This window comes from Microtus oregoni, unplaced genomic scaffold (assembly GCF_018167655.1).
Source record: "Microtus oregoni isolate MIOR12 unplaced genomic scaffold, Mior012 000012F_ref0000307, whole genome shotgun sequence".
NCBI classification, from domain to species: domain Eukaryota; kingdom Metazoa; phylum Chordata; class Mammalia; order Rodentia; family Cricetidae; genus Microtus; species Microtus oregoni.
This window is the reverse complement of record NW_024543071.1, coordinates 43,133,230-43,277,408: the sequence shown is the minus strand read 5'-3', so window position 1 is coordinate 43,277,408 and position 144,179 is coordinate 43,133,230. Positions and strand designations below refer to the sequence as shown.

Below are 144,179 nucleotides of genomic sequence, written 5' to 3'. Positions count from 1 at the left end.
GCTAGCTCTAGGACAGGCTCCAAAAACACAGAGACCACCACTGGCAGGAACCAATCATTGCAGGTAAAAAAAAAATTCTTTTGTAAATAAAATGTCTGAACACGTTAGTATTCAAGAATTTAACAGTTTTTTTAATTGTACCATGTGGGAGATTTTACAAGAGGTGTCTATCACCCTGATGGAGGAAGGTCATTGGCTAATAAAGGCACTGCCCTGGCCCATTTTATTGGTTAGAGGATAGGTGGGAGGAGTAAACAGAACAAAATGCTGGGAGGAAGAGGAAGTGAGGTCAGACTCCACAGCTCTGCTCTCCGGAGCAGACGCCTCAGCAGAGACGCCATGCCCTGCTCCCTGGCAGACACACGCGATGAAGGTCCGACCCAGGATGGACTAGGCTAGAATCTTCCTGGTAAGCGCACCTTGGGGTGCCATACACAGATGATTAGAAATGGGCTAAATTAATATGTGAGAATTAACCTAGAAGAGAATGGGCCAAGCAGTGATTAAAAGAATACAGTGTCTGTCTAATTATTTTGGGGCATAAGCTAGCCGAGCAGGCGGCCTGGGTGCTGGGAATGCAGCCCCGCCGCCCATATTACTACAGTTGGCGCCCAGACGTGTGGACAACTAAACCCATTTAAAAAACCTGAGAAGACTTAAAAATAAGGGAGCGAGAGTTTAACACAGATTTTTGCTGTTTGTTGGTGGCGTGCTGTAGAGAGATTTCCTGATTCGGCAACAGTAGCAGAAAAAAACGCTGTGTCATTTTAAAGCGCGACTTCCTGGGGCTGTGTCGCCATTGCGATCTCTGTCTGGCTCCTGCAGGAGACAGAGCTTTTGAATAGAGCATTTGGAGTAAAGTGCTACGATTAGTTTGATGGCAACTAGACTCGCTGTGTTCTCGGGTCTGCTCTGCTTGCCAGAGGCAAGCAAGCACCTCATCTAAGAGAGGCTTCCTGACTCAGCTTTAGCTGCAAAGCCTGCAGCTCATTAAGAGGTCCTGCCACAAAATACTTAAACGGTGTTGACGAAAAGCTGAACGCATGCTTTTCGGTTTTCAGCCGTAGCAGGAAACAAGCTGCATCGTTTAAAAATGCCAGCTTTCTGGGCTGTCCTGCCAGGGCAAACTCTGACTCTTTTATGCAGGCGGTTTGTGCGGTTTGCTAGCACAGGCTGCTGAAGCTCGCTTGCTGGCAGGAACCTTGAAATGCCATAGAGTTGTGGCAGTAAACGTGGCTACAGCCAGTACCTCAGCCATGAGGCTGGAAAGCTAAGGAATGGACTGGATCTAGCTGGCAAAGCCACGCCTTTAATCCTACCCATATTGCTCAGTAATTTAAAGATTCATGTGGTCAGAAAAAGAGAGATATACAGTAAAGAGAGATTCAAAGACGAAAAAAATTTCTAAATGGTTTGAAGTGTGTTAAAAAATATATGCAGACTAAAAGTTGAAGTTCTTAAAGTAAAAAACAAAAAAAGGAAGAGAGTTGTTGTGTGTGGTAGCACACACCTTTAATCCCAGTGCCTAGAAGGCAGAGGCAAACAGATCTCTGTGAGTTCAAGGTGTAGTAGCATACACCTTTAATCCCGAATGCCTGGGAGGCAGAGACAGGCGGATCTCTGAGAGTTCAAAGACAGCCTGGTCTACAGAGTTACTTCAGGTCAAAGATACAGAGAACCTATCTCAAAAAGCAAAAAGTTAAAAGTAAAAATAAACTAAATAGAGGTTAAAACAAAGCTGCACAAAGATGGAAAATACACAGAGAATTTTGATACTGTATGCTATTATGCTCTCTTTGAATTGTTTGAATGCTGAGGAAAGAGCAAAAGCTACTAAAAGATATTTATTTATAAATGCTGCTGAGCTAATCCAACATAGATATTTTGATGCCTTGAATTTGAAATTTGGACCTAAGGACATGATGCTTTGGAAAGGAGTTTCTTATTTTGTTTTCACAGAGGATGAGGCGCTGTTCATTTCTTCTATTCCGATTTGGTATGATGGACCACGCCCTCCTGAAGGGTTGGTGTGAACGCCTTCAAAAAATTGCTTCGCTCAACTGCCAACTGAGATGAAGCTAACACACAGGTTATACCATGAAAGACCTAATTAACAACGCCCCCATTCAGCAGGAAGCAGTTTGGAGAGAAATAACTGCGCCCATATTCCCAAAATATGTTTATAAATGTTCTTTTACATTTAAAGGGGGATATGATATAGATATGAATAATTTGCATTAGTATAGATTTTGCTTTATTGATAGAGATTTAAGGTCAATTTTGTTATATGTATAAGTGTTTCTGATTTTGATTAAGGTATTGTGATTGTGTAGTTCATTTAAATATGTACTGTATAATTAAGAAATATAGGTTGTTAATGGATAATCATCGATAATAGTAAAGCTTGAAGTCATGTTAATTAGATTTTCTAGATATATAGAGATATATTTTAGATAGACATTCTTCATGTCTTTCAAAGATTACAGAATAGGACATTTAATGTTTTAATAACTGAGGAATTTCATGACAATGAGACACTCTGCTCCTGGCAGCACCAATCTACTTCAAGAGGAAGATGGGCATCGAAGAGGCTCGTTATGGAGTTTTGATAGCCATTTGGGCAAGAAACTGCTCTTGCCTGGACTATTGCATAAACTGGACACAGAGAACCCGCAGAGAGAGGACTACTGAACTTGCCTAAGGTGAGATGATCTTTCGGGGTTCCTGATTCATTTTGAAAGAGTCTGCGAGACATTCTGCAGGACACAACAGATAGTGACTGAACTGACTTTGAATTTTCCTGCTTTATGGAAATGTCTGCTGGATACCATGGGCCTGAAGGCTGAAGATGGATGCCCCAACGGTACAAAAGAACTTTGGGTGACTGTCCCGGCAGCGAGATGTCTTTGTCATTTCTAGAGTTTGAAGTTTCTTAGTTCTTGTTTACTTAGGTAATATATCTTCCTGGAGTCTTTGATGGAGTTAAGAATAGTTAGTTATAGTTATAGTTTTCCTTAGTTATGATAAAGATTATTGTAACTTTTACTTGATAACTGTTTTGTTATATGTAATTTTGCTATGTTAAAGCCTTTTTTTTTTTGGTTTAAACCGAAAAAGGGGAAATGATGGAGGAAGGTCATTGGCTAATAAAGGCACTGCCCTGGCCCATTTTATTGGTTAGAGGATAGGTGGGAGGAGTAAACAGAACAAAATGCTGGGAGGAAGAGGAAGTGAGGTCAGACTCCACAGCATGCTCTCCGGAGCAGACGCCTCAGCAGAGACGCCATGCCCAGTTCCCTGGCAGACCCACGCGATGAAGGTCCGACCCAGGATGGACATAGGCTAGAATCTTCCTGGTAAGCGCACCTTGGGGTGCCATACACAGATGATTAGAAATGGGCTAAATTAATATGTGAGAATTAACCTAGAAGAGAATGGGCCAAGCAGTGATTAAAAGAATACAGTGTCTGTCTAATTATTTTGGGGCATAAGCTAGCCGAGCAGGCGGCCTGGGTGCTGGGAACGCAGCCCCGCCGCCCTTATTACTACATCACCCCACATCTATGGATCCTTCTGGGATTTGTAGTTTTCATTGCCACTAAATGGTTTGATAATAGAAATATGATAAAGTCTTTACGAGATGAATCCAGGATACTTAAGGCAGAGATAGAACGCTTAAAAACAATTGAGAAGCAGTTTGAAGTTCTCCAGGCTGATATTAAAGAGAAATTCATTACTATGGAAGAGGGAACAGCTGATCTGGATCGTAAGCTTCAGTCCCTTTCTGTAGGAACTGAAACATTAGTGGCTGATATTAAGGAGAAATTCATTACTATGGAAGAGGGAACAGCTGATTTGGACCATAAGATTCAGTCACTTTCTGTAGGAAATGAAACATTAACAGAGAGAATCAAAACTGCTGAATGTGACAATCGGATTTTGTCTAAAGCTTATGACAGATTGGCGGAAAGATTGTCAATGCAAGAAGGCACGGTCTATGCCATAAAAATTATGTCCAAAGATGAGATGTTATCTCTAATGGACAAACTTCATACTTTAGAATCCTCAATGAAGGCTTTGGAACATAATTCTGGACAGGAGATTCAGACATTGCAGAAGGCAATGGTGAATAGAATTGAAAAGATTGAGGAATTTCTAAATTCTGATGAAGAAGAGCAAAGGGTAGAAAGGCAAATTTTAACTACATCTATGGGTAAATCTCTCCGGGACAATTTCCACAAAGCTCTACATACAGCTCTACCTGCCTTTCCAGTAATAACAACAGAGAAGGTGATTGGTTCCAGAAACCCTAGGGTCATCAAGGAGGATACATGGGAGCCTGTCCGTATGAATGACCGAAAGGAAATTAAACAGGCTGTCATGACTTTTGGGATGCAAGCCTCTTTTGTTAAAGAGATGCTAAGATCTTGGGCCACAACAAGCAGAGCAACCCCCTCGGACTGGCTCCAGCTGAGCTCTGTGGTACTTGAGAGTGGACCGCAATTGAAATGGAAATGCTCATTCAGGCAAGAGGCTAGACTCTTAGAACAGCAGGAAAAAGCAAAGGGAATTGACATTTCCCTAGATAAAATTCTAAGTGAAGGGCTCTTTTCTGACCCTCAGGAACAAGCTAATTTGGATGAAAACACACTCTCCATGTGTACTACAGCAGCCTTAAGGGCTTGGCACAGGGTACAAGACCCAGGACAGAGAATGGAATCATTTGTCAGAGTTAAACAGGGTCAGAGAGAACCCTTTAGTGACTTTTTACAAAGATTAACTAAGGCTGTACAAATAGGGATATCGGACCCAGAAGCAAGACGTATAATGATTGAGTCTTTGGCTTATGAAAATGCAAATGTGGAATGCAAAAGGATTTTGGGGCCTTTAAAGTTCAGATCAGCGCCCTCAGAAGAATGGGTCTTGCATACACTCAATGTTGATACATTTGATTATGGCACTGAAGCATGGGTAGAAGAAGCAATTTCCAATGGTAAAAGGAGACACCAGAATACCAAATGTTTTAATTGTGGCAAAATGGGTCATATGAAAAGGAATTGTAGACAACGGATTTTCAGAAATAATAATAATAATGCATCTTTCAGAAATAATAATAATGCATCTTCTAGAAATAACAGAAATAGGAGGACTCAGCCTTCAGGTTTATGTAGAAGATGTGGAAAGGGCAGACATTGGACGAATGAATGCAGGTCTACAAGAGATAGACAAGGCAACCCGATACAGTCGGGAAACATGAGAGGAGGGGCCTCACAGGCCCTCATGGCAAACATGGTTCAGTCATTTCCAGTTTCTGCAGAGAACGTGCCTCATCAGGACAATTAGGAAGCCCTATGCCTACTGTTACAAGCAATCATGATCAGAAAGATAAGTTACGTGTGTTTTGGCAAACTTCTGTAAATGATCAAAGACCTAAACTGAGAGTGTGTGTAAATGGCATTTTTATTACTGGCCTGCTGGACACAGGTGCTGATGTAAGTATCATTACCCCAGAATCTTGGCATCCATGTTGGCCTCTTCAGAATGTAAATGTTCAGCTCCTGGGAATTGGAACCCTATCTCGAGTAAGGCAGAGCACGAGATGGGTTGAATGTATAGGGCCAGAGGGACAAATACGAAAATTAAAGCCATATGTAGCCAATATCGCAATGAATTTATGGCGTCGTGACCTATTACAACAATGGAATACCGAAATTAACATTCCTGCGACTTCTAGAGCCTATATTTCTGAAAATAATATTAAAAGATATTACAAACAGAGAAAACCAGCCATTAGGGCTGTGCAAGAACAAACAGTTGATGTCCCTTCAGAGATAACAACAGCCTTGCCTCTAAAATGGTTGACTGAGAAACCAATATGGACAAAGCAATGGCCTTTAGCTGAGGAAAAGTTACAGGCTTTAGAACAGCTGGTACAAGAACAATTAGATGCTGGACATATAGAAGAACCTACCAGCCCTTGGAATTCTCCTGTATTTGTGGTTAAGAAAATATCAGGTAAATGGAGAATGGTGACAGATCTCAGGGCCATCAACAAGGTTATTCAACCTATGGGCCCTCTGCAATCTGGAATTCCTTTGCCCTCTTTATTACCAAAAGGATGGCCTCTCATAGTTATTGATTTAAAGGATTGTTTTGTCACTATACCTTTGCAAAAAGAAGATAGAGAAAAATTTGCCTTCACAGTGCCTACTTATAACAATTCTCAACCTTCGAGGAGGTACCACTGGACCGTTCTCCCCCAGAGTATGTTAAATAGCCCCTCCCTGTGCCAATATTTTGTGAACCAACCATTGCAAATAATACACAAGAAATTTCCCAAATCTATAGTATACCATTACATGGACGACATCTTGTTATCCGATTAAAACATGGATACCTTGAACAGACTCTTTGAAGAAATAAAGATACTTTTGCCTAAATGGGGATTGTAAATCGCTCCTGAAAAGATTCAGAAGGGAGATTCTGTTAATTATTTAGGTTATAAAATAGGTTTGCAAAAAAATAAGACACAAAAAGCACAAATTAGGAGAGATCGCCTACGGACTCTTAATGACTTTCAAAGACTGTTAGGAGACATTTCCAGTCTACGACCAGCTATTGGAATAACACCTGATCTAATAAGTCATTTGAACAAAACCTTGGATGGTGATAAAGATTTAAACAGTCCCAGAGAATTAACAGCTGAAGCAGAAAAGGAACTGACAATGATTGAGGAAAAATTACAACAGGCACATGTGGACAGGGTGAATCCAGAGCTTGATTGTATTCTCGTCATACTACCATCAAAAATTTCTCCTACAGGAATTTTAATGCAGAGAGATGATATTATTTTGGAATGGATCTTTTTACCACATAAACCAAGTAAGAAACTGAAAACTTATGTGGAGAAAGTCTCTGAGTTAATTATAAAAGGCAAGCTGAGACTTCGTCAACTAGCAGAAATTATAGTGCCTTTCACTGCTGATGAACTAAGGAAATTATGGGAAGATAATGAACCATGGCAAAGAGCTTGTGCTAATTTTTTGGGAGACATTAATAACAACTATCGAAAAAGCAAGAGGCGTAACTTCATAAAGAGAACTTCTTGGATTCTTCCTCGAATCGTCCGTGATGCTCCAATAACTGGAGCCCGTACATTCTATACTGATGCCAATAAATCAGGGAAGGCAGGTTACAAATCAGAAGACTTGGGTAAGGTGGAACAAAGTCCGTATAATTCTGTCCAGAAGGCGGAATTATATGCCATTCTTATGGTGCTAAGGGATTTTAAAGAACCTATTAATATAGTCACTGATTCACAATACGCAGAAAGAGTTATTTTACATATTGAAACTGCTGAATTTATACCTGATGATACTGAACTAACCTCATTGTTTCTCCAGGTTCAAGATTTGATCAGGAACAGGCTTTGCCCTATGTACACAACACACATCCGATCCCATATGGGTCTGCCAGGTCCTCTAGCACAAGGTAATGCAGAAATTGATCAATTATTGATTGGCAGTGTGCTACAAGCCTCTGAATTTCATAAAAAAACATCATGTTAATAGCAAAGGTTTGAAGAAAGAGTTTTCTATTACATGGCAACAAGCTAAGGAGATTGTAAAGAAATGCCCTACTTGCTCTTTCTATAACCAAACGCCACTGCCTGCAGGGGCTAATCCAAAGGGCACCCAAAGGAATGAAATCTGGCAGATGGATGTGTTCCACTTTGCAGAATTTGGCAAATTAAAATATGTTCATCACACCATTGACACTTATTCAGGCTTTCAGTGGGCAACTGCTTTAAGTTCAGAAACAGCTGATTCAGTAATCACTCATTTATTAGAAGTCATGGCTATCATGGGTATACCTACACAAATAAAGACGGATAATGGTCCTGCTTATGTTTCTAGGAAAATTAAACGGTTTTTTGATTATTACAATATCAGGCATGTCACAGGTATACCATACAATCCTACAGGTCAAGCAGTCATAGAAAGATCAAATTGAACTATTAAGGATATGTTGAACAAACAGAAAGGGGTGGAAAAAAACCCCAGAAATAGGTTACATAATGCTTTGTTAACCTTAAATTTTCTCAACGCTAATGAGAAGGGAACAACAGCTGCAGAAAGACATTGGATAATGGAAAAGTCTACTGAACTAAATCAACCAGTTTATTTAAAGGATGTGCTGACCTCACAATGGATGCCAGGAGATGTGCTATGTTGGGGAAGGGGTTTTGCTCTTATCTCATCAGGTGAGGAAAAATTGTGGATACCGTCAAAATTAATAAAGGTTCGGTTTGAAGAAGAGAAGCCACTTGGAAAAGATAAATAACAATTCTTTCATAAGGATGGTGAGCATACTGATGGTACGAAATACAGATAGGTTGGAGGCAGGGTTCTTTTCTTATCTCCACAGGAAAATACTCATCTTCAAAGAAATTAAGGGACCCTGAATATTTAATTACTGATGGATGAACACATTTTGTAAGTATTAATTTATATATATATATATGTCTTATTAAACATTTCTTCATAAATATGTAGAGCTGGTTTTGAAGTTGGACTCTGGCTCAGTCCCTCTCCAATTCCAAGCCTGTTAGTAAGAGAAAAACCCAGAGTTTCTGGAGTTTCTGTCTCATGTCAAGAGCCATGATATGGGACAGAAAGAAATATGAGTTTAGAAAACATCTTTGCTTTTCTTCATATCTACCATACTTTTCATTGAATATATCTATCATGTGTTTCATTGAATATATATGTATGTCTATATATGTCTATATGATTAATGTTTAAGTTTTTCCCAATGAACAATGAGTTTTTCCTGAAGTGACATTTGAAGTTTCCAGGAAGAAGATAGGGCCCCACAACAACAACTCTACCTGGTTGATATGACGTCATGATACTGATAGCGCTACTACAAGACCTGTTTTGGATACCAGCTGCACAAGACGATCCCAACTTGGTTAGCTGAAATGGTGCATATCTTGTACAACATTCTGGCCAGACCTCCACAAAATACTCAGAGACTATTTGCAATTTTAAAAGACATTGATCTTGAAATTTAACCATCATTTTACTTTCACAGGATCCCCCAGAAAGAACGTCGCCCCCATGACAGCTGGAAGTAATTCTAGAGGACGACGTCCCCTCTCCCAGTAAAGTTTACCCCTGGGTTTAGGGATATCATTTAGGGGTTGGGAGGTTGGGGGAGGAATTTTATAAGCTCAGGGATCATTTTGAAAAAAAAAAAGAGGGGATGATGGGATAATAGATTTGTAATTGTGAGTTACTGCTTTTAGAAAAATATATTGGTATTGATTCTTGTATATTGATACAAAGTTAAATTATATTGACTATTGTATGCATGCATGTTTCTACCTCTGTTTAAAACATTTTTTATGTATTGACTATATTGTATTGATATATATATTGTATATATTTACCATATTGCAGTGTACATTTCTACCTCTGATTAAGATACTTATATAATGTTTCTGTATTGATATATATTTACCATATTGCAATGTATATTTGTACAGTGTTTATATTTGGAGGTCATTATCCTCATTTGTTACACAGTTGTTTATTGTCTTAGTCTTTAAGTTAGATAGATATTGAGAATTATATAGATAAATAGTCATCTAAGTTTGTCATTTATAATTAGACTAATCAGGTTCTCTAGATATATAGAGATTATACTCAGTATAGATAGATAATCTTCGACCTCTTCAAAGAGCTGTAGAAAATGGCCTTTAATCTAACTCAGAGTTTCGTGATAGTGAGACACAATTGCTCCTGGCAACACCGCTCTATTCCCGAGAGAATGTTGAGCACCAAAGACACTCCATCTGGAGCCTTTCTATTTGGCAGAACTGGCCTTTGGGCAAAGAAATGCCCATACCTCAACCACTGACAGAGATACAGAGCGTGCATCAATGGATAAAACAGGACTGTCATATCCTGCCAAGACAGGGTAAGATAGTTTTGAAAAATTTCTTGCCTTTAATAATGGTATGTCAGTTATGTTAGGCCTTAGCCAAAATTGCTTGACTCAACATTGCAAATGAGACTTTGGGTGATTGCCCAGGTAGTCAGTTGTCTCTGTCAATTGTTGCACATTTTGGATATATCTCGTTTGTTGAGTAGTGTTTATTCCTTTCTCAGATCTTTGATGGAGTTGAAGATTATATAATTGTATTTACTCTCTACATTATTTGGACTCCTTGAGATAGAATGTTTAGCAAAGATTTTGTTCTCAATATTGTTTGTTATATTTATTATTTGTTGTTATTGTATATAGTTGTATTTGGTTTGGTTCTGTCTTATTTAGACAAAAAGGGGAGATGTAGGGATAAGTCCCGCCCCTTGGGGGGCGTGTTCGCCTTGGGTTAATGTCTGCCTATAAATTTGGCGAGCATGCTCCCAGTCGTAGCTTCTGCTTTCCTGGTCTCCGCGGGAACGGTGGTTCTGTAAGTCTATTTCTACATTAAAGCTATAGATATATATTTTTTTACAATCTGTCTGCATTCGTTTACACTGTTACAAGCAAGTTCCCAATTAAATTCTTTTTTAATAAGTTGCCTTGGTCATGGTGCCTCCTCGTAGCTATAGAATAGTAACCAAGACAAGTACCAGTAGGTTTGCCTTATCTTACAGATGGAATCAGAGGCAGCATGAGTGAAGTGGATATATTTTATTGTTTTTATTAAGCTATGTGTTTTTCTCCACTTCCCTCCCTTTCCTTCCCTTCTACCCTCTCCCAAGATCCCCATGCTCCCACTTATTCAGGAGATCTTGTCTTTTTCACCTTCCTATGTAGAACTATGTATGTCTGATGGGGAACCTTGTTAGCCAATCTTCTTTAAGAGGTGGGTCTTTATTAAGGCATGGCTTTGCTGGGACCCAGGGTAAAATGTGTGCACCTATGTGTGTAAGATCTCTGCACCTTTTCCCAAGAGATATTGCTGTCCTTGGATTTCTTGTTTCCTATTTCGTGAGTTTTTCCCCTTTTAATAAATAAAATATAATTGTTTTATCCTTAGCTAGCCCGGTTATTTCAACACTTAGACCCCAACATATTTGGATATAGAATTCCTGGCCCTAATTGCCCACCAGGCTTGGCATGCATCCAGCTCAGCACGCTCAGCCCACCTTAGCCACGGCTCATGCACACAGCTAACATTGAGTGTGTGTGTGTGTGTGTGTATGTGTGTGTGTGTGTGTGTGTGTGTGTGTGTGTATTCACTTGGTTTTGGAGTTAGACAATACCTCTGTACTTCTCTAAATCCAAGCTTGTTGTTAAAAGGAACATTCAGATTTTCTATCTCATATCGGGAACCATCTGGTATGGGACAGAAGAAGACTTTAGAAAAAAAATTTACTTTCTCCATGTCTATTTTGTCTATATTGCATTCTTTTATTGAATGTATGTCTCTATAAATAATGTTTAAGTTTTCCATGATGAACAATAGATTTTCCTACAGATCCTTTTCCTGCACTAATCTTTGAAGTCTCCAGGAAGAAGATGGGGCCCCACAGCAACAACTCCACTTCATTGAGATGATATCATGACGCTGATAGCCCTACTATAAAACTGGCTTTGGGGTACCAGCTCAACTGGAAGTGGTGCACCTTCTCATGTCGTTCTGGCCAGAACTCCAGATTAAAACTTTGAAAAAAACACCTATCAACTGTTCAAAAATCATTTGCAGCCATACTGGACAGTAATCTTAAAGCTTAACCATCTCTTTATTTTTGCAGGATCCCATAAAGAGAACATTGCCCCCATGACAATGGAAAGCAGTTCTGGAGGATGATGCTCCCTCTCCCAAAAAAGTTTGTCCTCAGGCTTGGGAACACTGTTTAGGGGTTGTTGATTATCAATTGCATCAGATAGAGAAGTGGGGAAACCATGTTTTTTTTTTAAAAAAACAAAGGTGGGGATAATAATAGTGGGTAATAGAGTTAATATTTGTGAACTGATATTTATGGATAATTTATATTGGTATAGTTTTTGTATATTGATACAAGTTCAAATTATATTTGTTATTTCTGCCTACAATATTTGTGCACCTATGCAAAGTTATTCTGTCAGATTATATCCATGCATGTTTCTACCTCTGTTTAGGACATTTTGTATATTAATACAACCTTTAGGATATATTTTGTATTGAATTACATATTATTCTTACCTCTGAACAAGATACTTATACATTGTTTATATTTTGAGGTCATTGTTCTCATTTACTATACAGTTGTTTACAGATTATTTAATATCCTGACATGAAGTCTTTATCTTTAAGTTATACAGGTATTAAATAGTATAGGTCAATAGTTGCTCATGTTTGCTATACATACAGTCAGATTAATTAGGTTCTTTAGACATATAGAGATTGTATTCTGCCTGATAGGTAATCTTCAACCACTTCAAGGATCTTTAGAACATGGCATTTAAATAACATAGGGTTCTGCTGACTTGTGACATGATGGCTCCTGACAGCACCAATCTATTCCCAAGAGAATGTTAAACACCAAAGACATTCCACTTGGAGTTTGTTTTCTTCTTGGCACAATTGGCCTTTGGGCAAGGAACTTCCCATGCCTCAACCACTGACAAAGGACATGGTATCTGGAAATGGATACCCAGAACACAAGGAAAAAGACTGTCAAATCTTGCCAAGATACTTTAAAAGGGTTCTGAAAAATTTCCTGCCTCTGAAAATGGTCTGTCAGTTATGCCAGGCCTTAGCCAAAGCTGATCACTTCAACATTGCAAATGAGACTTTGGGTGATTGCTCAGGTAGCCAGTTGTCTCCGTCATATTCTCTCACTTTGGAAGCTGCTTGATGGCATCTCCTGTCCACTCCAGTAGTATGATTTCCCTTCTCAGGCCTTCAATGGGGTTGAAGATTAGATAGTCATAGTTACCTTCCTCTTATGATTTAGCCAAGCCTATTTTCAGTGCAAGATTTAGACTCCTTGAAATAGAATGTTTATTGAAACATTTGTCATATGTTCCTTGCTTAATATTGCTTATGTTGTTTGTAATTTTATACTTGATATCTGTTTCTATTGTATATAGTTTTGTTATTGGGTTTTGTTCACTCTTGTTTAGACAAAAGGGGGAGATGATGGAGAACCTTGTTAGCCAATTATCTTTAAGAGCTGGGTCTTAGTTAAGGCATAGCTTCACTGGAACCCAGGGTAATACGTGTGCACCTCCATGTAAGCACTCTCTGTGCCTTTTCCCCACAGACATTGCTGTGCTTGGGTTTCTTGTTTCCTGTTTTGTGAGTTTTTCCCCTTATAATAAATAAAATATAATTGTTTTATCATTAGCTAATCTGGTTATTTCAACATATGTCTCTCTTAGGATCCTTTTTGTTTTCTAGTTTCTCTGGGGTTGTGGCCTGTAGGCTGTTTTTTCTTTGCTTTATGTCTAAAAGACACTTATGAGTGACTACGTATTATATTTGTCTTTCTGGGTCTGGGTTACCTTACTCAATATGATTTTTTTTTCTAGATCTATCCTTTTGCCTGCAATTTTCAAGATGTCATTATTTTTTTTAACCACTGTGTAGTAATCCATTGTGTAAATACACCACATTTTTTTTTATTCGTTCTTTGGTTGAGAGGCATCTAGGTTGTTTCCAGGTTTGGCTTTTACAAATAATGCTAATATGAACATAGTTAAGCTCATGTCCTTGTGACATGATTGAGCATCTTTTGGGTATATACCCAACAGCAGTCTTGCTGGGTTGTGAAATAGATTGTTTCCTAATTTTCTGAGAAATTGCCATAGTGGTTTCCAAAGCAGCTATATAAGTTTTCACTTCCACCACAATGAAAGAGTGTTCCCCTTACCCCATATCCTTTCCAGCATAAGCTATCATCCATGTTTTTGATCTTGGCCACTCTGACAGATGTAAGATGGAATCTCAGAGTTGCTTTGATTTGCATTTCTCTGATGGTTAAGGATGTTGAACATTTCCTTAAGTGTCTTCCAGCCCTTTGAGATTCATCTGTTGAGAGTTTCTCTAGGTCTGTACCCCATTTCCTTATTGGATTATTTGTTATTTTGATGTCAAGTTCCTTGAGTTCTTCATATATTTTGGAGATCAGTCATCTGTCCAATATGGGGTTGGTGAAGATCTTTTTCCCATTCTGTAGGCTGCCATTTTGTCTTGTTGACTATGTCTTTTGCTTCACAGACCTTCTTGGTTTCAGGAGGTCCCATTTATTAATTGTTGATGTCAGTGTCTGTGCAACTGTGGATATATTTAAGTGGATTAAGGGATGCAGCAGGTACTGGGCTGCCCCACTCCCTGTGAAGGCAGCTCATTATCCCACTATTCCATGGACACAAATGGCAAAGTCAGCAAATGTATATGCTGGACAGACTTTTAGGCATCACTTAACCACACTTCCACTGTACAACCGACATAGGAAAAGCCCGCTCCAAGGAGAGGCATTCTGTCCCTGCTCTCTGTGATGGGACATGTTCATCTCTGTCACTGCATAGAATCTACAACGGCTTTGCTGGTCTAGGAAGATGCCTTTGATCTTTCTCCTTCCCCTAATAGGCATGATGAGGTCAAAAGCCTGTGAGGAAACAGATACAGAAACTTAACTTTTTCCCCCGTGATGAGATGGCAAAGGTGTGCAAAGAACCCTGGAATCTGCTGCTGAGGAGGGAAAAAGCTCGTGGGCAGGTTCACATCTGCTTCCTTCTTATTAAGGCCCCAGATGTTCAGTTTGTTCACTCTGGGAGACAAAGGGTGCTCTGGAGAAGGGGTGGGCAGTGAGGGATCCACTCCTTTTCATACAGTTGGGTGAGATATTTTCAGAATGCTATGTTGCCCTGTTCCTATGGCAGTACATCAGAAGAGGCAGCAGCAAAAGACCACGTTCCCACAGGATCCCACCCTCCTTCGTGGGTGATGCCTAAAGCAGGAACATTTGCAACCATCTCTCTCCTTTCCCTTTCGCTGCTACCAAGAACCCCAAAATGTTCGTCTGAAGCTAATGCACTTTTACAGCTTAAGAATATTTTTCTCTCACTGAGGAGAAAGCAGAAAGGAGGGAGAAAAGAAGCCATTCAAGGTGCCCTATTGTTGGGAGTGGAAAGAGTAATTCTTGCTTCTATCAGCAGTTTGCTGAACCCCAGCCTCAGTCCTACCCCCTTTACTTTATTTATCTCTTTCCAGCCTATCTGATAATGCCATAACCATTTCCTGTTGTATACTGGCTGAGAAAGCGTTCTCCAGGCCCAAGAGCAAATCAATAAAAGGAAGCCATAGTGATTCATAAAAATAAAATTGTCATCATTATTGTTCAATTATTGCTGTGTCTGTGGAAAGAATCTCAAGAAGTGAAGGCTTCTTGGCTAATATTTATAATCTGCATTGATGGTACTAATGAATGAGTGGGCGTGCAGTAGGGTGAAATGTGCTGGTGTTTGATTTATGCCAAGTCCAGGTCTGATTGCTAATGTTAAATCCATTAAAGTGTCTCTTAGAGCTGCCTTAATGTACTCCCCTGCACATAATAGAGCCTAAACAGACCCGTTTACTTAGCTTTTCATTATTGGTTGAATATTTGTCTTTATTACATTATCCCCATGATAAATTTGACTTATGATAGTTTAAAAAACAGCACTTCGAGAAAGCTTAGCTTTTAAAAGCTCCAGAAGTAACTCCATATTTCCCAGTCTCCCCACAGACCAAAGAGACCATTCCCTGCATAACTATTATTTTTAGAAGTTCAAGCTGCCAAGCCTAAGCTTGCTTCAGATCACAAAATCCAGATGCTCAGAGGAAGAAGAAATTTCCTCCTGGAAGGAAAATAACAAACAAAGGGTGGAAATCTGTCTGCCTAAGATGCCACCTTTGGGTGTCTCTGGGGTACAACGCTTTCTTTAGTCCTTTATAAACGCCTTTCCCAAAGAAATCCACAGCGTCAAGTGCTGTTGAAGAGACGGGAGCATCGCTGAGTCCCTCCGAGGTCAACCACGTCACAGACACTGTGAATGGCAGTGGACAAGCAGTACACCCACCATCTGCTGTCCCCTCCTTTCCATTCACAGCCCAGCGTCCCAGGTGACAGCCCAGGCAGCATGAGTCGTACTCGGGCCACTTCCCTTCTTCAAAGTCTAGCTTCTCTCTAAGTCCACGCTTACTGACATACAACGGAATGCAGCCAGATAAAGAACATATTCCTGACGGTGTCACTGCTACCTCTAGCCTGCGTGAGGACCATCCTTTCCCTGAAAGCCAAGATGGAGACAAGAGAGATAGCACAGGAAAAAAAAAAACCCAGAGGACCTAGATACAAGGAAACAGGACAACGAAGCAGGCCAGTCCCTAATAAAGCAGCTAAACACACGTGGTGTATAACAGAGAGGTCGCCATGGTTTGGTCCCTCCAAGGCTCATGTGTTAGAAGCTTGGTTCCAAGGACACTGAGGTTCAAAGATGGGGTTGAGTGCAAAGGGACCACTGACCTCAAAAGGGACTAGTGTGGTGCTAGTGAGCCTCGAGTTAGTTCTCAAGATAGTGGTTTTAAACAAGCAAGATTAGGCCCTGCCTATTTTACATGCTCTGGCCAGCATGCCACTCCATGATGCTACGTGACATCACATGACATAGCAGGAAAACACAGAGTATGAAAGAGAAGAACTTTGCAATTTGGATTTTCAGATTCCAAATGCCAAAGCTAAATGAACCTTTCCTTTATAAAGTAATTGATCTCAAATAATACATTTTAACAATGTTAGACTAACATGGAAGGGACTCGCTAACTCTATCGTTATTTACTTGTTACTTATTATGTTGGCAAAATTACTCCAGTCAAAGTATTGCCTACTCTCAAGCTGGGTGGTGTGGAAACTATAACAAATAGACCATATAGCCCTTATGCTTAGAAAGTTTATAGGTCTCTTTTACAAAAGGAAATAAAAAATATTCAAATATTCAGTTATGATCCAGTGGGCAGAGATTGGGCAGAAGCAGGCTGGTCCCTGCAGGCAGTTTTAGAGAACAAGACTGTCTCTTGTAAAGGATGTGAAGGGGTGGGTTTGCAGGAGAGGTAGAGGATGATTTGCAGCATCAGAGAGATGTGCATAGAACAGCAGACCATAGCATATGCTTTTTATGAACTCAGTAAATTCATACTTTAAGTTGAATGGAGGTGGAGAGAGGCCTCAATGGTTAAGAGCACTTGCTATTCTTACAGAGGATCCAGGTTCCATTCTGAGCATTCCCCTGGTAGCTCAAAAACATCTATAACTCCGAGAAGATCCAACACATTCTTTCGGCCTCCAATGGCACCAGGCACACATGTGGTGCACATGCAAACATGCAAAACACTCATGCATGTGAAATGAAAGTAAATATTTTATTTAAAATCAGGCATGATGGGACATAGCTATAGATCCAGCACTGAGAAGGCCGAGCTATGAAGATGCCTGGGACTTGCTGGCTGGTCAGTCTAGTCGGATCAGTACCTAACCAACAAGGTAGAGCTTTGAGCCTAGAACTGTTGTACACACTGCCCCATCACTCCCTTCAGTCTGAGATCTTAGGGTTCTATGGTTCTTAGGATAAGAAAGGACATGGATTTTTGGTAATGTAAAGAAAACAGAGGGTGTGTAGATATGGACTAGCACTTCCGTAAGCACCTACTGTTTGCCAAGAAAAATAGTATACACTCTGTGTAGTTCTAGTAGTAAAAGTTATCTCTACCAGTAGATAAGCTAGAACTCAGAGTACTTAATAGATCATAGATCACCACTGTTAGCATGAAAAACAGTTTTATCCTAGGTAACTGGTTAGTTATCTGTTTGTGACTATCTAGATGGCCAAATACAAGGGATTGCTTCCTTCAGTGGCCTTATATGAACAAGGTACCCCAGAGCTCTCAAATCTTCAAAATGAGTGAAACCATTGACACTCTTAAACCTATGATGGGCAGCTCCTCAAATTTTTGAGATATCATCAAGGGATTATTTTTACTGTCCTGATGCAAAGTAGTTGGATTGTTTGTTTGTTTACTTGTTTTTTTGTTTAGAACTCATTTTGCCAGGCAGTGGTAACAAGATTTTTTTGTCAGACTATCTTTGGACTACCAGCCTGCAAATAATGATCCAAAGACTTATTATTAATTATGAAAGCTTGGCCTTAGCTTAGACTTTTCCCAGCTAGCTCTTATAACTTAATTAACCCATATTTTTCACCTAAGTTCTGCCAGGCATCTTGGTTTTCTCTTCTTGGGACAGCACATCTGACTCGCTGAGTCTGCTGGCAAAATTGCCTAAGTTCCTCCTCCCAGTTTCTCTCTCTGCCCAGTAGCTCCCTATTCTCTCCTGCCATTGGCCATTTAGATCTTTACCAAATCAATCAGAAGGTGGCTTAAACAGAGACACATCTTTACACTGTAAACAAATATTCCACAACAGTGGTGCTTACCTTTAATCCCATCGCTGTAAACCTGAGTACAGACCGATAAAATAGACACAAAGCATTGAATGACTGAGCACAGAACATGGCACCCTGCTATCCAAGTACATCAGGGTGTTAAAGGCCATCCTCAGGGTGATAGCTAACCATCAAGCACAGCTGGGCATGGACACAAAAGCCTTACTTCTGTTATAAAAATGATACTACCGACTCAAGGAAAATGTTTTTATTTAACAGTTGTCAGCTATCTGAATTCATCTGAAATTAATATTATGTCTTACCCTACATAGTACATCCTTAACATGTTTATAGAATATGTATTATTTGTTAAGCATCATAAGAGGTATTGGAAATACAAAAGTGAATAAAAATATAATCTCTACCCTGAATGAATATGTATGGTTTTAATATGTTTAGCTGTTGTTGAAAAACTAATATGCTAAGTTTTATATTTTTAATTTGCTTTGGGGACATGATATGTAATTAAAATAGGTTTTTAGTTGGTTATAAAACTGAAGCTGTCTTGAAAATGTGAATAGTAGATTTTGGCTGAAAACCCGTCACGTTCCTGGTACAGAGTAACCTAACTGAGCTTCTGAAAACAGCTTAGGATAAATGCCGAGATCATGTGCCCTTCCAGGGAGCCAGCCACTGAAATGTTGGCAGAACTCAATACCCTTGAACCAGCATCCAGAGTGAACAGCATGAATGGCTGATGTTTGATATCATTGCCAGCCAGTTTCCCCAGTGAACAAAGCATCTTGATCCTCCACAGCTTCCTTCTTCCATCCCCTTTCATAAGCCTCAGCATCTCCTGACTGCCCACTATCATCTGACTTGACTCAACTGCCTCTCCCGCATCACAGATCATGCAGTCATCTTGCCGTGTTCCTTCTCTTCTGTGATTGGTTCCTTCCTTCCTGGTCACTCTCCTTACATACTCCACTGTATGGCATCTGGACTATATTCCTGTCTCAGCCTGTCTCCTGAAATTCTCATAGTCATCATAAGGCTCCAGACACCTCCACACTGTGTACAAGTAACAGCTGGTCTGGATCTGCCTGCTTTCCTTCCTTTCCCTCCCATGATCCCTGAGCTCGTCCTTTCCCATGACCTCAGTTAATAGTTCTGATGCAGCCTTAGCCCTGTCTCTATCCTCTAACAGTTCTCAGAACCCTAGACTTCCACCTGCTTGATGGGTCTACTATTAGATAATTTTCATGTCCAAATTCACTTCATCACCTTGACTCAGCAGCTTCTCTAGCCACCAAGATCCACTCCCATATCTGTCACTTACAGCTCCAGTAACCTCTCCTCGCCAGGATCTCATTCATATAGCTGATACTTCTCAGCTTGTTGTATGTCATTTCCAATGTTTCCAAGGCCTGGGAATTTCCCCCATAAATTTTATACCTTATTTCCTGCTGTCATGGGCGTTACTGATACATGGTTGGCTTCTTAACATCTTTCCATTCGCCTCATTACCTAGACAATTATAGATGATTAGTAAGTAGTTATTCAACCTCATTCTGCAAAAAGCTTTCTCAACAAGTTTGGATCCTGGGGGTTTCCAGTAAGTTGTGGTTTGTGTTTTGTTTTGTCTTTTAATACACAGGTAATACACAATTCGAGAGTGTCTGCACGGTGTTCTAAAGTTCAACCGGTTTCACAGGACACGTCATATTGTATAGCAATCACTCTTTTCTCTCTACACTGAGGATTGACCAGAACCTTGTTTGTGTTCGGCAAACACTCTACCACTAAGCTGCATGCCCAGCCCTACAAACATATGTTCTGATTCAGGTGTTGACCATATCTTTTAACATTAATTTTTTCCATAGAAATGACACACTGTGCCATCAGTGACATTTTAGAATCAAACTTCTGTTATCTCTTACAATAACCTCCTAAAGCTCCTTGCATTTAACTATGACTAACCTTCCCAGCCCATAGCTTCTATCCTCCCTTCCAAATCCCATCGTGTCCTCCCTGCCACCTATGGGTCTGGGGACAGGCCTCATCGTCTGTTATCCAAAGCCTTTATTCGAAACTAGAAGGATGGCGAAGTCAAATGGCAACAGTATCTTCATTCTATTATCTGTTATCAACTCTTTTCCCCATTCCTTCCTCCCCCTAGCAAGTCCAATCAATGGTTATTTCTTCAGCAGAAGTGATGACGATATAAAAAGCACTTGGCAATGTCTCTTGACTCACCACCTGAATAGAAGAGCCCTCGGAGAGAATGGAGATTTGGGAAAGGTTCAAAGACAAAAAAAAAAGAAAAAGAAAGAAAGAAAGAAAGGAAGGAAGGAAGAAAGAAAGAAAGAAAGAAAGAAAGAAAATGAATTTGAAGATAGACTCCTTCCTCTAGCATTGAGAAAAGAAGGGAATAAAGATTTGGGTCCTAGGAGAAGTTTTGGTTCCAATTTTCCACATCATGGGAGGGTTAGCCATGTTGTAGCAACTTTGCTGAGATGCTGATGCATCACTGAGATGGGGATGGACCACGTACAAGAGCAGCCTGTGTAGATGGGCAGTACATACTAAGACAGGACCTGGAGTAACCTGACAGCTGCCAAGTCTTGGCATTTAGCCACAGTTCTAGGTAAAGGAGAAAGATGCTTGGAATTGAAACAGTATTTCATGTCAGAGTAATATAAATTAAGTTGAACTTCAGTGGGAAAAAATGGGAAATATGCTTTTTTCCCGGTTATTCCTGTACTGAGATTCAAGTTCATTTGAGAACTTACCTAGCCCTAGGATCACACAGAGAAGCCAGTCCAGTCTCAGTATCAATTCAGGTCATTTCAGAGTTCCAGAGGAGCTCCCCATCCTGCTCCATGCCTGACCATACAGGAGACTTTGGTTTTAAGCATCTATGGCTGGAGACAAGGTCTTGATTGGACTTTCTTCTCAGAGGACCATAAGTCAGAACAATTTAGCATCCTGCAATGGGGGTGGGGGGCTCTTCTTACCAAAGTTGGGGAATTTTATGGGTCTTTTTGCCTTAACCCATAAATCTAAAGACCAGAAAAAACTAATCAGCAAATAATTTTGCTAAGGAAATAACAGCCCATCTAGGCCCAACGTCGGTGATAGATATGCTTATCTCTGCTGGATAACCACCAATAAATAATCCTTGTGGTAATGCAGGAAAACGATTGCCTTGTATAAATGTCATCCTCCTAGACTGTGCAGGACAAAAGGGGAGATTCATTAATAAGGGGAAATTGGACACAAAGGACGACCCTATAGAAAGAGATAAATGAGGCACGAACACCAGCCAATCTACTGTGTACGGGTTACAAAGAAGAACAAGGGCTTGGCTTTAAGATTACTGCCATTTCCTTGCTTTTTTTTTTATATTCTGTAACATGCGCCAAAGCACACTTCAGCTGTCACCCCATGTCACTAATAGAAGGGGAGCGTAGGAAAGTGAGGAGAATATTGCTGAACCGGCTTTTATCTTCATGCTTTCGTCCCAGGGTCTTCCCATCCTTAGACAATAATTGATTAAAGCTCACAACATCCCTACTGAAGGTGTCTTCTGAGCGCCAAGATAGAAGCAGAGGGAAGTGGAGAGGATCACATCACCCAGGTTTACACCTCAGGGCTCTCGCTGAGCCAGACAGAGACCAAGAAGCATCTCTTCCCATTACCGACCTCTAGCCACCAAAAGTAGTTGGTCCCATGGGGTGATAGCCGGGCAAGCTTCATTCTTGAAGTATATTTTCTATTTAATTATTTTTAGAGTGACTGCTTTTGATAGCTGTTCTTCTTAAAGAGGGATTGGAGAATTGTCAAAAGGTGTGTCTGTGGCCTCGGAAAGCACCCCCCCCCCCAGTTACCTCTGCAAAGAACCTGCAGGTAGCACACAGAGGAAGTGCAGTACAGCGGGAAGGTGGGCGGCTGCCACAGAAGTACATTCATACTGACTAATTAATCCCCACTAATTAGCACTCAGATGTAACAAGTGTAGCATTTAAGGGCCATCACAAGGGAAATAAAATCTGCTCTTCAGAAACTGTCTCAGAGTTTCCCCTTTTTTTTTTAATAAACAATGGTGCCCAGGCACAGAAATTAAAGGGGGGAATTCCCTTCATATGTCGATTCTAAACACTGCCAAAAATTCTAGTACAGAAGAATACTTGATCATTATAATGCCTTTAAGATGTTAACAAAATTCAAAGAGTTCTAAACTCGCTAGACCTAGAAAACACTTCAGACATCATCCAGCCCACAGGGCTACAGAGACGACCGTGCAGGTAAGAGGACCCGAATTCAAATCCACAGCACCCAGGTAAATGGTGGCTGGTGATGTTTAATCCCAGCGCTGGGTGCCAGCAGAGAGACAAAAGGATCACTGGGGCTTACTGGCCTTCAGCCTAGCTACCTGCTCCATGAGACAGGAGGTAAAACAGAGAATGATAGAACATCTGATGCCCTGCACATGCACACGCAGCATCCATGCATCCATGCCCACACCCAGGTATACATGCACCACTCACATACAGCAAGGGAAGAGAGAATGAGAGAGAGAGAGAGAGAGAGAGAGAGAGAGAGAGAGAGAACATCTGGTTCATCATTTTTCTTTCTACAGATAAAGAATGGGGACCCAGAAAGTCCAGGGTCCCACAGATAGTTGGAGCAAAGCTGTTAACTAGAAAATGGGTCATCAACCTTCATTTTTTTTCTTCTGTGCACAGAGTTTAGACCATGCCTAGCACATAGCATCCTTGGGAACTCCCTGGGGAAGCAGCATTGGCCAATAGACGGGTCTGGTATCTGCAGCAGGTCTGGTATCTGTGGCACTTTCCCTCATCCTACGCCACCACCAGCCATCTTCTGGATTGTGATCTCTCTATTAACTTCAAGACAAGTGACAGCAACTGTGGCCATGTCACTATCCTTTATATATTCTACTCCATCTTGTCATTTGTCCAAGTCTCTGGCCTCAGTCCAGATCCTCCTCCATATCTGAGTCAGGTTTAGTGGTGCACACCCGTAATCCCAGCGTCCTGAAAACTAAGGTAAGAACATGCAGAGTGCAAAGCCAGCCCAAACACTTTCTAAAGAGAAACACCGGGGGAAGGGAGGAGAAATGAAAAGAAAGAAAGAAATGCCCGTGTACTTTTCCAAACAAAATGAAAATTTTCCAACGCAAGCTCTAGGCAATCAGCTCTCTCTCTCTCTCTCTCTCTCTCTCTCTCTCTCTCTCTCTCTCTGGAAGTAGGAAAAAGTTAGGGGCTTAAGTATCTGCTTCTTGGGGAGCCTTGCCCAGACCTGGCACCGAGTGAAGAGAAGAGGGACAGAGGCCAAGTAGCTCAGTCCCTGCAAGGATCTTCACTGAACACATGTATAAAAATGCTGCCCCTCCCAAGGGGAGGTCAGGGCAGATAGTCTATACTGTGCTGTGCTTTGCTGTGAGTAGAAGGTAGAAGAGGAAATGAACTTGTCAGAGCTGTTCCTGGTCCTCTTCCCTCAGTAGCCAGCTCTGCAGAAGGCATTCCCGACCTTTGAGATATGGGGCACGCTGCCTTAAGTCCTGAAGAGAGACAAAACAAGACGTGTTGTTTCAATAGCTACTAATTCCTGTACACCTTGGGTTTGGATGAGATGTTTCCCAAGTTTCTTTCTTACCAAAAATTACAGGCTTACATTCTGTGTTGGTTTGCTTTGTTCTGCTGTATGTTTAAGTGTGTGGTATATGGGGGGGGGGGGTGTATGGTATATGCACACATGTGTGGGTGGGTGTGTTGGCTCAGGCACACACACCTGAAGGCCAAAGGAGGATGCCTAGTGTCTTCCTCTACCGTTGTCCTCTTTATTGCCTTGAGACGATGTCTCTCTCTGAACTAGGTCATGTTTTTAGCTATTTTGGGTGGCCAGACAACTCCTAGAATCCATATGTCTCTGTCTACCCCCTCTCAATTCTAGGGTTCTAGGGTACTCACGGCCATGCCTAACTCAGTTCCATATTTTTAACAGACATTTGCTCAGTGCCTGCTCATGTAAATCATCATCCAAAGTGTGAGAAATAGAGAGGCCACTTCAGCCATAGCTCCTATCCTTCAGGAGCCCATGTAAATAAAATGGGCTCACAACTTAAGAAATACAACAGCACAACGGTGGAGTATCTGAAGAGCTGTGGGTAACTGCAGTGAGGTCATCGGCAAGAATAAGAAGAAATCATGGAAATTTTCACAAAAACGATGATCCCACTGAGCATAAAAGATGCGCTCAAGTTTCCAGATGGACAAGGCCTTTGGGAACAGGGGCTGAGGGGGGGAGGGGTGGTTGTCTAAGTCTGCTCTCTGCTGCCTTAACAGAATAGCGGATCCTTGGTACTTTGTAGAAGCAGAATCTTGTTTGTTTTACAGCTCTAGAGGCTAGGAAATCCAAGAGCGTGATGCTTGCACCTGCCGAGAGCCTTCTTCCTATATCGCTGTGAGTGCATCGAACTGCAAGAGACAGGATGCTCACAAAGCCACTAATCCTGCTGTGGGTACCCCACCCCACGACCTCATCTAAACTGAGTGACCTCCCTAAGGCTCCACCCTGCACACCATCAGCATGTGACTAGAGCAGTCAGGTTCAACAGAGGACCATCGGGAGACACAACCAAGTTAGGCAAGCACAGTCCAGATAGAAAAGGCATCATGAAGGAAGGCCAGGCACAAACTTTCTAGACTTAGGGAACGTGAGACTTCATGTCAATCAGAAGGGCGACATGGAGGAACCTGGGCTTCCAAAGCTCTATGGTATTGTGGGACGCCACTGTGTCTGCTGCAGTCTATATGTGCCCTGTTGGCGAAGGGATGTGTGGCCCTGCTTCGGAAAGCCTTCAAAACTCTCTAACATCTTCTGGCATTATTTTGAAATGACTTTTTCCCTCTTTTCTGTGGAAAACAGAAGACTGACACTCAGCCTATTATCTCTAAGCAAGTTCTGGCAAGATCTCTGAGATAATTTCCCAGAAGATGAGCTGCATGTAAAAATAATGGGGGGAAATGTAATGACTGCAAGTTCTCTAGTTAAAAACCCCTTCCCTGCTAAGGGCCATGCTTCTCTGCTTTCGCATTCTATTAGGGAAGGAACAGGGAAGCCTTGACAGTCCTGGAGGGGAGACCGCAGTAACTCTCCAGCTCACTTAGTCCAATTTCCTGCTTCTCTAGCAGAATTTCAAAGACGGGGCAGCTTCGAAACAGCACAAGTTCATTTGTCTCAGTTCCACAGTCTGGAAGGCCAAGATGAAGAGGCCTCCGAGTAAAGGTCTCCCCACTACATAACAACATGATGGAAAAACAGAGAGGAACAAGAGCTCAAACCCACATCCTTAAGACCCTTTCCCCTTCTTGTGGGCCTGGAATCAGATGAATCCTAAGCGAACACTCAACCCACTGAGCTACAGCCCTGGTCTTCAAGGTCTTTTCTGATTGGCAGTGATCTGCTCGTGAGGGTGGAGCCATCACCTCACAGCACTATGGCACTAGGAAGGTGCCAGCATACCCACATGGAGAACCCATGCAAGCATAGGATCTTCTAGCTGTTTCCCCTACGCACCCAGTTTGACTGTGGCTTATAGACAATACCCTTTGGCCTACTTCTCTGATCTTTGAAGATGCCAGCCTGGGAGTCCTACATTGCTTAGACTTATAAGAGAAATGCCTCCTTTGGCTGAAGGCTGTAAACAATATAGATAGTATCTGAATATTGAGTTTATTTAAAAAAATAATAACATTAAGTCATCTTTTAAACTTCTAGGATTGGACACCATCCTAGGAACCGTCTTCCTGTTTCGACAGAAAGATATAAGTAGAGTCCAGTCAAGAAGAGAGATAGCATCCCTAGACACTAGGCAGATTCTTAAAAATGTCTACCATATTGTGCCATAAAAGCCAAAAGAAAAAAAAGTAACTGCTCAACTCTATGAACAGTCAATCCCCACTCAGAAGGTTTTAGCAGTCATTGGCAGCCCCCTTAAGACCATTCCCGAAAGCACTTTGCACTGGTATGTGGAGCAAATGTCAGGTTGGACTAACTAACTCCATTGATTTAAATTTACAATATGGTTCCAGGGCAGGGAGGGGGCTCTTTTCTGGAAAGGGTACCATGGCAAATATTTTGGGCTCTGTGGAACACATTGCTCCAGCATTGCGGCCAGAAAGCCCTCAGACACACACACAAACCGACGAGCATGGGGGGCCAGTAAACACAGATGGCCCCTTGTAGGCACATCAGAACTCACGCTGCAGGCAGCAGGCTTGATTAGATGAGGGCACAGACCCGTCAGCATTTACACTCTGTCTAAAATAAAAGAGAGTTTCCCATGCTTCTGAAGATCCAGGCCTGAGCAGAACTGAAATGCCTGGGACGGTTACAGAATGGCACAAGACAGCAGCCAGCACTTAGGATGCTGGGCACAGGAGCACAATATCTCAGGAAGTTCAGACAGCAGAACGGCACTGGGGCGGGGTTGGTGAAGATGGTGTACCTGCTTCCTTCTAGGACACAGGCTTCCGGCGCTCTTAATTAAGGCCATTTCATGAATGGCTTGGGAAACATCGGAGAGTGAACGGTTTGTCAAACCTGTGAGACAGAACGACTGTCAGCCCCGGCCCCACCCCCACCCCACTCCCACCAGCAGCTCCACCACCCCTCCGCAGTGAACACACTAGAAAAGGAAGCCTGCATGAGCGTGTTTTCAATGATTAATCTCCCTGTTTCACTTTGAAAACCTAAAAGGAAAAAAAAAATAGAAAGAAGAAGAAGAAGCCTTCCTATTTCCCATTGAAAGTAATCCTGGCTTTATACCCTGGGTGTTTACATAAAGAGAGCTGTTTATTTAGAATCCTTGCTGATAAGGACACCACAGGCTCATAACTTATTATATATTCTCTTTCCATTTTGCCTTTTTTTTTCTTGTTGGGGGAGGGAGAATTATGTATATTTTATGATAACCCAAAATGACTTATACATAAAAAATACAGACTTTAAAGATAAAAAGGATTAGTCGCAGGTAATGCATTTTCCATGAGTGGCTATAGGGCTCTCGGTTCCAAGAGGCACTGGCTGCATACAAATGAATTGATAAAAGTCTGACGCTGTGGATGGGTAGCAGGGCTCATGCTTTGCTGGAGATGATTCTTAAAGTTACAATAAATCAGACAGACAGTGTCGGCCTTTGAGGATAAACCTGTGATGGCTTGTTGTGCCTCTCTGAATCGCCTCAGAGGCCCAGGGACTAAAAAGTGCCTAGATGTCACATTAAATCTACCGGGAGGGTGGAGCACTTCAAAGGGGAACGCAATCAGATCTGATGGAAAATACATTTTCTGAAAGCTCCTGACAAAAAAGTAATCTTTGATGTGGATGTTGAATAACAATTGATATTGTCTTTCCTGACATTTTTCATTATTGCTGTCTTATACAGCCTACTTCATGTATTAAAGCAATATTAACTGTTTGACAGGGACAAATCCTCCAACTATCACATAAGCAATTGTTTCTGAATTGTCCTAGCCCAGCGCCTGTAAAACCCATCCCAATAACAGCTTTTAAATACGACGGTAGACGGTCTTCCTTGACTAGCTAGACAGTGTCTGAGCTGGAGCGTAGTTCAGAGGAGTCTGGGGAATATTAAAAATGGTTAGGTGGTTACAAGGCATCATTTGATTATAAGAAAGGAGCGGAAGTGCTTTCTGAAGGTGAGTTTTAATGAGAGAGGTCTATAAAAGTTAGTCCTGCTTATTCCCCTTTCCTCGGTACACATTTATGACAGGTATATGCGCACAAACCTCAGCTCTGCCACCATTCCTGCAGCTCAAAGGGGGAAATAAAGGAATGTACAAAAGATCTGGGTTATTTATGCAATGAAATAAAGTGATCTCTGGCTGTGCAAGCACCTATAAAATATACTAGAATTAAGTCCCCCTGGTACGCTGCTGAAGAAAAATTCTTGCAGCCCTGGGAGGCACACGTCACTCTCAGAGCCCAGCATGCCTTCTGAGGTTTGATGTTTTAACCTTCCACTGTAAATACCTGTGCTTTCACTGTAGGTATTTGTGAAGCTTAAAATCTCTAATTTTCGGATGACCTTGAGCTTCTCAAGGAGTCAGGAGGAAGTACTACAAAAGAAGAGCTGAGATTTTCTTTTCCCATGAAATGGGGCTAATTACACCCCAGAGTAAAAGACAGCAAACTAATAACCCACAATTCAAAAATCACAAAACCATGACAACCCTGTGTTGTAGACTCTCCAACAGTTATCATTTGTACGGAAGATGCCTGGGGGAAGTGATGTATATTCTTCACTTACATTATTATTACTCCCCATATTCCCCAGAGCTTCTAGCTTTCTCTTGCCTTGACAATATTATACCTCACCTTTATTTTTTATGGTGTAGAGATTGTTCTCAATGTCTACTTCTCCACTGGGATTTAAAGTTGGTCATATAGATAAATATAACTTGAAATGAGGCATATGAGGATAAACAAAAAGAAAAATATACACCAAAAAAATGAAGAATTAGAATAAAGCATTAACTCTTGAGACTGAGTTTAAACCACACACACACACACACACACACACACACACACATACACATACATACACATGCACATTTTGACCTGTCCTGCATGGCTCCATCTTTGGGCCTTGGTGAAGCAGAATATTATTTTAGAGTATGAGAAGAAACAAAGCTGCTCACCTCCAGGCAGCTGGAAGCAAAGAGAAAGCAAGAATGGGGTAGTTCCAGAAGTGCTACATGGCATCACCCAGTGGCTGAGCTTCCTCTTACTAGGCCCTATCTACTCCTTACCTCCCAATACTGTCACAAGCTTGGGACCCTACCTTCAGGATATGAGTCATTGGGGGTGACATTTAGGATCTAAACTATACCTGTGTGCTTGAATTGTTTTAAATGGGGAGCTTCTTAGTACACACCAAGTTTGTCCTCAGTCTGGCCCTTCCTTGGATTCTGGAATTCAATTTATAATAAAAGTATAAGGTCAATAAGTATATGGGACTTGTCAGTTTGCAGCAAGAACTTGGGAGTTCTTACACTGGAGAGAGTCATTAAAATGTCAGAGAACCACATTAGTCAGGGATAAGGAAGCTATGCTACGATAACAGATGACCTGATTTTCTGACGACAGCTTTTTTTAAAAGGGGAAACAATGTTGTTTTTGCTCCATGCTACTCTGGTACCTTGAGCTATCAAAAAACTGTTTATCCTGTGTCATCGGGGGCCCAGCCCAGCTGAAATACAATCTTGGCATAGGTTATCTTAGCCCTGCATGCAAAGAAGAGTTACAGAAAAAGACAAATTGCCCAAAGAGGAACCCAGCACACTTCTACACACACACAGCCATCAGAGCGAACCTGCCATAGCACAGTAAGGATGTGGGCCTTACTGTTAGCTACTGCATCCTCATCTGGGGACAAGAGTATAGTTTCTTAGTAGAAAGAACTAAGGTTGTGGCTTTTGACACCTAACTTTATTGAAAACCAAACTGAGAAGGCAGCCTTCAGGAAAAAGCACAAAAGTCCTTGAAAAAAGGTTCCCCAATGTATGTCTGCATTGGCATGGACTCTCTCCACCAGGGCTGGGGGCCTCAGAGCACCGTGGCTGTTCTAATGTAGTACATGGTGGCCTGCTCTGGGCTCAACTGCCTTGTGCGAGCACCAGCTGAACAAAGCTGCAATGCTGGTGGCCCTGAGGCTGGGAAGGCTCACAGAGAAGGCAAAGCTGGCTAAGAATGTCTATTTCCAGAAGATACACGCCTCTGTGGATGAAGATTCCATCAGATGTTCGGCAGCAGCAAAGCATCCATTTGCTGAGGATGAGGACCCGGTACCCAGAATTGATGGAACTGAGTCTCTCGTATTCTTACACGGGCTGGGGCAGGTCTCAAATATCAAATATTAGATGAAAGCCGAAATCACAGGGTTGGAAGGTCAGCTGCAGGGAGATGAAACCATCTATTCTTGTCTACAGTGTGAGGTGGCCTTAAGACATCCCTGGTTTCTGCTCAATTGGGGATCTAGGACTTCTACCCAGCCCTAAGTGAGACTATTTTTAATGTCTAGACAAGACAAAACTTTACTTTTGATCAAGAGAGCACACGGCTTACAAAAGCAGAGGAGCCAGCCTGCCAAGAAATACACTCAGTCTTCGTTCTCATGCAGTTAACGCCTTCTCCGCACTGGCTGAGTCTGACCTCATAGTATTCCACTATTGGCTAGTGTTTAAAGGGTTGATACAAGGTCAATGAGGGGAAAGGAGTCAGCCACTTTCATCCAGGTGTGTAACAGGGCCTTGTGTACACAAAGGTTTAACTGGGTGGGGGTGGGAGTAAAACAATTACATACAAAGTTGGAGAGGTATATAGATTTGAATTCCTTGTCCTAAATACAGTTGTATACCGTTTGGTATAAAAGACAAAATGTTTCTTACAAACCCCTCCTCTTCTTTTTAAGCATTGTCTTCAGACTTTTGAAGAGGCTCCCTCTTTCTGTCATATTGCAGAGTAAAATCTGCTGCAGGTATGGGGACTCTGTTTAGTAATGGCTAAGTCATAGGCCTCTGAACCTGGCCCCTAGGACAAGGAACTAAATATTCCATCTATTTCATTAGCATGGTTTAAGGTAAGCCTACTCCCTACCTAGAGGTCACGCCTTAGCCAGATATTGCTCTGACCCCACTAGAATAGGATGTTACCTCTGGTTAGACTGTCTAGAATCACAGGGTGAGGTAGCACCCAGATGGCTCTGCACAAATTGTAACGATGCATGCATGCCAACTGAGGTCACCTGGATCTGGTGTTGGTCTCCTCTCAGTCACTAGGCACAAGCTGTTACTAACCAGAACTCCATGAAGGAAGCAGGGGGAACGAGAAGTGTATCCCGCCCCCACAATGTCCATCATGCAGGCCTTGCTCTAGGAGGACATGGGGGAAGGGGAAAGGGAGATGCAATATGACCTTGGTCATTTTATCCCACTCAAGCGTGGCATAGCCTGAGATCAGATGGATCTGCGAATTTGTGTCATCTGGAATTTAAGATCCTTTGCTGTGTGTAAAGAGTTTTCCTACTCGCCTTGCCATTTTCCTTGGGCTGGCCATGCCAGTATCGTCGAGTGACAACCACTCCCTGGGTCTTTGGCCAACCTGAAGAGTATCTGAGACTCAGGGGCTAAGGGACACCAAAAGAAAAGAAAAAATAAGAGAGAGTATCTTTTAATCTAGTGTACCTCCTCAAGTGGGCTACATTCCCAAATGAACCCCTAAACTGTTCGAAGTAAGTTTAGCATCATAAAGAAACAGACCACTACTCCCGCTGAATTGCCCTGACAGGGCTAAGCTTTGCTCTTGGTCAAGAGGATGTACGGCTCACACACGCAGGGAGCAAGCACCCTAAGTGAGACTTTAAAGAAATACGGTACTTGTGAGAAGAGGTGAACTTCACCCTGGAAGCCCTAAATTAACAGATAACGGCTCTGGGGAGAAAGGAGAGCTGGATTTCCAATGTTCCTAAGCAACAACAAAAGGTGGTTTTCCCAGCACACCAGCCAGACCTTTCCAGCCCCTGAAAGACATTGCTCACAGCCTGGGGTTCCATATGTCAGTCACATGTCCCTGACCCCAGCTCATTTCCCAGGTTCCAATCACACTTGGCCAAAAGCCCAGCCCAAAGATGGGGAATGAATGCCTCTTTCCTTCCTGCAATCTGCTTTCTTCCCTTTCCAGAACCACATCTGTGTTCCCCATTCGCTTTCAGGTTCAGGCGCAAGACAGGTGGCTGATACTGAGTGAGCAGTAGGGTGGGGAGGCAGGGAGGCGGGGAGGGTGGACACAGCCTCTGCACAAACTCTGTCGCTTTGAGAAAATAGTTATATCTCGTGAGCCTCGGCTTTCACATCTGTGAAAGGGGGATGCTGTTTACCTCATAGGCTACAGTGAAGGTTAATGCGAATCCATAGCATTGAAGAGAGCTGCTAGGCCATCACTATCCTTTGCATCTAAGAATATGTCCATGTCAGCGGGACTCACTGTACTTTATCACCTAGCTTTCATGCGCCCAGAACAGCAAGAGTATTCTGTATCAGCAGCTGGCATGTAGTGGTAAATTAACATATTTAGTCTCCTATTTATTAATTTAATCTTCCCCAAGAGACCTACATAGTAGATATATTTGTGTCCATCTCACAGATACTGAAACGAACGCTTGGATTCACAGCTTTCTAGACCCACAGTCAGAAAAGACAAAGGACTGGATAGGGTTCTTCTTGGGGAGGGTTTCTCCCTTCCCTTCCCTCTTTGAGCCAAACTGTGCAGGAGGAGGTGGGGTGGAAGAATTTGAGGAGGGTGGAATAGGAGAATGATGATCTCCTTCATTGATGAATCCTCCATCCAAACCAAAAGAAGAGGAGCAAGAAGAGGGGTCTTAGCCTGCCCTCCCCGACCTAGAGATTTAGATCACAGCCAGGACACTGGCAGATGGATCTTCTATGAGGGGATGCCTGAAGTTTATCCCATGGTTGTGCAGTCCCAAAGACCCTTCAAACCTTCCGCTCCTTCCAGCCTCCGGTCCCACTGGACATGGGCCCCATCTGCTGTAGCACACATCCTTGAGTTTCAGAACAGAGCAAGCAGACAAGCTGAGCCCTCTGGCAGATCCCCGAGGACAAGTGTGCGCTGGCTCTGCAAAACCTCCGGCGAAGAGCCTGGGCCTGGAAATTAGATGTCTGGATTCTATTCCTGCCAAGCAGCCACTGGGCCAAGGCCTCTCTGAGGGGCTCACTTTGCTCATCCGCCACCAATCCTCCTATTTAACAGGCAAATCCACATCTGACTCCTCGCTTGTCTCATATCCACCTCTGGGTTCCAGAAAATTCCAAGGAAAGCATCGCACGTTGTCACAAGTACTCTTGCTGCCCTTTCTTCGTTTCACTTAAGTTGGCCGACAAGAAAAGGAATGTCTTATCCATACAAAACAAATATCCCAGTAATTAAAATTGAGTAAATGCCACTGAGATGCCAGACAGAGAGTAACCATCAAAGGTTCTGCTGCCCGTGATAGCACTGAAAGATCGCAAGCGAAAAACTCAGACACAGGGAGACAGGTCTGTGCCGAAACCAGAAGTGACACGTGGCGTACCTGATGACACGTGATCACCTGATGGCCCAACAGCACCTGTCTTCAGGCCTTGACTAAGTTCTGTAAGAGGGAATTCATGGTTGCCCCCGAGGGGACCAGGAAGGCTGGGTAAGTGAGTAAGGAACAAATAAAGCACGGAGTAGATTATATGGTTTGACATGGGTACAGCCATGTCCAGGACCAATGCCTCAGGTCCATAGAAATTTGGCAAGACTTTCCCCATCGGGGTCAGGTTCAGAACTGGCAAAGCCTTCTTCTGTTCTGAGTGTGAATGTTGACAGTGTATTCAAGTAAAAGTGTTTACACACAATCCTGTCAGTGTGTGCCAAAAACAGCAACTGCATCTTCCTCCCTCCCGACATTTCCAGTGTAAGACTACTTGCCTACAGAAAGCTCCTACCAAGACTATCTCGTTCTTCCTCCTGTGCTGTCCATAAGAAAAGCCCTGAGAAGTCAGCCTTCTGTATTACTTCATCAGCACGTGCACAACCCGCCTGGCCCCAGCTTTCCCGTGTCAATGAGCCCATCCTTTCTTTAGTGTCTGTTCTCTCCTCGCTCCCTCGACAGCCCCAACCAGGCTTCCAGGACCAAGCCATGCCGGCTACAACACATTCCTGAAGGAAGAACACCTCTCAGGGTGCCGACTGCAAGGAGGCTCTGTAATAAGCTTTTATCTCCCGTATCTTTGCATCCATCCTGTGGGGAAGGGTCCTGTCTTCATTGGCTTTCAGAACTCAAAATTAAACCCTAAAAAGGCCACAATGACTCCAGAGTCACCCAACCAAACAGGGGAAAGGTACGAAATTCAAGTCTCAGTTTCAGTCACGAGCATAGCTAACCTTCTTCTGCTCATATTGCATAGCTAACCTTGTTCCTGCAAACACTTGTCCTGGATGAACTAAGACTCACAGAAAGAGAAAGAATGCACCACAATAGAGGGGTACTGTTGGCCACAGCTATTTTTGCTGTCTGATATCCATTTAACACCCTCTTGACTTAAATAGAAGCTATGCCCAGTGGGCACAGTCTACCCGGTCAAATGAAAAATATTTCTCTTCATGGCATTGGCTTTCATGTGGTAGGAAAGATGGCCGCTAACAGTCATAGCACATATCCTCCCATGTTAGCAACCCCACCAATTTTTCTTGAGTTTATTTAAGCACATCTTCCTCTCAATCTATAGTGAAAATCCTAATCTGATTCTAATTTGACCAGTTGGGGACAAATTCAGTTTTAGGAACTGTATATATCACCATACATATATCACCAGTAGCATCACCATGCAAAATATATAGTGTTTCATTAAATTTAAATTCCACATAGGCAATAGGTTTGTATGTCCCATGCAGTATTTCAGATACACTTCTAATAAAACAATGTAATCTCACTTATCTGAAATTCAAAGTTAGCTAGGTCTCGTTTCAGTTTTATGACTGTTATTTGCTAATTCTGGCAAAAACCCTCAATCACGAGGCCAGCATGGGTGAAATGTAAGAATTTTTATTACTTCTGGAGAACATGTCCTCCCCAGCACAGAAGACTGAAGGCCAACTCATTAAAGGCTCCCGTCCCCTGAAGAAAACCAGGTACACACTAGAAGATGAAGGATGGGCGTCTAGCAGCCATACACAGCAGATGCAACCAAAATTGAAGTAGGTGTGGCTACAGAAAAGGAGCATATGGTTCTGAAGGGAGGGGGACCGTGGGCCAGCTGAGTGGGAAAAGAAGCTTGTGCCGGCTCCTTCTCAACCTTCCAAGTTTGTGTTTTTACCCATACACATTTGCCAGATTGCTTGAAAAAGGCAACAGCTGTGAAAACTGACAGTTTATAGTTGTGATAAATCGCATTAGTGAAGTATTTCAATTAAAGTGATATCGAACTAAAAAACAAGAAGTCATCGCTGAACAAATAAATTAGCACTTCAGTTCATGGAGCCTTGAAGTGGAAGATTTTAGTGGTGCCTACCTGCCCATGGCTCTGCAGGAGTTCCTGGTGCTGCTGGTGTGGGAAGGGATCATATGTCCTGATAGAGAAGGACAATCAGTCAGGGCCATTCTATAATCAGGCATTTATTTCATTCCTGACCAACAGTCAAACGTGTCTCGGATCAACCTGTAACACCCCTCTTGTGTGCCAGGCAGCCTTCCTGTGGGATCCAAGCCCAGCCCACCAGCAGCTCACCGGGCCACACCCAGGCTGGGCTCTCTTTCCCAAGATAATTCATCTACGTCTTTAATACTTTTTAAAGCAGCTCAGAGACCTGTCTTCTAGCAGATGCTTTGCCCCCTCAGTGTAGACAGTCATTGGCCTGCAGGAAATGAATCTGGGGAACCGCCGCTCCCTTGTTCTCTCAGGGTCAGAACCAGCTCAGCCCACACACTGCGGGCATCTGAGCCCTACAAAGGCCTCCTGTCAGCCTGGCCTCTTTTCCCTTCCCACCCATTCTCCTCCCTCAAAATCACACTTGGTTCTCCAAATGCCCCCACTCCAGCCTGATGGTGGGCAGAATCTTTCTTCTGCCAGCTAGTGATTCGGGCTAATTAGGTGTCTGCTTTCATTTCCTATAGTAGTTGGAAGAGGGGCTAAAATACCATCGCCCCTATTCGTGTTGGAAAAATAAAACATGCCCATTGTTACTCAAGATCTTCCTCTCCCTACTCACCCCCCCTCCCCAAATCAAGCAAATTAGCAGCTTAGTTCATTCTCCTAGCATTCGCCTCCAGAGCAGTCAGAGGCCCCCTGGAATGTGGCTTGAAGCTGTGTGGTCAGTACAATTGTTCGGAGCTGTTTGTGCCAACAATGGGAGGCAATGCCTGTCTTCCAAAGGACACGGAGTGGCACTTGTCTTCCCTTAGCTGAAGGAGGCCTCACCAGCTGCCGCCAACTCTGGCTTCTCAGGAAGATGTACACCGCCATCTATTGGGCATAGGGCTTAACAGCAGCTCTTTCCCACCCCACAAAAGGGCAGACAACAAAGCTTCTAGTAAGTTTCTAAAAATAAGCTGGTTCTTTGTACCTCCGAGTGAGACAACCTTTGCCGCTTAGGCTGCAATCTAAGTGCAGGGCAATGTAAAACGGCGCGGCTGTGGGACGCTTTCCATGGTGCTGATTTTCAGGCCTCAGACAGGACTGTTGGCTGGCATTATCTGAAAGAGCGTGAGGCCCACTTCTCCACCCAATCTCAGCTCTCCTGGGCATCAGCACTTCTGGGCAAAGGCTCTTATCTCAAAAACCTTGCCACCACCCTTCTCTCACCCAAAGCAAGCCCAGTTTCGAAGACCACAAGGTAAAGGTATTCAAAAGTTTTCTGAACTCAGAGACAGTTGCTAATGGGTTGAGGAGCAAATACTTTAGGCTCTTTGCAGCCTGAATTCTGATGCAGGGGCATCCACTCCCCAACTCTTGACAATGCATGCTTTACTGTCTTTTTATTTGATGCTATTCTATATTCATAAGGGACATACTTGTCTCCTTGGTTTATATTTCAAAAAATCTGATTTTATAGAGTTTGTGTAGAGGAAGATCATGTGCAGTAAATATACCCCAACACGGAGGGTTTGATCTCTTGTTCTCCATCAGGGTGACTGGTAATGCCACCCATATCCAAGAGACTTTGGTACCATATTGGAACATACTGGACTAATGCAACTTGACAAAGTATGGAACATCCGAAGGCATTCAGGAGAGACCCACCACACACACACACACGAGGGGGGGGGTTGAGAAGGGGGGGAGAGGGGGAGAGAGAGAGAGAGAGAGAGAGCAAAGAGTTATCCAGCCCTAACTGTCAATAGCACAGATGCTCAAGAAGCCTGGTGGGGGGGGGGGGGGGAGATCGCCCTCTGGTAATGGGGTTATGATAACATTGATTGTTCTCAAATGAGCCACACCGCAGAGACGGGGGATAATTCGCCCTCTCCCAAGTCAGTATTTACCACCTTTTTTCTTCTTTAGACTCTCCCATTTTAAACATAATTTAGCTGTCTTTTTTTTCCCCTTGTGCTGCTGGGAAGAGAAAGGACTGGAGGGGGAGGGGAAGGCGAAGAAAAAAGGAGGATTAGAGGCTTGACCTGCTTCTCGGGAAGAGCCGCCACATTCCTCTCTCAGATGTGCTTTGTGACCAGGCAGGGTACAATTAAAAGCACAATAATTTGCTTGTTATTCAAGTCAGGCATTAGTCCGGGTAATGGCGTGCTTGGTGGAGAGATGGATTTCCTTGTTAGGCTCTAAGCACAGGATTAACTGAATTCTCCATGGAGAAATCTTGATTTGTTCAAGGTCTTTCATGTTTTCTACAGAGAAGGGATTATGTCTTCTTAAAGAGGGGCCTTGCTTAAAAAGCTACAAAGTATAAGAAAAGGATTTAGGGCAGAGGGGCCTGTGGTTAAGTAGCTGAGGGGTACAGGGAATTTTAGAGCAAGGGATTATTTAAAGCCATAAAGTTCAAAAAATAATTGGTTTAGCACTACTGGGTCAGTGCTGGCAAACGCACAGGAAGGCAGTTAAGCAAAGGCTAATATTCATTTTACTTTGGCTAATTATTGCACGGATCCAGGAAAGGAGGAAGGAGAGCGTGCTCCCTCCCTGGCAATCAGGAAGTCCGTTATCTTTGGTGTCCGTGCCTGGCAGGTTTGCTTTTTATATTGGGATGTCCAGAATGTAAGAATCACAGAAGTGTTACCTAAAACACAGTCACTCTTGTCTTGGAATGGACCTGCTAGCCCAGAAGCCCGGAGTACAAAAACACTATTAGGGGGTTTGGGTTTGATTTTTAGGTTGCTGAGGGCAGAACCCACAGCCTGGCACATGCTAGGCAAGTGCCCTACCACTGAGCTACAGCCCCCACCCAGCTCTGAATCTGCTGACACAAGCAGCCAGCAAGAGAGGATGTGAAGTAAAACCCTGACTTCCCCAGTTACCAGACTAGGTCAGTGAGTCTCAACCAGGAGCCACTTCGTCACACTTCCAGAGCTGCTGTTGTTACCTCTAGAAGATGCCGCTGAGATGAAACTGCAGAGGCTGGAGGTTCTCCTAAATAGACTGTAATCCATAGAACAGCAGCCAGCACAAGAAATTCTGCTTCAAAGTGATGTCCATGGTGAGAGCGAGAAGCCCCAATCTATACAAAGGCAATTTCTCTGCTTGGGTAGATCAAGGCTCCATCCTCTCTCCCCCCCCCATATCCATAATTCACGTGACTGGCCATACTTTGAATTTTCTTCCTCTTTCATTACTGGGCATTTTTTTTTAATTAATTTATTTATTTATTTAGGATTTCTGTCTCCTCCCCACACCCGCTTCCCATTTCCCTCCCCCTCCCCCGTTCAAGTCCCCCTCCCTCATCTGCTCGAAGAGCAGTCAGGGTTCCCTGACCTGTGGGAAGCCCAAGGACTGCCCACCTCTATCCAGGTCTCATAAGGTGAGCATCCAAACTGCCTAGGCTCCCACAAAGCCAGTACGTGCAGTAGGACCAAGAACCCCACTGCGATTGTTCTTGAGCTCTCATTATTCCTCATTGTCCGCTATGTTCAGCTAGTCCGGATTTATCCCATGATTTTTTAGACCTAGGCCAGCTGGCCTTGGTGAGTTCCCGATAGAACATCCCCATTGTCTCAGTGTGTGGGTGCACCCCTCCTGGTCCTGAGTTCCTTGCTCGTGCTCCGTCTCCTTCTGCTCCTGATTTGGACCATGAGATTTCTGTCCGGTGCTCCCTTGGGGGTCTCTGTCTCTGTCTCCTTTCATCGCCTGATGAAGGTTAATATTCATGAGGATGCCTATGTGTTTGTCTTTGGATTCACCTTCTTATTTAGCTTCTCTAGGAACATGAATTATAAGCTCAATGTCCTTTATTTATGGCTAGAAACCAAATATGAGTGAGTACATCCCATGTTCCTCTTTTTGGGTCTGGCTTACCTCACTCAGGATAGTGTTTTCTATTTCCATCCATTTGTATGCAAAATTCAAGAAGTCCTTGTTTTTTACTGCTGAGTAATACTCTAATATGTATATATTCCATACTTTCTTCATCCATTCTTCTGTTGAAGGGCATCTAGGTTGTTTCCAGGTTCTGGCTATTACAAACAATGCTGCCATGAACATAGTTGAGCATATACTTTTGTTGTATGATAGGGCCTCTCTTGGGTATATTCCCAAGAGTGGTATTGCTGGATCCAGGGGTAGGTTGATCCCGAATTTCCTGAGAAACCGAAACACTGCTTTCCAAAGTGGTTGCACAAGTTTGCATTCATTACTGGGCATTTTTACAAATCAAAAAAGAAGGGTGTTGCCCTTGGTATACTATGTTAAACCTAAAACCTGCAAGGAGAAAAAAACCAAATCCGTAATTGTCCAATTAAAGCAAGCTGTATTTGGGGGCTCACCTGGTGCTGGCCAGCAGGCTGTCTCACCCTAAGAGCAGCTCCTGCTGGTCTCCTGAGGTCCTTTTCACAGGAGAGATAAGGTGTTCAAGGGGCAAGAGGGTTGGCTGACCTACACCGTTATAAAAATACAATGAAAGGGGAGAGGCAAGGACAAGGGTAAACATAATGTGTGTGGGGGTCTCGAGTTTGGTGTGGGTTGACATATGTGACTTGATGTTTGTAAAACTGGAAATTACTCCTAATTACAAACAGAAACTTTAACTTGCAAAGACTTAACACAGGACAAACAGAAACTTATTCTTTAACAGCAAACAGAAACCTGAACCTGCCCAGGACAAGCAAGGATTTGTTCTTTAACAATCCTAACTGCAAACAGAAACCTTTACCTGCAAGGCACATGGTTCCTGTTTTGGTCTCAGATCCTAACTGCAAACAGAAACCTTTACCTGCAAGGCACATGGTTCCTGTTTTGGTCTCAGATTGAACGGGAGGGACGACACAAACCCCCCTTCCCTGACTGGTGCACACCCAAGGGAGGAAAAGGCTGGCTTCCACATCCTCCCCCCCTGCAGACTTCTGAAGACTTGCACTCCCTTCTCTGAGATGGCTCATTCCTCCCTGTGTGAGGTCTGTTCAGTCATCATTTGTCCTGCAGCTTTAACCTGGTTAAGAGCCCACAGCCACAAGATATTCATTTTCTCCCCGGTGAATAATGATTCTCTTCCTGAGGGAAGTTAACACCCTTGACAGGAGCTTCCAGGAAGCTCATTAAAGCCAAGAGGCTAGGAATCAGCATAGCCATCACCTCACTGGGAGAGCCTGAGGATACACTTAACCTCTGCCTCCAAGGATGGGGAAGGGATCTAAGGAGAAAGCCTGAGAATAAAAGGTGAACACACCCAAAGTAGGCCCCTGTCAATCAGCATGCAGACACAGGAGGACTGTGAAGAGGGAAGGAGCCTCCCCTTTCCTGTGTCTTCTAAGGCTGAGTCACAACTTTGCCTTCACCGGCTTCTGCCCACTCTCTACACAGTGATTGTTCTCTGTAAAATGACTAATCCCATTAAGCCATAACATCCTGGCCTCAAGGAACAACCAAGGCCTTTCTTACTTCCTTCTCTATTCTCAGGAACTCTGTCCTCTTGTGGTACATCTCTTCTCTATCCTAGAACATTCTCCCTCTGCTCACAGTCCCACTGGTCCTGATCTCCTCTCACTGGTCCTCCTATTCATCCTGTTCCTCATCTTCCCTCAAAGCCAGGCCAACTGTAGTTGACCTCCATTGCTCCACTGACTCCACGGGTCCCTCTTCCATATCTCTCACAGCTGCCCTTGCTATAATGGTCTCTTTCTCTATAACTCTGGAGTCTATTACCTCACATTCTTCCATTCTCCTGGGATCCTCCCCCTCCTCCTCCTCTTAGGCTTTGCTTTCACCATCTTGAAATAAAAGAAAAATTGGTTTGGTTTGGTTTGGTTTGGTTTTTATGAACCTTTAGAAGGGTAGGTTTTGTTAGGAAAAATCTTAAGATGAGCCTCTCCACTGACACAAAATAACTCCAATTAAACCAGATCAGACCAAATGCCACGTTTAATAAATGCTGCAATCCCAGGTGGCCGACAGAGCATGACAAGGAGAGAGAAAGAGACGGGGGGGGGGGGGGGTGACAGGTAAAACCTGAAACCGTGTGTTCCTTTTTCCAGCATGAGCCTAATTACCCTGTGGGAGTGGTTCTGACCCTCCCTGAGAAGGGTCAGCACTTGGCAGGCTGGAAGTTGAAGTCTGGACCAAGGCAACTCTCAGGCCAGGGGCTCGGTGATGCTTCCAATCATCCCAGACTTCTTGGATATAGAGATGTCAGAGAGCTGGAGGTCTCACTTTCAATCAAACATCCCAGAGTCCTTGGATATAGGGGCATCAGCCCCAGTCTGGCTACTTCCTGTGGGCATGGGGCCATGTGGGAGAGGGGAGAGCTGGGAGTTGGTGAGCTCACACTCAGCGAGAGGTGTGGCTGGAGTACCATCTGGTTTGCTGTCATCCTGGAGACCTCAGGCAGCTGCTTTTTGAGGGATATGAGAAGGCGGGTGGCTAGGAGAAAAAAACATTATTACTGGCCCTATGAAATATGACTAGCCATGTGATGGGACACAATAGCAGATAAAACCAGATTTTAGTTGGCAGCTGTCCTTGACCTAGGAGAGTTGGTACCAATGGTGTCATCCCAGGAGCTGGTACAGGTGTTTGGCATTGTCTGAAGAGTACTTTGTGAGTTGGTCTTGGCCCAGTCAGCAGGAGTGACCTGTAAAATATGCTTGAAACTGACTGGGGTTAATGTAACAGAACTTTTGCCGGAACCTGTAAGAGAATGGAACAGATTTACATCTTGGTGTCATAGCAAACGGCTATTGCTTTAGGTTAAGACAATTAAAGAAATCGGGAACCCTGGATTTTTTAAGACACACCTGAAACCTGTCAGGCACACCTGCCTGTATTTTAGCAGGAAACGTCATTAAATGTCATGAATGAAGTAATAAGTTAACAGTACCTGAAGTCGTCAAATGCCATTAGACAGATCTGGGAGGGATAAATGAGCAAAAACGAGACAGCCTTTTAGCTACGCAGGCGATCCCAAATCCTCTCCTTAGTCCTTGGAGAACGCCAGTCTTAGAAGCAGTGCTTGCCATTAGTACAAGAGGCCCAAAGATTTTTCTTGTGGGGGGAAGATTTAGTCTACCTGTCTTGGCAGGATGAGATCGATTCCCTAGAAGGCATCTAGGAAGGTGAAGAGGTGAAAGGCCGCTTTTTGCTGTGTGGGTAGGTTTACCAAACCCAAACGAAAGGCCTGGAGGCAGAAGGTCTTCTGTCTTCTTGGAGGAGCTAAAGGGTACTGCAGAAGCTGCATGTCTGTGTTAGAAGTTCTTTTGTTAAAATGCCATACCCTTAGATCTGTAAAGGCACTTGAGAATTAGGTACCATAACCTGTTCTTTTTAACTGGGCATATAAGCTAAATATAAAATTTACTATCTTATTTATTTTAAGTATAAGATTCAGAACTGTTAAATGTACATGTCATCTTTATAATGTTTTCATCTTGCAAAACTGAAACTCTATACCCATCAAGCAGCAACCCCCAAGTCCAAGTTCTTGATGCCCACCATCTACTTTTCCAAAGAGTCCCTAGATACACTGTTGTGGGATATGTGTGCCCTGTGTGAAGATGTAGTGCTATGATTGGTTTAATAAATAGCCGAATGGCCAATAGCTAGGCAGGATTCTGGGCAGAGAGAGGAAGTAGGAAGAGATAATCGAGGTGCAGAGGAGATGTCAACAGGACAAGGAGGGAGTCGGACATACAGAATGAAAGAAGAAAAGAGTCACATAGTAAAACATATATTAAGGGCTGGAGAAATGGCTCAGAGGTTAAGAGCATTGCCTGTTCTTCCAAAGGTCCTGAGTTCAATTCCCAGCAACCACATGGTGGCTCACAACCATCTGTAATGAGGTCTGGTGCCCTCTTGTGGCCTGCAGGCATATACACAGACAGAATATTGTATACATAATAAATAAATAAATATTTTTAAAAAAACATAGATTAATAAAAGCAAGTTAGTTTAAGTTACAAGAGCTAATGGGACAAGCTTAAGCTAAGGCTGAGCTTTTAAAATGAATAATAAGTCTTCGTGTCATTATTTGTGAGGTAGCAGCCAAAAAAGTATTTTAAAAAATCCAATTACAATACAGAGCTGAGGTAATAGGACTCTCAAGAACGCTGTCTGCCACCTTCCTGTCAAATGGCATATTGATGGTGAAGGACAACACTAACAATGCCTCTAGTATCGCAAGCCCCTGGACCCTTGGAGAGATGGTTGCCTAGTGTGGAGAGAGGAACAATGTCAAATTCCTCACTGCAGCACTGGGGAAACGACTCAGTGGCAGAGCATTTATCTGGCATGCATCAGAATTTGGGTTACATCCCCATTACCAGAAAGGAAACAGAGGAAGAGAAAACAGAAAAAAAGGAAAAAAGTAAATTCTAACTAGAGAAAATGTCCTGCCTAATCAGGTTCAAACCCCATAGAAGCAAAAAGCCTATGTTTGTGGACCCACATGCCTCTACTGCTCTTCTAAGATATGCAAATACTAGAAATCAAACGCCACCTTTTGTGGGGGGTTGTAATATTTATTCCTTTGAGTACCAGTATTATATCATAATTGATTATTAAGGAAAAATGGCTAAGTTAAACCCATTCCCAACATTAGCCTCGAAATTGTCAGTGTTCCCTTCTGTGAAAATGGAAGATGGAGAGCACAAAGCAAAAGATCTACAGCATAAATGAAAGCACAGAGTCACAGCCCTAAGACCTGAGACCCCTCTCCCCTTTTTCTCCAGTTAAGCTAGAGGATATGGGCGTCATCCAGTTCAGCAATTCTGTGTTTGAACAGCCGTATTTTCCCATTCTAACTGCATAGGACTTCTTGACAACAGACAAGCACTGTTCTCAATTACAATGTGGGCCTACCATGCCAAGAAGTCACCAAATCTATGTCCATACTGAGAGATTCAGTGGCATTATATTTCAGGGCCATACATCCTTGGATGTAAGAACCCCAGGATTCTGACACTAAACTGAAAACTTTAAACAAGTTTAAGCCTATCTAGACCTTCTTTTTCTTACCCTCATGCATAAATAGGGTCTTCATCTCTACAAAATTAAGCAACATGTGGAATAAAGAGGGCCTCATATCATGTACTGATATTGTGAATCAAACACAAAGATATAATCCCTGACAAAGAACAGGTCCAATTCTAATTTATCCTCCTTACAACTATACAGAGTGATTCATTCAGCAGACGCTGCTCAAACTTTGAATTCTGGTCTTTTCCCAGGGTACTGACAGGTAGGTGACAGTCTTACCATGCAGAACAGTGGCAGCAAGCCACAGCCCCCAGTCAGCTTCAAGTTCACAAGAGAAAACTTGGGAGTTCCACAGTGCAGTATTGTGGAGCTATAGTGCTTAGTAAGTTGGGCATATAAATGTACTTTCAATTCATGAGTTTATAGTGTCATAACCCAACCATAAGCCAGGGAGCAGCTCTGCATGAGTAACCTATCAGCCTCATGACTTCTTGAACAGTACTGCTATATGAAGGCTGACATGGGAGCCACCATGATAACACACTTCACAAAAAGTTAAGAGTTAATACTCACAGACGTTTCAAATAACTGTTGTTCAGAAACTGTCCCTTCCACCTGAGCATCCCTTAAGTACCTGTGATGGATGGCTTGTTGGCGCATGTTCCCACCCTCATTTCTAAAAGAACTTATGAGTTCATCAAAGTAACACTTCCAAAGAGCTATGAATAAGGAGAAAAAACAGTTCCTGTGATAAGCAACTGCCGCTTGTAATAATTTAAGATTTTCTCATCACTGCACCACTGTTCCTGGGTGCTATAAGAATTCAGGCTGAGGGGGCTGGAGAGATGGCTCAGAGGTTAAGAGCATTGCCTGCTCTTCCAAAGGTCCTGAGTTCAATTCCCAGCAACCACATGGTGGCTCACAATCATCTGTAATGAGGTCTGGTGCCCTCTTCTGGCCTACAGGCAGACACACATACATATATTGTATACATAATAAATAAATAAACAAACAAACAAATAAATAAATAGAATTCAGGCTGAACAAGCCATGATAAACAAGCCAGTAAATAGCACTCCTCCATGGCCTTTGTATCAGTCCCTGCCTCCAAGTTCGCGTCTTGAGTTTTTGCCCTGACTTCCCTGGAAGATGGACTACAAAGGAAAAAGAAATAAACCCTCTCCTCTCTCCAAGCTGCTTTTTGTCATAGTGTTTTATCACAGCAGTAGAAACCCTAACTATGACAGACACCGGTACCAGGAAGAGCCAAAAACTGGGCTGTGAAAATTGAATGGCAGGTGACCCTGGCCAAGCAATCTTCACCTCAGCAAAAGCCCCTGGCTTCTACTGCACACAGGTCAGCACTGTGTGATAAACATAGAATCCCTGAAGAGGTCACTTGTGAAGGTGCAGCCACAGCTGCATCTGAAAATTTAGGATTGAAAAGATCTTGGGGTGAAGTTGAGGCTTGGAACTGTGTGTCAGGATCAGAGTCCCTGAGGGAGCCCAGAAAATGCTATTGGTGAGCAAGTGCAGCCTGGTCGCAGCAGGCAACCACGTCATTTCAGAGATGTCAGGATCACAAGTGCCAAGTGGAACCAGCCTGAGCCTTCAAGATGTCCTATGTGTTCTAGGACAAACACTTTAGAGCCTAGAAGACTGTGAGTTCCAGAAGTCTGACATTGAGCCTTAAACTAAACTTTGGTTTTGGTTTCATCTAATTGTAGACTGTGTCCTGATTTTTTTTCTTCTTAGAGCAAGGAAGTATTTAATGTATTTTCAATTTTACAAGAAGTCACAGTTACTAAAGCTTAGAAAGTGTAGAGGGGCTTAGGATTTAAAAAGAAAAAAACATTTGGTATTTTAGAGAGACTGAACTTTCAAGGTGGTTGAATTTTTAGACTATGAAACTTTAGAAATTGAAGTAGTTTATATGGTAATATTAATATCAATATACCATCTTGGAGGGAAATAAGAAAGGAAAGGTTATAGTTGAATAATGATGCATTTGTGTATCAGGTTGTCAAGGGGTCAGTTGTGCTACCTAGTTTTATGTCAACTCAACCCAAGCTAGAATCATTGGAGAAGAGGGAACCTCAACTAAGAACATGTCCCCACCAGACTGGCCTGTGGGCAAGGATGATGTACATCTTAATTGATGGAAGAGGCTCCTGCTCACTGTGGGCAGTGCCACTTCTGGATCATGACGCTCAAAGAGAGCAGGATGAACAAGCCATGATGAGCAAGCCAGTAAGCAGCACTCCTTCAAGAACCCAAGCAGGACAGGAATGCCAAGTAGGACAGGAATGTGGAGTCACAAACTGAAGCACATGCCATGAAGGAGGACTTCAACTGAAGTTCTGTCCTCCCAACTGTAGCTTGTGTTGACATAAAACCAGTCAACAGAGGCCTACCCTAGTTAACTTTATCAACTTGATACAGTCTAAAGCAATATTTTCAACCTTCCTAATGCTGCAACCTTTAATACAGTTCCTCATGTTGTGGTGACCCCCAACCATAAAATTATTTCGTTGCTACTGTTACGAATCATAATGTAAATATCTGATATGCAGGGTATCTGATATTTGACCCCCAAAGGTGTTGAGACACACAGATTGAGACTCACTGGTCCAGAGTACTCTGTGAGAAATCGCCTAGAAATGGCCTGCAGTCATGTTTGGAGTATTGTTTGATTATTAATTGGTATGGGAGGGCCCAGCAAGTGATCCTGAGCCTGTGACCAAGCCAGAGAGGCGGCTATCAAGCAGCATTTTTCCATGGTTTCTGCTTCTAGTTCCTGCCCTGCCTGACTTACCTTAATGACAGATTGGGGCCTGAAAGTGTAAGTCAAATAAGCCTTTTCCTCACCGAGCTGCTTGCAGTCAGAGCACTTTATCACAGCAACCAAATGAAACTAGAACAGCCCGTGACTTGTTTGTGTGGTTTGTTAAACACATGTTCTGAAGGGCAATTGGCAAGAGAATAAGGGAAGTGGCACGAGACAGGAAAGCCAAGTTAAGGGAGTCATGCCAGATGAACCACAGAAGGCAGCTTCACTCCAACTCCTCAGAGACACCCTGAAGGGAAAGCTCTGCCTCAGAGCTGAGGCAAGGCACCTCCATCTCCTTCCTTCACCTGCCACGGCTTAAGGGCAGTACCTCAGTGTTCAGTCACTGAAGTCCCAAGCCAGTGGCCCAGGAAAGATTTTCTAAAAGGAGACCGGGAAACAAAATATAGAAAACTATTCAAGGAGATACAGGAAGCATTCCCTGTTTCATATGTCCTCACTCTGTAATTCTAATAACATGCAAGACAGGGGGGGTCCAGTTGGCTATACTCAAAGAATTATGGGGGAGGCACATAGATAGAGAGATGGCTCAGCAGCTAATGGCACCAGCTACTCAGGAGGACCCAGATTTGATTCCCAGTATTCCCTTGCCATCTCACAACCATCTGGAACTCCAATCCCAGGGGCTCTGACTGTGCCTTCTGGCCTCCTCAGACATCAGGAATGCATGTAGACAATATGCATAAAAAATAAATGAAATTTTGATCCATGCCAAAGAGGAGGCAAAAATGTCATAAGAACCAGAGGTAGTGGACGACTCCAAGGAAGCAGTGTTTTCCAAACACAGCATGACAGATGGACCTGTGGACTCACAGACTGTGACACCATGCCTAAGACCTGCACAAGTTCAAGCTGGGCAAAACCCCAGCACAGGGGAGGGGAAAGGAGCACAATGTCCCAGCCCTTGCCAAGAAGCTGCTTATAATTGATAGTTGCTGAGAGAAGAGAAAATCAGTGTTCTCCAATGCAGAGCCACTGGGTATATCAACTATACTCCAGCATAGGCCCCATGCTCAGATGTATTCCATGGGTTTTTGTATTTTTATTTTAGTTTAGTTTTTCTAAGAGAAAAAGAAAACATGAAGTTGGGTAGGTAGTGGAGTCAGAGGATCTAGAAGGAGTTGAGGGATGGTTAAGAATACAATCAAAAAGTGCAGTACAACGTAAATACTAATGTGATATTCTGATAGATGTAGGCACCATTAAATGTTCAAAGCAAAAAAAGTGATGGATATCTTTGCTGCTGTGCCATTTTAAACAAATGCTACTCTTAGGATGTACTTTGTTTCAAGGGAAGAAAATGCAAATCACAGTGGATTTCATGAATAGAAGTCAAGCCACATTCCATAGGCTCAGGAGTAGTTCAACTTTCCCCCATTAGTTTATCTGGGCTCAGCTTCTCTGACTAGCACTCCAGATATTCTATTCTGTTCTGATTTGGACCTTGGCTTGGCCTCCATATGACTGCAGTGTGTGTGAAAATGACATAATGATATCAATTACTTTGTATGCTAACATTATTTGTGCCTATGCATTATCTCTATCTTGCTAGCTAGCTAGATTATATACATGAGTATATGTCTACAGCTCTTATAAGAAAAAAGATTTCTTTCCCCAACTACAGAACACAGAACTGAAATTCATTCCAACAGAATTTCTTCTTGCTGACTCCTGACACAGGGCTTTATCAGTTGGGTTAAATCAAGGAAGACTAATTTGGATAGGTGAAATGCCCCCAAACCGGTATGTTTGACAACAAACAAAGGAATTGTTAAAAATCCATCAACATGAGGCAAAGTGGAAATAGGCTAAACATTCATAAATAGGTATTTAGTTCTTTTTTTGTGTATATGAATATTTTGCATCTGTGCATATATACACCATGTGTGTGAAGTCCATGTGGGGGCCAGAAGAGGGCATCATATCTGCTGGAACCAGAGTTACTAGCACCCGTGAGCTGATCTGTGGGTGCTGAGAACTGGACCCCAGTCCTCTGCAAGAGCAGCAAGTGCTCGTAATTACTGAAAGATCTCTCCAACCCAGAGTGTCTGTTTTATGTCACAGTATAATCACTCATTAGAACAGCATGTGTCCTCTGAAACACATAGTGTGAAGGATGTTCCTTTGCACTTTATATGCAAACAACAGATTATAAAACTTAGAAGGGGCCAGGCAGTGATGGCGCACGCCTTTAATCCCAGCACTCGGGAGGCAGAGGCAGGAAAATCTTTGTGAGTTCGAGGCCAGCCTGGTCTACAAGAGCTAGTTCCAGGACAGGCACCAAAAACTACAAAGAAACCCTGTCTCAAAAAGAAATATATATATATATATATATATATATCAAAAAAAAACTTAGAAGGCCATATATACCAACTCATTAGCAGCTGAAATCCCTTCCCGGAGGCCTTTTGTTTGACTTTTGTGGGGTTAATGCTAAACTTTCTTGTGCTTCTTCACATCTTCTAAAAAGTACATAACAAATGTACTGCAGGTTAAGTATCTTATCCAAAATACTTGGAACCAGATAGTTGCATTCTGTTTGCTTGGGGATTTGAGCATGTTGGCATGCATACTGTGCTAGTCAGTTTCACTCTTACTGTGACAGAATCCTGGATGTGAACAACTTAAGGGAGGATTGATTCAGCTGGCAGATCATTTTCAACCCTTCATGGTGGAAGTACAAGACAAGCAGTTCAAGCCATGCTTCCTGGGAAACTGAGAGGGACAGACAGGGGGGTGGAACAATAACTAACCCTAAACAGCTCCTCCCTAGTAACCTATGTCTTCCAGGTAAGCCCTACCTCAAGTTTCCAGAAACTTCCAAAGTAGTACCACCAGCAAGGAATCAAGCCTTATTACACTAAGTCTCTTCAGTGGAGGTGGGGGTTCACTACATAGACAAACATGGCTAACAAAACAGTGGAGGTAAGGACACACTATAAAGACAAACAAGACTAACAAAACATCTTATGGATAGGACTACTGTCTAAGCATGAAATTTCCTGTGTGTTTCATACATACTTTATGCACATAGCTTAAATATGATTTTGTGTGTTATCTTTAGAGTGCCTGCATTTTGGTGAGCTGTGGGTTTTTGTTGGTGGTGGTTTTTTGTTTGTTTGGTTGGTTGGTTGATTTGGGGGGTTTTTTGTTTTTTTGTTTTGTTTTGTTGGGTGTTTTTGTTTTGTTTTGCTTTGGGTTTTTTTGGACAGACCAGCAATACACAGGAGTTACCCAGGCTCTGCAGACGGTGGCCAGGTGCCATCTTAGAAGAAAATCTGTTGTTTAAAATTGAAATATTCTGGGGACCTCAAGTCAACCTGCCACTGCCCTAGAATTAGGCAACCTTGGGAGGCAGGGGTGTGCTGTAGGAATTCCTACAGCCAGTAGCCTTTAAGTTACCTGCCCACTTGGCCATGGCCTCTTATACTATTTATGCCGATGTAAAGCACATGTCTGGCCTCTTTTCCAGCTGTGGGATTCGGTTGCTGTTCTCTGTTCCAGCAGAGGAAATTGATTTGTGAGTCTACCACTAAATAAATAACCCTTTATTATTCTCAATTCTAAGCTAGTGTGGGATTTCTTTTAAGCATCCATTCAGGGGTAGAGAACAGGAAGGACAGAGGCCAGCAAACTGCAAAGCACAGATAGCAGGAGGACCCAAGCAGACACTGGATTGTACAAGAATAAGACCCTAACCTCAGCACCCTGTTGCAGAACTTGCCAAGAGAGAGTCAACCCTCTGATAACCCAAAGCTTGCAGGTGGGCTGGTAGGGCAACCTCTGGAGCCAGCTGTTTGCATGAGGCTTGCTGCTCTAAAGTCCAGGAACTCTGAAGCTTCATGGGACCACTTATCATCCACAACCATATTCACTCAGCATAGTAGTTAATGTTGAGTACGTTTCCAAAAGTACCAAGATGGGTCAGCCTGTATAAATCTCTGTATGATGGTCACTTGCTCCACCTCCACCTTGTGAGAACACTAGACACCCACAGGGGATACAAGTCAGGAGGTTATCATAGGGTAGGAAAACCTGCCCAGTCTCTATTAGTCAGGGTTCTCTAGAGTCACAGAACTTATGGCTGAGGATGACAGTGAACTCTTGATCTCCCGCCTCTACTTCTTGAGTGTTGGGACTACAGACACTTACCACCATGTTCAGTTTATAGCTGTGCTGGGGATCAAACCCTAGATATCACAAATGCTTGGTAAGCTCTCTACCAACTGAACCACACCCCATCCCAGGACTTTTTGTGGGACTCTTGTATTTCATATGTTTTATGCTAGTGCTCTATCAAATACATGTCTGAGGTCTGTCCGAGCTATTTTCACTTTAACTTCCCTCCTTGGTGCACCACAGTCCTTTGCTTGGTCCACATGACCTTTAGGCAATGGTCTGTGTGACGGCTGTTCTTGGTTGACAGCTTAACTTTATCTGGAGGGAACTAGAATCCAGAGATGGAGGGCACACTTGTGATCTGGATATTGAGGCTGGAAGACATAAATTCATATATATCCCTCTCTCTTCCTCCTCCTCCTCCTCCTCCTCCTCCTCCTCCTCCTCCTCCTCCAAGTTTGCTCCTTTTTTCATCATGGTTTCAGTGACATTCTGACTTCATCTTACTTTTTTCCCCTTATACTTATCTAAACTTTGTTACAATTTTTCTAATTATTAGGATATATGTTTAGATTATTTTGTCATATTCTTATTTTTTAAGGTTTGCTTTATGTGTATGAATGTTTTGCCTGCACGTATGTCTTTACACCGCATGTGTGCAGAAGCAGAAAAGGCATCAGATCTCCTGAACTTGGGGTTACAGATGTTGTAAGGTGCCCTGTGGGAGCTGAAATCTGGGTCCTCAGCAAGAGCAGACAATGCTCTGAGCCCCTGAGCCCCTGAGCCATCTCTCTTCAGCTCCGTGTTTTTAAAGTTTTCTAATTGTTTGCTATTATCTTGTCTACTTTGTAACATTCTTCTGTCTCTTCTTTTTTCACTTTTTGATGATTTCTTTGGTTTTTTTGTTTGATTCCTTTTTGAGGCTAATGCAACCCAAGCTGGCCTCGAACTCCCTGTGCTGCTCCCTCCTTTCTGGTACTCACCATTACTATTTTCCGTTTACCCTAGATGATTATTAACTTCGCAGCACTCTCTGCTGTTGCCATAACATGTTTTGCAGTAATTAGTGATTCATCGCTGGGCTTTATTTGGTTTTATTTAACTTTAACTTTTGAATGGATTACTATTTTGGGGACTGAGACCTAAGCCCCTCGAGAAACTGCTGCTGCTGTGATCCTCACATAAAACCGGAAGCTTCCAAGCAGCTAAGCAAATCACAACACAGAAATCCCAGGAACATGAAAAGCAAGTCAACATGACTCCACCAAGATCTTTACTCTTTAAAAACTCAGTTCAAAAAGGCTAGAATAATGGCAACCTTGGAAAAAGATTTCAATGTTTACCAATAAAAATAATCACTTACCTCAAAGAAGATTCAGATGAGCAGGTGAATCCCATCCTGAACCTGGAAGAGAAAAGCAGTGATATTAAGGAAAAAGTCAGCAAAAGAAAAAAACTAGCAACATTGAAGAAAAGTTCATCAAGGAAACTGAATTTTGAGACAAAAAAAAATGAAATAGAAATGCTGTAGATGAAAATTTCGACTAATTAAATAAAAAACAACACAATGGGAATCCAGCAGACTCACAAAAGAAAGGACATCAGTGTAAAGGAAGGCTGTATTCAAACAGCAACCAGGAGAATAAATGGCCACATGTCCGAGAATCCTAGGATATGACCAAGAGACCAAGCCTGAGCATTTGTAGGTTGAGAAGCTCAGCGTGAGCATACAGTAGAAAGTCCCCAAACCCATAGAAACAATCCAACCTCAAACACAGGAAGCAAATGAAACCCCATGCAAAAATGACCAGAGAAGAACATCTCTGTGGCACATTATAGTCAGCTTGTCAAAATACAAAGCAAAGAGCCAGGCATGGTGGAGCACAGCTTTAATCCTATGACTTGGAGACAGAGGTAGGTGGAGTTCTGTAAGTCTGAGGCCAGCATGGCCTCAAACTCTACATAAAGAGTTCCGGGACAGCCAAAACTACGTAGCAAATCCTGTCCAAAAAGAAAAAAAAAAAAAAACAGTGTAACTGAATGGTTTACTTCTGGCTCCTATCTTATATCCCAGTGTTCTACATGTCTGTCTGGGGGCTAGTGCCATGCTGGTTTCATAACTATAGCTCTTTAACATGATTTGTGGTCAGGTAGTATATGTCATTGGAGTTTTCATGAGGATTGTGTTGACTCTGTAGCCATTTCATTTTTTTCTGCTACCCTGGGATCACAAGAGGTATAATGATTATTTGGGGTTCAGCTACTTCTTTCAGGTTTTCTCTGAAGAGGCTCATTCCACCTTCCTGGCTTGGTTTTTTTTCTGGATTGTTTGTGGGGCTTGTTTGTTTGTTTGTTTGTTTTGAACAAATGTGAAAGAAATGAGCAGAAAAGCATTCTTAGCATACTTGTTATTGTTTTATTAAAAAAACTACTAATTTTGTGTGTTGAATTTTATATCCTGCTACTTGATAGAAGTGATCACCGGGTCTATAATTTTCTGGTGGTTTTTCAAGGGTCTTTTGAGTTTCGAATCATGATTCTACAATTAGAAATAGCTTTATGTCTTTCTTTCCCATTTGTATCCTTTTCATTTCTCTTGTCTTATTGTCTAGCTAAGACAAGAAACACCATAGCAATTAAGGGTAGAAAAATTTTGGTATCTTTACCTCATTCCAAATTTTAGAGTGAATGGTCTCAGGTTTAACCCACAGCATAGTGCTGCCTGTAGAATTTTCAGGCACGGACTTGAGTATTCTGAGGCTTGTTCCTTCTATTTCTAGCCTCCTCGGGTATTTTATCACGAAAGGATATGGAGCCTGGTCAAAGGCCTTTTCTGAAATCAAGATGAACACATGTGTGTTTATGTGCTATATTCCACTTGCTGATAAGCATATGTTGAGACAAATTTGCATCCCTGGAATGAAATCAACATGTCACACTGTATAATTTCTTAATGTGTTCTTAAATTTGGTCTGTGAGTGTTGTATTTTGCATTTGTGTTCCTCTGGGATGTTGCTCTATTAGCTGTGTCTGAGCATGTCCAGAACCAGCTGCAGTATCAGAAATACTGGCTTTCTAACAAGAGCTTGTTGGTTCTCCTCCCCTGTTTATTTTGTAGGATGCTATAGAAATAATTGGTGTTGGATCTTTTTTTTAATCTCTCTATATAGATTTTATTTATTTATTTTATTTAGTTTATTATAAAAACTTGCAAATAGAAAGCACCATAGAGAAGGGAGTTCAGTGGTTAAGAACACTGGCTGCTCTTTCAGAGTCTCCAGTTCGATTCCCAGCACCCACATAATGACTCACAGCTTCTTGTAACTCCAATCCCTGGGTTACCCTTTTCTAGCCTCCCTAGTCAATGCATGCACTTGGCGCAGACACATGATGTCACTATACTCATATACAGAAAGTAAAAATTAAAACTTCCTAATAATGACAAAAAATTTTGATGCATGTACACTTTTATGTATATAATGCTTTGCTGTGCTCTCATAAATTCAACTGGAAAAAAATAAAAATAAATACACCACATCTTAGTATTTCCAAAGTTTGATCCCTCTGGAATATTGCCCATAAAAACACTTAATTATGCTTCAAAACTATGAGTGTGCATTATAATTTAATAAACTGCTTTCTGGATTTTTCTTTTGTTTGGTTTTTGTTTTTTAGGAGATTTTAATGTAGCCACTGTGTACGTGCTATAAAATGATTCCAAACTTCTTAGTAGCCCACCAATACATATGCCACCTTTTAAAAAAAAATCAAAAACACAAAACAAAATACCTAGAGCAAACAAAGGAGCCTGTCAGGATGGTTCAGCAAATGAAAGCACTTGCCACCAAATCTGACAACGATGAGCTCCATCTGTGGGTCCTACATGGTGGAAGGAGATAACCGAGTCCTCAGATTGGTCTCTGACCTCCACATGCATGCCTTGACACACATACATACACTCACACAAATAAGTAAATAGATAAACATTTTAAAGCAGAAGTATAAAGGTCAGAATGGAGCCTATCAGTAGTAACTCCTCGCCCACCCTTCATGCAGAGGCATGCCTGTTGTTCCTTGCATTTCCTAAGCACCCTAGCACACACCATAGCAACACTTATTCCAATGTGGTGATATCTTATTTGTACAAATAAAGCTTGCCTGAAGATCAAAGGCAACCATAGAGGTCTGGAGGTCTGTACAGATAGACAGGAAGTGATATGGCTGAGCAGAGAGAGGAAGTGATAAGACGGGAGGAGAGAGACGCTCGGTTTCTTTTCAGCTGGAAAAAGTTGAGTAGGTAAAGTGACTGTGGTTTGCTATATTTGACGCTGGACATTTATTATTAAGACCTATTAGAACTCATGCTACATGTTGGCGCCTAACATGGGGCACAAATTTTCAAAAAAGCCTATGGCTTTGCAGCCTCCGGCATAGGCTGGAGTTGCATGCAAGGCTCCTGCCAGAGTTGCATGCATGGCTCCCACTGGAATAGCCACCCAGCTGGTTAGGTTCTTCTCTGTTTTTCCCTAAGCCTCTAAGCGAGTTTGGATTTTTTTTTTCTGTTGTCATTACAGCCTCTGCAACAAACTCCATGGGCACACGAGCTCCAAACACCCTAGGACTTACCTGCCCTAGACCAGCTGGCTCTGCCTTTGGGCAATCCCCACTACACATGCTTCTGCACAGCACAGTTCTGTGTGCATTCTTTTCAGACAGCCAGCTCCCTCACTTCCTCTCTCCACTCACTCGCTGCTTTTCTTCTCTGATCTGTTTCCCGTGCAGATTCCTCCTACCCATTAGGGCCCAGTCCAAATGATGCCTCTCCGATAAGACCCACAGAAAACTCAGCTCGTTGCTGTCCGTCTTGTGCCTGTCCACTCTTCTGTCATCACACGCTTCCCATGAAGTTATTTTGTGAGCACCTACAGGTGAACACAGCCACATCTTAGCCAGTCTTTTCCCTGCGTAGCCAGTGTGATATTCATCACATTCAGTGGAGCCAGAGTTCCAATGAGAGGCCGGATTTGGATAAGCATTGTAAATAATGAAGGACTGGAAAGAGAACAGCAAAAAGCAGTAACTCAGAGATTAGAGTCGAGCATCCTCAATGTAAGTGGCAATCAATCTTAATTGTGGTAAACCCAGCCCCAATGACCTGATTAGTCAATGTAGGAACCTATAAATAAATAATCTGAAGCTATCCATCACTTCTTCAGGGGGGTCAGAAGGTTACAGCCTTGGGTTTTTAAAGAGATCTACTAACTCACTCTGCAGATCAGCGTGTACTACAGAAAGCAGCTCAAAGGTCAGGCTGAGGCTGAATTTCCTCGTAGGGAGACTTGTGTGGAAACAAGGGCTCTGGTGCTGTAGTAATATTGATTTTCTAGAACACTCGGTTTCAGTAGTACTAGCTTTTTTGTCCATTTAGCAGCATCTACAGCTGGGCATGTCAGACAAAAAAATTCTGAGGATCTGACATTAACACACTTTCATTGAAAAGTTTCAAATCCAATTTAGCTGTGTTATTAGACAAGAATCAAACACTGGAGAGGCTGGATAGCCAACCAGAAAGGAATAAACAACACTCACCCAGCAGACTCGCACATTGCCTTTCCTCCCCTTCCTCTCTGCCTAGCAAGCTGCCTAGGTCAAAATCCAGACCCCCAGTACAAGCCAATCTGCATAATGTTATCTCCATCCACACACCTGAGGCAATCGTTCTATTCATTATGGGGGAAAGTGAGTCTATGGCATCCTCTAGATATAAGTATGGGTTTAAATTAGTCCTTTAAAGAAAGCAGAACATTTGCTTCATAACTAAGAAGAAAATCCCTGTTCCCAAAGTCAGAGCTATAAACTAACTTGTGTGTGCTCCACCCTACCCCCAACCACAAGGTCACATGTGCAGGTCTAACTCTCCACATGATAGTGTTGTTTGGAACCAGAGACAGCTAATTTTGGATGAGGTCATCAGAGAGGAGCCCAAAGGATAACATTTGTATCTTTACATAAAAGAACATCAAGGTGCTTAGCCTCCCCCTTTATCTCTCCCACACACACACACCTCCCTCCTTCCTACTATGCACAGGTATAATGGAAGGACCATATGTAATGGGAGGGCCATATGAAGACACACGGTTGCTACTCTAACAGAGCTGGCACTGGCATCCTGATCGTGCACTTCCAGTCAGAGAACTATCAGAAAGAAATTGCTGCTTTTTAAGGCTCCCAGCCTTTGGTTGGTTGTTATGGCAGCCTGACGTGACTGTGACAACTGGGATGAGAACAGGCATTGAATAAAGTCATCCTGAATGTAGAACCCTCTGGACCAGGGCAGAGCGCCCAAGGAAATGAAAACGATGCTCTCATGGTGTCACACCTGGTCCCTTTCACTTGCAAACACAACCTCTTGGCTTGTAGAAATCATATCTGCACAAGGATAAAGTCGACAAATAAGAAAACGATTGGATTGTCTCCATTAGGAATGCCCATGGAGGCACGTGCCCAGCGTGTGCGGTCTCACGTAATTTCCATTTAGAAGGGGAAACTATAAGTGTGGTCTTAATGCTTATTCCACTAAAAATAAATAAATAAAACTGAGTCAACAAAAACTGAACTGCTTTTAAAGGATACTTGACCTGTTTCTAGAATCTTCTTCCTAGAGAATGTGTAAAGGTTATGGGTATAAAAGAGTCACTGTATACAACCTCTGAAGGGAAAATGGGCACTCTGTTCAAACAAGTTTACAAACAAAACATATCCATATCTGAACTCGACATAAGTATCAGTTACTTTTAACTTCTATTACAACTCAGAAGTGACCACAACACCGGGAACACAAGAAGAATTCAATAAATATTTGTTGAATTTTATGAACAGCCATGAAGTTAATCCTTTGAAATATATTTCATTTTCCCAATAATGTTTATCCAAATGCTTCAGCTGAAAATTCAGTTTGAACATTCTGGCACAGGAATATACTTGACTGAACAACATAGATCAAGCTAACATCTCATAACTGTATCTGAGGGTCATTCGTTGTTTGTTGGGGGGATGTTTTGGTGTTGGTGTGTATGCATGCATTTGGTTTGGTTTATGTTTGATTGTCTGTAAACCACAAAAATATTAGCCAGAGTCTTACAACATAGCTCAGGTAGACCCCAAATTTGCATACATTCTTCCTTCTTTAGTCTCCCCATGTCCATCACATGCCCAGCTTGTCACTGAATGTTAAAAACATCATGCTAGGTGGTTTCTGTGTACATCAGATACACCCATTCTCTACCCTACTACCAACATGACTATACTGACAGGCTGCCATGTGGCCTTGGCCAATAGACAGGCCAGATAATAGACAGGGAGAAGATAATGAAATTGGGATACTTGTTCCCTTGGCTTCCCCACTGGACAGTCTCCATAAACTGGCTGCCTCCTTTCATTCATCCGTTTCTCTATACAACCTGCCCGACTTCCAGGTTCCAGGAATCCCACCTCTACCAGCACACTTCACACTGGACATATGCCCCCACTGTTTCCAGCCCTAGCATACTTTTAATACTTCTCCACATCTGTGTAAATAATCCGTTTTAGGTCATTAAAAATTATTCAATTATGATGTCACTGTTGATGTTGCCTAACCTCAACTGCTGCAAGCATGGGACTCAGCTGACTTTATAATACAACATGAGATATAAAGGAATAGATACTTTCTTAGCAAAAGAAGATCTAAAAGTTTTGCAGTAATGGGGAGATATGTCTCAAGTGACTAGCAAAAAGCTATCAAGTCTTTGAGACACCCAATTAAATTTTTAGACCTCCTTCAAGATAAAAAAAATAATATTAAAATGTTAAAATTACTGCCCAGTGAGAAGGCCACGGGTGATGTTTTTCTACACTGTTTCCAGGGCATGAGCCCAAGGAGCTTCCAACACTGAGATACTCAACCAAGGCCATAAGCACAGCCATGCAGAAGGCTTATGCATTCAGATCCGACAGCCCCAACCATACATTAGAGTGATATTCACACCAGATACACTCATCTGTTTTGAACCCAAAGCTTCTGTAGTTTGTCATCTTCCGCCAATGATCATGAAGAACAGACTCCTTCTTCAGGAAATCTGTATGTGCTGCCTTAGCTCCTAACTGTGAGCTCCTCTGAATATAATGAGCACTGAAACCTGGCTACCTGCAACAGTGTCTGCTTAGAGTGTGGCTACATGTGTGATTTGAATTGATGGACAATCTAAAGATCCTCATCTTCAACTTTTGTTGACGTAAGTCTTAGCATTAGGCCTATTATATACCTCGGTGACATACACTAAACGTTGGGTTCTGGAAGTTATCTGAAGACCCAAAAGAAATGGGTTCCTTGACTCACATCGTCTCCATTCCTGGAGAAGAATTCAGGATGCTTTGTCATTTTAGGGACCTTGAAGTCTCATTCTGATGAACAATGAAAATAAATGAATTCACCTGCCCAGAGGATAATTTCTTGGCTGTAAAAAATGGTGTACACTTTACTAATATCTTGATGAATAACAACCTTCCTGGATCCTAATATGATGTCAAAGAAAATTGAGTTTTACATTCTTTTTCAGACCAGGGGGAAGGCTTAGTGGATAAGAGCACTTGCCAGAAAGCCTGAGGATAGCCAGAGTTCAACCCCCAAGACTCACAAGTAGAAGTGGAGAATCAACTCCCAGATGCTGTCCTCTGACCTCTCTCTATACACCAACAGCATACACACACATATAAATAAATCAGTGTTAAAATAAAATCCATTCTCCAAATTCAGAATCATCTCATGAAAACTCTAATTTGAGGGAGGTATATTTTGTTTTACTCTATTCTAACATCAGACTGGATCTCTGACAACATTCTTCTCTCTTTACCCTGATCCAAAGGGATGTGGAAGAGGGGAGGGCAACACATTCTCTTGGCTAGGCCATCTGGTTTAGAATACCAATTTGCCCATATCCACCTGCCTTCAGAGCTTATGGCTAGTTCCACTTGGGCCTCTGACAGGACTAAATAGGAAGGCAGATGAGGGACCACTGTCGCTTGCAGGCAGTTTCATCTTGAACTAACACAGAAGCATGGCAAAAACTGGATAAAACCTTATCGACTTACTCCAGCAGCCTCTGAAGGGAGTGGGGAATCTTGTGCTTAATGTTCCCATCAGGTGACCGTGAGCACTGAAGATTGTTACTCTGGGGACAAGTCAAAGGTGAGGAAGACTTGAAGGGGAGGATGCCAACTTGGCAGGAAGAACCAACAAGAAATTGAAAGACACGTTGGGATGTCACCAACTCAGTCTCATAAAGATGGCTGGTTGTTGAAGCTGAGCGTCAGCTCTGCTCTATTGTGAAGACATGGAACCCAGAGTCCAGAGTCCCTATGATTTGACCAGCATGTCTGCCCTGTTGATCTTGCTGTACCCCAGCACTCAGCGCCCTCTATCCCAGCACTGAGTACTTCATATCCCAGCACTCAGCACCCTGTATCCCAGCACTCAGCACCCTCTATCTCAGGAATGAGCATCCTGTATTTCAGCCCTCAGCACCCTGTATCCCAACACTCAGCATCTTGACTTCCACATGACAGTAGGGGGAGGGGATATTCCGTTCTCAGGTCTATGAGATGAAAATAAATATATAGCAAAATTTGAACTAAAACACAGGGGAAAGACTTTATAAGTGGTGTTTCCTTACCCTAAGGGGCATCATCAAAGGAGCCTCAGGCAAATCCCTTGTACTCCATCCTATGTCCTGAGTCAGGATCCTAAGACATGAGAAGCGGGGAGTGTCAGTTCCCCCAGTTCATTCTGATAGTCACCCAGGTTGAGGGACCATTGCACTGAGCATTAGCAACCACCTCTAGACTCCTGCTATGTCCAACCAGGAAATGTAACCCACGGGACTGGGCTTGTCAAGTATTCTGCAGTGTAAAGAACTTGGCACCACATAGTGCTACTTTGGAAAGCTCTGGAAACTTTAAGAGGTGGGACTAGTTAGAGAAGAAGTAAATCGCTGGCGGCATTAACAGCAAAGGCTGCTCTGGTCCCCAGTCCCTCTGCGGCTCTTTGTTCCTTGTCTACTAAGAAGTGGTACTCCTCCTCATGCTCTGACACTCTACACAAGTATCCGTGGATTGAAGCTTCTGGAACCATGATCAAAGAAGCCATCCCGTCTAACGTTGTTCTCTCGGGCAATTCAGTCACAGCTATGCAAAAGTAATCTCTAATGCACCTTCAGCAGTCAGCATTTATTCCAGAATGTCATGTAACTATAGACCACAATGATCCCCAATCCCTGCTCATTTTGCATTGCTAAGACTCAAACCCAGGGCCTTGCACATCATAGGCAAATTCTGCACCCCTGAGCAACAGTTAGAGGATTCATCCCTGGGAAAGGCTAATTCTTTCTCTTTCTCAGCAGTCATTAGTTAACTGTAGTTCTTTATCTAGGGATAGAACCTTGCAGGATTCCCCCTTCCACTAAACATGTCTATTAATATTGTCATTCTTCAGCTCTTATCTTGGCAGCCATATTGTTCTGGTATCAGAGGTATGGCTTCCCTGTCATGTCTAGGAGAAACAATCTCACAGCAGACTTCTTGTTCCTCTGACTCCACAATCTTTCCACTTCCCTTTCCTTGATGTTCCTGAGCCTTAGGTGCAGGGGTTGTGCAATAGATGTGTCCACTGGGACTGGCTTTCCATTGCCAGTTGATCTCTGCATTATGATCAATGGTGTTTCTCTATAGCAATCTCTACTGCAAAGAGAAGCCTCTTCAATGATGGGTGGGAGCTACACTTAGCCATGGGTACAAGTTTCCCCAATTTGGTTAGGAATTATGCCAGTCAGGTAAACTGGCAGCAGTATGTTCTCCTGGTATGCGTTTAGTAGCCCCAGACAGTTTGAAGTTATACCACCTGGGTTGACAACCTCCCTACAAAAGTTATCGCGAGTTTTAATCTGACTTGGATTTCGTGGTTAAATATTGACAAGTTTATTTTTAATTTATTTATTTTTAATCTGTATGGGTATGTGTATGCCTTTGTACCACATGCACACAGTACCCACAAAGGCCTGAAAAGGATGTTGGATCCCCTGGGAGTTATAGATGGTTGTAAGCTACCACGTAGGTGCTTTGAATCAATCCGGGGTCCTCTGGAAGAGCTGTCAGTGCTCTTAACTGCTGAGCCATCTCTCCAACCCCAGTGCTGGCTTTTGAACCAAATCCATAACACTGGTGGCACAGGAAACATAATCAAAGAAATAGATCCACAGTCCTTCATGACAAAGTTTTGTTCTTCATACCAACAATGACACACCAAAAGGTGTACATAGAAGCATAATGACAAATGCTATGAACAAGGATTCAGGAAATAATTCAAAAGTTGGGTCTTCATTAATATTGTTGGAGAGGTATTTTTTTTAATGATCGTAATTAATCCCCACCTGGTATCACCTGCGTGTAATCCTAGCCTTGAATAAGGTCAAGGCAGAACTGCTGTCAGTCTCACGCCAACCTGGGCTGCAGAGTGAGTCCCTGACTCAGACAGTCGGATGTTGATAACCAAAAGGAGTGTACAAATCCATTCTATGTTAATAGCAAGCATGCGTAGTTTTGAGTTCTTTATTTCTTCCCTTTTAGATGCCTTTCTCTGGCATTCACCGTGGGTCTCTTCAAAGCTGTGTGATATTCCCTCTAAGTAGGAAAGGAAGCTAAGAATGGAACATAACAAATCAGAGGGCAATATGTTCTCTCGACACCACTCTGAGGGGTATCGTCAAAACGAATGCTCGTATGTTTCGCAAGGTGTTCTGAGGTCCCGACAAGAAACATGTGCCATGCACCCCGCAGTGCTAACTTCCTGGGCTACTTACCCATGCTGCACTAAGAGCTGTGCAGTCAGCTTCGTTCACTCATTTTGTAAACACTAGGCCCTTTCATTTTTTTTTTCAATCCATACTCCCCTATTTAAAGAAGAGAAAAGAAAACGCCATAACACCTCTTCCCGTGCCTACTTAATCACCAAGCCCCAGCCCCTTCTAATTAGCGCATCGCAAAGCTGAGTCTGCAAACCCAGAGCGCTGTGTCCTGAGGCACCAAGTAATGCCTTCCATTCCAGACACCTGTGCACTCCAGCGGCCTCTGCCCACTCAAAGAACTCCGTGAAGCTCAAACACAAGCCTTAAATTACTCATCCCCCTCAATTCCTGATAGATACAAAGAAACAGGGAGGGAAGGGCGAGACTATGGCAGTAGATACAAAGAAACAGGGAGGGAAGGGCGAGACTATGGCAGTAGGAATGAGTAGCGCTAAAGCAGGAGCACAAACCAATAAATGCAAGTGAGTTGCATGTCTGGGCCACTGCGGAGTCTTAAACCAGGCCTGTTGTGTTTTGATCTTACAGGAGCGCATATGGCCTTCCATTAGCAGGTCTCAGAGCGGTGGGCCACGTTACCCTACCATATGTGCCGTTCGCAGCAACAGGCCTGATTTATGGCGGTGAGCACAGGCGTTTCCTTTGTATTTCATCTCCTTGTTATTTCAAGAGAAACGCAAGGGTAGATTTATTCTGCCATTACAAAGAAGCTTCCTAAAGATTGCTTGTTCAAAGCTGATCGTTTCCAGTAAGTGAGGCGGGTCCATTTCCAACAAAAATAAAAACTCAGTGGGAACTAGCAATTTCTTCTGCCTTTGCCCCCAAAATAAGAATACATTTACCCTCAACTTTACCCCCAGTCCCAGAACCATGGCAAAATAGCCATTGTGGGGAACGGTGCATGGTTAGTTCGGGGCTTCCGCGAGCCACCCTGCTGGTCTCCACTCCATCTTTGCCCCAGCAGTAACTGTCAGAATTTGTCTGGTCTTGTCGAGAAAAATTAGGAAAATCTAAAAGATGGCAAATAGCATCTCATTAGAAGAATTTAAGAACCCGACGCCTCCCCCAATCAAAAGCTAATTTACCAGTAGCATAATCGAAGGGGGAGTCGTATGTAAGGAAAAGATTGGACAATCCTGGCACAAACAGATAAAAGATATTAGAAGATGCCACCACGTACCATATAGGCCTCAGTCACCCCTCCCGTTCTGAGCTTGGAAGACCATTTATCTTGGGTGTCTATGAGCCCCATTCTTATATTGCCAGGTCCCGGAGCGATCTGTACTTGCCTCATTATACAGATAAACTACCCTGCAGCTCTAAAAACAAAGCAACTAGCCAAGTAGTTTCACCTTTCTGAGTCTCTGCTAGATACAGAATGAAAGATTTCACCCCAGCCTTTAATTTGAATCCATCTCTAGTTCTAAAACAGCAAACAAAAAGGAAGTATTTTCCCCAATTTCTACAAAGGCCTCTTCTGAAGAAACTTGATGGCTGTTCAATTGGGCTTGCCTATCAAGCAATATAAGTTGTTGCTGGATATTTTACACATATGCACACCTACATACGCACACATGCACACATGCATGCACACACATGCGCACGCATGCACACACTTTAGATTCTCAGATATCGACTATGTGGAAAGATGGACTAGGTTCAAGTGTGAGTGGCTGAAGGCCATATAGAGTGAGCTTTCTAGTCACTGTGGACCGCCAGTATGGAGAATGAATTCCTTACTGGAATAGGAGGGACCCTTTCTAGGCATCGTGGGAAAGAGACACATTTTAGACTAGTTTCAAATCTTTATCAGATCGCCTCACCTCCTGTAAGCACCCCACTCACCCCTCATTTCCGTGACCATTGGCTCCTTGGAGCTAGAGGAAGTTCTCATTGGCAATGACATCCACAAAGCTTTAGAGGAGTCTTTACCATGGAGCTAACAAGTCTCTTCCCTGATCTACCTTTCTTTGAAACTGAGGAAGGGCCATTAAGAATCAAGTCATCTCCCCCAAGTCGCTGCACAGAATGTTCACTGGACATAATGAAATAGTATGTGGCTTACCGTAGAAGTTTAGCCAGTATCTGTTGCTGAGACAGAAAAAAAAAAGGCCTGGAAAGAGCTACTTAGAAGAGGAAAGGTTTATGTTAGTTCATAATCCTAGGTTACAGTCCATTGCTGGCCACAGGCCAACCCAATCTAAACAATCCCTGTTTCTAAAATTCCTTCGCTGTGAGAGATATGAAATACACCCACCCCTCTAACCCCCTTCCAAGGCTTAACAGACCAGAGTTCACGCTGAGAAACCAACGACTTTATTAGGCTTGCTTATAAAGCACAGATTCGGGGTTACTGACAGGAGTGCAGATGACTTCAAAGCAGCCACTCTGGAAAGCCCTCACGAAACTTTCCCTTAGCTGCATAGATAGAGGTCCCTTCTCCTCATCTTCCCCAACCCATACACTACTGGAGGACAACCGTAATTAGGACAGAATTACACACAAATGTCAGAGAAGTGACTGAACCCTTGGGTGACAGGGTCAATGACCTCCCTACCCGTTCCTTCAGGGAGAGAATGCCAATAGACAACAGGTTCTGCTGTAGTCTTTATCTCATCCAATGAAGACAGTAGCAGTTTAGCTCAGGGGACATCACCTATGACAACCCCTTATTGAGGTCCCCTTCCCAGGTGATTTTTCCATTGTGTCAAGATGACAATTAAAGCTAACCATCCCAATAACGTTGCGTAAAATTTCAATTTAATACACTATGGATATTTGCCCCATTTCACACCAGGGTCTCTAGATGTTGACTTTACTACAGTAAGATTGGTACTTTACATGGAAGATTAGGAAGCAGACCATGGAGGTAACTCACTGGGAAAGGGTTGGCCGTGCAAGCATAAGTACCCGAATTTGATCCCCACACACATGTAAAAGTCTGCACATGGAGCCGGGCAGTGGTGGTGCACACCTTTAATTCCAGCACTCGGGAGGCAGAGGCAGGCAGATCTCTATGAATTCAAAGCCAGCCTGATCTACAAGAGCTAGTTCCAGGACAAGTTCCAAAGCTATACAGAAACCCTGTCTCAAAAAAAAAAAAAATGTTTGCACATGGTAGCATGTGCTTGTAATGAAGCACAGTTCTGGGAATGAAGAAACAGGAGGACCACCATCACTAGGACTTACTAACCTGCTACCTCAGCCAAATCCAAAAATCCCAGGTTCCCATGAGAAACTGTCTCAAAAACCAAGGTGGATGGATCCTGGAGAATGACACCCAATGTTGATCTCTAGCCCTGCACACATGCATGCATGCATGCATGTACACAATAACAGAAAGCATTATACTTCTTGGGCCTCTAGTGTTTGTGGAATTAACAATTGCATTTAAAAACTTACTGAAATGGGACTAGAGAAATGGATCAGTGATTAAAACCCTTTGCTGCATACTCATGAGGATCAGAGGTCAGCTGCCAGAATGCATACAAGATAATCCAGGCATCCAGCACATTCCTGTAACCCAGTTCTGAAAGGATGGAGACAGGAAGATGACTGGGGCTTGCTAGCTTCCAGCCTAGCCAAGAAAATATGAGGCCTAGGTTCAGGGAGACAACCTGCCTCAAAAGAATAGTCAGAGAGTAATAGACACCCTGCCTCAAGGGAATAGTCAGAGAATAATAGAATGATAGAAGAGGCCAACTAATACCCTCCTCTAGCCTTTGTGCACAAGTCTGTGAACATGCCTATCCAAAGTATTCTGTGCCTACACCCCACACAGGGATACACAAAGAAATACATAACTCTTTTTTTTTTAAGAAAACTTATTCTAAAACTATTCATAGATCTTGTAGGAGCTCCCTGAGTTTTTAGTTCTGACTGGTCTTTCCATTTTCAACATGCTTCTTCTATACTAGTAATAATCGCACTTCTTGGTGGGGTGTGGAATGGTATCTCAGCGCATGTCTACAGCAGAACACATGCAATCAGAGGAATCAGTCTTCCCACTATGCTGTGGTTTGAGTAAGGATGGCCCCATAGATTACTATATTTAATTGCTTAGTGGCACTCTTTGAAAGGATAAGTAGGAAGTGTGTCACTGGGGGTGGGTTTTGAGGCTTCAAAAACCCAAGCCAGGCCCAGTGGTTCTACTCTCTCTCTTTCTGCTGCCTAAGGATCAAGACGTAGAACTCCTAGTGCCTTCTCCTGCACTGTGTCTGCCTGTGTGCTGTTGTGCCTCCTGCCGTGCTGATAATGGACTAAACCTCTGAAACTGTAAGCTAGCCCCAATTAAACGCTTTCTTTTATGAGAGCTGTCATGACCATGCTGTGTCTTCACAGCAATAGAACATTGAGTAAGACACACTTCCTGATGTTTGGAGCTTTCAAGCTCCCCTTTACAATTCTCCACAAATAGAAAACAGGTCACAGTGAGCTCTTCTCACGCACTGGGCTGTGGACATTAGAACCTGTTCTTCTGCTTAAGAAAATACCTGCATAACCGAGGTCAGGAATGTAGCTTTAGACTTCAACCTGAGGCCAGTGCTGGCTCAGACAATTTTACTGATGTGACCATATGGTAGTTACTAACACTCTGAATTTGTTTTCTTGGTGGAAACTGGGTTATTAATAGTTAAGTCCTAAAGTGTTGAGTGAAATATTGTGTTCTCCTGAGCAGCCTTATCACAGTGCCAGAACAAAGAACACATACATGGAACACTTTCCGAACTGGCCCAAAAGCACCCTGAACACATGAGTTAAGTCACTCACTAAGGAGATCTCAGGTTCCTATTACATTTCCAGAGAAATCTTCAATTTAGGAGATAGTGTGTGATGAAAAGAAAATCTGTGCCTTGACAAAGTTCATTCTGACCAACGAGATACAGATAACCAACCAGCCAGCTAACAAGTGTATCCCAACTTAGATGGCAATATGAACTATTACACATCAAAGAAAACTGGCTTGGGGCAGAAAGCAACTCAAAGGGTCAGAATCGTGATGCTAAATCCTCACAACTTTGCCAACTCCCAGCAAATCAAGGACAGGAAGTAGGAAAACCTGTATTTAGACACACCTTCTTGGTGCTTGCCATAGAGAAAGCAACCAGCATGATGCAGTGACTGGGTAGGAAGATGGATAGTGGGGGCATGGAACTGGAAAAGGCACAGCCAACAAGAGAAGCCAGTCAACTAGCATAACAGTTTCCATTTTATTCTGCTACACCCCTGAGGCCCTCAGAGCTCTCACTGCTGGTGCTATTTAAGCAAGTCATGCTTAGTTAGAGCCTAGAGACATCTAAGTAATCATCACTGCTCTCAGAGCTGAGATCTATGGGTACTTTCCTGACTGATGAAGATGTCAGGGCAACAAGAGTCTGGATGGCCTTCTACCCTACTGCCTCTGCATTTCCAGGGGCATAGGAGTGTTCTCCTCTATCTTCCCATTCCCTAATGTCCTGCCAGTTCCGCCCATTTGCAGAACGTATGTAGAAGCTATCTGGCAAGAGGACTTCAGAATGTTGTTTATAGACTTCTACACACCCCCTTCCCAGGAATATACAGAAGGGCATCGTTGAAGCCAAGAGCCAAGTAAAACACTCTTCCCCTCAAATTTCTACTGTTATAAATCTTAGGAAACCAAAATAAACAATAGATGTGTTCTCAAAAATGTTTGTAGTTAAAGGGGTGGGGCAGAATTAAAACATCCCAGAAATGATGAGGGACAACATGAGTACCTTTTTTGCACCCCATCTCTTTCTAATATCAAGGACAAAAACTCACCCAACCTCATTCACTCTAAATTGTAAATGACTGATAATAGTTTCATGAACATCCAATATAGTACAGACAAGAGTAATTAAGGAGTCATATCAACTGTAGTTTTCAAGTAACTGATTCTTAAGATGCTGTACAGTCAGGACAGAAAAGCCTGCCCTCTGGTTCAAACAATATAAGCAAATCAATACAGTCATCAAAAACATGCAGAAGAAAATAAAAAGAAGAACCCCCCCCCCCAAAAAAATATACAATAGCATGGAAACTAATAGAAAGCAGAGTGTCCGAAGCTCAGCATTTGGGTCCTCCAGCCTCACGTAGAAGAGGACTGTCACTGTGCTCTGTAGGATGTGCCATGCTTGGCAGCATCCTTAAGCAGGAGCTCCCCAACCTAAAATAAACAAAACATCCTCCAGACATTGCCAAATATCTCCCAGGAAGCTATCTGTAACTTGAGCTGAGTTGACATGAATAAAAGAGCTGCCTAATGGAAGCAGAGAGAGAGATTAATCTCAGTAGATAAATCATGTGCAAAGACCTAAAGGTGCAAAGCAGCAGGAAATGTGGCACAGAGAGTGGAGGGGTGTGAATCCAGGCAGCAGAAAGTAGTTCGCGTGCCGAACTGAAGGTTTGACATACTCAGAAGTGGAAGGCCGCTGTGGGATGTTGAGTAGGACAGCGGCTTAGCTCTGCTTGCATTTTGGCCGCACTTCTCTGGCGACTGGACGGATAATGGGATAAAAGCAGAGGAGGTTAGAAGGGAAAACAGCTTTCCTGCATGGTTGCCATGTTCTGACCAGATAACAAGCAACGTAAAGGCAAAAAAAAAAAAAAAAAGACATTCTGAAGGAGTGGAACCCAACAGGACGTTTGTGTGATGACGGATGATGAAGAGGGATGAAGGAACCTGCAGGATAAAGGCTTGAAACTAGGGATGGATAAAGAAGGTGAAAACTGGGTCCTTCTCAAACATGCAAAGGTGAATTGTACATGAGTCAAGGATGTCACGATGTCCTGTGAGCAACCGTAAGTGCATGTGGTATAAGTGTGCATTCTGCATGCACATGGATACTTGTTACTCAAGAACTGTTTGTGCTGGATGTCTGGGTTTCCACAAGAAAACACAGCCATTGTGGAAGAAGAATAGGAAAGACCTCAGGGCAGACTTCAGAGGACACTTCATCTTGAGGGGAGAGAAGGTCAAGAAAGAAGAAAAGTTTTTAAATGATTCTGGAAAGAGCCAGTAGAAATAAGCTGCCATGATCTAAATGCTTGCGTTCCCCCTAAATTCACAGGTCGAGACCTTTTTGAAAGGCCTTTTGGGAACTTGGCTGCCCCTCCTGGGTAATATCAGTGGGTCCAAGAATCCAGCTACAATGGCAAGGGAGCAGACAGACAGGGAGACCACAGACTCCTTAAGTGTAGACAGTGTTTTTAAAAATCTGTCCCAAAGTTGGGTGTAGTGGTCCACACATTTAATTCCAGGACTCGGGAGGCAGAGGCAAATGGATCTCTGTGAGATTGGAGCCAACCTGATCTCCATAGTGAGTTCCAGGCCAGCGAGGGTTGCATAGTGAGACCCTATCTCAGGAAGGGAAAAAAATGCAGCACTATTATGTTTGCATTGAGACCAAGCAGGTTTAGAGATTGGGAGAATGGGTCCAGAGATGGAGTAATCCATTCTTGAGAAGAATGGAAATGAAGGATGCAGTTGAAGGAAGGCATTCATGAAGTCCAGTTCTCTGCGAGAGCAGCACTGGTCTCTTAACTGTCCAGCCATCTCTTCAGACTCACACTCCCACCTACATCCCTCCACCTGTCACAGAGAGGCACCCTCCACCCCCATCACCTCGTCAGTCTTTGTCTCAGCACTGTCTCAGATGTGATGAAAATGAGATCTCCCGCATGTATCCACGGCCACAGACAATTTCTACTTCCATCCTTCAGAATTCTTGAAGCCCCCAAGTAAGCTCCCACATCCTACTAGTGAGGCTGCACACAGAGAGGGACCTGGAAGTCCAGCTGGGCCATCAAAGTACCAGGCATTTGAGCAGAACCACTTCGAACCTTCATGACCAGCCAAGCATCAGAGCCTAGTCTATAACATACTGGGCAACCGAGTTGCCCAAAATCCAGGTCTCACACCAGCCGAGAATTGAGAAGCAAGGTTTTCTGAGGTTTGAGGTGGCCCAGATCTATCACCTGGGAATGGGCTGCCAAGACTGAGGAATGAAAAGCCTCGCAGGGCTAAGAACGTGTGGGAGAAAAATGACGACCGAGGGCTGGGGTGACCTACTATGTCGGGTGAAATGATTGCTAATCACTTGCTGTTTTTACTCTGGAAAAAGAAAAAAAAAGAATAGGGGGAGCGCTACACATTATTCACTAGTGAGTCACCTCAGCTGCCACCGTGATGCCTGGTGACACATAATTAGAAAACAAATGACAGATTAGTTTAATAATATTCATTAGCAACTAATGAAACTGACAGTGTTTCCTATTGAAAGCAGGCTGGGCTGTTAGTTGATTTTAAGCAAATTATGCTCCTCCCTGTCCATGCTCCCTCTCCACCTCCCTCCTCCCTCAACACCTCCCTCCTCCCTCATCCCCCATCTGCCTTTCAGCTAAAAGAGAGGCTGGAGGTAAAGAGCGAGAGAGGATTGTAAGTGGGTCATAAAATAGGGCATAAAGGGTGAGGTGGTTGAGGGGAACAAAAGGAGGCAAGATCAGAAAGAGAGGGTAGGAGCTGGGCTTAGGGTTGGTGGAGGGGGTGTCTAGAGAGGAGGGGGAAGAGGAGAGAACCCTGCTTTCCCAGTAGTCTTCAGACAAGCAGCCGCTGTCAAAAAACAAACTTCCACTTGCCACAGCTAGGAAATGGTTAACAGAAAAATCAATGCTTCCTTTCAGGCATTGTTGTTCTTTTTCCCTAAAAAAAAAAAAAAAAAAAAAAAAAAAAAAAAAAAAAAAAATCTCCCCAGTAAGAATTTTAACGATATGCAGAAATCATAGCTGTCTTGCTGAATTGGTGTAGGACTGACCCCCCTTGACAGTTCTTAAATTATTCAGCTATCAAGGGCCTGCTAAACATTAAATTAAGCATCCTCTCTCCCCTGTCCTAAACCATTAAGTTATGCAAATGCACAGATAATGGGGCATATGACAGCTGGAGGCATTAATCACGCAGCTCTGTCTCTGGGCCGTTGTTATGTGGAAACTGCATCTGCCAACAGACGGAACAGCCACAATTAGATCTCTTAATGGAACGGGGAGCCACTACCTGGTCCTCCACGCAGCTCAGGTTGTAGACCTGGGAGTGAATGAGGCACTTGGGAGAGCTTGTGCGCTCATCTTTTCTCTGCCCCTCCCCCCTCCTTAATACCTGCTCCTCCAATTGAAATGAAAAATTACCTGTAATTGTTATCATTTGCAAACAAAACCTGTCAGAAGATGAACCTGCTGTTTACAGCGGATGTTTTTGTTGCTCCCTGGGAAGATTCTTTGGGGAATTTCCTTCATTTGTTTTTTTTTTTTTTTTTTAACAAGTCTCTGTCTTTGAAGACGCAAAGATCTCATGCTGCCCAGTGCGAGTACCAAGTAACCACTTTCCCATGAGAGCTTCCAAAGTGCCCCCATCAAAACCAGGACAGACCACTGCAAAGACTGCCTGAAATACGCTCCCCCCACACACCTATCTGCAGCTGCTTGTCAAAGACAGCACAACTGCTCTACCAGGCCCCCCCACCGAAGTCATGAATGAGGAGAAAATGGAGACAACTCATTATCTGCCACGGAACTTTCACCTCCTTTGAGATTTATGACTTAACACACTCAATTACAGCTGGTGGGGGTGTTAAGTCCAGGTTGTTAAGCAGGTATGTAGGAACCAGCCCATTGTTTTGTCTTCTCTCTTTTGTGTTTTTACTACCTTACAAGAGCAGAAGTTTGTGAGACTTCCTGAACAGCTGACCGTTGTCATGCACACAGGACTTCAGTTTGGCCCAGTATCACTTCCCTAATGACCTCCTCAGAAGAGGACCTGGATTCCTCAGGGTATATATACACTGGAAGTTAAGGTCGGAGGCCACGCAAGCCGATCTCCCTCCCCGCACCTGGAGCAGCATCTCCACATATTCACATTCTGACACCTTTGTTGTTGTGGTTGTTGCTATGAAGTTACCTTTTCCGCAACAGTTGTGGAAACTAATAGACTCTTCCCGCGGAGCCCCCGGCAACAGCTGTTTCGTCTCCCATCTGCCCTCCCTGATTCTTAAAATCGGGAGCAACTGAAGAGCTAACAACCAACCGAACCATGTTTTCTCCTTGCCTTGAGAGTACTCCAGCCCTTTCAGAAAGTCTGCATATATTTATGAGCAAGAAACCAGGCCTGCCAAAGAGGCTGTGACAATAGCCAATAGCAGAAGCCAGCCGTCTTCCTTCCCCCAATGCTTGTGCTAACCACCCTTTCAGGACAATTACCTCGAAGCTGGGTCAGCACCACTCCAGCGATGGCCTCACCCCTGACCTTGAAAATGCCTGTCTTGTGCAGAGAGGGAGGAAGCAGCCTAGCTCTCAGGAATCCCCAACTGCTGCTGAGGAGGGAACTCACCCACAGAGTTACCTGGGCAGCCTCGTCAGCTTCAGCATCTACAGGACAGTGTTCCTCTGCTAGGCCTTCCTGCTTGGCGTGCTTCCTTCTCCCAATTTTTCAGGCAACTCTTCTTAAGAACCTTCTGGAAACTGGGGGGAAAAAATGTGATCACAAACAGGCCTGAGTTCCAGATTCTCATCCCATGAGGAATGAGGACCCAATGACTACAGGACTGACTCCGGGGTTCTGTTTCAGTTTCCTAAACAAAACAGGAATGACCCAAATCAAGTGTGTATAGCATTTCTGCACTTAACAGCTGTCGGACCAATGAGCCGCATGGGGTACAGAGCTATGGACACACTATCGAGGTTTAGAGTGTCTGTGTGCAACAGCACGCAGAAGTCCACTGATGTGTATACTTGAGATATGCATTCTCTGTATTCTGACACCCTGAGCATGGCAGTTCATAAAGAAGGAGCCTTGGCCAGGCGTCAGTGGTACACACCTTTAATCCCGGCACTGGGGAGGCAGAGGCAGGTGGAACTCTGAGTTCAAGGTCAGCCTGACCTATAGAGCAAGCTTCAGGACAGTCAGGCCTACTCAGAGAAACCTTGTCTTGGGGGGGGGGGAGAGAATAGAGAGATTTGAGTAGCAGTTTTTATGTAACATCTTCAAAAAGAATGGTAATTTTTAAAAAGAGACACGGTTTTTACAAAAGACATCAAGTCTCATGGTCAACTTGGAAAGACGTGAGTGCGATATGAAGAGTAATTAGTTAAGTTTGCTAAAAGTAGTTCCTCTGGCATCCTCTCCATGCCAGTGAGGGTCTAGAGCTCTCTTCAATGGCTAGCCTGTGTTCTCCCTGGAAGAGATGGAGACAGGAAACCTTTGCTCTTTGCAAGTCCGGCTTGCAAAAGTGCAGAGAAGTTCTCCTGTACTGCTTCTTAATTGCTTCTGGCTCCACAATCTTCCCCTTTGAGGGAGGCATCGGTCTGACATCCCACATCTTGCCCAGTAATCTATGACCTAATTCCATAGGGCAGCTTGTTTATTTGTTTGTTCTTCTTTGCTTGTTTTGACAATCTCATGTAGCCCAGGCTAGCACCCTTCTACCTCCACCTCCTTAGTGCTGGGATTAAAGACATAGGCCCCCATGTCCAGTCTTCTGTGGTGCTTGGCATCAAGCCCAAGGATTCAGATATGCTAAGTCAGCACTCTCCCAGCTGAACTACATCCCCTTGTTTTGTTTGTTTGTTTGTTTGTTTTGGGTTTTCTTTTTTTTAATATTTATTTATTTATTATGTATACAATATTCTGTCTGTGTGTATGCCTGAAGGCCAGAAGAGGGCACCAGACCCCATTACAGATGGTTGTGAGCCACCATGTGGTTGCTGAGAAATGAACTCAGGACCTTTGGAAGAGCAGGCATTGCTCTTAACCTCTGAGCCATCTCTCCAGCCCTGTTTTGGGTTTTCAAATTAGGGTTTTTCTGTAGCTTTGGAGCCTGTCCTGGAACTAACTCTTGTAGACCATGCTGGCCTCGAAGTCACAGAGATCCGCCTGCTGTTGCCTCCCGAGGGCGGGATTAAAGGCATGCACCACCACCACCTGACGAAAGACCTTGTTTAAAAAGCAGGATGTTTCAACACTTGTGGAGTAAGGCCTTGAGAGTCTGTATTTCCAATACTGGGTTCATGGATCTCTATGGTATAGTAATTAAAACTTAAAATGTAACTTTGGTTCTCACACCTGCTGGACTGGTAGCATATGTTTTGAGGCTAAAGCCTCCCACTTTGGTCACCAGACATCGTGTAAGATCAAAATATATTGTTTGAAAAAAAATTAAATACAAGGAAAAAAATAAGTGATTTGTGCAAAACTGTATGCAGTTTCTGCACTGTGATATCCTTCACAGAGCACTCTCGGTGTTCTGATGCAGTTTCTGCACTGTGATATCCTTCACAGAGCACTCTCGGGTTTTCTGTATGCAGTTTCTGCACTGTGATATCCTTCACAGAGCACTCTCGGTGTTCTGATGCAGTTTCTGCACTGTGATATCCTTCACAGAGCACTCTCGGGTTTTCTGTATGCAGTTTCTGCACTGTGATATCCTTCACAGAGCACTCTCGGGTTTTCTGTATGCAGTTTCTGCACTGTGATATCCTTCACAGAGCACTCTCAGGTTTTCTGTATGCAGTTTCGGCACTGTGATATCCTTCACAGAGCACTCTCGGGTTTTCTGATGCAGTTTCTGCACTGTGATATCCTTCACAGAGCACTCTCGGGTTTTCTGATGCACAATAAATTCTGATATAAACCTGAAGAAAGCTGCAACAGCATTTCACAGAGGCACAGAGAACTTTAGTGCAACCCTTACTAGCAGCCCATGTGGTTCGCATTTCCTAGCAGGAAAGGCTAAGGCTAGATTAACGGGCCAAAGGCAGTCACACCATTTTCCTTAAAACACATGACTCATGGGGTAAAGGGGGAAGAGGGCCTGCTGGCCCTCCCCTCTATATTTCCAGCTCTTTTTGTTCAGAAATAGCATAGGAGGGGCCTGCCAAGTTTGATACTACCTTTAGTGGAAATGGAAGGAACTGGTTGGCTCATAACCGATAGCCCAGAAACAGCACATCAAATATGGGGTTGTTAGAATTAAGTTCAGGGGACACGAAAAAAAAGCCATTGCTCCAATGAAAGTGTCTCAACAAGGTGAAGCTTTACTTTTGATCAAGAAGGCCAGCTCCAAGGGGCAAGCGCTCAGAGACAGGAAGCTTACTGGGTTTTCATTCCAACACATGTACTGTCTTTTCCCCACTGTCTTTTGAGACTGGTTAGATTTAAAAGAATCAGCACACAAAAAAAAAAAAAAAAAATGAAGGAGGAAGTTGGGGGAGGGGTCACTGCTTCTGGACATCAATGGGGCCTTTGTGTGAACAAAGGGTTTTAGCGTGTTGGGGGGTGAATCTTAAAATATTTGATAAAAGTCTTACAAGGCGGGAGATCAAAAGACTTTAATTTCTCGTCATAAACACAAGTTTTATAGTGTCTGCTAGAAAAGAATCGTATTTAATATTTCTTAAAGTAAAATCTGGGTTCTCCATAGAGGCCAGACATTTCGAGACCCCGAATTTTCAAACATTTCACTGAAGACGGTATTATGCAAAGTGCAGCAGCAAGCTCGTACCGGCAAATGTGTCCTGGTCCACCTTTACGTTCCTCCCGCTGCTATCCCGCGTGTTTCCCTAAACTCTGGATAAACCAGACAACTCAGCCATTATCCTGGGGCTCCACACGCTCCTCAGAGGTCACGTGGATCTCATCTTTAAGGCACTGCGGGGGATTTAAATCTAGTTAGGAGTCTAGAAGCAGGGAGGTAGAGAGGGTCTTGAGAATCTGCGCTTTCCTGGAGATCACCTGCCGTTCGTTTGAATAAAGGAAAGAAATAAAAGGAGGACACGATCGCTCCTAAGGGGTTGAGATTTTTATTATAGATACAAGGAATGTGCACAGGCAGAGGCAGCGGGAATGTTTCAGGCTAAACATGACTGGCAGACTGGACTGGGCCTTCTGAGGAGAGGTGGAAAGAGAAGGAGAGAGCCAGGAGCCAAGAGATTCATTCACTGTAGCCAAAATGGCTGTGTTATACAAAAGAGAAAGGGTGGAGGAAGGGAAAGCCCAAGCGAGTCCTTGCACTGGAGAGTTCAGGGTAGGGGGCAGGGTATGCCAGGCACTAGATGCTGAGAGATTGGTGGACAGTGTCCACGCTGACATGTTAATGGGCACCTTAGCCATTTGTTTAAGATTTGAGACCTAAGAGCTTTTCCAGGTAAACAGGTTGATCCCACAAGGTGATCACAGGTAAGAAGTGACTGCTGGGAAGGTTACTGTCTCCCAGTGGCTGCTGGGAAGGACACTATGCCCCAACTTTATCAGTGTCTCCCTAAAGCCCATCCCACCTACAGGATCCTATGACCTCACATAGCATAAGCGTGCTGTAACAGAAAGCGCTGCTAGTCCGGGTCTTCCCTGTGTGTTACTGTGGTTCATTCACGGGGTGAGATCCTGGGTTGGATTTTCCGTGGATTCCATCCTGCAGCTCGGGCAAACGAGGCCTTCCCGTGGAGCACACTCACTCTTAGACCGCTTGCCTGGCACCGAGCTGGGAATCAATTCCTGGGTATGTTCTTTCCGTATATCACTGTGCCCAGAACTGTAGGAGCCACTGACAGATGTCACTACACTCTGCAGGGATCTCTACACCAGCACTTCCCAAGGACCACCAGTGCCCCAGCTGGGAGTACCACGGAGAGATCAACTGATGTGACAGAACTGGGGTGTCCTGGACAGAACTGCTAAGACCTCTGTTCCTTTATGCCATGCCAGTTCACAGGTAGGTTTTCTAAAAGCAGGCACCCCAGCATCCCAAGACCCCAGCACCCCAGCCAGAAATTAGAAGTTTTGGTCACACACCTGAACTAAAACCAATCTTCTGAAGGGTTGTACCAGGCCCACTTGCTCTACCTGAGAATCAAGTTTTACACACACACACACACACACACACACACACACACACACACAAAATCACCTGGCATCCAAAAAAGCAAAGGACACACAAAGACAACAGCTGTCTGCATATCTTCCCCAAGCCCTAAATGAGATGTGATATATCATACAACGGAACATTACTAAGCCATGAAGGTGAAACGCTGATGATACTGAAACACCAATAAACTGCCAATTCATTGCATTAAATGAAGAAACCAAGCAGACAAATCCAGAAACAAACAAATAAAAGAGACTGATGGTTGCCAACATGGCAAGGTAAAGGGAATAGGAAGGATTTTAAGTGTGAGACTTCTCTGGGGGTGGGAAAATGCTCTGCTCTAGCATGAATGTACTTGAGGTCACTAGCATGTATTTTAGAGGGATGAATATTATAGTCTGTGAATTAAAAATTATAGTAATTTTTTTCAAGACAGCAAATGACCTTCTAGATCAGTGGTTCTCAACCTGGGGGTCGAGACTTCTTTGGGGATCGAATGATCCTTTTACAGGGGTCTCATATCAGATATATTGCATATCAGATATTTATATTATGATTCATAACAGTAGCAAAATCATAGTCATGAAGTAGCCGCTACAGTAATTTTATAGTTGAGGGGGGTCACCACAACGTGAGGAACTGTATTAAAGGGTTGCAGCATTAGGAAGGTTGAGACCATAATAAACAAGTCTCACCAAAATTGACTTTTCTCCTCTGTCACGTACTCAAGGATTTGACAGCTAGTTCTGCCTTCTGTTGGCTGAGGAACCAACCGTGAGTTCCTCTGAAGTTCAGTATCCGTCTCCCAAATAGAGGCAGCTACAACAGCTTCCTGGCCGAATGAGAAGACTCAATTATACCACGTGAAATGCCAAGCATACTGCATGGTACACAGCTGGAGCTTCACAACTAAACATCCTCTCTTTACTAAATATATTCAAAACAATCACAGGCAGGTAGGTAGTCTTTCTGGTTGGCAAAATGTTGGTGTGGTACCATAGCAATCAGAGACTTTCAATATTTGAAAAATGCATGACTGAATGAATGTTCCCTTTAACTCCCATCTCAGCCACACAAATCTAGGGTGAACAGTCCATGATAGCGTAATCAGCAGAAATGACCACAAATAGAAGACTGAACTGAAAATCATTGCGGCTATAAAATGCCTTACTTTTTTCTTTTCATTTTGAAACACACAGCCCAGGCTGGCCCTCAAACTCACTATATAGCCAAGGATGACTTTGAATTCACGATCCTCCTTCTCCCTCCAAAATCCTTGGATTAAGGAATATGCTATTGCACCCAGTTTATTTGTTTAAAATATCAAATTCAGGGCTTGGTGGTTGAGAGGCAAGTACTCACCAACTGAGCTACATCCCAGTCTAATCCTTGCTTTTAAAGAACTACATGTTCCAAATCTTTGCTTTGGGACACTGATGACAAGATGTTTTTTTAATGCAAGCAGATGGATGATCATCACATAGAAAGCATTAAAGCAGAGAGAACAATCAGGCTAGAGGCCAGAAAACAGCCTGGAGTAAAGAAAGACAATTCTTATGAAGCGTACTCGTTAGGAGTTGGGACTGTGGGAGCAGATGCCCTGGGTTTGACGCAAACTCAGTCGAGTATGATCTAGAGCAGGCACTTAACCTCCTCGGCCCCCGCTTTCCACGTATTCATAATGTAGCAAGGATTAGAGTTAATAAATGAGAAATGTTCCAAGCAATGCTTAGATCTTAAGTTCTAATAAATACTATTACTCTACTTATACTGATTATTATTAATATTTCTCACTATTTTTCAAACCCGTTTAACCCTTCTCTTATTAAACAGTCCTCTAAACTATCGTGTAAAATGGGAGATGAGGGGGAAATTATCCAAGAAACTTAAGCAATACAGGAAAGAATTACTGAGGATGCTTGATTCACAGAACAAGTATGAAAGTCTCTTTTTGTTGGTATAAAAAGGGAATTTCGAGGCCCCGAGGCCAGTTCTTTATTCCTCAAAGGAGGCAGTTACTATAATGATGTTCTCTGAGCCATGTGGCTAGTTAGCACCTTCCCTCGCCATTAAAGCCATGAAATTTATTATGTTCCCCTCAGAGGGCAGTTTAAGGAGAAACTGATACATTTGTACAGAACATATTCGCCATGCTGGAAAGATTTTTCCCACATCTACACAATGATGAGAAAATTGGACATGACTAAAGGACTGGACAGCCCAGTTCTTGCGACAAATCCTAGCAACAGGTGTCAAGATACTCCGAAAATGCCTGATGTGTGGCAGGACACCAGTCTCGCCCTTAAGTCACGTTCCAAGGTAAAGGGCTTTGTAGTGTTTCTGATCATTAGTTTAGGGGTCTTAATAAAAGACTCCTTTCTTAAAATCTTACATGGCACCTAAATATATCAAGAAAATAATTGCTGAGCCACACTGGGTTTTAAAGTAAAATGGGGCAGGGGAGAAGAGATGGTGATTTCATCTTCCTGCAGTGGCCCCAGAGTATTTCCAAGAAATCTGCATATGCCATGAAGTTAGATAAGGTCCCCAGACCCCCCTCCAGCCGCAAGCTCAGGCATCAAGAGGCTACTACGGAAGATCATGAGATTACCGCTTGAAGAACGGTTACTCTCCAGATGGTGGTTCTGTTGCTTCCTGCTGCTGGGACCCTCTAATACAGTTCCTCATGGTGTCACCACACTATACCAACCATAAAATTATTCTTGTTGCTACTTCACAACTGTAATTTTGCTATGTTCTGAATCTTCATGTAAATATCTAATATGCAGAATGCCTGATATGTGGCCCCTGTGAAAGGCCATTTGACCCCCACCAAAGGGAGGTAACCCACAAGTTGAGAACCACTGATCTAAAGGGATATTTTATAATCATTAACACAAGCAAGTTCTAAACTGCACTAACCTAAATATTGGGGGGTTTTTTTCCTGCTGGCTAGTAAATTAGGGTTCTTACGGAGTATCCGCTGAGACCCAGGCACAGTAGTGAAACTGCATTTTTCTCACCATATTGCGTTGTCATTTAAGTCAGCTGGCCACCTCACATGCTTCTAAGGTCTTTCTCCTCACCGTGGGAAACAAGGTTGCTCTGAACCCCATAAATGGCAATGCAACACCTCTACAATGGAATGCAGGTAACAAACCCCACACTGTACCAGGTGCCAAATGCCCTTCGGTGAGTCAAGTAATCATCTGAGAAGCGTGGTCCATACTGGATCCTTTCCATAAATGGCAGAGAAATCTAAGCTACACATCTAACCAGAGACCTCCTATGCTGAAGTATTCCACTCATTCATTCAGTCAGTCATGTGATCAACATTTAAGTGAGAACTTCCCCAGACTTCGCAGGGCTCCCAGGACCCAAGGTCTTGATGGCGAGACTCAGCTCAGCACCGTGACCATTTGTGTCCCTCTTAGACATCAGGTTGTTCATGTCACTGGGACTTGCCTTGCTTAGCCCTTCCATCAACGCTACTTAGGAGTGCTCCCTCTCCCTCTTACCCTCCCCTTCCATGTGTGTGCATGTGTCATTTGTGTGTCTATTTGTCTGCCTGCCTCTGTGTGTGTGTGTGTGTGTATTTGTGTGTGTGCACATGGGAACTTTTTATTAACTACTCAAAGATCCGTCCATGTGCTAAGTCCTAACGACCAGTTTGAGCTCGCTTTCTGTGTCTGTGTTTTTTGAAATTCACGATAGCATGGAACATCGTGGCAGAGTGGAGGCTATTCTCTCCCTATAGTTAGAGAGAAGAGAAACATCCCAAAGGCGCTGTTCCTGTAACCTAACTCCTTTCTAATAAGCCACATATCTCCAAGATTCTCTCACTCTCCAAAAACATCACAGGCTAGAAACCTAGTCCATGGTGCATTGGCCTTCTGGGGACCCTCCAGATTTTAAAAACTACAGCACAATTAATAATCAAAACGGGCTTGCCTTGTCAAGTCAGCTGCTGCTGTGTGTAATCAGACACCCTGCTTGCTACATCTTCACCCTGCTTCAATTATAGATTTACTCATCTGCCTCTCCCAAAAGATTCAAATCCCTTCTGTGCCCATCATGTCTGTTAAATAATAAATTTCATAGGCTAATATTTTCCTATACTTATTTGAATTCAAAATGCTGAGGGCAATAATGATAGCATTAAAAGTCACTGGGGAGATAATAAAATCATAAGGCACAAAAAAATCTGTGGAGAAAACATTAAAATGTATATATTATTCTTGGCAAAGACAGCAAAATGACAGTAGGTTGGGTTAGAGAAATGAGCAATCAACTAATTTTGGTTCTTCTGGCTTTAAGATTTCTGGGAAAATATAACTGGTGTTGAAGCTCATTTTGAGCCGTCTCTTCAAAACTTAGTACGAGCCAAAAGCTACATATTAGGGTAAGTCTCTCCTGGCTTCTCTAAATTTGCGTCCAGACAAATTACAGCCATCACACTATCCAGTGGTCACTGTGAGCTGGCCTTGAACAGGCTGATTGATTTTTATAATGTCCCAGGCAATTTCGAGTTGTCAGTAAGAACTAATTCTGTCTCGTTAGTGCCTTCACTCTTGGCAGCTCCGTGACCACTTATTGGCTTTTGTCTTCGTGTTCATTTTCTTCTGCTAATTCTAAAGCTTTTTCCCCGATCTCCAGCCACATTCAAAGGTCTGAAGCTATAATCAGAGGTGCCCTACCTCCGGCCCAATTACAGGTAAAAATATCAGCTCTTTTCATGGGCTCCAAAGTTGAACCCTAAAGTCCCATGGCCTGTGAAACCTTCCTCCTGACCAAACCCCATTAGGGCCTGTAATGCTGTATTACTTAATCAATTCCGCAACTCTGTATCTGAAGTCCTCACTGAAGTTGATATTAAACCAACTTGTCAATCTGTAATTGCCGAGTGCCACACTCCACTCTTCATGTTGTGCAGCTAGAAAGCCGAAGCTGGCACTGACTCAGCCTCTCCAGATGTTATCTCCACATCATCCCAACTAGGAAGATGGTGAACCTCTGCTCAACAGCCCTGGGGCAGATGAGCCATGGTCCTGTGAGATGCCAACTTGTAGCTTATTTGTGGAACCTATTCCTTGAAGAACTTACACGCTCAGAATTAAATCCTTGTTGTTCAACAGACAAAGACAGTTACCCCATTTGTATATCACACATGCTTCTCCGACAGTAGACACTACTGTGAGACACATGCTCCGTATAAAGACTAATATATATATATATATATATATATATATATATATATATATATATCTTGCTAAATTGGATAAGTAAAGTGCTCTTTTTTCCCCCTCACTGAGATCTGTGTTGTAGGAGGCTGGAATGGCAGATCAGCTGAGTTACCAAGGTTGCACAGGGGACCCACCCCCCACATGATCACAAGCAGCTGAGCATCACTCTTCAGATGGATGGCAGAGGTGAGCAAGATGTGCTCCTGCTCATGAGGAACTGAGGGATCAACTGAGGTCATAAAATTTGAGACGGTGACATATAAGAAACTTGATCTCGAAGAGTTCACAGGAGAGGCATCCACAGATTCTCCTGGAGGTCACTGTCAGGGTGAGTCCCACAGAGGAGACAGGAAAGAGCTGAGGAGAGAAGCGTTCCCAGATGGTGGAGGAGCCTGAAGGGTCAGCTGGGAAAAGGGAAGCACTGGGAACGCATGCTGCAGCACCCTCGCAAGCAGCATCACATAGCCAACAGTGGACCTGGGGTCGGGGGAGGGGGAGAAGACAGGCAGAGAAAGGAGTCTATTGTTACGTTGGCATCTGTGTTGATTTTCTCATCTCTGGCAGGAAGCAGCTTAAAGGGACTGATCCATTTGGGCTCCAGTGTGAGAATCCAGTCCATCATGGCAGAAAAGACACGTTTCCTGGCAGCTCCATGGTGGGGAATATATGCAGTTTGTTTGCATCTAGCTTGGCGGAGAACCAAGACAGGACCAAGGCTGGGCACATCCTCTGATCCCCAATAACTCACCTCCTGAAGCCAGGCCCCAATTCCTAGGGGTTACACAAACCATGCCACCAGTTGGGGACCAAATGTTCAAATCCGTGAGTATGCGAAGAGACATTCCATGTTCAAGCCACAGCACTGCCACGTAGCTTTCGGAACTTGATCAAGATGGCCAGCGCACTGTATCCTGCTGGACTCGACTCTGAACAAGTTTCTTTCCACCCGGCCTCCTGATTTTGCTTCATACTTAGAGAAATTGCTCAAGAAAACCTCTTTCCCATCCCATTAAATTGTGCCTACCCCAGAGACACTTGCTCAAGCACGTCCATTGTTCAAACATGTTCTCCTGGGATGGAGGTAGCTCTCCCAGTGCAGTAGCCTGCAAGGATTCTATGGTGCCCAGGCTACTGGAGTCAGCTCTGCCATGGCCCCTGGTGATAAAACTCACAGACATCAACACAGATCCCAGCTGTCGTAGGATCACGGACCAAGACATGGCCCTCTGCTGCAACTCAAGCCCAGATGTCATTATGGCCTTGGGTAGCAGTGCAGGCCACTCAGTATGGCCCTCAGTATTGCTCTATGCATACTAGCCAGAAACTGGAAACAACCTGGTATCTGTCAATGGATGAATGCATAAAGACTAGGTGGTACATTTATACTCTAAATTAAAGCCATTAAAAATAAAATCACCTCAGAGAAACCCTGTCTCGAAATAAAAAAAAAAATCACCTGAGGCTATTTTGATGTCTGAGGCTTATGCTGCTGCTGGAGACATACTAATTTGAGTGGCATCACCTGAGGCCACAGTGATGTCTGAAACTGAGTTGCAACCAAGGGCCATGTCTGGATCCATGGTCCAACTACGGCGGAAGTCTGTGATGATGTCCATGGCCTGTGTTACTACCAAAGGCTGTGCAGATGGCTTTCTTTGTTTCACTCCAACTTCTGCCCCCACCACTCTGCAAAAATGGCTTCCAAACCTCATAAATGATCTCCCAATAGCAAGCTCGGAGAGTCTATTTTAACAGGCCCCCAGACCTTACCACATTCATACCATGCTAAATCCTATCAAATAGGCACCAAAACCTGCCAAAACAGGAACAAGGGCTTAGTCAATACTTCCAGGAAAGTCCATAAGTGACTAACCTTGTTGTTGTTGTTGTTGTTGTGTGGGGTTTTTTGTTTGTTTGTTTGTTTGTTTGTTTTTGTAGTTCTGCTTCATACTAACTGAAGTGTGCCAACCAGGATATGGTTTGGTTTTTTTGGTTTTGCTTTGTTTTTTCTTGTTTCCATAAAAAGCAAAGAGTTGCAAGGCGTGGGGCTGCATGATTTGGGTGAGTTTCCCATGCACTTGTGACTGGCAATAAAGCCTTTTCTTTCAGTGCTAAGACTATCTGTATGGTAGTCTCTGGCCGGCTTATCTCACAACGCTGCCTTTGCAATCTGAAACACACGGCATGGTGAAATGTTCTGTCTTCCTGGGAAACCTTCACCAGCTTCCTATCCTTCCTCTAACCTTCAGCTACTCCCTCCCTCCCAGGTTCTCCTCCTTCCTGATCTGTAGGGGTTTTTTTGTTTTTTTTTTGTTTTTTTTTTTTTGGTTTTTCGAGACAGGGTTTCTCTGTGGTTTTGGAGCCTGTCCTGGAACTAGCTCTTGTAGACCAGGCTGGTCTCGAACTCACAGAGATCTGCCTGCCTCTGCCTCCCGAGTGCTGGGATTAAAGGCGTGCGCCACCACCGCCCGGCATGATCTGTAGGTTTGAGGGCATCTCAGAACTCAGTCCTCACCCTTCTCTCCTCCCCACCCAACTGCACCAAGCATGTCGTATCTGGTGACTATCTGTGTTTCAGCCTCATTATGGCCAAGCCAAGACTCAGGCTGACATTGCCACAGAACACATACGATCGTTCCATACACACTTCAGCTTTCACAGCTAACAGGCAATGTGATGAAGACACCTACAGGAATTCTTAGAGCAGGTAGTTTTGTTTTGGTGACAACCGATTTTCTTTTTTAAACTCAAAGCTATACACTAATGGCTCTCATCATAGACAGCCTACTGCCTCAGCGCTGAAGGAAGGGCAAGCAGGGAAGCTTTCTCATGTGATTCTGTCTTATCTGGGAATTTCTTTTAAATCTTGCCTAGAAATTATCAAACTGCATAGAGCTGTAGGAAAGATTTGAAAGGATAGCAGGGTGGTTGTTAAAATTGGCCCAGGCCTTCACAATCCATTTCCAAGGGCCAGAGTCTCTGATTCGCTCAAATTAAGTGCTTTCTACACGTACCTGAACAAAATAAGGGTCTCAGTGCCAAAGAGGCAGGAATAATGGTAGACAGCATTAGCAACAGTCATTTGGCTACAGCCTCCTAGCATCTTTAAAGGCCATCAAAGTTCTGGATGGCACAGGAGATCATCTGTCAGCCATGGCTTGCTGGCTATGGTATCCACAAGCGCCATGCTAGGGACTGTCTATGAATAATGAGCTTGTTGTGTCAATGAGAAAAGGGCTATGCTTTATAGTAATGGCTGCAACACATGACCTGGAGAGGGAGGAGATGGTACCAGAGCCCTGATTTAGATTCTTTTCTGACTTTCACAATCCTTGTGATGGTAAATCTTGTTCATTTGGATTAGAATCACCCAGGATATTAAAAAAACACAGCTTACATCAGTGAAGGCATTTTCTGCAAGGAAAATCAACCAATTGTAAGTGGTACCATCCAGTAGTCTGGGACCTTGGAAAACAGAATCAGGAGGAGGAAGTCGGCAGTGCAGACCTTCTCTGTCCTTTCTGGATGCCCTTCAGAGAGCCACTATGACTGCTATGCCCTCCCCACCGCGATTACCAGAAACTAAAAACTAACTTCCACCATCCCCACCTCTTGTTTTGCTCAGATGTTTCACCAGAACAGTGAAAACCTAACCCCAACCTGTGAGGGGTGTGCTTCAGCGCATCTGAGTCTAACGGTGCATCCCATTTTCTTCTCCAACAAAACCATCCCCACGCCATTATAGACACCTTGTCGTGTCTATATGTCACCTGCTCATACTGAACGGGAATGGAAAGTCCAAGGCAAGTGGCAGCTGGTGATATCCCACCTTCCTCCAGACATCTAACTGAAGCTTGTGTAAAAAAGTTTTACACCATCCTCAGCAAGCTCTGAGCGCATGCTCCAAATGCAAGCTCCTTCAATAAGAACCGGAGATAAGTTTTCAGATTCCGAGTTTCAAGATATATTTATTCTACCTGAGAACACCAATATTTCTACACCATTTTTAGCAACTATCTTTATAACCCATTTTTCAAAGGTACTGCCAGCATTAAGTCTAGAGTGTTCCATTTCCAAACCTGAGCACTTTTAGAAAAACTTTGTATCCTCCCGGGCTGTACCGAAGCCAATAAAAAAGAAAAATCATTTGGTCTTCATGTCAAGGCGTGTGCTGCTACAACACAGGCTCCCCGGCAGCAGGACCCTGGCTTGGTTGGCACTCACCATGCAGCACGTCCTCATAGAAGTGGCCAGTCTTTGGTGACTCAGTGTCACAGGCACCATTTTTCCTGTGTTACATAACACGCACTGTAATTCATTTTTCCCTTGAGCAGCAAGGTCTCAAATATCTTCCGAACAGTGGCGTGCCCCAGGTGAGGAAGATCAGGGAGAAGACAGCCCAAGTTAAAGTCTTATGTGAGAAACCCCTACGGGTGCAGCAGTAGGGCGCTGGGTCCAGGCAGACAGGGGAAATTTCCCTTTAGGGAGCTGGCTTGTTGTAAGGGTTAATGGTAACAGCAATGGGGTTTATGTAAGTGGTAGCCCTGTTCAAGCTATTTATCCATCCATCCTCACACAGTCCTTACAAGGTCATAACCCAGAAGATCTTAATACCTGATCCCCCTCATGAACAAGGAAACTGAGGCCCTGAATTAAAGCAGTGCCTCACACAGCCAGGAGCTCTCGCATTGCGAGCCCGGCCACCTCGCTTGCGTGCTTGCGTGTGTGTGTGTGTGTGTGTGTGTGTGTGTGTGTGTGTGTGTGTAGACTACCACACTACTTTGCTTTCCAGCACCTCGGTCCCCAGTGTGTCACAGCGGGGATGGTGAGGGAAGGTGACAGATGGGTGGCTTTCCCAGCCATCTTGTTGGTAAACCTATTTCCCCCCTCAAAATAAGTCTTTCTGAAAAGCGGGAATTATCGAGGTGGTTGGGGACCGGCAAAGGGTGGAAAGGGATGGGAAGTCAGCATGCTTAGGTCTTAGCCTGTTTCCCACACGACGTGAACATGCTTTATGGAACTACACGATTCAAATTACTAAGATGGTAAAGATTACATCTTATGATTTTTACAAGAAAGAGAAGAGCTTATGTAGCAGCTCTCCAAGTAAATACTCCAGTTGGGAGTTGGCCCAAAATTCCAGACCCTTCCATGCCCACCCTCTCCCCAGCGGCTGCCAAGGGCTTTCCCTTACACCTGACCTCCAGAGTCTAGAATGACTCTGGGAAAAGCTTCGACACAAGTCACACTCTCAAATCTCCCTCAGAAGGCGTGTGGCCTACCTCTGTCATCAAGTCAAATGCCTGGCCATGGTTCAGCTTGCAGCCCACATACCAGAGAGCTGCAGAAAGAAAGTAAATTGGAGTCATTTGCACCCTTCACTATTAATCCCTCACTAGGACAGAGCCATGAGTGTCTTGGCCTGTGAGGCTGCTCACATCGACCTCGGCTCCTCATGCTCCCAGCCAGCCATCACACAGACGTTCCACCCACACTGGTACTGCCCATCACTCACTTCAGTCCCCCTGACCCAGTTCACATGAAGTTGACGGAAAGAAGGTAGAATAGGGAAATAAGGTATTTGAAAGGGAAAGCCAGGCTTCCTAGCTTAGATCTGCATCAGCTCCTCTGCCGACAACAGGAAATTATTTGGCTACCCAAACAGAGAAGCCCGTTTCTCTTCCTTGGGAACACGGTGATTATACACACGAGAGGGAGTAAATAAGATAAAAGACATAATGCTCGGTGGATTTTTCACTGGGTGAGCAGAATGAAAATCATTTGAACGGATTCCTGTGGAAAAAATAATCAATTTTTCATAGACTTGTTATAGGTTTCATAAAATATATTGCACACATATTTTTAAAGTAAGAAAATGGCTTTTTAATGATACTTAAAATATATGGCATGGCAAAAATTATCTAAAATGTGTTTCTGAGGCCTGAAGTTTGGCACTGCCTGCTGAAATATAGATGATTTGGGTAAGCCTGTCTTCTTGGGATAAATGTGGAACCCAGCACATCTTATTATAAAGCTAATATGAAGAACTCGGTACTCAGGCAGTTAAGTAATTGGCATAAATCCTCCCAAGATATTAAATCCCCTAAACTTCTACTATTTACTACTTGCCCAGTGGCCTGTATACATTAAATAACTGCTTTTAACCCAGAGGCCACGGGGGGGAAACAAAGTTCACGTAGAAAAAACCAGCCCAACACAGAATGCAAGTACGGGCACCATCAAGAGAAGTCAGCTAACAGACATCCCAGGACACGCCCCAGAGCTAAAAACACAGGACTACATCATCAGCAAGACTTGGACCTCTACCCCTGCTGCAGACACACTAGCTCAGTTGTCTGAGCAACTGGCTTGATTTCCATATTGGTTAGTAAGCTTCTCGCAGGAATGCTATCCATTATTAGGAAAATCCCTCTCCAAATCCTTGTCTACCTCCTGTAAACACAGAATGGTGGTCCATAAGACGCATGCAGAAACAGAGAGGGCAAACTCTGGGGACAAGAGCACAGAGAACAAACACAATCCAGCATCTTTAAATCTATTGCCAGCAAACATGAGGGTCATTTCTCCAGAGAATGGGCCTATTTGTCACTGCCTAAAAACTAAAGTTTTTCTTCCCTTTGCCAAGTAGGAATGTGCGTGGCACATATCATACACAGCCATCCTTTGCTACCCAAAGGATTGATTCCAGGACCCACAGGAAGAGCAAAATCTAAAGGGTGCTTACATCCCTTATTAAAAAGTTGTAATGTCTACACAGACCTCCCAAACACTCTCCCATCTACCTTAACCTTCTAGATGATTCGCAATGTCCAGCCCCATGCAAATGCTATGCAAACAGCCCCTGAACTGTCCTATTTAAGAATATAGACAAGAAAAGACTGTACATATTCAGTTCAGGCATTTTTCAGATCACTTTAAATCATAGTTGGTGGGTAGACGTGAGAGCCAAATATATAGGGATGACTGAGCTGATAGATAAGAGAATATTTGAAATTACTTGTAGAATATCCAGTATATGAAAGTTACTACGACCACCCCTGGCGATGCATACATAAGTAAGCTGCCTCTCTTTTTTTTTTCCTATTATGCAGCCAGTATTATGCGGTTACACTGCAGCTCATCTGGCACCTTTCTCTAAGGAGTTCTAAGCATGACCCATGTCAGAAAATTTAGGTTTTACGTTAGAAGACAGTAACAAACCCCAAACAAGGAACTGGACAGCTTTGTGACCTCCAAGAGGCAGATGCCAAAAGTCTACAGAAGGAAAGGTCACCTTAGGGGCCTCCAGTTGGCTGAAAGGACTCTGGGAGCTTGAGGAAGGGCACAGAAATAGGAACAGATGCTGAATTTCCTAGAGATGAGAAAACAAACAGAGATTTAGAGGCAGAAATAAGCATAGTGTTTGCTGCTAGGGATGAGAGCGCCTTTGGACACAGGGCTCATTACAGGGTGGGACTTCCTAGGGAACAGGGGTAATAAGCGGTCTGAGAAGTCCATCTTTGACATAGAGGAGTCATTCTGGCTCATGAGTGGGAATGGCAGAAGTGTTTTCAGTGTGGCAAGAATTCACCCCAGGATTCCGTTAAAGAGCACGCTCTCCCTGACATTGAGTTAATGATTTCATTTGCACTCAGCTTTCCAATATCCCATCTCAGTGGTTCCCAACTTTTGGACCACAGAGTTATGGCAGAGGTCCCCAAAGTCATATAAGCACTGCCCAGAGAACAGCGAATGGCTTGCTCCCAGTATATTGCCACTATTTTGTCCTAATATGTGGAGGTACTGTAAGACATAAAATGCAAATTCGTTCGAAAGTTTAACAGTAACCTGAGTCACCCCAGGCATCAGCCAGCGGCAACATGCAGAGTCACTTTAACAATAACTGAAATGTCACTGACTCGGATTTCCCCTGCACAGGGATTCTGCCTGCAGTAAACTGCCCCCTCCAGGATTCCTAAAGATTTTGCAGACCTTCCTGGAAACAAATCCATCCTCCCTAGAGAGCCACTGGGTGGCGCCACACCCGCATAGTCCTGACATCACCGTGGTGTGGTCGTTCAGGAGCAGAACAAAAAATGCCTGTTGGTTACACGGCACAGTGAGGGGCAGACACCTCATTATTCCCCAAACAGTAATGCTTCTGCCGTTATGTTCTACTGAAGATTGTTTTCTAAATAGCTTTTCCAGATTTTACTTAACAGCTCTTAAACTTTAAGTGGACAAAGTAGTATTCATACCTTGGTCGTTCAAGAATAGCAGAGACGTATTTTCCTCCTACCCGGTACCCAAAATTCCCTCTCACGCACGATTCTGTTTGACCAGCAATTAAGCTTTTAAGTACATGAAGAAATAATGCAAAGTGTAGAGAGACGAGACCTGTAGACACTCTGCAAGAGCAAATGGGGAAAAGACTAGTGAAGAAATAGCCCATCACGCCATTCATTACAGACGATAGGCAGGCATTAAAAGCAGTGAGGTTAGCATCCCGATTTTGTTACTGGAGATCCCTGGGGCACACTGATAAGTCAAATTCGCCAGTTAACATACATCAGCTATATCGTGTTCCCTTCTTAGAAGTAGAAGGCATGAGTTAACCATATGGGTACACATATATTCAAAGTGAAGCCCCCTGGGGTGTTGATAGCCTCCCTCTCCCATCCCTAATGAAGACAGCTTTCTCACCAGCACTCAGTCTTTTTACAGAACTAACTAGAGGTAGGTGTGCATGCTGGCTGTGCCCCGCCCCCAGTCCCCACCCCGTGCCAGGGATGGAACCGGGAGTACTGTGCACACCAGACAAGCACTCTGCTCCTTAGCTACACACCAGCCTTGCACTGGGAGATTCTAAGAGAGGGGGGTTAGTGTCCAAACTGCCTTACTAAATGAAACAAGAAATCATAGATAAACATAGACAGGCAGACCAGAAATGGGAAAAACCAAAACTCTAGTTTTTAAAAGAAACGGAGTTTGCAACAAATGCCTCCAGGCTTGGACCATGGGAGAGAAGGCTGGCAAAGCAGGGGCAGCCTGCTTCTGTGCCCCAGGCACCCCGCCTGCTTCACTCCAGTCCTGGCCTGCCTTGGTTCTTCCTGTCTCAGTCAAAATGCATTTCAACTCACGTGCAGACACTATTTGCCGCATACATGGTTTAGAGTTCTTGGCCATTTCAAAAATATATTTCACTGGGTGCTCATAACAGTCTCTGGGGAAACATAAGCATTACCCCCCATTCTGTAGAGAATGGGGAAGGTCAGAAATTTTGTCCAAGGTCAGTGGCAGGCAAGCTCCACCCAGTTCAGTCACCCAGTGGCTGCTCCCAAAGCATCGGCGTTGCATCTTCCATCCGTAGGTTCCGTGTCTCTTCCTTTGCCCCCACCTCAAATCCACACAGTACAGACCAGCTAGAGTCTAGCTAAGGCTGCTGGCTACTTAGAATGAATGCCTCTGAATCCTCCACTCTCTGCAACCTCCCACAAAGGCCACAAGTTTTAGTCCTTAGTCCTCTGTTTCCAGCTGCGAGGATGGGCAGTTAGGGAAGACACTTGCCCAGAAGGTCTTGGAGTCAGTCCCAGCTAGGATCCATACTGCCCCTGGCTTTCAGTGTCTCTGGCCTTTCTCTTACTGAAGAAGAAAAAATACCATCAGGTGTGGGGCCATTGCCTGGAGCTCAGTCAAGGGGGCTGAAAGTCTGATTTGGATGTTAATTCAACCAGGCCATGACACACCCTGTATACCTAAGGTACCACCAAAACCCCAACAACAAATTTCATCAAAATGAAAATCCTTCCCCGTAGCCTGTACGCATTTCTTTTTCTTGTTTCTCAACTGGTACATTTGAGAACTGGAAGTATAATGAACTCATTTTCAAATTGTGATTTTGTGTTTGTGCGTGTGTGTGTGTGTGTGCGCGCGTGCGCATGCGCGCACAGATCTATATCGCACTTGTCGGAATTTATTCCGTTATTAGAGGCCCTTCCTACAGCCTGGATCCTAGGCATTATTAGATAAAACTTTGCCTCCCTCTGCTGTTGAGAAGAAGAACTGTAGCAAAAACAAAATCTACATTGGAGAAAACATTCCAAGGAAACTCTACCTAAGAACATTTGTATAAGTTGTGTAAAGTGGCGGTGGAGAGGGTTAGTATTACAGCACTGTCCACAGAACACTTGAACTAATACTTCTCAGAAGAATTCACCTTCAAACCCGGTAACCTCAGATCGGGATAGATGGCATGCTCACCTGAGTAGCAGAACAAAATCAATCAAGTGATTCTTTGGTCACTGGACTAAAAGATTCAAGATTGATTTTTTTTCCCCTTTTAGTAAAATATGAAACTCCCTGGAAACTGTAAGTATTACTGGGGTCCTGTATCTTATGAGGATTTATGTGGCAAAGGCATAACCATTTGTCTGAAAACTTGCCTTCGACAGCTATACAGATGGTTGAATTTGCATGAGCTCATCAGGCAATGATTTTTAAAAGCATTAACCTCAGAAATGGGGGGGGGGGGGGAATAGAGGTTTGCTGCTAAGTACCAGGGTTCTCAATCATAAAATTAAATATTCCCTTGCAAACTTGGCTGTATGATAATCAGCTATGACCTCTTGCGATGGTTGGTGATCTGTGGGAAAATCTGGGTTTCTAAAAGAGCTAGATTTTGTCCTCAATGCCACAGAATGGAAAGCTGTTTACAGGAAGTCTCTCCTCCCAAGGAAGACGCCTGCGTACTACAGACAGCAGCAAAGCCGTAGGCCCATCTCACTGAACGGCTGAGTCCCTAGCGTACATGAGGGCCCCTCTGCAATGCGTGTTTCCACTCGAGCATGCGGCTGTCCTAAGAGGGCTCCATGTCTAGGTAGCCTCAGCCAAGGTCAAAGAAACAAACGGGGGGGGGGGGGGGCGAGGGGTGGTGGGATGCTTTAAGAGCAAGGTCCATGCCTGACAGCCAAGGCTCCCTTAGGGACTCCCCCTTTGGCCTGTGGAGGAAGGTACATCTGAGAGCCGAGCTTCTGTGGGACTGCGAAGAGCCCGGAAAGCTTCTCCACACAGCCAGACTCCCCTCCCCGGAATTCAGACCTAGGCCAGACCAGAAGTTGTCTTTCTTTTTATTTGAGTTAGGGGGCGAAGGCATGAGAGGGGCGGAGGCATGAGGGGGCAGAGGCATGATTGTGCCACAATACACACATGTGGAGGTCAGAGGACAAAAACTGGCCCTCTCCTTCCACTCTGTGAGTAAAGGGATAGAAATCAGGGTGTTGGACTTGGCTCTGGGCGGTTTTACCTGCTGAGCCATCTTGCTAGCCCCAGACATTGTCTTTTTAACAAATGGTTTAAGAGATTTTTTTTCCAGTTTGAGGGATTGATCTCATGCTAACTTTGCCACTGATCTACAACCCCAGGCCTCCAGGCGATTTTATCGCCTGAGAAGAGAAGAGAAGAAAAGCATTAGCCCAGTGACAGCAGGGTGGAGAGACAGACGGCACTTTGGGCTGCTGACCATAAGGTCACCATCCAGATGATTCACACGCAGCCAAGCCATCTTGCGGGCAAGTGAGAGAAACTGCCATCTGATGCTTTAGTCATAAAGAGGTGTGACTGGCCGTCATCTGGGGTTTCCTACCTGAACACTGAGAATGCCATTTGAAAAAAGACACGGCTGCTTGCTGTCACCCTGTGGAGGTGGTGTCTGTCAGGCAGCTGACCTACAGGAGATTCTCCCTCCCAGCAGGAAACAAAGTCAGTGTTAGACTTTACCCTCCCCTCCACAGGGAGCAGCACCTCCAAGGCCAGATCCAGGTTTGTAGCATCCCCTGATTACAGCACCGAATGATGAAGAAGAGGATACCGGCGGGTCAAGCACAGACAGAAGCGAAGCTTCAAGCCCATCACATTGACTGTGGCAGCAGAGCTTTAAGATGACTCTAAGACTGTCCTCTCCAATGTCACACCCTCTTCCCGATCATCCAGTCACATAGGTCTGATTCGATTAGATGGTCTAGCGGTCAGAGACAGGCCAATGAGAGAGGATCTCAGTATAAGAAAGATGACATGGGAGTAACCGGGCTAGCGGGAATGAAGGTATCCCACATAGACATTTGGGCCTCTGTATTTGCTGGTCAAACTCTTAAAACAGCAATCCCCAACAACTTGGACTCTCTCCTGGAATCTCACATTGGGAGAAGGAAAAGGCTGGAGCTTAGTGCCAACCAGAGGAGGGGTTTGTCTCCCAGGAAGTTTCCACACAGTCCTGACGGTTCATCAGATCGTCTCCCGGGAGAGACTGGAGCTGAGCCGGTGACAATCAGTGACAGGCAGGACCACACCTTGACCAGAACTGCTCCACCATGCACACTCCTCTCTCCTTCTAGTCAAGCCTATGCTTCATGCCAGGGCCCTGAAGACGGGGCTGGGGAATCCCCTTCTCAGAGTTGCTGTATTGAATAAAACCCCTTGCTCTGCTTTTCGATATGACTTGTTCAACTGTTCATTTGAGGACAGATGGCCAAGCCTTGCTAAGCAGAGCTTCCAGAATGCTCAAGCTCTGACCCTAATAACTCCAGTAACTGGAAGAATCCATGACCGGTTTTAAAGCAAAGGGGCCATGAAATACAGAATTTGAAAGGACTCAGAGCTGAGCACTCTCAGGGGACATTGTCAAGGTAAGGGGTCCTTTCTCTGCATCCATCAGGAATGGGTTCTGCCAGCAGTGAGTGTCTGTGCGTGACTGAACGTGTGAATGACTGACCGACTGTGTGACGTGACTGAGTGAATGAGTGTGTGAGTGAGTGAGTGTGAGGGTGTGTGTCAAGTGAGTGAGGGCATATATTAGTTAGAAGACACAGCTTCCATTGAGAGCCACAGCCTTGGCCAACACCACACATGCACAACAGGGACCATACCCATATCTATGGTTATGCCCCATTTTTACCCACGATGCCATAGAAATAATAAATTAACATCTGATCAACTGCTAAGTATGTGCTGACCCGGGACATGGAAGTAGAAAATGATGCAGAGAAGTCTCGGGCTCTGATGTCTGACTCACTACTGGGAAGGGTGGAAGCCAACTATAGCTCGTTTTAAACGCAAACAGATTAGAGTCGCAGACACTCACTCTACCTGGATTCGCTCAGGAAAGATAAATAAGGAGTGCCCGTCATGAGAGACCAACATTTGAAACCCAGTCATGGAGCAAAAGCTCTAAGAAGACTGTACCAAGGGCTTGGAAAGCAGAGCGACTCTGCATCAAGAAAGGATGGAACTGCACATGAAGGACACAGGGTAAGCCAAGAACAGAAGCACAGTGCTTAAAACTGGAAGAGCCTTCCAGTGGCAAGAGCTGCTGACGGTGTACTGGGCTTTGGGCTGTGGTCTCTATCCTACCACACCCCTGGGGAATCCAGTGCATCCTGCCGGACCTTTCTGCATCCTAGGAAATCATAGCTCACACCACCAAGCTCGCTGTTGGGGTGGCTGTGCTCATTCTTTGTGCCCTGCTTGAAGACAGTGCTATTCATTTGCACCCAGAGTGGTGCATGAATTGTGTGCTGTCCCTAACAGTGGCCTTGCCAACTGCATGCAGGCATCTCCATCAAGTGTCATACAGTCACAGATTGGAGAGCCACCATCACCTTCCAGCACTTAGGCGTTCCAGAGTCCCTTAAAATCTTCCTCAGAGTGAGGGATGGACAAGAGGAGGCAGAGGGAACACCAGCACAAGGGTAGAACGTACTGGAATTCTGATTGGCCCTGCTCCCAAACAGCCTTTTAACGGAGATGTCTAATTGATCTTTATTGAGCAGAACCTTCCCTTCTGCTTACAAACGAAATGAGCGTTCTCCCCTCTGGTTCTGTCTAGAGAAGTTAATAGTCTCAGTTTTCTCTTACAACAGAGCAACTTAATGACCGGAGACTATCATAAATAGAGTTTATTGTCCAGAATACAAGCCACAGTCTCATCAGCCTGCCCCATTGAGAATGACTTGTTCATAGATGTTGATTTTTACATCTCTCCCAGCCAATATGCTCACTGCTCCTATGGACGAGGGTCTGCAGGCTGCTTTTTTTTTAAAAAAAAAAAAAATGTCCTCAGCAATCTGCAGTTTTTATTTTTTTTTCCCCACAGCTGTTGTACTAAGTGCCAGTGTGAACCTCTCCAGCACCATGGGTTGCACTCACACAATCTCCGTGTACAGGGCATTGTTCCATGCTTCCAAGACTCATACTCACCACCGCCTGCGAGACTCAAAGAGTGGCCGAGCTGAAGAAGGGTTCCAAACTCCCTGAGCACATTTATAGAGGACTTTATTGAATTCAGCATTACTTCCTGCAAGAGTCTTCAAACGTGACCAGCGGGGAGCAAAAGTTCCATGGTAGTGCTAGGAAACTCGGGGTTCGTGCCTTGACTGACACACTCTAGGGGGTAGGTATTCCTGACATCTAGAGGATGGTACTTGAGCCTAGGGATATGTCCTTGTCATGGATGAGGTTCCTGCTTCTACTTGTTGATCTTGCCCCTACCTGCTTCTCCAGTTTACCATGTTAAGAATGGTAGGCCCAATAGCTATAATTAGTATAAGTTAGTATAAGCCAACACTGGAACTTGTGTGTGGTGGAACACACCTTTAATTCCAGCACTTGAAAGGCAAAGCCAGGTGAATCTACATGAGTCCAAGACCAGCCTGATCTACAGAATGAATTCCAGTACAGCCAGGGTAACATAGAGAAACCCTGTCTCGAAACACACACACACACACACACACACACACACACAGACAAAGATTTAAGTGTTCTCAACAAGACAAATTTTTGATATCAGGGTTGTCCAGAAAAAAAACAAAACCAAACACTAGGATATGATCACACCACACGTGGTTTTAACAAATCCCCCATTGGTCAACAAAAGCCTGTGAGAGGGTCAAACCTGGTGTGTGCAGCAAAATACAATGAAGACAGGTGTAAGGTGTGGCCTGAGGCTGGAGGGCTTACCTGGGATGTGGCTTTACTTCTATTTCTTATCACAGATAAACCCTTAGAACTATGTTCTTAGCAGGTCCTTGCCAGGTATATGGACTGAACGTCATCCCCTAAAATAATCTATGTAGAAGCCGTAACCCCTGGGGCCTCAGAATGGAACTGAATGGAAATGGGGCTTTTGAAGAATTGTTGGTTGAGGTAAAAAGAGACCCTTAGGATCCTCCTCGGCCAATCTGATTGGTGTCCTTCGAGGAGGAGATGTCAAAAATTCATGGCCACAGTGGACAGACCATACGTAAATTCCTGAAGAGGGCATCATCTGCCGGCCTCAGAGACCTTGTGAGAGGGCCCCACCCACCTGGTTCCTAGCTTCCAACCTCCAGAAATCCAGAAAGCATCAGGTAATGGATGCACTAGGAGCAGACAGGGAGATGTATAACGGCAAGGGACACTTCCCAAGGATAGGCAGTGTTGTCTCCAGGTAGAAGTTTCTATGACCTTGAATGCCTTTTGGCTTTTCCAGAGGGATCTTTGAGGTGCTACACTCCAAAGCATCAGGTCATTGGTCAGCCCAGATGCAAACCTTTGGCCTGTTGCCTACTAGCTTCTTTTCAACTGCCAGGGCACCACCCCACGTGGACCACACTGCACCAGGCTCCTGACCCTGATTTGGCTTTGTATTATCAAAGGGATTTACTGTAAAAACAAGCAAACAAAATGACAAGAGAAACACACACACACACAAATACACATACACACACACACACAAACACACAAACACACACACACACACACACACACATATATATATATATATATATATATATATATATATATATACTGTTTCTCTGGGCATGAGACAACAGAAGTGGCAGGCTTATGGCAGGGACTTGAATGTAGGCTCTCCTAGCTTAGGATGGGAATCCACAGCTGTCTGACTCCCAGATAACAAATGTGGAACAAGTCCTTCAGTAGGCAACACCAACAGGGTGCTGCTTCCTGCCGAGAGCTACCCTGAACACACTGCAGGCTTTGGGGGAGCCTTAACCGTCACCTCAGTACGGCAGCACTGCAGATGTCACAGCGTGTCACAGGTAAGGCTTAGGGACTTCCAAGGCTTGCCTCCCGGCATTTGGGAAGGCTGGGACTAGCGCCAGTCACCAGCCTAAGTTCTCTACTCGATCTCAGAACTCTTGCCCATGTCTGCAGCCGATCACAAGGCCAGCGAGGCTGCTGCATAGAGGCATTTAGATAGGCCTAAGGAGTCTTTGTCCCCAGCTAGAATTTCTATGGCCTTGAATACCTTTCAGCTTTTCCAGAGGGGTGTTTGGGGTCATCAGGTCACCAATCAGCCCAGATGCAAACCTTTAGCCTGTTGCCTAGTAGACTCTTTTCAACTGCCACAGGGAGTCCAGGGGGGCCAGGGAGGCAAGGACTAGGAAGTTGGGGGGTTGTGGGCCCGGGAAAGCTGGCATCACCTGGAGGCCTATAGGGGCTGAGACACTTGGCTTGATAAGATGAGGGCCCAGAGGAAGCAGGCATAACCCAGCATGGTGCCACCTGCTCCCCAGCCCAGCCAGAGCATGGGTCTGCTGGCAGGCAGCCTGGGTTACTCTGGAAGGCCTGCTATATGGGCACCTACAGTGTTACTAGCAAAATCAGAAATCATTGGCAAACAGTGATTTCTCAAGGACAGGCAGAGAAGATGGCAATGGGGCCCAGAGGGACATCCTTCCTCCTCTAGAAGGGCTTTCCAGCCTCCATACCAGCACTACTCTGAGCTGACTTCTTCTTCACTGGGCTGGCTGCCAGGCATACACATAGTTCAAGCCACACGCTGCCTACTTGTGACCGTAGAAATGTCTCCAGAACTTGCCATATACTCCTAGGCAAAACAATTACTTCTGTGGAAAGGGACTTCTCTACCCTACCCATGTGTAAGACGGTTACAACACTAGAAAATTTTCCAAGTCTATGATATGCATTAGAAGAGCATTCCTGGGCTGGGTGGTGGTGGCACAAACCTTTAATCCCAGCACGCAGGAGGCAGGGGCAGGCAGATCTCTATGAGTTGGAGGCCAGTCTGGTCTACAAAGCTAAGGTTATAGGACAGCCAAAGCTGTTACACAGAGAGACCCTGTTTTGAAAAACCAAATAATAATAACAACAACAACAATAATAAAGAGAGAACATTCCACCCCTTTGTGCAGTGTAGTCTATCCACCCGTACAAAGCAGCCTGTTTGACCGGTGCTAATCTGCCCTACCTTTGGTCATTCCTTTCTGCTTAGCTAACTTCTAAAATACTGAAGGGACCCGAGAGTAGCAGGACCATCAGACTACAAGCTTCCTGACTTACATTTGGAGTTGAGTTTAGGAAGGACCAGGTTCTACTCTGTGTCTCTTCACACAATAGAAACCCTAACTAAGACACAAGGCCTTTAGGTCTTTTGATGTCAACTTGACTCAACCATGAAAAGGAAGCAGGGTTTCATGGGGCACAGGTCCTGCCTTACCCTCAATGCCCAGATCCTCACCAAACCTACAGATACAGCACTTCAGCATGGCCAAGCATTGAGTTCCCAGAGCACAGCACCACAAGGTTGCATTCTGACTTAGAACATTTCCCAGGAAGGCCATGAGTACACAGCACTGCAGCCAGGACTGCAAGCCAGGAGTGTGGACCAGGGTCTCCAGATAGCTCATCCTTTGACGAACACACACAGGAGCCACTCTGACAATGTAAAGCTTCCCTTGAGGTCAGAAACAAGTCTGGGACACCCAGTCTCTTCCCTGCTCTTAACACATTACTCAGCTAACACAGCACTCAGTTAGCGGAGTACTCAGCATGGTACTCGGTTAACAGAGTACTCAGTTAACACAGCGCTCACTCAGTTAACACAGCACTCACTCAGTTAACCCAGTACTCACTCAGTTAACACAGTACTCACTCAGTTAACACAGTAGTCAAAGCCCTAGACAGAGCAGTTGGGCCTGACAAAGCTTTAAGGCAGTCACACTAGAGAGTGACAAGGGAAATAATCTTAGTTCCCAGATGATGGATCTTTGTAAGAGGAAAAACCTAAGACTTCCTCAAAAAAATGTTACTAAGACTAATACAAATTCTGCCAAAAAAAAAACTGAAATAAACAAAAAAACACACTAAATTCAGTCAAGTTGCAGGACACAAAGTTAACACACACAAAACGTAGCAGCTGGTGCTGTGGTATACCTGTAACCCAGCACTGGGCAGTCAGAGGAGGGAGCGGTACTAGTTCCTGCTGGTTCAGGAACCCTGTCTTAAGAAACAAAGTTAGTCATTTGTGTACACACTAACAATTAACATTCTGAATGGGGAAATCAAGAAAAATCTAATTATACAAACATACTTAAATATAGACAGTTTTTGAGATAGGAACAAGCTATGTTGGCTTTCACGTGGCAACCCTCCTGCTCACTCTCCCAAGTGCTGGGATTACAGACATATGCAACCACATCCACCTCAGAATACCAGAATGAACTGAACAAAGACTCACAAGACTTGTATATGAATACCCCATATTCATGAACGTCAGAAAAGATTGCTAAACTGGGCATATAAAGGCATCTATAGGTCCAATGTAGCCCCCACCAAAAACTCAATGGTATTTTTTCACAAAAGTAAAAGAAAATCCTTAAATGTAATCTCAGATAACCCCCCCGCCCCCCCCCCAAAAAAAAACAATTCTGTTTGTTTTTTTTTTGAATGAGGACCATCCATTTAGCCTATGCTGAACTGGAACCTCTCGCTGTTGCCCAGGATGGCCTCAAACTCACAAATCCTCTACCTCCCCTGGGACTGCAGACAAGCATCACAATGCCTAGCCCTGATCTTGAGGGACTCAAAACTGGAGCCTCACACTTTCCGATTTCAAAACATACAACAAAGCTAAAACAGTCATATGAGTTTAGACAAAAGATCATGTGACCAACACAAAGCTACAAGGATCAGAATAGTTAGACACTAGTCTGAAGGCAGACAGGCCAATGAGGCAGAACAGCGATCCCAAACTGAACTTGACACATATCACCCAATGAGCTTAGACAGGGAGAAGATCGCCCAGCACTTCCTGTGGTGGAAACCCACAGGGGAAGGAGACCTAACCTCTCCCTAGCCCAGATACAAAAATTAAGTCAATTATAGTCAGGTCTGATGGCATGCCAGTAGCCCCTGCACTCATGAGAATAATACATTGAGGCCAGGCTAATAAATAAGAAACAGTCTCCAAAGGGCAGAGAAAATCCAGCCCTAAAGCCATAATATTCCTAAAAGAGAACATGGGTGAAGCTTTTGGCCATTGTTGCTAACTGAGACAATAAAAGCACAAGCAACAAAAGCAAAAAGCAGGTACGTGAGATTACCACAACTCAGCTTCAACCCTTGAAGGAAACAATGAGCAGAGAACACCTACAATTCAACAAAAGAATAAACAAACCAACATAAATCTACACGGAGCTGGGTCTGCTGGCATGCCTGTAATCCCAGCACTGGGGATGCTAAGGCAGACTGAGAGTTTGAAGCCAGTCTGGGCTGCACAGAGAGAGCCACTTTCCCACCTCCATCCATCCCTCTAAAACCACAATCAAAGTTGTACTAAACAGTCCCAGTTTCTTAGGGAGAGTCGCTTGATCCCACGAGTTCAACATGTAGTCCCCCCGCCCAGCCTGTGCAACATAACATTACAAAACACATTGGCAAACATCTCAAATGGACATTTCAGAAAAGGCAAACAGACAAGCAGTGTATGGAAAGGTGCCCAGTGCCGCCCATAGCCAGGGAAATTCAAATCAATAGCACAGTTCAGAGAGGACGGGGTAAAACTGGAATACTCATGCACAAACAGTGAAATGTAAAACTGTCCTGTAGGCTTCATGGAAAACAAGATGGCGTGCTCACGAGAATAAAAACAGTCTTACCATCAGATCTATTGTTCGAGTTCGATTTCTGTGACTTGGATAAACGCGGCCAAAAGCAACTTAGGAAAGAATTTCTCTGACTTCCACTTCCAGGTCACACTCCCTCAGGAAGAGAAGCTGTTCCAGCAGAGGAAGATTGTCTGCCAACTTACTTCCAGACTCACCATGAGATAGATTCCTTACACAACCCAGGCCTGCCTGCTGTGGACAGCACCGCCTTCAGTGGGCTGGGCCTTCATGCATCAGTTACCAATTAAGACAATGAAGCACAGGTGCACCTGTACATAGGCCCACCTGAGGGAGGTCATCCTGGGTAAGTCAAGGAAACATCCACGTGATTAGCCGCCACATCCACAACCCTACATCTGGTGTATCAAAAGAATTGGAAGCAGTCTCAAAGAGGCATGCTGATAGCCGCTCTATTCTCAGATAGATTTGACCAGACATCTGTGGATGAATGAAAGGATCCACACATGGAATATGGGCTATGCATACGATGCAATATTGCTCACCCTTAAGGAAAAACATATGCCACAGGCTAAAACAAGGGTGGGTCTTAAGGACACCATGGTAAATGAAAGGAGCCAGTCACACAATAACCACATCTATGTGACTCCACTTATCTGAACTCAGACAGGAAGAGAGTGAGAAGGGGGCAGTTGCCGAATGGGTGCAGACCGTGAGTTTAACAACGTGGAAAAGTACTGGGATCTCTGTGCAGCAGTGAGCATCCAGCCGGCCCTCTGTCCTGTTAACCTGTTTAAAAAACAAAACCAAGAAAGAAAAACACCAGGCAAACGGGAGAAGTGAACTCATGTTTTGAAGTTTTGGACTTTTGTGATTGAGAGGGAAAGTTCTGTTTTTCGGAGCTGGTGAAAGCGCAGCACTCCCAGGAGGAGGCGGACTGGAGCGAGGGCGTCTCAAGGTCCCTTCCAGACTCAGGATTTAATGCCTGTTTATTGAGAACCTCTTGGTGCGCGTGTTCTCTGTACTGCATCGGAATGGAGTTTCCTGCGCGTCCTAAAAGCTTATGAGCTAAGGAGGCCAGAGAACAGGCAAGACATAAAAGCCTGTCAGAACACTGCGACAGCCTTAATCAGACTGTCTTTGCTTTTCTCTGCTTATAAGTCACTGGCTTTAAATTTAATATAGTGTCACGTCTTTATTTTTCTTAAAGTTTTCTTAAAAGATCATATAAAGATTTTCTTCCATGGTAAGACTTTTATATTATATTTTTCTTAAAATGGAGTATGGTACATTTACCCTCCATGAGACAAGTGCGTATAACTCACCTTGCTTTATTAACAACACTGCTCGAGGCTTCTATGCCCCTAGCAATAAAAATGTGTTTTCAGACCCATCAAACCAATGAAATCTGAGTCTTCAGAGCACAAGATAATGAAAATCTCTAGGCCGGTGTCTTTTACTACTTTTAATCTGTTAACAGACCCCGAGTGTCTCCGACGAAAGGCATTCTGGCGTGAATCGCTGTCGTTAATAGCATTCCATACAGGTAAGTCTTGATTATTCCAATTTCTCACAAATTTGGACACTTTTACTGCCTGTAACGTCTCTAGGGGAGAAAAAAGGAAAGAGACCCAGGCAATTGATTTCTCCAAACATACACAGAAATGTAGTATGCGGACCAGCAAGCCGATCTTACAAATGCTGGATGTGGAACCTGGGGTTTCCAGCCACAATGTCCTCTAACCTAGAGGACGAACTATCACCAAAAGCCCTCTCCAAATGGACTGAGTGTTACAGAGGCCACCAGTCTGAAGACAGGACTGTGGAGGCACTTTTTAAAGATGCAGCTGCAGGAAGAGCATTCTAGGGCTGGAGTACAACTGGGTCCTAGAGCACTTTCCCGGCATCTGCAAGGCCTTGGGTCCATCCGTAGCACTTGAAAAGCACCAAACAAAAATAAATGTCATCCCATCTCCCCCCTTCTTCCTCAAAAGAGAAGGCTACAGTACCCATGTGGAAGATGTCTGCCCTAGGAAAGGGAAAAGAAACACGCTTTTATGGTCTCCACAGCCAAGACGATTGTACACAAACAGATCCTGAGTCCCCACCTTCTTCCTTTAGCCTCCCATATAACCCAGTTATCCTTTCTGTCTCTCTGTTTGGCCTAACACAAATGCTTTTGGGCTTTGCCATCCCTTTGTTCCTCATCCTCCTTTCTTCCTTTTCTTGGGAGCTGTCCCCTTGTCACACACTGCTGAGAGGTGCTTTTCTCTTGCTAACCTGGCTTCTGTCCATTGACTTCTCAGGCCCAGTCAAAGTCCTCCCCTCCCCTGCAAGAATAACATCCTTCTTAAGGACAAGTCAATTCCTTATTGCTTTTCAAGAAAGTTAGTCACCTTTCATTATGATATGCACGTGAAATGTCTCCCGCAGGCTGGTGTGTTGAAGGTTGGTCCCTAGCTGTTTGGGTCTCTTTGGGAAAGTAGTGGGAATTATAGGACCTAGGTCCTAGCAAGAGTAAGGGAGCCACTGGGAATATACAGTTGGTTTTGGCTCACAGTCTGATGAGACAGTCCATTGTCGTGGAGAACTCATGGCAGAAGGAGATCACACACTGCATCCACAATCAGGAAGCTCTCTTCCCTCTTTATTCAGTCCAGGACTCCAGCACATGGATAATGTTGCCCACCTTCAGGGTGAAGTCTCCCCTCCTTAGCTAAAGTTTTTCTTAAAACATACTCATCGTCACCCAAGGTGCCACACAATGACACTAAATGTAGTCAAGTTTGCCATTAGGATTAATCATCACAGGAGCATGTCCTTAAAGGTGCTACCTGGCCTTCATCCCTGTCTCCTTTTCCTGCTTCCTCCGGGAGGCGAACAAACTCCTCTATCACCTGTGGCTGCCCTTGCTCAAGCATCCAGGGAAGGCCACTCACCCATGAGCTAAAACACAGCATTCCTCTCAATTTTGATAAGGAAAGTCAACTAACACGCCAGCTTTTTGAGAAACAGCATGTAGCTATCCAAAAGGGTATGAACTAGGGACTTGTTTGAGAAAACCCAACATCGTGAATGGGTTTTTGTGGCCTGATGTACCAAGAACTTGACCTGCACAAGGCTTGGGTGCACAGGAGGTATGAGAAAAAAAGGGAAATCTCCAGGTGGTCAGGGTGTACAGTTAGAAATGAATATTGTCTAGCTAGTGGGATGCCCCTCCCCCTGCCTTCTCTTGCTGGGGCTCCCTCTGTAAACTCCACCAATGTTCATTGCCAGCTAGGGGTCAGCCAATCAAAAGCACCATCAAGAAGTTGGAAGTCGGGAGGAAAAGAGAAGCCAGGGTGTTTCTCTGTCTTCAGGGTGGTCTTTCTGGGGAGCTATGTTTACTTCCTTGTTTGCTCCTCCAGCCAGTGGGTGGCTGCTGTGACTTCCTGGCTGTCTCACCATCCTGGGGCCTTCTAGCTTCTTCAACACCAGATGAAACTGGCCTGAGGGGGACATTTCATATTCAAGCCATAACGGGTTGTTTCCCTATATGTAGATGTGGTGGGAAGAGCTGGTAGAGGAGGGGATGGTGCAAACAGAGAGATGGGTAGGGACATATGGGTTGGGCATGCATATGCAAACTGATCAGTTTCCCTTTCTTTGTCTAGATTATCCAACCCCCTGCAATAGTAGGAGAAAAGGCAAACTCATTCCACCTCCAAACATGTAAGTCTTGTCTCTGCCAGACAGACATGGACACTCTCTTGGGTCCCCTCTCTGGGGTCCCCTCTCTTGGGTCCCCTCTCTGGGAGTCTGTCTCTTTGTGCTTCATCGTGTGCACCTCTGCTTTCACAGAAATTTGGCTGCTGCATACCTAGGTCTTGTTTTTTCTGCCTTTTTAGTCTTTAAATCAACATAGAAAAATGATCCATTCTTTCAATACTAGATAACCTCACCATGGCAGCATCAATATTGCATTGCTAATTTAAGATAAAAATAAAAAGAGAATGTGCCTGGTCTGCCAAATAATGTTACTATTCTGCGAGCACATAATTGTAACACTGCACTGTTTCTTATGGAGGTATTATTGTGAAATACAGAGACTGTTTCCAGACAATCAATATGAATGTAAGTCAGGACGGCCATTAGATGTGATTATATAATAATCCTAGATCTATAAACCCATGATGAGAAACCAGAACATCAACCCATGGATTCTACCTATTCATGTTTAAAATTTTTCAATTTTATTACTATTATTATATTTATTGTATGTGTATGAGCAAGATCACATGCTGTGGTGTGCATGTGGAGGTCAGAGAATAACTTACCGGTGTTAGGCCCCTCCTTCCAACAAGTAGGTCCTTGGACCAAGCTCAGGTCATTCACCATACATAACAGTAAGAACCTTTTACTAACTGAGCCATCTCTCTGGTTCTCAAGACACATCTGACTCTAAGCCTTAAAATCCTCTCGCTCTACCTTAGTTCCTGTTGTGATAAACACCATGACCAAAAGCAACTTGGAGAAGAACAAGTTTACTTTAGACTACAGGTTTCCAGCATCGAGGGAAGCCAAGGCAGAAGGCTGAAGCAGAGAGCACGGAACACCGCTCTTTACTCAAGCACTTGCTGGCTCGTGGTCAGCTACCTTTCTTACACAGCCCAGATCCACCTGCCCAGAAACGGCACAACCCACAACAGGGTGGGTCTGCCTACATAGTTGCTGTTTTTACTTAAAACAAATGCCAATTCTTTTCCATTTAAGTTGAAATTTTTTTTTCTCTTAACAGCAACTGAGGGGCCATTTTTAATCAGGAAATTGACACATCTGACAAACTTTATTTTGAAGAGATGTTGCCCTAGTCTTTTATCACGGAAAAAAAATAGGCAAACATTTTTAAATTAACAAATTTAAAATAAAGCACAGAAAAATAGATGTATATAAATATATCAGACTTTGTTTTGGTTAATATCTTTTTCCCCAGTCATGTTTGCACTATGTAGAATTGGCTGATCTTGTGTAAACCAGGCTGCCTCTGCCTCCTGAGTGTCAGGATTAAAGGTGAGCACCACCATGCCTGGCCCCAATCCTTAATGTAAAAAAAAAAAAAAAAAAAAAAAAAAAAATGTGCTATAGCTTTCAAAGAAATACAAATAAAAATGATAATCTGTGGACTTAATGTAAGTATGTAGGGTGCTGGAGAGATGGCTCACAGGTTAAGAGCATTGGCTGCTATTCCAGAGGACCCTGGTGTGATGATAGCTCACAACTGCCTACAACTCTGGTTCCAGGGGATCTGATGCCCAATTCTGACCTCTGTTGGTACCAGAGTGCACAGGCATACATATAAGCAAACTTTCATACACATAAAAATAAATTGTCCAAAGTTATGGTAATACACAGCAGGTATCAACTAGTGTTCAAATGTCAATCCACCAGAGAAATTATTCTCTGATGAAGGAGAATCCCAACCAGGAAGGGCCTATGGGGTCACCGACTCTGGAAACTGTAGCTCCTGTCTGTAATTTCACATTTGCTAAAGTAGCTATGTGTAAATGGAGGCTTTTTGTCCCTCCTGGTCCTGTAGCTGCTTTTAAAATAAACACTCAGAGGCTTAATATTAATTATAAATGTTTAACCAATAGCTCAGGCTTATTAATAGCTATCTCTTAAATTTAAATTAACCCATTTCTATTCATCTGTGCATGGCCACATGGCCTGTGACTTACCTGTGCTCTGGTATCTTGCTCCTTCGGAAGCTGCTGGTTCCTTTCCCGCCATGCCCTTCTTTTCATGTCTCTCTACTTGGATTTCCTACCTGACTCTATCCTGTCTTGACACAGGCCAAAGAAGCTTTATTCATTAACCAATAAATACAACACATATTCACAGAGTACAGAAGGACACCCACATTAGTTATGGTGTCTCCCAACACCTGCACTGTAGTATGTAATTTCATATGTAATTACATATGTATGTGTAATCTCATGATTGCATCTCAATCTTATGGGACACATATACACATGGGTGATCAGGAAGATGACTTCTCATTAAATTTTATAATTTTAATATATAGAAAATATTCTAGAATATGCTTCATACCTAGATCTATCATTCCACAAGGACTGGAACACTCAAAAGCCTGCTTTGTTGCTTTTACTCAAACTAATACAACAATTAGCTCATTTTTACCTCAAAGCAAGTTCAAATTAGACTAAATGTTTCTGTAAATGGATCATAAGTTAGAAACTCTACCGTTATACACAAGATCAGAGTCACAGATGTCTAGCCAAGGTTATTAACACAAAACATCCTAAAATGTCATGCCAATTTTTCTAACCAAACTTGGCTGACAGCATAAGCCAGCGGCCACTCCCTGCTAAATTCCTTAGCAATTAACACTCTATACAGACTTCTTCTGATCTCAGTTCATGATACCAAACTCAAACTGTTTATTGTTAAGTTTTTCCAAATAAAAATTAATCAATTAACCAAGCCCAGAGAAAACAGTCTTATGTCCAGTTACTGTGGGTAAAGTTTCGCAATTAGCCAGGGCTGTAGAGGATGGCCTGGCTTTGCAGTCTAAGTTACAAGGAGTTTCCCCCACCCCTTTTTTGTGTTCTACCATCTCAAACAGGGTAAGAGAATATATTTTTAGAACCGGAGAGTTTTCAGTGCAGCTGCCCAGGAAAGTGCCAAGCACCATGTCCCTGCCTATGTGTTTGCCGTAGTAAATAGCTCAGCTCCTTATCACTTCCCAAGGAGATGTAACTCTTGTAACTTTTTTTCTTATTGCCTCAAGCCTCCTGCAAAAAATATATTTAAGCTAGGTGAACAAAGAAGCAGGAGAGAATTGAAACAACGGAGAACTAGAAAGAATTGGAACTTAGAAGAAAAGTAGAGGACAGAAAAATAAAGAACATGACCAAAGAGCACATGTGTGATTTTATTCCGAACACCTCAGACAGGAAAGCGTTAAGTGCGGTTTCACCATGCTGTGGAGCTTTTCTTCGAACCCCGGATGTAGCCTTGAGAACTGGTCTCTAAGTCTACTGATAATAAATCTCTTTTTAAAGTAGGCACATAGGTATTTTTTAATCAGTATTATTTATAAAATAAAATGTAGAAACTACATGTTTAAAATCAGAATTTGCTGTTTTTGCTTGAGACAGGATCCCACTATGTATTCCAGGCTGGCATCCAATTTGAGATCTTTCTGCCACAACCTCTGGAGTGCTAGGATTAAAGTTATGCACCACCACATCTGACTGACAAACTACCAGGTTTTCAGAAGGCTTGGTTACTGTCTTTGGGCTTTACTGCTATGAAAAGACATCATAACCACAGCAATGCTTATAAAGGAAAACATTCAACTGGGGCTGGCTTACAGTTCCAAGGTATAATCCCTTATCATCACAGCCGGAGGCTGGCAGTGTGCAGACAGACATGGCGCTGGAGGAGGAGCTGAGGGGTATGTCTCTGGAGCCACAGGCAGCAGGAAGTAAAACTTGCCAGGCTTGAGCTTCTGAGACCTCAAAACCCATCCCCTGGCTCCCCTAGTGGCATATGTTCTCCAACAAAGCTGCACCTACTCCAACAAGGCCACACCTCCAAACAGTGCCCCTCCCTATGGGGGCCATTTTTCTTCAGACTACCACAGCTGAGGTTGGCCTTGCTCTTCAGCTCAACAGAAGCTAGACTTGATGTAGCCAACTGGCCGATGCTTTCTTCCAGTTGGCTCAGGGTGAGACACAGCTAAAGACAGCCCAGTCAGAATGTACATCAGGAAAGGCCAAGGTAGCCATGTCCTCACTCAAGCAGCCTCAGACAATGACAATGTCCAAACTGCTGCTGCCACGTGGGGATCCGGAAGCAGGTTATGAATGCACCCAGTGCAAGTTAGGAAGGCAGGTTCCCAGGGAAGGCTGGTGTCCTTGCCTGCAGCCTTTCCAGTATCCTTAACTAATACATTTACCTATTTGTTTTATAGCTTAAAGTTTTATCCAATTTTGTATTCAATATTCTATTTATTGTAACTAACAAAATCTTAACTGGTTCAAAACCCGGACCTTGCTCTCACAACTGACTATACTCACAAGAATCTTGTTCATGGACGGCACTGCCTTCCATGCCTTGAATGGCTGCTACATGAGGGGCTGCTGGGGAAATTGAGAGGAGGTGGTGTTGAATGGGTAATGTAATTTGTTCTAGATTGAAATGTATCCCAAATGCAAAAGTATTTCGCCCCAGCACATTTTAGAACAGGTTTGTTATTTGGGGTGTTACCAACTATCCTGGGGTCACATTTCACTTCCCAGTAACTCCTGAAGATTTCTGCTTCCGTCAAAGACTTTCACCCTCAAGAAACGATGGTTTTCACTCAAAGAAGCAACAGCAGATGAGAATGATTCCGGCTGCCTTTTATACTCCTAGACAAAACAGTTTCTATTCCTGATCAACTATACCTTTCTTTTGAGAGAGTCTCATGTAGTACAGGCTGGCTCAAACTCACTACATAGCTAAGGATGACACAGAACTTTGGTTTCTCTTTCTCTCCCTCACACAGGTTTATGTGGCGCTGGGAATCAAACCCAGAGCCTTGTGCACAGCACCGTACCCACGGAGTTATATCCCCAGCCTTACCTTTACATTTCTTATACTTGAACTGAGCCTCATTTCTCAGGCATTTACAATGTCTTCAACTTTTTACCTGGCTCGATGGAGGCCAAGGTCTTATCCTTCTCATGGGGACAATTCCACTGAGCAACTGTTATTGGCATTGACTTTAACTTTGGGTTATTATATGACATCTTTCAAAGCCGAGGAAGGCTGCGTGGCTCATGATCTGGCTATTAGATTAGAGCCCCATATTGCTGGAAGGCTGCACTTCTAAAAATAGTAAAACTTAATAAGCTTGACTAGATAAAAGGAAAGTTGAATCCTCAATCTCAAGCAGAGAATTCTTCTCCTGGTTCAACACAAGCACACTTGCCCCGAGTAGTTCATCACTGTGACAGAACATCTTAGAGGAAGGGTCTTCTGGCTTCCGGTGCTTGGGGCCCTTCGTTTCAGAGTTTGTAGTCTGTGGTCACCTTACTGCCATTGTTTCTATGCCTGTGGTGAAGCAGATGTGTGGAGAAGAAACCTACTCACCTCATGTGGAAACAATATGAGAGGCAAAGGACAGGCTGTGGAGACAGTGGTCCATGCAGTCAATCCAGACGTGGGCCACCCGCTGATGGGATAACAGTCCTCATAACACAGGCCCTTCCCAGAGTCCCATCTTCCACCGCATTGAAAATGAAACGGGGCTACCTTCCCAAGCTAAGAAAGAACATGCAGGCTTCATTGCCTTCTCGGGTTTATTTCAGGGCCTATGCAATAGAAATCTCCAAATTGCTGGTACAGGCTTGCCAAAATGTACTTTTACATACCTCAACGTACATTCTTGAGTGTTGTAACGGGAAGGAGGTAAACACTGACAGTATATCACTTCGCTTCCTTAGATTTTATTTTCTTTCTGTGGAACGTGTCACTTATTCAGTAAGAAAAGGAAATTTATTCTTAACGTATTTCTCTATAAATAACTTGCTTGTTCCAAAGGGCCAAGTAGTAAGCTGACATCAGGGAAGTCTGGGACCCTGGCATCATGAGTCTGCCCGGCAGGGTGGCGAGCACCTTTTGTCACTGACCCATTTCGCCAAACTATAAATTTCATATTCTTCCCCAAGTCAGGTCCAAGACTAGTTAACAAACAGGGCTAATCTCTGTTAGCCTAGAGAACTTCTCTGTGTGTAAACTTTCTCTAATATGCTTAGTTCCCTATACTCTTACGATGTCCGACTTTCTCTGGGATTTTAAATACACGTCAAATTAATTTGTCCTTTAGCTTTAAAATGTTTGCAGCAAATCTTTGCCCATTGTCAGTCCCCCTTCCCCTCAGCATCTCTTTGATCTGGATTGTCTATCCACTCTGGAATAATCCAGGGATAATTAGAATTTCTTACCTGTTCTGCCCAAAAGGAGACAATTTATCACAAACTGTCAGGGATCCCAGTTTTAAATTACCAGGAGCCCAATAAGAGAGCTAAGGAATCTCCTTTCCAATTATAGTGACTGATTTCTCAGCAGCTGGGTAGCGTGGCTCTTTTTAATTATGTTCACTCCGATCAAATGTGAGAAACTTCATTTTATTTTCCTTCCCAGGAACAAGATACGACAACTATTAATCCCAGTGGTAAGAGGCCAGACTCTGCAGTGCCTGTGGCAGAAGCGGCCATGGCACCTGTCAGTGGGGCGTTTCTGCTTTTACGGTCTCAGTGGCTGTTTCAGCACTAAAGAGGGGAAGAAAAATCACTCCCTCAGATAGCTCACCCAAGGACATGCTAAGTCTTCCAGACCCAGGGGCCACGACCATGACAAGATGCTGGGTATGTCTCCCAGTGAACAGGTGTGGGATCCCCTCTGTGTGCTGTGATTAATGAATAAAGAACCTGCCTTGGCCTGTTGATAGGGCAGAACTTAGGTAGGCAGGGAGGACTGGACTGAATGCTGGGAGGAAGAAGAGCAGAGTCAGGGGGATGCCATGAAGCCACCACCGGAGACAGATGTGCTAAAACTCTGCTGGTAAGCCACCACCCCGTGGTGATATACAGATTAATAGAAATGGGTTAAATTCAGATGTAAGAGTTAGACAATAAGAAACTAGAGCTAATGGGCCAAGCAGTGTTTTAATTAATATAGTTTCTGTGTGGTTATTTTGGTTCTGGGCAGCTGGGACAAACAAGCAGCCTCTCCTCCTACAGACAGGAATCTAACAGGGGAATGAAGAGTTGGGAACAGATCTCAATTCTTTCTTGTGCAAAGAACAGAGCCACAGTATTGGAGACAACCCAGTGTGTAGGGTAAACAGGTGTCTAAAAGTTTGGGGTCACAAAGACAGAGACCACCACTCCAACTGAAGTAGCATAAGGTGACACCTACCAAGAGGATGTGTACAAAGGACAAGCACACAGAGAATGTGCCCTTGGTCTTTACTTTTTAACTCTTTCCTAAAGATGTATTTTTATTTTATGTGCATTGGTGTTTTGCCTGCATGTATATGAGCTGCCATGTGGGTGCTGGGAATTGAACCCAGATCCTCTAGAACAGTCAGTGCTCTGACAGGCTGAGCCAGCTCTCCAGCCTGGTTTGATTTAAACTCAGGCAGTGACTGTGTCTTTTCCTCATTGACTATAGTTGAACCTCATTCAACAATATTCAGTTGGCCAGTCCCTAAAGAATGGGTAGAGAAGTGGAAGAGGAGGGGCCAGCCACTTTAAGCTGAGAATATAGCTGGGCTTTTGTGTAAACAAAGGCTTTACTGGGTTGCAGTGGGTGAATGAAACATTTGCATAAAAGTCTTCTGAGGTGGGGGACATGAAAAGATTTTAATTTCTTGTCATTGTCACAGATTTTATAGCACTTGACAGAAAAGACTTATTTAATGTTGCTTAAATGGAATATACGAAGGTTTTTCCCCCGCTGGGATGACATCAGGACACGTCATGTGTCATAAAGAACTTTGAGAGGAAAAAATAAATAAACTTCAGAAGCAATTTAGAAAATGCCACAAGCCAGGCAGTGGTGGCACACACCTTTAACCCCAGCACTTGGGAGGCAGAGGCAGGTGGATCTCTGTGAGTTCGAGGTCAACCTGGTCTACAAGAGCTAGTTCCAGGACAGGCTCCAAAGCTACAGAGAAACCCTGTCTCAAAAATTAAAAAAAAAAAAAAAAAAAAAAAAGGAAAAGAAAAAAGAAAAGAAAAACACGAGTCAGTCTTTCAGCAAGGCTCGTGGGGGCCCCTAAGGCTCCCCTGTTGCCATGTTCCTAACCTTCAGTGACAGGCCAGCGAGTTCTCATCCCAAAGTCCCAGAGCTGTTGCATCCCCAGCATCTCCTTCTACCACCCTCCACGTGATCAGCAGACTGGCATCAACTCATCTCTTGGGGCATACAAAGGTCACATTTCATGCTCTGGTTATTTTCTATGATCTGTGCTCCAAAGTCTACCATGGCCAGACAACTGGCTTTCTCCAAAAGCTTCCAAATAGTAAAGGTAATTCTAGAAACTTCTCAGTTTTAAACTCCCCCACTCTACCGTAGGATCCTAGTCAAACCGTTAGTAGAAAATGAACTGTACTGTACACTAAGCTTTTGATATTTTATAAAATCCATAGGCTGAGATGGCATTCTGCCTGTACTACTACCCCAAAGCTGTTTGCAATACTAAGAAACCATGCACTATGCTCTGCGTTCATTAGGTAGTTTAAACATCTCCATGCAAGACAGACAAGCAGCCACCTCATCATCACAAAGAGAAGTAAAATGTCACCTCCATGACAACAAAGAAAATAACAGGAAGTAGAGGCAGCAGAAGTCGTGAAGAAAGTCTGGTCTTACTGAGTTGGGCAGAACTCTAAGCTTAGCGTGGCATGGGCAAACCCGTAATAGAAACACGCTAAGAACCATTAGCACAGGAGACAGGAAGCAGGCAGATGTTAGGAAGCTCTGACTGCCACACTACAAAGCCCAGATCATTCACGCATCCATACACAGAGCACAGTCTGTCCGAGTGGCTGCGCTGGGAGGGGTGGATAAAGCAGAGACGGGTGCTGAAATAACCCAAGGGTTGTCACAGCAGGGCTGGCTGGGACATGAAGGGTTGAAGAGGAGGAGACAATGGGGGCTCACAAACATGGAAAACGGGGGTTGTCTCTGAGTTGTTTGTGGACCCTTAAGTTGACTCCACAGACAGGCTTTTGGTGTTTACAGAATGCTGTGACGGTTTGTCACACTCCTAAACAAGACCTTGTTTTCAATACAAGCATCCTGCAAGGCTGGGCATTATTTCCATCCCTCAAAAATGAGAAGCTGACACCTGACCAAGAGAACCAGTTAATCAGTGTCTTCTCCTTGTCCAACCAACTGAATCAGGAAGCACTGTTCTGCTGGCTTTTTCTGGGTAACAGGGACAGAGTTCACAAAAGTGCACTCTGGGAGCTAGCTGTGCTGGAAGGACTCTGCTGACTGTGTCTGTTCCAAAAGTCAAAGGCAAACAACCACACTGAGTTGCATAAGCGCTAAGCCTGACAACTGACTAAACTGCTCTATCACAAGCAACTTTTAGACCCTGGGCCTCCTATCGGAACGTCTAAAAGGCAAGCAAAGAATTCACAGGCAATGGTTTAGACTCTGCAGGACTTTAATGTTCTTCACATAGTCAACAGAAAACACTAACAACATATGAACAATGGGGAAAGACCTCAGCAAAGATCTGGAATGTACGGTATTGTCCTGGTCAAACTACACAACAGCCATGTGAACACAATTCACGGGGATGGGAGGGTAACTGAGCTTTGTTAACAGCCTAACCGGAAAGCAAACAAGCAACCATTTCTTCGACTTGTGGCCAGGATAAGAAAAGTGAATCGTGGAACTTCTAGATCTTTCTTAGAAAGCGGCTTTAGAAGGGAGTCGGTAAGAGGGTGCACCTGCCCACAGCAGGGGACAGTCGTGCACAAAGTCATGGGCTGAACAAACACTAAAAGCATCGACAGAACTGTCTCATTAGAAATATAAAGGCATAGATATAAATCGTACGGTATTAAAATCAGACCCACTATGTAAGCACTCATAGTGTATGTCACTTTTATCTTGTTAGAGGAGAATAGCACAGATTCAAAATGCTCACTGTTGACTTTAACCAAGAGCTGCAGAACCCAGAAAACTCACTGCTGTCAGATCCAGCACATGCACTCCAACCTCCTTGGGGTATGCTCCTGTGAACCAAAAATAACTAATCAATTCGGCAGAACAAAGTCCGAGGCTAGGACTGCGATCCGCCTAGGGGACGAAGCCAGGCTGGATTCATTAGAAAAGCAACAGGAAAGCTTTGAAAGTGCCTCCAGGTCAAGTCAAAATGAAGGTGGCCATCAGCTGGGAGTCCCATCAGCTCTGGAGAGCCCTGAATGGTTAGGTGTTATTCTTTGAAGAAGAGTCTGTGTTAAGCATGTACTGGGGGAAATCCACATCTGTTAAGTTACTGTAGCCGATCTGAAGGTACTCTGAACGCCGCATGGTGCTCACAGACAGCGTGGAGCTAATCATGCTCACAGCTGATGCATCTCCAAGAAGTTCTTCATGAAGGCAGCCAGCTTCTCAACATCTTCAATGGTGACAGCATTATACAGAGAGGCACGGATGCCTCCCACTGACCTAGAACAACAGACCCAACCGTGAAGACCGAGAAAATCAGGAGAAGACATACCAGTGTCAAAGCCCTTGCCTACCGTACATAAGGTTCAAGCTTGAACCTCAACGAAACAGAAAAAAAGTGCACTTTAAAAGGCATCTATTTCAGCATAACCCAACTCTCACTAACTACCCTTCCTGAGTTGCAACTCTGAGCCCAGTGCTCAACTCCCTGCCTGTGAACCATCCCCCGCAGGGAGCATGAAGCTTCTGAGATATTAAAGAAACCCCTGTACAGTAAAGGTACATCATGCTCACACAGGATTTCCTCAAACTAGTCACATTTTTAGAGTAATTATCAACATTATTTGGACAAGTGAAATGGGTTTCACTCTGACATTTCCATACACGCATACACTGGACTTTGATCATACCCACACTATTCACCTTTGATAAAGAAGAACTAAAGGAGGGGAGGAAAAAAGCCCAATGAAGAGAGTGACCGGTGGGCTTGGGGCCACATCACTCGCTAGACTTTGCAATAGTTCCAAGCAGACAGACTGAGCAAGCACTCTGGGGTCTCCTGTGTGAGGACAGTTACTGTGCAGGATATCTGATGTGCAGCTGAGCCCAGTGATGGTCAAACTCCAGAGTACAGCAGGCAGGCCCTAACCGAGGCACTTTCGGGGTCGACGCAACCGTAGGCAAGATGCACCACAACCCCGCCAGCAGGTCTGTCACCACGACTCCAGGCTGTGCAAAGTCCTGGATTTGTTTCAGTCTGCCTCTGGCACGCCTGGGCATGAGGAAGGCTTACCTGTGCCCCTTCAAGGAGATCATGTTGAGTTCCACTGCTTTATCAAGAAACCGCTTCTCTAAAGCTTCATCGCCTTTGGCATTGCCAATGCGAAATGGTATATTCATCCTGCTTCTATTCTGGCGCTCCACTGGACATCTGAAAAGCATGTTTATTATTCCAGCTACACTTCTAACAGGTGTAATGTCATACACAAAACCACAGGTTTTTAAACAGTATCAGGGCTGGGGCTGGTATTCAGCCGACGGAGTGCTTAACGTGTAGAAGGTTCTAGGTTCTGGTGGTACAAGCCTATAATCACAGGAATCAGAAGTAGAGCCATGAGGATTAGCGTTCAGGGCCATTCAAAGCCAGCTGGGGCTGACCATGCAGAGCCTGCAGACACTCTCCTGGCATTTGACTAGACCCTTGAATGATGAGGGGCAGTATGCATATGCCCCGTAAGAGATTTGTGTTTTTGAAGAATAGCTATGGAGGATGAAGAAATGGCTCAGTCAGCCAACTGCTTGCCGGGCAAGTTTGAAGGCTTGAATTCAGTTCCCCAGAAGCCATGGAGAGCCTGGTGTGGGCACACACCTCTGTAATCCCCACTTGTGGCAAGACGGCCACTGCAAGCCAAGCGTTCCCACAGGCAGATACAGGCACTCAGGGGAAATGGAATGGCAGCATGCTTTATTAGCCTTGTTTTCCAAGAATGCACTCACACCCTTCACCCACACAAATTCAGCAAGTCTTGGGTAAAAGTTGCAATTTTAAGTTAGGATTGCAGCATCCTTCTTTTCTATTTCATGTGGCCCACAAAATACTCATAGGGAGAGCCAGTTACTGTTAGGCAGATATATCTATTACAAAAGACTAAGCCTCATGACCATTAAAAATGGAGGTCCTGGCTTGCTCAGTGACTATAAACGTTTATGTATATATGTGGAATTGGACATATAACAACACATTCATATACCAGATGATATATGGCCAGTGGACATCTGTGCCCACCTTGAGGGCTAGGGAAGATCAAATACCATTACTATCCATGATGTTTCTAAGTCCCAGGCACTACCTTAGGGGTATCTGCTATTATGGCGAGAAGCTTGTTATGGCAGGCTAGATAGTGGATGCATGTCCATCTCTCACCACCCAGAACCCACGAATATGACCTATTTGGAAAACTTGTCTTTTGCAGACAAAATGATGACAATGATCTTGACATTAGGCTACCATGCACAGGTGGGTGTAATGGCCCATGCCTACAATCCCGGCCTTGGTGTGTGTGTGGGGGGGGGGGGGGGGAAGCAGGACAAATCCAAGGCCAGTGTGAGCTACATAGAAAGTTCAAGGCCAGGCTGGGATACATAGTGCAAACCTATCTCAAAATAAAATCATCCTGAAGTATTAGGGATACCTAAATCCAATGGTTCACTCTCATGAAACAAAAACAGGAAAGGAAAAGGCCACTAAAGACAAGAGACCATGACAACATAGGTTAAGTCAGGGACAATCTGGAGGGACAATCTGAAGAAGAAAAGATCCTTGATCCTTCCCTAGAGTCCTGGAGGGAGCCAACCCAAGAATACCTTGTTCTTGAATTCTGGGCTTCTGAAACAGAATTTCTGTTGTTTTAAGCTGCCAAGCTTATGGGTGGTTTATTACAGCAGCCCCAGGAAACATTTTCAAGATCTATGCATCATCTGTACACCTCACAAATGCAGCCAGTGATCAACACATGATCCCCATCCCTTTTCATGAAAGTATGTAACTAGATAAAAGTCAACTCTGCCATAGTCAATCTCATTCAGACTGCAGGTCGGGAATGGGGACACCTGTCCTAAAATAAGGGAGGCAGTGAACTCTGAGAAAAGGGGAAGGAGGAAAGGGAGTTGGCCAAGTAGGAAAACTGTTTATAGTGGATGAGGACCTGAGTTCAAATTCCCGGAGCCCACATAAAGCCTGATGGGGCAGAATGCATCTGCAATCCCGGAATGCACCTGTAATCCCAGAATGCACTATAATCCCAGTGCTTCTAATGTAAAATAGGTTGAGGACCCCTGAAGTTCAAGGGATTGTTAGTCTGGCAAAGGAAGAACAAAGAAACCCTGTTTCAAAGAAGATGGAAGGTGAGGACTGATAAGGAGGTTGTCCTCTGAGCTACACAAGCAAAATGTCTATGTATGCCTGCACACAAGCCCATGGGGAAAGGAGGGTCAGGAGTAGGGGTTTACAGCACAGGGGACTAACAGAAGGATTTCGGCAAAGCTGACAGCCTCCTACAACTGCTCTCCAGTGTCCCAGAGAGGAGGAATAAGAGAGGGGGTCCTATCCCAGCAAGGCGCACTTCCCCAGGTCAGAGTATTTGGTGACATGACCCAAAAGACTGGGATTTACCAAGAGCAAAGAATTTCACTACCTCCAACCCTAGCTTGTGAGGCATGGGAACAGTATGCCAGTGTCCTGGGAAAAGGTAAGTTCCAAGGAATATAGTTTCCAATTCACAAGAGATACAGTGCATTGACTTACACATAAAATCCTTGAGAATTGTCAATTATCTCATAAATCATTTGGGATTTGATGGCGCTGAGCTTCTCCATGGCTGCGGCTCCACCATTGTTCTTGATCCATTCTAGGACCATGCCCATGACGTAGATGCTAAAGATAAAAGACAACACCATTAAGTTCACCTCTGCAAAAGTCAAAAGAACATGTAAACAAACTGGTATTGGGAGTCACACTGACACTTTTAGCATTATTACAAATGAACAGGTCGCTTGAAGAGTACAGCAGGGACTAGGCCAAAGCAACTGGAGCCCATGTAGCATTCTAAAGAGGCGACATAGTGCGCCTTAGGAATGCCACACCAGTCCCTCTAGGCCCTGATGCAAATGCTCCATGACACCCAGACCGCACATCCCCAGCTCTTTAGACCAGCGGGTCATGACCCCTTGGGTGCTGAACGAACCTTTCACAGGGGTTGTCTAAGACCATCAGAAAACACAGATAGTTACATTATGAATTATGACAGAAGACAAATTACAGGTACGAAGTAGCAATGAAATAACTTTAGGTTGGGGTTACCACATGAGGAGCTGTATTAAAGGGTCGCAGCCTCAGGAAGGTTGAGAGGCACTGCTCTAGGCTGTCTCTCCAACCCCACCCACCCTGAGCTCACGCTTCACCTCCTGAATCCTGAACCCCTTGCTCATATGATCCATATAAGGTTGTAGGGCTTGGTTTGGCTTGGCTTCCCACTCGCTCCTTTATTTTAAACTTCTGTGAGCATGTCTATGCCTTAGATCCTAATGCTAGAAGGCTGGAAGCCCACACTGCTGTTCTTTTCCATCCTGGAGTCCCAAGTCAGCACCTCCTAAACCTGACAGAGGTGATGTGGCAGTGGCAGACACCACAGGTTCCACACAGGGCTGGTCGCCATGAAAATGTAAGCCTTATCTTTACCACTGAGAACAAGGAGTCGTTACTACCTGAGGTAGCCACCTCTCCTGCTCTTCTCAGCTCTACCCCCACACCCAACATACAGATCCAGCAGCAAGATTTGCTTCCTTGTCTCAAGAGGTGGGCATGAGACTTAACTAGACCAACCAGCAATCCCTGGGATGTTCTCAGATGGCAGTAGGGAAAGGCAGACCTGGACTAGCTCATTCCAAGTAGAAGGGAAGTCCTAGCAGATCTCGTTTCTACCTAAACAGAGAAGCCAACATCCTGGCTAGAGAAGCAAGGATAAGAAATGGAGAACTACCGACCTGTAAACCTCAGAGCATGGGAGACCGAGGCAGGAAGATGGTTTAGCCTGGGCTACATAGAGAATTCCAGGCCAACCTGAACTACATAGCAAGCTCCTGTTCTCAAAACAAACCAAAAGTTCTCAAAACAAACCAAAAGTGGAGAAGAGATGGTGCAAGATTTGTGTTCCTGGTTCTAGGAGGACCAGCCACAACACAGCATCATTCCTTTCCGAGCCCGTGTTCAGACTTCTCTTCTACAAGATCCACATTAGCACTGGGCCTGGCAAGAGCAGCCCACACTAATGATAGCTGGTGGGTACCCAAACAAAACTGAAGTTACAGGGAATTTGAGGATGGCACATGGTTTCCCCATCAATCTTCTCACTGCCTTTAAAAAGGTCCCACGCATCTCTAACTGAAAGCCCACAGAGCAGAAGCAGGTCTCCTATCTTCCTTGAGCTCCAGTCTCCTCAGAGTGTGGCTGTGCCCAGGTGTGGGATAAAGGGGATCTACGGGAACTACATGGGAAACTGATGGGAACTGATGGGAAACTACGGGAACTGATGGGAAAAGAGGCTGAGCCAAAACCTGGGATAGGGATGCCCCGACTAGGCTGCTTCCTATTCCCTAATAGGTTACCCTACGCCAGGATAGAAGATCACCAGGTCTCATAAACCTAACCCAGGAGTGTCTTCCCAGAAGACAAGAGAAAGCAACACCAGACACACAGGCTCTTTACACAAAGTAGGCAGCATGCAAAAGCACACTAGATCCTCTCCGGAGGCTTCCTTCCAGGCTGGTGATGGAGGAAGGGAAGAGATGCAGAAAACAGCCTTGAGGGGCTGGGCGGAGGAAGCAGGGGAGAGGGATGAGTGGAGGAAGAAAAGGGAATGAGTCTTACAGAAGTCTACAGTGCCTCAGCCTACTGTTACAGATCACAGTAGCCTGATTCAGGGGCTCCAATGTACCATTTTACAGATACGAAAGCAGACCCAGCTTTACTTAGCTAAAGCCATCCATCCCCAGTAGCTTCTAAAAGCTAAGATTCTACCCCAGTGTCTGCCTGACTTCAAAGCCAAGGTGCTTTTCCCTCGTGCCAGGGCTATCCGTTCTGTCTGAGACTGTAGGCCTCAGTCACCAGCTTACCTGTGGGACAGAAGGACTGCCACCTAACCTGTCGGAAAGGCCACCTGTGCGTGTGTCATGTATGTATGTGCCTGTGTGAAAAGATGCTCTCAAAATCTATGCAACCCCGAACCGCTCCTCCCCGCATCCATGTCTGCTCATCCAGGCTCATCCCATCAGATTATCAGAGCCAAGGAGAGTCCTGACACTTCCAGGAAACCACACTCACTTTCACCTGGTGCTTTGTAATCCCTGCGTTTCAGAACTGTGGATTCTCTAAGAAATCTAATGCAACAAAGGCCCGTACCTCAGCGAGACCTCAGGACCAACACCGTGTTCAGGCTTGCTACCAATATTCTCTGGCTGCCTTCTTAGGATCTAAGCAGGTCAAAGCAGCAGAAAGCCAACACACTTCCATAGGCCAGCCCCCTTAGCCTGGGTCTCCAATGCCTCGGCAAGCAGCAAGTAGGTCTGAAGAAAGCAGACTGCCCAGAAAGCAGAAAGGCGACCCTGGGGTGAGGAAGCCCTGCCTGCTTTTCCACCCAGCTCCCAGGTGGGCCCCTGATGCTGGGCCCCTGTGATTGACCTCTGCCCTCTAAAGCTCTTAAAGCTGTCGGAGCCTTGCAATGCTATGTGGATTCACAACTTGGGCTCCATTCTTTCCCTCATTAGTGCACACTTTTACCTAACTGATGCCTTCGGTATAAAACTGGCTACCTACAAGCACACCAAATAGGTTTGCCATCTAAGCCTGCCTAACCTTATTAAACCACAGCAAGTCTGTTCCTGGAATAGCTGTCCATAATGAAAAGCAGCGGGCATTTAAGCTAACATGACAGAAGCCCACGGTACACTGCTGGGTTGAAAGGGGACTCACACAAGTCTGAACAGCACTGTGCACAGCTCAGACACAGAGCAATGTATGACAGTATACAGCTGATCCCCCCAATTCATGAGTTTGGCAGCCACGGATTCCGTCAACCTTGTACAGACCAAGTTTCAAAATCAGTGTCTGGAAGGAATATAAACAAATCTTTTCCTTGTCATTACTTCTTACCTAATACAGCACAGAAATTACTTAGAGCATTTATATTCTTTATTAGGTACTATAAATAATCTAGAGATGACTTAAAGCATACAGAGGAATGTGTATAGTTATATACTGTGCCATTTTTAAAAAGAGATTTGACCACCTAAGAATTCTGGCCTCCTTAGGGCCCTGGAATGAGGCTTTGAGGATTAGGCAGGCACAGTGTTTCCCTGATCAAGGTTCACATAGAAACTTTGGCTCAGAGGGGGTGTTTTATATATTTTTAAAACAATATCAATTATACCCTGCATGTCAGAGTTCAGGAAAGGTCACCAGAAGTCTCCAGGCTGCAGATGAGCTCCCGGGCTGGGATTGAGGTGTCATGACTGTTTCAGAAGCTTCTGCAAGCCTACAAGTAGTTAGCCTTCCCTGACGTCAACTCCCCCACCCCCTGAGGGTTCCAGCTTCGCCCAGCCTCTCAAGGGCCGTTGAACAGGCCATATGCTACCCCTGTAATTGCTAAGTAGCCCAAAGATGACATTCTGTCTCCTAAGTCCTGAGACTACAGGCATATGTCACCATGCCTATATCTCATCCTTTCACCAACTGAAATAAGGTAATTGGATAAAAGACATTTTTTCCTCACAACTGAAGATAAAAACAATGTATATTTAGCAGCTCATATGCACAAATATGAAACCTTTGTGAAATTGTAAGGGTTATTTAGTATCTTCTTCTCTACCCACTAATTGGGTTGAACGTTACTAATGGGCTAAAAAGAAGGTTACCAAAGCCCTTCATTCCAGCCCAGTTCCGGCCTAAGGCTACTGAGCAACAATCCGAGGCCCAGTTTATCCAGAACAACCAAACAGTTCTCAGGGCCCACAACCTTTTGGCTCTGACCAAACGAAACATCATCAGGACATGCCTGCATCCTTATCTGCCTGCAGGACAGAGTGGGGAGGGTTCTGGGCGCCTCCCCTGCCCTGCACACGTTGTCGGCTCCCTGCGGAGCTGGCTCTCAGTGGGCCATTTCTAACCTTGAATGGTAAAGCACTGCCATGAACTTCAAGTCACACAGAAGCACAAAAAGTTTTCTTCTTTCATCTCATCAACAAAGAAAAGAAACTTGGGGTGGGGATTGGGGGCAACTGGGTTGGGAATCCACCGAGCCCTACCTTTTTTCTTCTATGCTTTTGCTCAGTTTCAAACTAGGTATTTGCCACCCTGACTTGCTCTGAGAGACCATCCCAATCTGAGGAAGAAATGGCTCCTTCTCTGCTGCTTTTGGCTCAGCAGCCTCAGGCATGACAGTCCTAGAGAGGGGGTTTCCCATCCCAGGGACCAGACAAGGTCAGCTGCGGCTTGGCAAGGAGGCTGGGACACTTTCAATGTGTCCAGCCTTTTCCACTTCCCACCAGACATCTGGTCTGTTCTCTCACTCTTCCCAATGGGGTATTCGGTGTGACAGTAGCAAACCACGTGTGAACACACTTATCATATTTCTTTAAAACCCTCAGAAAAGGTGTCCAAAGTGTATTGCCCACCCTGCCTCTTTAGCTGGCCTCTGAACCCATTTCCAGGACAGTCTTCATCCCATCTCCTCCTACCTTCTCACACTGTTTAGTTTTTGAGACAAAAAGGTAGCCCAGGCTCAACCTTCCTGAGTCCACCTCCTAGTCATGGGATTGTAGGTGACACCATCAATCTTCCTGACTCTGCCTCCTAGTCCTGGGATTGTAGGTGACACCATCAACCTTCCTGACTCACTTCCTAGTCCTGGGATTGTAGGTGACAGCATAGCATTGGGTCTCAACCTTCTCTCTAATAAAGCCTCTTCCTGGAAGACTGAGCTGTAAGGCAAGTATGTGCCTTCTAACTTCCTGTCCCACACAGCCTGGCACCTCAACTACTCCTCGGGGAACCCTGCCCATGGGGTCCCCAGTAGTACCTTCACCACCTTTATCTTCACTTTTTCTTTCCTGACTGGTGTCCACTGGTGTTTCCCCTCTGCCTGGAACCCCCAGAGGTAAGCAGGATAGAACTGAGTCCTATGCCCCCCTAGGCCACATGCATTTTAGAAACATCTTTAGACCAAGTCCAGGAATAAGGATTAGGAGGGTCCAGAGAGTTAACCTCAGCACACTCTACTCCTAAGGAAAGTGGGGGACACCACAGACTGTTCTGCATCATGTGAGTGACACAGAAACACGGGGGGGACTTTCAACCTAATTTGAAGTCCAGACTCTTCCCTTTCTGTGTGTGGGAGACGTTTTCTGCAGGAGGGAAGGACAGAAGAGAACCCTGGCACCCTTGCCCTAGCCTGACCCTGCTCCTCTGGAAAGCCACTCTGTCTTGAGACACAAACCAGGGCACTTTATCCACAGAGAGCTTGCGGGTTAATGGTCAACAGTCGGCGCCTGGATTATCAAGATCGAGCAAAAGCTAAGACTGTCATCCCCACAGAAAGGGCAACAAGAAAAACTGACCAAACAGTACCTGGGGGCCAGGAGGCAAGCTAGACAGGGAATGCTGAGTGTGCTTGGGACTCCGGGGTCTCTAGCTAACGAGGCATTCTGCTCTATTTCCATTCTGCCGGAAGACTACAGCACCCCAGTTACCTGAAACACGGAGGTGTGTTATACAAAGAGTTGTTGCCAGCCTGCACTTTGTATTCAAGGACTGAAGGACACTCTCTGAGGGCGAACCCCAGCAGGTCATCACGGACGATCACCACCGTCACCCCAGCAGAGCCAACATTCTTTTGAGCACCAGCAAAAATCACACCAAACTTTAAAAAAGAGAGAGAAAGAAACATGGGCTATTTTTGAGGGAATTTGTAGCCACCCCTAAGTGATGTAATGGTGATATCTAGCTCCCCCTCAGCACACTTCTTTAAAGCAAGAACTGTTTAATTCTAGCCTAGGAGCACACCACTATAGGAATCTCTACCCAAAGTAAGTCAGCACTTTGAGTGTGGAGACCCACAGCCTGGCCTTTGCCAGGAAGAGACTTCCCACGCCCAGCACTGTGAAGTCCAGAGATGTTCATGCTTTCACAACCCTTGTTTACTTCAGTCTTTAGGACAGGCCCTCTCAGGACTGGGATGGCTCAGTAGTTAACAGCACTTGCTGCTCTTACAGAGGACCCAGGTTTGTTTTCTTACACCCACATGTGGCTCACAACCACCTGCAACTCCAGTTCCAGAGGATCTGACACCTGATTCTGACCTCTAAGGGTTCCAATCACACATATTGGTACACAAAAATATATATGAAGGAAAAATACTAATACACATATAATAAAAAATAAATAAATCTTAAAAATTTGTATTAACACTGGACAGTGGTGGTGCACGCCTTTAATCCCAGCACTCAGGAGGCAGAGACAGGCGGATCTCTGTGAGTTCGAGGCCAGCCTAGTCTACAAAGCAAGTTCCAGGACAGGCTCCAAAGAGCTTCCTGTCTCAAAGGAAAAAAAAAAATTGTTTTAACTAAATATCCAGGCTTGGTGGTACACATCTATAATCCTAGCAGTTGGGAGACGGAAGCAGAAGATTCAGGAGTTCAAAGTCACCCTTGCCTTCATAGTGAGTTAAAATCTAGCCTGGAATGCAGGCCCTCTGGACCAAGGTAAGGTGCACGAGACAGCAGGCTTGCCATGCATCAAGCCTGGGCTTCATACTCAACACCGCAAAACAATAAAAAGAAAATGGGGCCTCCAAACTATTTGTAACCCAAATGAAATACTATCGTTTAATCTAGAAAATGTATTTGTACAACGAAGATTTTTAGTTAAATATTTTTAATTAAATATTGAAATGGTTAAAATATACATTTTTTTAAACAATGGGCTACAGAGATGGCTCAGTGGTTTAGAGTGTTTCTTGCTTTTGCAGAGGACCAGGGCTCAATTCCCGGGACTCACATTGTGTTTGACAACCATCTCTAACTCTAGTGTCAGGAGAGCCAATGCCCACTTCTGACCTCTGCCAGCACCGTAGACACATCTGGTGCACACACTTGCACGTAGGCCAAACATTTATACATGTAAAATAAAATTACTAAATCTAAAAATAAATTAGGTCAATAGTAATTAATACAAATTTCCACTTAGAGACAGTCGGAAGCTACCATGAAGGGGGCTGCCGCAACCCAGCCTGGGTGGGTGAGACACCCGAGGGAGAATTTTAGGACACACCAAAAGCTAATGGCTCTTGAGGTCATTTTGTTGTATAAGATACAGGTTCTATGTCACCCCAGGAAATAAAGTGCAATTGTAGTACAAGGGAGAGAGACAGAAGGATTTCAAGTTTGAGGTCAGATTGGGCTGAGCTATTCAGTGAGAACCTTCTTTAAAAACATAAAGTGTGGCTATAAACCAAATACTGTAGATCTACATAACAGAACAGTTGTCTAAAACTGAACTTCTGATATATGCACCAGCATGAACCTCGAACACATTAGGGAATTAAGCCTAGCACTAAAGAACAAATATCATGATCCCATTTAGAGAAGGTCCCTTGAGTACAAATTCATGAAGTTGGATAGTGGTTGGCAAAGATCGGGGGTGTGGCCGGTACAAAATCTGAGGGTTCTTGGAGTTGGACAGAGGTGAGGGCTACAAAGCAAAGTTAATATTCTTAATGCCCCTGAGTTATGTACCTAAAAGTGGTTAAAATAAGGCCAGTAAAGGGGTCCAGCAGGTGAGGAACCTGCCAAGAGCATGCACACCATGGCAAGTGTGCGTCCATACATATACGATAATAATAGGTAATTATATGTGTGTATGTACATGTAATGCATATATGTACACATACGATAATAATAGGTAATTATATGTGTGTGTACATGTAATGTATATATGTACGTATACCACACACGCTTAAAAAAACTAACAAATATAACGACAACAAAAACACAGGGTCTCACTATTTACCTTTGGCTGGTCTGGAACTCAAAATGTAAACCAGGTTACCATTAAATTCAGGAATTCACCTGCCTCTGCCTCCTGAATGCCAGGATTAAAGGTTTGTGCCACCACACTTAGGCTTAATTTTGTTGTTGTTTCATGACAGGGTTTCTTTGTGTAGCACTGGCTTTCCTAGAACTCACTATGTAGATCAGGTTAACCTTGAACTCAGAGATCCACCTGCCTCAGTCTCCTGAGAGCTGGGATTAAAGGCATGTGCCACCACCATCACCTGGCTAGCTTAAATATTTTTTTAAAAAAAAAACATGACTAAAATAATAAATTTATATTTTATCACATTAAAAAAGAGACCTAGTTGGGCATGGTGGCCCACCATAGGAAAGAGATCTCTAAATTTAAGCTCTAAGTTCAAGGGCATCCTGGTCTACACAATGAGTTCCAGGAAAACCAGGCCCTGGTCTCAAAAACAAAAGAAAACAAAATAATAGCAAAAAAAAAATCCCCAAAACAAACAAATAATAATAATAAAAACGAGGGCGGGGGAGGGGGCAGAACTGTTAAGGCTCTTTTTAGAAATTGTCCAGCAGGATTTCTGACCTTCATCTGAAACATCATCACCACCATCACAAAAAAAGGGGCGGAGGGGCAAAAAGATGGCTCAGCCGGTAAAGGTACTTCCTACACAAACCTGGCAACCTGAATGCCACACCTGGAGCCACATATAGGTGGACCAAGAGCACTGACTCCATAAAGTTGCCCTCTGACCTCTGTACACGCATCTCTGTCCCTTCACTCAGTTTCACACATACACAAACTTGTGCATATGTGCATGCATACACACACACACACACACATACACACACACGCACCCCAAATAATAAATTTTTAAACATTATTTTAAAGGCAGACTACCATTTGGCTAGCTTGGATGCTGTTTTTAAATTCTTTACAGATCGCTCTTACGGCACGTTCCTGGTACAATGCTCCTCACCCCTCCACTGCCCAGCCTTGGCAGATCACTCATAAAGTCTGAGTGTGCTGTTGGTGAACTTTAGGAGTTAGGGCTGACAAAATGCATGGGGTGTTCTTCACCATCCCCAGGGCGTGGTTATCTTGCTCTTGACTTTGGAGTGAACATGCCATTCCCAGCATCCTTGCCAACAAGTTTTCAAGAACCACTGGCCCCCCCTCCCCCAGCCTCCCAGTTTTTTCAGTCAGGTTTCTCTGTGTTACAGCCCTAGCTGGAACTCACTTTGTAGACCGGGCTAGCCTTGAACTCACAGAGACTCACCTGCCTCTGCCTCCTGAGTGCTGGGATTAAAGGAGTGCATGAGCCACCACACCCAGCTCCACAGACACTCTTAAAAAGGCAGGCAAGTTCCTCAAGGCCTGGCTTGTAGGCCGTGAGCAACCGTTCCCACCATCCTAGATGTTCAGACAGCCAGTGAAGGAACAAGCAGTTCTCACCCCGCTCGCCAATGTCTACCTACCCTGGCTTCAGGGGCTCTGCCAGCCCCAGACTCCCCAGGGTCTTTGCTATGGGCATACATATCAAAACACTTCAAAGAAACATTTACTGGTTCCCTGACCCAGCCTCCCATACTCTACCTTGGAAACGTCCACTGGCCTGGATAAGAAGTTTGAGGACATGTCACAGACCAGCACGGCTCCCTTGACGTCAGGTATGAAGTGGAACTCCACCCCATGCACAGTCTCGTTTGCACAGAAGTACACGTAGGAGGCGTCCGGGTTGAGGTTCCAGGTGCTTGGGTCTGGAATCTCTGACACAGAGGACAAAATTTGAGGCTCTGCATACTTCCTTCCATTCTCCATAAGTAGATGACGCCACCCCTCCACCCCAGGGACTGGTTACTTTCTGGAGGGGATTACTGACACCAAAGCATTGGCGAGTACGAGCACCTGTCTGCTCCTGCCATCATCACCACTAACAGAGGAAGATGAGCTGTCAAACTCTCTGAATTTTTCAAAAGCAGCCAGGCACAAAGATCATTCAAATGCAGTCCAGAGGGGCGGAGCGTACTGGTGTGCCTGCGTGATACCACACGTGGGAGGCCATGGCAGAAGGACTGCTCTGAGTTCAAGGCCAGCCTGAGCTCCATCAAGACCAAGTCGGTCTGGAGAGATGGCTCAGCTCTTAAGACTACCTACCAGGTCATCCAGGGGTTCATAGACGCTGTGTCAAAAAAACCAAACAAATGAACCAACAAAGGGGATGGAGTTCTCGGTGCTCATCTGAAAGCTTTCCTGTCATGAGCTACCCATCTACGCTCTACCTGTTGGCCTACCAGCTTCTTCTTAGGACCCCAGTGCTGACCCACTCTAGGTCCATGTGATTCCAGCAAAGCCAATCAAGCCCACTCCCTCGGGGTAAAATGTGACTCGGGCAGAGTTAGTGACTAGGTCACAGCAGGGCACGTGATACTATTATTGGGGTGCTCCAGCAAGGGCCATGAAATGTGGGTGACTATAGTGAGCTGGAGAGCAGCTGCGAACATCTTCCCAGACAAGGGGCTACTTTCCGGTCTACAGTCTACTAGAAAATGGATAAGGAGCGACCAGGACATGGGCAGCAGCGCTGGGGCTCCTGCTGTCCCCACACCAAATACCAAGCTGGCTTAGGAGGACTCTCATCATTCTACAGCAGGTAGACCCCACAGCTACACAATCTAAATGAGCTCGCAAACCACAGACAGGAGGACGGTAGGAAAAGGACAGCAAAGGGAACGGCAGTCACCCCCTTACCAGCCAGCTCACTTCCCAGAACTTACTTGTGTAACTTCCGAGTTTAGGGTGGACGACATTCACAGTCCCAAACTTCTTGGCTTCTTCTGCAGCCTTAGCTGACCAAGCTCCGGTCACCACATAGTCAGCACACCTTCCAGCTTTCAGGCCAATCAGATTTAAGGGGACAGCACTGAACTGGCCAGACCCACCTCCTTGCACAAAGATCACCTTGTAGTTGTTGGGAACATCTCTGGACATACAAAGGGGTGCAGTAAATACAGAAGCTCACACATCAAGGACAGAGAATGAGGGGCGCTATACCAAGTGCATACTTTTGGTCTCACTCTGCAGAGGCTGGGAAGATGGCTGGCTCAGTGCTAAGTGCGTGCACTGCCCTCGCAGAGGACTTGGGCTCAGTACCCATCACCCACATCAGGCAGCTGGCAACTGCCTATAACTCTAGCTTCAAAGTATCCTCTTCCGTGAACACACACACATACACATATGAACATACATACACACGACATATACCTTAAAAGAAAAAGAAATACAGTCTTACTATCACTCTCTGTTACCCAATTTAGTCATTTATTTACTAGTTTCTTTGACATTTATTGATGACAACAATAGAAACCACTGGTGACATCTTCCTTTTCCTAGTGATGCCCTGCTTTCTTTTCCGGAATCATACTTTTCTGTTTCTCAACCCTCAGATTTCAACTTTGGCCACCCTGACCCAGAAAACGCGCAGTGAACAAAACTGTCATGGGATCTGGCTGAGATCTTTGCTAAAATCACAGAGAAGTGCTAATCTGCAAACACTGGTGACTCCTGGCAACGCTGGCACACAGGTGAGGAGGGTCTTCTTGGGAAGATTCTCCTGGTGACAGCAGGGCTCCTATGTCCTCCTTTGGTTCCACAAAGCAGACATTCCTATTTTCACTTAAGTCAGTGAATCAGGTCCATCACCTGTAACCGTACTGAACCAGGCATCACTGAGAGATGTCTGTCTTTGGCAACTCTAGATCTAGCCGAGTAAGCAAAACCCAAACACACGTCAGGACTAAGTGCAAACTTCAGGATGGAAAAGGTGATCGGACTGCAGACATCCCAAGCTTTATAACAGTCAGAGCTTAGGAATAAGTGGTCAAAGGGCAGAATTCCAACATCAGTTCAAAACAGAAATGACCAGCAAGGTGGCAGGAACATGGACAACAGGTTTTGTGTAAGAATCTTGTACCTAGCCTATACTCAGCTCGATAAGCTGGCAAGTAGCCAAGTTGACCCACACTAGCATCATCAGAAAGGAGGAAGCCTCAGTTGAGAGAATGCCTCCTAAGATCAGGCTGTAGACAAGCCTGTAAGACATTTTCTTAATTAGTGATTGCTGGAGGAGGGCCCAGCCCACTGTGGGTGATGCTATCCCTGGGCTGATGGTTCTAGGTTCTACAAGAAAGCGGGTTGGGCAAACCATGAAGATCAAGCCAGTAAGCAGCACTCCTCCATGGTCTCTGCATCAGCTCCTGCCCTATGAGCACCTTTCCTGTCTTCCTTCAATGGACTACAGTGTGAAAGTGTAAGCCAAATAAACCCTTTCCTCCCCACATTGTTTCCCGATCACGGTGTCCATCGCATCAATATGAACTCTAAGACAGCGGCGCTAGGCCGTGCCAACCATGACGCTATTAGCATCCAGAAGCGCTGGCAGAAGCCAGGGCTCCAGGCTTATGTTATCGACATGCAGGGGTGCAAGACAGAAATGTACCTAGGATAGAACTGAGTTAAACGAAGGCTGCGGTCAGAATAGGCTCTTAGCCATGTGGCCAATGGTAAGGTTCTAACTATCCCCTCCATTAAGGACAGGTCTGTGAACGTGACACAGAAAACAGCGAGGCAGACAGGAGTGGGACATGCCAAGCACACGATCAGGCATACACACACACAAAAATAAATATTCTTAAAAAAAATACTTGTATAAACTTACAGTAATTCCCTCACAAGATTCTCTGTGTTGTTAATAATCTTGGCAAAATCTGATGACCTGTGACTCATTTCTGTGGAAGCAAAGAAACAACAAAGTACAATATCAAACAGATATGCTTGTGAAATTTATGGAAAAATAAGAATGCTGAGTTCAGACGGTGGGCACAGGTACACTTAATGGAAAAAACAGTGCACACTGATAGAAAAGCCGAACATTTCAGACCTGAAGTCACAGCGCAGTGATGGTTCAAGTGCCACACTAGCTGATGCCTTAGGTCCTTTTCAGACCCTGCTCTATCCCTTTCTCCCAAACTAGAGACTCAGACAACCAGCCCTGAAGTCCCTTCACACGGTGTAGCCCGGAACCAACACAGGAGCGAAAGTTTAATAAAGAAATTATTAATGAACAAGATATTCACAGAGGCTTGTGAACGTTTTCACTTCTACAAGCTCTTATTTAAGTATAATAAAAGCTTTATGTTGAATGTGAAGCAATAGTACAGACCTTTGGTAGCATTCTTACACAAATGTATAGTATCTGCTGATCTCACACCTTGTTACCAATAACAATCAATTAAAAACCAGTGAGCTATGTAGAAACTTCTCACCAGCACTTGAGATGTGTTCAGTTTGGACTCCAGCAAACGTGTGACCCAGGACATTAAAAATAAATGTATTTATAACAGCCTATGGGAAGACCACTCAGAGTAACGCCTGGGCTTGGGGCATTTTTGTTCTCTTTTAAGCTGGGATGGTAACAGAAGCCAAAAGTAAATCTCACCAAGCACACTGATGCCGAGTCCTTTGTAGTCTAGCAGCTGCTTCTGTATCTCTAACAACACCTAGAAAGAGAAAAAGAAGACTGCAACATGCTGTATACACTCTCCCTCCTCAGACACCTGGGAGGTGGGGGCATCAGCAAAGCAGAAGCCCAGAAGGTGCCCAGGATTCTGTCCCCACACACAGCCAAGCCCCTCCCCTCATCTTCACAGAGCCCCACTGACATAGCTTGCACAAGTGGGACCTGAAATTAGGCAACATGATTGATCCCAGAGACCATGTCCCCTTCCAATCTCATCTGCCTCTCTCTTAAAGCTCGTTTAATAAACATATAAAGTCCTCAGTTCAGGAGCCCACAGGAACAAAAACCGGTTGTGTTCAAACCATACAGACAGGCCAGTTTCTCACGGGGAGCGGTGGTGCTAGCTAAAGTCGTAGATTCCGATAGGCTGCATGGGCAAGAACCCGCTATGAACTAACATAAACTCCAGGAGCTGGGGCTATACTACATGAAGCTTAATGACAGAGCAGTTGCCTAGCACATAGGAAGCCCTGGGTTTAATTTGCAGCAAAGCTGAGGGGAGGTAGAGGAAAGGAGAAGGAGGAGAAAAGAGAAATTATATCCAGACCAGGCTGAAAAAAAAAAAGATTTTTCTCTCAGTTGTGGGCTACATCTTGACTTTGAATACTATTATTCCACTCTGGTAAGGCAGCCCTTGAAAGGTCATGGGGATTTATTGATGTGACATTAATTGGGAAACCCATCATTCACAAAAATGTCTCTTATCAAATCAAATAAGCAATTATCAATTCCCCTATAATGAAATGGAGAACAGAAGCTAGGGGTGCAGCTCAGTGGTATAATGTGGTTGGGCACGCTGGGGGCCCTGGAGTCAAGCCCCAGCACCAAAAGAAAGGAAATCAGGAAAGGGGGAGGAAAAAAGAAATCAGAAGCAGAGGAGAAAGGATGGAGAAACAGAAAATAGGATATATGTTCTCTTCAGCTAAAACAGGAAATTTAAAGAATCAGTATTAAACTATGAAAGGGAATCTCAATTTGCTTAAATAAGGTTGTCAATATGTTGAATGCTGCTGAGACAAGAGAGGGGTCCTTGCAGGTGAATAGAAGATGTCCACAATAGAGAAAGGCTCAGGCCAGGTGTGGTGGCGCAGGCCTTTAATCCCAGTGCTCAGGAGGCAGAGGCGGGTGGATCTCAGTGAGTTCAAAGCCAGCCTGATCTACAGAGTGAGTTCCAGGACAGCCAGGGCTCTGTAAAGAGATTCTGTTAAGAAAAAAATAACAAACAAACAAGCAAGGACACAAACAAACAAAAGTAAACAAAATAAATGCTCTAAAACTAAACACAAAGTGCAAAAGACCCCGTGAAAAAGAATCCAAATGAGAGATGGTTAAGACATTAGCTAAGGCCCAGGGTAGTGGCGCATGCCTTTAATCCCAGCACTTGGGAAGCAGAAGCAAGCGGATCTCTGCGAGTTCGAAGCCAGCCTGGTCTAAATTGTTAGCTACAGGTCAGCCAAGGTTCTATATTGAAGCCTTGTCTCAAACAAGCAAAAAGAGATACTAGCTAAGAACTGGGCTAGCTAAGAGTTCTGTAATCCTCATTAGCGGAAGACTGAAGGTCAAAACCCCACTCAAGCAATGGAGCTTAGAGAATATAAGGTACCAAGACATCACATAAATTATATGTTGGAATACTGAACTGTGCCCCATATATATATATATATATATATATATATATATATATATATATATTGTACATATCTATAAAACTATCGCACCAGTTAAAAACATTTTGGTGAATACACATAGTAAAAGAAACATTAGTCTGCAACAGAATCTTGGTTTATGTGTGGACGGGGGACCAAAGAGGACCTTCCTTTGAAAATGACCAACAGGAGCTCTACCAGATCCCTTTACCACCCACCTGAAACCTGAAACCATCCTTGGGAACTGGACTTGGGTCCTCCACTCTTACCTGCTGAGCCATCTCTCCAGCCCTGTATTTTTTTCCTACATACATTTCCTGAAAAACACATCTACAGGTTTATAACCAGGCCTGAAGAGATGGCTCAGCTGTTAAGAACACAAACTGGAGTTCGATCCCCAATACTCCTCTCAGTGGGCTCACAACTGCCTTTTATCTCTTCTGGTTTCCACAGGCCTTAACGCACGTGAACAAACACAAAGACACACATGCATACACACGTGAACATACCACACACAGACACACATGCATATACATAATTTTAAAAAATAAAAGTGAGTTCCTCGAAAAAAATCAAAAAAAAAATTTATAACAAAAATCACTATTTTTTTACTTCTAGCCGAAAGCTAGACCACTGCACTCTCTCCAGCCTCGCGTACAGAAGTTTATAAATTTCATTTTTCTTTACAAGTGACAGTCAAAACATTTTTTTGAAAGCTTCTCTAATCATCATAACTCAACTAAACCAAGAAAATTCCTAAATTGAAGTTAACAGCACGAACTGTAATCCCCATGTTTTATGTCAACCAGACACCAGCTAGAGTTTATATGAAAAGAGGGAGCCTCGGCTTAGAAATTTCCTCCATAAGATTAGGCCCTCGGCAAGTCTGTAGGGCATTTTCTTAATCAGTGAATGATGGGGGAGGGTCCAGCCCATTATGGGTGGGGCCACCCCTGAGCTGATGGTCCTGGGTTCAGAAAGACTGAGAAAATCATGGAGAGTAAGCCAATAAGCAGCACCCCTCCATGGCCTCTATATCAGCTCCTGTCCTCACTACTTTTAATAATGAACAGTTATATGTAACTGTGAGCGAAATAAACCTTTTCCTCCACGAGTTGCTTTTGGTCATGGTGTTTCATCACAGTCATAGTAACCTTAATTTAACTGAGACACCCTCTCTTGGGAGGTGGAGGCAGGAAGACCACCAGCCCTGCAGTACCAAATAAATTCTGGGCTAGCTTGTATTGAGACATTGCCTTACCATACCCGGCAAAACAAAAACAAACGAACAGCCCACTCCAAAAGAGGGGCTTGGGGGGTTGGGTCCCTGCACAGATGTTCCCACAGTTCTAGCAAAGAACGCCACGGAAGATGAACTGCAATGACCGCAGAATAAGCCCTGTTCTCAGCCTGTGCGGTTGTCCCCACAAAACTAAGGCATCCTTCCCCTCTCACACAGCAAAATCCTGTTCCTACCCCCACAGAGGCCGCGGTGTCCCAGGGAGATCGCCAGCATTCAACAATAGAGAATTGTACAATCCTTGGCCATGCCAGAGCGCTGTGGCAACCGGTTATCAGATAGCAGTTTCGGCAGCTGGTTCATGGGCTCCAAGCCATGAGAGGCATCTCATTCCGAACAGCTGGGGTGCGAGAGGAACCCGCGCGGAACGGGATGGCACCGGAATCTAGCGAATGGAACTTGGCCAAACAGCCCAAAGCCTTTCAGAGTCAGAACCCCGGACACAATGAGGGGACAAGTGGGTTTCCAGGAGCAAGCCTTGGGGGATGAGCGGGTTCGGTGTGGGTGAGGAGGGAGAAGCCGGCAGCTTTCCGAGTTTTGAGGATTGCATTTCCAGTGCCCAGAGCTTAGCCAGCCACCACGGAGACAGACGTGCTCGCTCCTGGCCCGCCCGCCACCGACCATTCTTTCACACACCCACGCACGCCCGTGCACGCCTGAGCCCGCGCGGCCACACCGCGGGGAGGTCCAGCCTGTGTCCACGCCGGTCTCTCTGCACAGGAGCGCACTTCGGGGTCAGCAGCTGCATCTCGATGGCTGCATCCCTGCGCCTCGTACACCGATGTCTGTATCTCGACAGTTGCATCCCAACACCCTGCATCCCGATGCCCGCGCTCCGACCGAACCCCGGCCATCTTACCGAGTGTGGCAGCTTGGCAGGCCCGGGCCCAAAGTTAACCACTTGCTTGGCAGCGTCCATGGTGCTGAGGCGACAGCGGGGGAAGTAGCAACAGCAGAGACCACGCGAACTGCCCGCGTCTCCGGATGCTGAGGCGGGGCGGGCCCCAGCCCGCAGAATCGGCGCCCCATTGGTCTTCTGTGTCAGGCCGCGTACTGATTGGCTCTCTCCCAGAAACTCGCAACCCCATTGGCTGAGCTCACCATCCGAGCCTGAGACCAGTTGCTCCTCCTGTAGTTTAGAATTGCAACCAGCCTTGGCGGTCAACGCAAGAGAGCAGGGGATTGCACCAGCCGCCCGCGTGGCGGGGAGCCTACTGCCTTTGCGTACCTCTGGGCGCTGAGTCCCCGGTCCTGGCCTCTGGCCAACTGCGAGATGGTGCCCAAGTCCTTTGCTCCTGCTCCATTTAGCTCTGGACTAGGCTTTGCTGCACTTGCTCCAGGGGCCAGTCCGTATTAACTCACCAGCAGACTTTCCTAAGACCCACACAGACACTCCGGTGTAGGCAGGGTGAAGAAGGACCTAGAAGAGTGAGACCATGAGACTGTGACCCGACGCACCGGATAATCACAGCACTTGGAAGGCTGAAGCAGGCGGATAGTTACTTGGAGGCCAGCCAGGGGTTACACAGAGGGACCCTGTCCCAAAAATAACATAAAACAAAAAGGCTTTGTGTTTGCACATGGACTCGAACGCACTGCGCCACGAAAGGACAGAAGTGGCTAAGAACTTTGGGGGAGAGCCTCCCTCCTCCCGCAGCTACCCCTACCCTCCTCCAGGATAGCCTCTTTCAAGTTGCTGACTCTCCATTCTCTCTCATTATTTCTTTCATGAACCGAGGAGCAAGAACCTGAATCTGAGCTCTCTCTTTCACTGGACCGCCTCAGCTGTGAGGAGGTATTAACAGGAGCATAAAAAGCAAGCTGAATTCAGTCCGGACCAGAGGAATGTGGCCCTGAGCCAAGCTGGGCACATGGCCAAATCTGTTTATACTTTTCCGCACAAGTTCTCATTTCAAAAGAGTTGCTCTGGGGGCTCATGTGAGGTTCTGGAACAAGAGGCCCTTCCACGCAAGGGCAGTTCCTTTGAAGTTCAGAACATTTCTAAAGCGAATTTTTTTTTTCTACTTTGCAGTTTAACCCAGATTCCTTTACTAGAAAAACATTTTCCCAAGTTCATCATCATGCAATGGATGCCAGGAGTAGGCACAAGTGCCTACTGATCATTAATAACCAACCACAGCATCTATGACCTCATTTCTTTCTTTGGGAATTTGGACTCTGTTTTCTATAACCTGTTGAAGGGATGTGGCTGAGAACAGAAACACTACTTAGGGTAGAGTAAAGAAAAAAAGTCTTAGGAAACACTGAATAGACTAATGTCACCGCCTACTTCGGCACCTTAATTTAGAAAAATTGCACGATTGAACTGGACATCGTTCTCGTGCCCTTTATCTCGGCACTCTGGGGATAGAGGTAGGCTGATCTTGAGTTCAAGGCCAGCCTGGTTTACAGAGCAAGTTCCAGGACACAACAGCCAGGGCTACACAGAGAAACCCTGTCTGAAAAAACAAAAACAGCTAACAAAAACAAAGAAAATTGCATAACTGAATAGTTTCAGTCCCAGCCCTTAAACTCAGATAAGATTTGCAACAAACCTACTGTTTTATGTAATACAGTGGCTTTAGACAACAACCACACACATCACACACACACACACACACACACACACTCCTGCAGTTACTCTGCTAGAGCAGTGTTTGCCTTTGGTCTTCTTGGAACTCTAAACACAAGTCCCAGAGAGTGAGTAGAGATGAGGCAAGATAGAAGGACAGGAACAATTAAAAGTCCTCAACACTTTGGTACGTTGAATGAGCACCAAGAAAGTCAATACAGAGCTGGAGTGATGGCTCAGTGATTGAGAGCGCTCTTCCCGTGGCCCTCTGTTCGATTCTCAGCCACCCACATAATGATTCATAACCATCTCTTAACTCCAATCTCAGGAGACTTGATGCCCGACACCCAGAGGTGGGTGCAAACAAAACACCTATATGCAAAAAAATTAAAAATTCAACACAACCGACAAAGGCCCAAATTGCCAACAGAGATAATAAGTGTTTTCCTAAAGACACCCCAAATAAACATGCTGAAAACAAACAACTAGGGCTGGAGATATAGCTCAACCCTGGGTTCCAGTCTCAGCATGAGCTTGCTTAGTTAGAGACAGAATGTTTGTCAGCAGGGCCATCGAGATGGCTCAGTGGGTAAAGGGGCTAGCCACCAAACCCGAGCCATGGCAAGTGTGTGCCTCCCTACAAAATACGTAAACAAATATGTAAAAGCAGAACGTGTGTGACCCTCTCATCCCCAAATATCAACCATGCCCCTCACAAAGCCATCTCACAGCTCCATTGTCCAGAGGAACTTCTTTAAGAGAAATAAGTAAACTAGCTCATATATTTACTTAATTCCTAATGAAAGTTGTAAGCTGTCCTTAATCTTTAAACTCTTGTAAATTACAGCCTGTGGACATGTAATTTAAAGCCACAGGATGACACAGTCAACCACTGCAAAGACACCCAAGTGTGACAGCCATGTCTTCAGTGTGTATTATCCTCCTCAAATGTGTCTCTGTCTAAATATTTAATGAACTCACTCACCACTTCATGCCGACTTGTCCTGAAATTGCTTTCTGCTGCACAGTCGGTGATCTGGCTTTGTCAGAGCAGAGGTCACTAAGGGAGAGGGGATTCTACAGGCTGCTGGTGCAATGCTGGGTCTGTCTCCCTACCCACTGACAGGGGAAAGGGAACGCACATTCATTTTACCCTCTCTCCCCAGGAAACATGACTGTTATCTCTACCGTCCAATTTTCTATGTCTGTTCATCTCTTAGTTTCCGAATACTCCTGGGCCCCCTATGTGACACAGGTGGTTATCATTCCACATGCTAAGGCATGCCATGTAGCCACTCTTCCCTGGGGGCCTGCAGTTTCTAGTACCATGTGTCATGGAAACTGATCACATGCACGCTCTGGCTTGAACCACCACTGGTCTGTGCTTCTTCCTTCCAACCCAGGAAAATCTCTCTCAGTCCCCCAATCCACACATGTCTTAAACTTTAAACGCCTTCCTGTACAACATGAATCTCTATTTTGTTGTAACCAAAATTTGTCTCTTTCTATGCTTCCTTAAGCTTAGGGCAGGGGAATAGAGCCACAAATACAGGCCTCTAGGAACCACCCAGAAGTAAGAATGAGAGGACTGTGGTAAACTGGGAATACATGCCCGAACCAGGCTTTTTCTTTTAGGCCACCGACCAGCTCCCAAATCATGACACAGAGACGTAATATTAGTTTTGAATACTTGGCCTTAGCTTAGCTCTTTCCTTGCTGGCTCTTATAACTTAACCTGTTTCTCTTCATCTTCACTCTGCCTCGGGGCTTTTTACCCTTTTCTTTCCGTATATCTTACTGTTCTGCTGTCTCTGGCTGGCTGCCTGAGTGTGTCTTCTGGCCCCGGGTATGTACTTCCTTTCTCCTTGTCCTCTCCTCTCTTCTTCTCTCTCAATCTTCTCAAGCTTAGATTTCTCCTGTTTATTCTCTCTGCTCACCAGCCGTGCTTATTGCTCTCCTGCCTAGCTGCTGGCTGTTCAGCTTTTTATCAGACCAATCTAATAAACATTAGGCAGGCAAGGTGAAACGGCAACATATCTTTTCATAATGAAGTGGCGTGCGAGAGCCTTCTGTCTATGTGTTACTTTTATTGGTTAATGAATAAAGAAAGAAATGCTTTGTGCCTACAGCAAGGGAAGAACCGAACTAGGAAGGGAAAAGCTAGGCTGTATGCTGGGAGAAAGAGGGCAGAGTCAGGAAGACGCCATGGAGCCACCAGAGATAGACTGCTGAAACTTTGCTGGTAGGCCACAACCTCGTGGTGATGCACAGATTAAGGGAGATGGGTTAACCTAAGATGTAAGAGTTAGCCAATAAGAAGCTAGAGTTAATGGGCCAAACGGTGATTTAAGTAATACAGGTCCTAAGCTAGCCTGGCGGCCAGGAACCAATAAGTAGGCCTCCTTCCTACAATGATGCACACATCCTTACATCATTAAACCAACGCAGCATAAACAAGTGTAACACACCTTTACCTATTTAAGTACTCCACAGAACTTGCCCATCTGTGGCAGAATTCATAATGGCCACCACATGTCTGTACTCACCATGCATAGAATCATCATCAGGAAGTGGCTGCCCTGAACTGTCTGGTACACTGCAGCTCCCGGCTATCCAAGCAGTCATGTGGTGGGGAATCCACCAATGGGATGTGTGTGAAGGGTAACTTTGCCATTTACAGAGTACAGAGCAATGCAATTAAGAAATGGATGTATCTTTGCTTTCCCTTTCCCTTATGAAAACAGTAGACTAGCAGGCCCTCCAGGATGGCTGAAGGAATCTCCTAGGCTACCAATGGTCTGAGTTGGTCAGCTAACCAAAGAATTGAAAACAAGGGCTCAAATAAAATTGAAAAGAATTGAGATAACTTTATTCAGGGCAAACAGACAGCAGATTGGAGAGGGACATATCAGGCCTTAAGGGTAAGAGCACTCAAGGACTCTGTGGGGTTCAAGAGAATAATATGGGTATTAAGGGCTATAGTTTGTGTAGTCCTCTGCTTTGATTGATAGATTTGTTTTGTGTGGTCCTCTGCTTTGATTGATAGATTTGTTTCTCCTAATTGCACCTGTCCTTTCCCATGGTGCATCTGATTTGGTTTTGTGTGTGTGTGTGTGTGTGTGTGTGTGTGTGTGTGTGTGTGTAGCCATGGCTGTCCTAGAATTAGTTCTTAGACCAGGCTGGCCTGGAAGTCACAGAGATCTGCCTGCCTCTGCTTCCCTAGTGCTGGGATTAAGCTCCTATTTGATTTTTTTGTATTTACTAAACTGGTACACATGAGACAGAAGACACCTGAGCACCAGTTTCTTTTGAATGCTACCTCTGATGTCTAAAGGGTTCTTCGAGACAGTAGCACCAACTATCCCAGTGAACAGACTGATACATTCCTGAGAGCAAATTCTGACTCAGCTGGCAGACAAAGGAGATTGCTCAAGATACCTTCCAAGATCGAAGAAAAGCCAGTACTCCGGATTTTTATGTGAAGTCTCCTAACTTGTATTTTTTATTTTATTTTGGACAAAACTTTTCTATGTTGCCCAGGGTACCTTCAAACTCATGATCCACAGCCTCCTGAGTTCTGGAAGTATGGGTGTGTACTATCATACCCAACTTTCCAATTTTTAAACAACTAAAACTTTA

General features: G+C 44.4%; 1 protein-coding gene and 1 long non-coding RNA gene across 2 annotated transcripts; both read right to left on the bottom strand.

The window, feature by feature from the left end:
* Positions 1–41,732: 41,732 nt before the first annotated feature.
* LOC121453769 lies at positions 41,733–103,767 on the bottom strand. Its single transcript, XR_005975072.1, has 4 exons — positions 103,611–103,767; positions 73,900–74,018; positions 52,976–53,017; positions 41,733–42,095 (listed from the first exon to the last, which is right to left on the bottom strand). It is a non-coding gene; the product is annotated as an uncharacterized LOC121453769 (long non-coding RNA).
* A 13,023-nt stretch (positions 103,768–116,790) lies between these two features.
* Positions 116,791–138,969, bottom strand: Psat1 (phosphoserine aminotransferase 1). Its single transcript, XM_041660668.1, has 9 exons — positions 138,828–138,969; positions 134,942–135,002; positions 134,162–134,231; positions 132,222–132,427; positions 131,041–131,213; positions 127,122–127,291; positions 121,126–121,254; positions 118,615–118,752; positions 116,791–117,821 (listed from the first exon to the last, which is right to left on the bottom strand). Exons 1-9 carry the CDS (start codon positions 138,885–138,887, stop codon positions 117,716–117,718), a joined length of 1,113 nt encoding a protein of 370 aa, XP_041516602.1. The 5' UTR covers positions 138,888–138,969; the 3' UTR covers positions 116,791–117,715.
* Between the last annotated feature and the right edge of the window lie 5,210 nt (positions 138,970–144,179).

Excerpts from the sequence above, each read along its gene's own strand:
- Psat1 (XM_041660668.1), bottom strand. The coding sequence starts at position 138,887 with ATGGACGCTGCCAAGCAAGTGGTTAACTTTGGGCCCGGGCCTGCCAAG. Across the intron at positions 127,292-131,040 it reads GGCCAGTGGACGTTTCCAAG|TTTGGTGTGATTTTTGCTGG; the intron begins GTAGAGTATGGG and ends TCTTTTTTAAAG. Across the intron at positions 121,255-127,121 it reads AACACACCTCCGTGTTTCAG|CATCTACGTCATGGGCATGG; the intron begins GTAACTGGGGTG and ends TTTTATCTTTAG.